Here is a 140,599-nt window from a genome sequence, read left to right as displayed (position 1 = left end):
TAGATGATATACTTTGGCAACTCTAATAGTTTTGTCTCCTTGAAGTTGCTGAGTTTTCAGTTTTACTAGGCAATTAATATCCTGGACTCAAGTTGCCAACTCTGTCTCTCCCACATCATGGGAACTGATAGAGCAGTGGATAGAACTGCTCATTTACTTTTTTTTTTTTTTTTTAAATTTTAGCTTGGTTCCCTAGGTTTCTCCCTTTGTCTGAGTAGTTAATTCTGCCCACTGACTGGACAGCAGTTATGTTCAGATACCTCAACTCAATAAGGATTTAGCCCTTTACCACCTGAGCTCTGGGTAGGTGGGGGAGCTCATTCAGAGGTTCTAGTTTCAGGCATGCTAAGAAGAGGGAGATATTTTGCAAGTATCCTTAGACTTTCAATTTTCTCTGGGCTCTCCTACATTCATATTTAGTTTAACGCTGAGCTGAAGATGTGCAAGAGCTGAAGAGTGCAAAGAATTTGTTGTCTTAGTCTTTCTATGGTGAATTAGTTAGGATTCCCCAAATAATCCTACACATAGATAGATAGATGGATAGATAGCTAGACAGAGATAAGAGATTTATTGTAGGTATTGGCTTGCCCAATTATGGAGGCTGAGCAGTCCCGCAGTCTGCCATCTGCAAGATGGAGAAACAGGAGAACCAGCTGTGTAATTCAGCCCCTGTCTTAAGGTCCAAGAACCACAGAGCAGATGGTACAAGTCTGAGTCAGGGGGAATCAGGGGCCTGGGAATCAGGGGGCTGATGGTGCAAATCCTGGTTTGACTTCAAAGCCCAGAGAACCACAAGTGTTGATGACTGAAGACAGGAGACCATAGCTGTCCCAGCTTAAGCAAAGAGCAAAGGCAACCTTCTGCCGTTCTGTTTGGCCCCCGATGGGTTGGGTGCTGTCCGCCTGCACTGATGAGGGTTCTTCACTCTGTTTACTGATTCTATTGTTAAACTCTTCAGGAAACACCTTCTTAGACACACCCAGAAATAATGCATTAATAGCTCTCTGGGCATCCCTGAGCTAAGTCAAATGAATACATAAATTCACCATCACATATGGCTCCTCATTCTCAATATCTTCCTGCTAATATGCCACTTTGAGCCATGCCCCCCTCCTCTGGCCAGTGAAGTGAATTTTCACTGTCCCACAAGTTCACTGTTCTCACCCTCTGTAACAGTTTTTCCTGAATAAAGACTTGTGAAGTTGCTGCCTGTTTTTGGCTTGTTCAGAATTTAGGTTATTTCCTATTTTTGATATAAAGTATACATGGTGACTATTTTTGTATGATTCTCATGTCACATACAATATTTTGTTTTGGGGGAAATAGAGAAGTCATCCCTGTATTTGAATTACAAAGAGAATATTGGTATGAGAAAAAAATTTTAAAGCTATTTGTTCTATCTCCTCCATTTTACAAACACCCTTTCAAACAGGAAAACAAAAGATCCCAAAGAACAGATGATTGGTGGGTGGTCATGCACGTGACTCCAAACTCTACCTAATGAGCTAAGATGAGTTTAGGCAACTACCTGAACCTCCCTTCATGGATAAAATGGAATAACAATGCTCAAAGAGCAGACCAGTGAGGCAGGTCTGAGCTTAGCATAAATATGTCCTTAATAAATACGCCCCCTTCTCCTTCTTAGCATGCCTGAAACTAAAACTCAGGTCTTCCTTAATCCAGTCTTTCTATTACTGCAATCAGACCTGAGACATTTTCTAATTCTAATTTCTTTGTTTTTTTGGAAAGAGTTATTTATGCATGCAAGAACCGGGGTACAGGCCAGATGCGCGGGAAGGTGAGAAGATTCACCAGACACATAGTGGGGAACAGAACAGGCAGACTGACAAAATACGCTGTTGAGGGGAGCAGCAGGCAAGACAGGAGAGGTCTGCTTTGCCATGTGGGATTCTTGCCCTCCGGCTGGGATGGAACCCGTGCAGCAGAGGCTGCTGACAGCGTCACAGTGCAGCGCTCAACCACCTGCGCCACCAGGGAGGCCCACTGATTCTAGTTTTCTAATTCACTTGAGAGGAAGAGAAAAAAAAATCCCTTTCTCTGTCTACCTATCTAACCACAACCTTTATTACTTTAATTACTACTTAGATTAATTATATAACATATTTTATATAAATACTTTATGCAATAAAAAATTATTGTTTATATTACTTGTAAGGCACTTGTTCTATGCTTTTTATGAGTGTTAATTAATTTAACACCATTTAGCTGAGGAAGTGAACATTACCTTGGACTGAGGAAGTATGAACCTGGTCAGCCATTTTTCAATCTGGAATGACAGATGTGGATGAGACCAGTTGCAAAGTACCCAGGAAACAAAATTCTCCTGTAGCAAAACAACTTGCAGCTGTAAAATGCCCTAACAACTCACCTGTTTAAGTGAGGACAGCTTTCTTACCCAATGAGAAACTTTGCTCTCTAAAATCATAGGCTCCCAGAAACTTTGCTCCTTGACATTTTTGGTAGGAATTTTGGAGAATGGAATGATGGAATGTAAAATGAAACATCCCTTGAGGATCTAAGTCACTTTGACCCAGAGAAGCAGCCTAATCTCTAACCCAAGAGCAGGCCTTCAGATAAGGGATCTCAGAACACAACATTCTACATCTAAGCTTTGTAGTTTTGAAGGAATCAGGATGCTGGTTCTACTTTCACCATGGACTTGGATGTCCACCCTTTCAACACAGCCCTACTTTGCTTTGAAGCTCTCAAAATCCTGCTTAATTTAAACCCCACTGATCCGCACCTTCTCCAAAGTTCTGTGGTAACTCTCTCTTTTCCTTTGTTTGGTTTCTTAGCTGTATATTCTCCCTCCTTGCAGGAGGTTGATAAATCTGACTTTGTTGGAGTATAAGGTTGTTCTTGGTCTTAGGTTGATTGGCTGGGACACAGCTTTTACACCTCAACTCCAAGACTGATCTGTAGAAACCTGGATTACATGTCACCCCTCACTCAGGGCTTCTCAAACTTGACCATGTACCACGTCATCTGCAGAGCTGTGGCACACAGATGCTGTCCCCCACCTCCCAGGGTTTCTGATTCAGTAGGTTTGGGTGGAAAGTTGCATTTCTAGAAAATTCCAAGGTGCTGCTGGTGCTGCTGGTTCTGAGCGACCACAGGTTGAGAACAAAGCCCAAACTAACCCCCAGTGTTTTATCATAACAGATGTAAGGGTTAAATGACAAGTGGATAAGGACTCAATTCAGGATTTGGCACATAGTAAGTGCCCAGTAAATGTAAGTTATTACTATTATTTTTAAATGAATGCCCAGGTTTTCACCACTCACTCACTTTTCTTCTAGTATATCTTTCTTCTACTAAAGTAACAAGTTCACTCTTGTGGTCCTCAGGGAGGTCACAGTTTAGGAGACAGATCACCAATAAATCACAACAAAGCAAAAAAAAAATCTCTTTGTACAGATGTTTGGAGTCATATTACAAATTTGGAGTCATATTTGGAGTCATATTACAAATAGGCAATTTTTTATTTTTACCCCTGCTGAATATTTTTATCAATAACCTTTCACCACATCCACTAGAAAGCCTCCCAAACCAGAAATATTATCTTATGTCAATGTTGATATAACCATTCTATTGTTGGACTTTTTTAAATTTCTTCTAATCATTAACGAATATAAATAACTCTGCTGTGAAGCTCCTTGAATCTAAACTGTCAGAAACACAGATGTCTTGTTCAGGAAAGAGGCCTAAAATGGGAAAATGATTGGGTCAAAGGGCATGAGCTTTTAGCAGTCTCCTAATAGCTATTGTCAAATTCCGTTCCACCTTGGAACAGAAAGATTGCCCGTATGAGCTTCCAAATGGCAACATCTGTGCTCCCTTCAGCAAATTTACGTGGCTGGAAGCACCAGGCAAAGATGGCAGGGGTCCCAGCAACAGGTTGGGTGTGTTTACCATCGGTCTTCGCCTTTCACTGCTGCTTGCTGCAACTAAATGAGCTTATTGGCCCAGATTCTCCTGGCTTCTGTCTACTCTTTTCTTCCTCAGTTAGTGAGCAGTTGGGTCAATGTTTGCAGTGCTGTGACGCCTCTTTCAGCCTCCTTCACCATCCCTAATGATGCGTGATTGTTAATGGGTTTTCAGTGGAGTGTGAAGTGATGGGAGGGTGGATGGGAAATCACTTCTTGGTGACCTTACTTAACCCAAGGCTTGGCTGAGTCGGAATAAATTGAGGCAGGTGCGAAGTAGAACACGCAGTGGATGGCCAGTCCTCATTTAAGATAAACCACCTCCCCTCCATTTCCAAGTGCCCACCAGCCTCTGTGTGGGTTCTCAGCGCCACCTGCTCAGTCCTGCCCCTGCTTCTAAGGGAAGGTGCCAACCCCATGGGAGAAATCTCCCCGACGCCCCCAGACCCCATTATCTCCCTGGCCCTGAGAGCCGCACAGGGGCTGAGTGCTTTGCACGCCTCCTCTCGTTCAGTATTCCCGTCGGTGGCCCATTTCACAGCCAAGGAGACCGAGGCTTGGAGGAGAGTTGAACTTGCCCAAATGAGAAAGAGAGCCGGGGGTGGAAGTCAAGTCGCTTGTGTCCAGAGGCCAGAGAGCAACATATGTGGGTCCTGGCCTTGCCCGTGGACCACATGTCCTTTCTCACTGCTGACTGTTCGCCTGGCACTGCAGCCTGCCCAGGTCTCACCTTGGTTATCATCCAATAGCCCAATGCACTCTGGCTGTTCTCTGGTAGCCCCAGGCTGAGCATGGGGCTGGGCACAGAGGAGGTGCCCAGCTCTGGGGGTTCCTTATGCTTTCCCTTCCTCCATTCCTCTGTTCCCAGAAGGAATGTTTTTGGGTGGCTGTACTTGTTTTAAGAAAAGATATCAAGGAAGGAGGAAACATCTTCATTTCTACCTTGTAGTTTCATTTTTTTTTAATAAAACTTTTTTTTTTAAACTGATTATTTATACAAGCACTGGGTACAGTCAGAAGTGCATGAGGGTGAGAGAATTCACCAGAGCCAGAGCGGGTTGCAGGACAGGCAGACTGATGAAATACACTGCTGAGGGGAGCAGCGGGCAGCAGGAGAGGTCTGTCGTGCCATGTGGGACCCTAGCTGGCGGCCGGGGATTGAACGGCGCTGCAGAGGCTGCAGGTAGCTTTGCAGCCCAGTGCTCAACCGTTGCGCCACCAGGGGAGGCCCCCTTGTAGTTTCATTTTTGCAAAGGGAGACCTGAGCTATCAAAATCACCCTATGATCTTAAAGAAAGCAGTGAAAATCCTAGGTAGTTCAATACTTAATATTCAAAAGTTGGTGGAGCTGTTTTGTGCTTAACAGGGTAGACCAGAACTCCCTTGTAACAAACACTGTTCCTTCTCCCTTTACTTTCCTTATACACTTACCATGTGCCTTTTCCATGCTGAACAGCAGGCTGGAGTCACGAAGGTGAAGCAACCGGGCATGGCTTTCTTGTTGACCCCCAAGGGATCAGGGTGGCAGGTGCTGATAGTCAAGGACTGCAGTGATTCAGCATCTCCAGCCCTGAACCCCTTATTGAGGTATAATTGATGAAATTATAAATTATATGTCGAGATGATATGATACTCATCTACACTGTGAAAGGGTCCCCCATCTAGTTAATTGCACATCCATCACCTCACATTGTTTATCATCCACCCATCCACCCATCCACCCACCCATCCATCCACCCACCCATCCACCCACCCACCCATCCACCCACCCATCCACCCACCCATCCATCCACCCATCCATCCATCCATCCATCCATCCATCCATCCATCCATCCATCCATCCACCCATCCATCCATCCATCCATCCATCTTTATCTGCATAGAAGAGAACATTTCAGTTTCTGCTCTCTTAGCAAATTTCAATGACATCACATGGTGTTATCAACTATAGTCTCCTTGGGTTACACAAGACCCTCAGAATGTATTGATCTTAGAGCTGAAAGTTTGTACCTTTTCGCCAACATCACCCTAACTCCCTCATCCCCAGTCCCTGCTAACCACTTCCCCCTCTCTGTTTCTATGAGTTTGACTTTCGTTTTAGATTCCCCATGAGTGATGCCAGGTGGTGTTTGTCTTCCTCTGCCTGACTTTTCTCATGTATCACAGTGCCCTCTGGGTCCACCATGTGCCAAATGGCCTGATTTCCCTCTTCTTTCTGGTTGAATATACTCCATTGTCTCTCTATACTGCAAATTCTTTAACCATTCATCTGTTGACAGACACTTAGGTTCTGTCCTTATCTCGGCTACTGTAGAGAGTGCATGAGCATGGGGTGCTTTTGTTTCCTTTGGATCTCTACCCAGATGGATCATCTGGTAGATCGATTTTTTTTTTGTTTTTTGTTTTTAAAGATTTATTTATTTATGCATATAAGAACTGGGGTTAGCCCAGCAGTGCGGGGGGTGAGAGGAGTCACCAAAGTGGGGAACAGAACAGGCAGACTGACTGAAATACACTGCTGAGGGGAGCAGCGGGCGAGACTGGAGAGGTCTGCTGCGCCATGTGCGTTGCTCCCTGGCTGGGGATCGAACTTGTGCTGCAGTGGCTGGCAATATCTTGATACTGCTGTCTTGAACCCTTGCGCCACCAGGGAGGCCCTAGATCTATTTTTTTTTATTTCATTTTAACTGCCACACTGTTTGCCATAGTGGCTGCAGCAGGCCACATTTCCAACATGGTGCTTTTTTCTACAGCCTCATGCTGTTCGGAAGCTTTTGGGATTGATGTAGCCCCACTTGTTTATTTTTGCTTTTGTTCACTTTGCTTTGAGTGTGAAATCCAAAACAATCATTGCCAAGGTCAGTGTCAAGGCGCTGACCCCCTGTGATTTCCTCAAGGCAACATATTGGCTACAAGACAGTGTCTCAAAATCCTGGACCTGAACTTCCTTCTGCTCCCAGAATGAAGTGACAGGAAGCTCTGCCAGCGTGTGACTCATTCTTTGGCAGCCACCCAGGGACCACCCACCCTGGCCTCAGCTGCCACCTGGCTGCCCTGGGGGATGCTGTGTCCTGGGGGGGATGGGCTGAGCTTAGCTGGGCTCTGATGGACCGCCATGGAAATGCTGTTCTGTGCATTGGGCTGAAGTTGTTTTTTTTTTTTTTTTAATCAAAATCAACCCATGATAGTGTATTTGTCAAATCACAGAAAAACAAAATTAAAGGAAAGAATATTTTCAGTCATACACTTTTCCATACCTACTGACTTTTGTCTAATGAAGTTTATGATGGTGTCTGATGAGCTCCAAATTAAGCTCAGTCCATTGATGTTCCATTACGTTCTCTGTAGAGTCACTAGACCACGCTGGGGAACAGCTGGCCTGGAAAATCTGAGCCAGATGCTGCCTGCAGGGGCCACAGGCTCCGGATTGTTTCCCAGCCCTTTTGGTCTGCTGCCCTGTTATGTCCAAGCCCCACTTTGTCCTCCTCGCGCTCCAGCCTTGCTGGCCCTCTGTGCCTGGACAAACCCTCATTCTGTCTCTGTGCGGGGTCTTCGTTTACAGCTTCTCTCCACCTGGGCGACCCGCGCCATTCTGCAGCTCCCACTCAGTGGTCACTCCTTCCCGAGGTCTTCCCGTCCTGCCCTGCCCACCGGACAGGTCAAACCCCCTTTTCCGGCTCTGACTGCACCATGCGGCTCCGCGTTCACCGTGACTGTGTTTTTAATATTCATTTTCTTCACGTCTGTCCTGCCCATCAGGACAGGAACCTCCTCGGGGTGGACACTGTGCCCGCGTGTGCGTGTGTCTGTGTGTGAGTGTCCTTTTGCCATCACCCCGCCGCGCCAGCACAGAGCCTGCTCACAGTCATCACGGCACACTTGTTGGTCGAATGCCTGTTAGTCTGGGGTATTTCTTCAGAGCCTTTGGGCGACTTCCTTCCATGGAGAGCAGAGGTCCAGAGCAGTGCCTTGCCGTTGCCCCAGCTCCCGCAGCTGGGAGGGGCAGTGCTGACCTTTGAACCCAGCTGGTGCCCTCTGGGCTGCTCTGGCTGCCAGCTTCCCTGACGTCTGGCAGGTTGAACAGAAGCACCGAGTTCAGAGGAAACATCTATCACAGGCAGAGTGTTTATCAGGGATGACTTCACCTCCGGGGCAGTGGAAGGCTTTGCAGAAAAGAGCTGAAAAGAAAATACCTTCGCGATGAATGACTGGGCCTGCCGGGCTTGCCTGACTCACCAAGTCATCTTCAGTTTATAAGAACTTTCTTGGGAGGGGAGGGGGCCTGGGTGCGCCTGCTGCCCCTGTGCAGGGCTGGGTGGGAGAGGGTGGGTCGGGTGAACTCGGGCCCCTGCTGGAAGTGGGGCTCTGCTTGCTGTGTCCCTCCTTCACCTGGAACCCCTTCTTCCAGCCAGAGTAGAACTAGGATGGCGATAATTGCCTCCTTGCAAATTTCAGTGGGTCTGTCAGCTGCACTGTGGGACATCTGGCCCCGCAAGCCCTTCCCTGGTGGGGGAGCTGGGGTGCACCTCCTGAGTCCCAAGCGCTCATAACCCCCAGCTTCATTTGCCACCAACCCCCGCCTTGCCCAGAGCTGATCCCCAAAGCCCTGCTCTTCTCCCTACCCCTGCAGAAAGAGGGAGAACCCTCTCCCCGCGCCATGCTCCGTGCACGCCTCACACCTGCCCGGCCGCCTCACAGGCTGGTGCCACTGCCCTGACCACTTTCCCTCCTCTTCTTACGACCCAGCCCCTGAGAGCCGCTCACACAGGTGGAGGCCGAGCGCCGCCTGCTCTCTGCTGACCCATCCGACAGCGGGCCCCCAAAGCACCCAACACCCAGTGGGTGGGATTATCCACCACCCATTTCAGAGATGGGGAAGCCGAGACCCAGAGAGGTGAGCGACTCCCCAGGTCTCATGGGGCTGGCGGGGGGCCAGGCCTCTCTGCTCCATGCCCCTGGGGTCCTCCCCCCAAGTCTGCCTCGGGGTCACATCCCGGAAGGGCACATCTCAGGCAGGCAGAAGGTAACTTCAGGAATTCCTGGCACCTGCAGTGAATGGAAATAGCTGGGGGGTGACATCACGCAGGTAACCCATGCATGTGCCTGTGCTTGTTCAGAGTTAATGATTAAGCCCAGGCTGGGGGTTGGGAAAGGGAAGGAAATGTGGTGGATTATGACTCCAGGCCACAGGCTGGCGGCGGGAGCAGGAGACAAGACCAGCAAGCCCCTGCAGCCGGCGTCCACCTCCCTGCTCCAGTGGAATGCAGTAGGCCTCGGCTGGGGTGTGGGCACCAGAGCGGGCCACCCCAGTCCTGCTGTTTGCTCACTGTGGACCTGGGGCAGTGCCCTCCCTGCCCGAGCCTTGCATTGTCTACAGAATGAGAAAGTAAACTCTCCCTACTTCATAAGCGGCAGGGAAGGTCACCCCAGATGAAGCAGGTTAAGGACTTTGCACCCAGGATGCTCAGTGCATGCCAGTGTCCCATGCCCTCTCCAAGTCCCTCTGGCCTGAGGTCTGTGAGCTTTGGAGACAGACGAACCCCAGAGTGCGCCTCTACCATCCATGGCCATTCCACCCGGGAGTCATTTCCCCTCCCAAACCCCAGCTTCCTCTGACAGCTCCACAAGGAATTTTTGTGGGGAGGCTAAAGAGGATCGTGTATAATTGTGTCTACAGTTTACTGAGCTCTTAGCCACGGCTGGGTTCCTGGAGCAGGACCGAGTTTCTGCAACAAGCTCTTGGCAATTCTGATGCCACTGAGCAGGGCCCACAGTGTGAGTGTTGGCGTCACAGAGAAGGACTCAGGGATCACAAGGTGGTGGGGGGTGTTGGGGGCCTCGGGCACCCGTGGGAAGTTCTAAGTGAGCCGATGTCACCGATGGAGAACAGAGCTAAAGATTATTTGGCAATTAATTAACCTACTTAGTTGTTCCGTCAACAAGCAGCAGTGCTGTGGGCTCTGCCCTCGTGAGGCCCAGCGCCGGGGAGACTGGCAGTGCCCGTTACGGCCAGAATGTGTGCATGTGGCACAGGCCGCAGCAGGTCAAGGCTGGCCTGGGGGGTCAGTGCAGGCTGAGTGCAGGGGGCCCTCAGGAGAGGTGTCCAAGGACAAGGAGCAGGGGGAGGTGCGGGGTGGGAGGGAACATGGTCTAGCTCTGCCATCCCTTTGCAGCTTCAGGTGGAAGAAAGCCCCAGACTTAGGAGGCAGGAGAACTGGGGTCACAGCTCTGCCACTGACCTATGCTGCCACCAAAATTCTGGGTGACCTCATCAGGGACCTCAGTTTCCTCTTCTGTGAGGTGGAGGCGATACTTCCTAACTTGTGTGCTTTGGGAGGGGAAGGTTAAAAAAAGGTGCATTGTGCCGTCTGGCTCCCAGCAGCAGGTGCACCCATGCGAGGTCCATGTGCAAGCATGGGGCCCTGCTCCCCCAGGGACCTCCGTGGGCAGGGGAGCCTCTACTCTTTAGTGCTCGACACGCCTCTCCTGCCCTACCAGCCAGGCTTTTGGGCAAGCACGGGAGTTTCCAGAATCCCAGGGAGACTGGCTTTGTCAACGCCTTAGACCTTAAGGCCGTCTTCACTGCCTGGCAGGAAACCGGGGGCCTGGCGGAGATAACAGGGCTGGTAAGTGGTAAACAGGCTCCTCCTGGGACAGGGAGAATAGAACAGCCTCTGTTTGTCCTCCAGGCATGACACCCCGTGGGCTTGGCTGCAGTGACCCGGGGCTGCCCCGACTGCATTGCTGCCCATCTGTGCCCACCCTCCTCCAGTCCACTGCCCACCCACACCCCAAACCGCTTGCTTATCTGTTTTATTCCTCCTTCTCACGGTTATCAATTTACCCAGAGGGACAGCAGCACAGTGCGGCGGAAAAGCGCATGGGAACCAACTGGTGTCAGATCTGGGTCAGGATCCCTGGGATCCAATCTTTTGGTTGGGTTGCTTATCTCTAGGGGTTCCCAAGACACAGGACTTCCAGCTGTAAAATAGGGACAGTTCCAGGAAAATTGGGGTGACTTGGTCACTCTATTTGTTTCTCTGAGCCTCAATTTGCTCATCTGTAAAATGGGGATAATTGTCATCTGTTGGGAGGAGTAAATGGGTTAACGCAAGCAAGTGTCCAGCACATGGTGAGTCATTCGTAATGGTCTCAGCTCTTTATTTCTCTGTGTGGAAGAAATAGCAGCACTTTGACCTCACATTTCTCACCAATCTTATTCCCACCACTTTTTGAAATCTACACAGAAGCAAAGTTGGGGGTTGCGTCTGTATTTGAGAAATCACTAAACCTGTGTATTATGCTTTCGCCCTAGATGCTTCTTAACTGACACGTCTAAAGCGATGAACAGAGGCAGATTGTAACGAGATGGATGAGAAATCTCAATTCTGCAACCTACTTGCTGTGTGACCTTGGGTAAGTTGCTTTACCTTTCTGGGCCTCAGTTTTCCCATCTACAAAATGGAGGGTTGGACTACACTGTATTTATAATACATTATGTGTGTGTGTGTATTGCCACACAAATATATTATGTACATGATAACACACACTGACAGAAAAATTTCAAGCATGAGACAAAGAATGTATAGAACTAGAAATTCTGGCACTTTTGCTCACTTGCATTGCTTGGGCATCTCCTGGAATGCACCACCCCAACACACACACACTTTGGAGCACCCTGATCTATACCATGGGGTACCTCAAAAGATAGAGCACAGAAGAGAGAAGATTTTTGCCTTTCAAAGACCTCTTTGACATTTATACAGCCCTGCAGTCATTAAAATGAAGGTATCTTTGTATATTCTTACCATCAAAAGATGCTGGTATATTATAGGACAAAATTACAGGGTGTCAATCATCCTGGTTTGCCCAGGTACAGGACTAAAAGCGGGACTATCGGGTGAACAGTTCACCCCAGTAGGAGATCTAGAACAATCTTATTTTGCACAGAATATACATGAATGTTTAGAAAAGAGTTGGAAGGTAATTCCCAGTGCCTCTCACAGGGTGCTGTTAGTAGGCTGATAGGAAGTTACAATTTTCTTTTGCTTGTTTTTATGAAGTTTGTATTTTGGGTTTGCTGGCCTCTTTATGTCAAAAATGTTTTATTATGTGATTTTTAAAAAATGAACAAGAAAGTTGAGATGCCCCTAGCAAGCAGGGGAGAACGTGGACAGAAGGCAGGATAAGACAGGAGGTCCAGGACAAGCTAGAGGCAGCTGGAGAATAAGGTGAGGAGTGACACAGGGCTTGGATGGGTGGGAGTCAGGGGGAGAAAAGATGGGTCTGAGACATCTGTGACAACGACTCAGTAGAACTTGGTGACCGATTAACCAGGAGCAAATAAAGGAGAGACAGGAGTTGGGACTGCCACACTTTCTGAGTGATGTCACTAATTAAGAAGGATAATTTGGGAGGCACAGCAGTTTTGAGAAGGAGGGATAAAGACAGGTGCTCTGGAGGCCTAGTCACACACTGTTGGCTTGGTTGGGGACACGCTGATGACACCTAGGAGGAAATGGAGGATAGCGATTTATCACCGCAGCTCTGGAAACAGGTTCCATCTAGGTCTGTTTCTTGACTCAAGCCTCTATTACCAGCTTTGACTAGCTATTACCATCACTATTACCAGTTGTCCAGACCTGCAACAACATGCTCTACTGGCCTGGAAGTCCCTTCTGACTCATGGCCAGTTTGAAAGGTGTTAGGTTTAAAGACATGCTACAGTAATCCACTGCTATCACTTGTAAGCTGTCAAAGATGACTAGTTTGCATTACGTAGAAAGTTCCCTTTCTCTTGTAGCCAAATAAAATAAAATAAAATAATCTTGAGTATCCACTTATCTTTTCTTCCCCTCCAAAATCAGTGGAGAGTAGAGAAGACCCCCCTTATTTGCAGAGGATATATTCTAAGATGCCTGAAACCATGAATAGTTCCAAACCCTATATATTGTTTTTTTTCCTGACATGTATTCCTATGATAAGGTTTAAATTATAAGTAAGGCTCAGTAAACGATTAACAGTAGTAATTAATAATAAAATAGAACAATTATACAAATATACTGTAATAAAAGTTAGCTGAATGTGGTCTCAGTCTCTCTTTCTCGAAGTATCTTATTAATATGTTTGCAGAGCAGTTGACCTTGGGTGACCCAAACCCTGAATGTGAAACCATGGATAAGGGGGGAACTAACGACCGAAGTGATTTCAATCAGTTTAAATGTTTCAACACTTGTTTTATGGCCCAGTATTTGGTATATTTGTGTACCCTCGAAAGTAAGGTGTATTCTGTTGTGGGGTGGAGTGGTCTATAAATAGCAGTTAGGCAATTTGGTTGCCAGTATTGGTCAAGTCTTCTATATCCTTGCTGACTTTCTATCCTGGCTACTTGTCACGTCAGTTATGGGAGTGTTGAAATTTCTAACTCTAGTTGTGGATTTTCTATTTCTCCTTTTAGGTGTGTCAGTTTTTGCTTCATGTATTTTGGAGCTCTGTTATTAGGAGCATATGTATTTATTAGTGTTATGTCCTCATGATTAATTGATCCCTTTCTCCTTAATAAATATCTTTTTTAATGTTTGGAAATATACCTTGTTCTGAAATCTACTTTGTCTGATACTAAATATAGGTATTCCTATTTTCTTATAATTAGTGTTTTTTAATATATATTTTCCTATAATTTTACTTTTAAGTTGTCTGTTTTTTATATATTTAAAGTGGGTCTTTGTTGACAGCATAAAATAGGGTCTTGCTTTTTAAATCCAGTCTGACAACCTCTGACTTTAAATTGGAGTGTTCAGACAATGCACATTTAATGTAATTATTGATATGATTGGGCTTAAATCTACTCTCTTGCTACTTGTTTCTATTCATCTCATGTCTTCTTTGTTCCTTAATTTTCCTTTGCTTGGCTTCTTTTGGATTATTTTTTATTATCTTTATTTTCTTTTTGGTGTTTGCTGTAGGGTTAGTTGTATGCATGTTTATAACTTATCACAAAATATTTACATAATATTAGGCCATTTTACATATTTATAAGCAGGGAGAAACAACCTCTGGGAGTGAGATATAATAAGGTATTTATTATAGAAATTTGTTCTTATGCAATTACCTAGAACTGGCTAAACAATCCATAAAAGGCTGTTTTCTTTGTCTTCGGTAGTGGTACACTACTGACAGTGAAGGGAAGGAACTTGATAAGGGTAGCTAATTTAAAGTGGGCGATGAGTAGGGAAAAACAGGAACAAACTAAGACCCACATATCATCTCTCGTTCTCCAAGATGCCAGCTTCTCTCTCTCTCTCTCCCCCTCCTTTCGTCCTCCCTCCCTCCCACTGTCCCCTCCCTTACCATCTTCACCTCTCCTCCTTGAACTTAAATTACACATTTGTTACACTATCTGATGTCATTTTACAGGTCACTAAGCTCTGTTCATTCTTTCCCCCAGAGTTTTCTTCTCCTGGTGCTTCAGTTTAGGAAGATTCTATTGTTCTACTTCCAGGGTCAACAATCTTTTCTTCTGCACTGTCTAATCTGCTGATAATCTGATCCAATCATTTTTTAATTTTAAATAATACATACTTTATTGCCAGAAGTTGCACTTGATGCTTTTTTATATTTTCCATTTCTCTCATTACACTTATCTTTTTTTTAAACATTCCAACACATTTATGATAACTATTTGAACATTATTTTTTGCATGTTCCATTATCTGTCATATTTGCGTCTGTCTTTGATTGATGTTTTTGGGGTCCATTTTCCTGCTTTTTGGCACATCTAGTAATTTCTGACTTGATGCTGGACATTATAGATATTACGTAGTGGAGCGTCTCAATTTCGTTATGTTCCTTTAAAGAATGTTGGGCTTTGTTCTAACATGCAGCTAGGTTTCTTGCAAATCAGCTTGATTCCTTTGAAGTTTGTTTTTAAGTTTTGCCATGGCTGGTCTGGACTAGTCCTCACCTTTGGATAGCTCAACTTACTGCTAAGGCATGACTTCCACAAAGTTTCCCCTAAATGTTCAAGGTTTACAATGAGTTCTCACTACTTTTCATGGTTCTAGTTCAAATGTCTCCTCCTGTGTTAGCTCAGGGAATTATTCAACTTGCCACTTGCCTGTTGCCCAGGTTCAGAATTTCACCCTATGACTCAGCAACAACTCCAGAAGGTTCTATGCAGATTTCTGGAGCTCTTTATTGGCACAACTTCCTCCTTTCTGGAGTTTGATCTTACAACTTCTAGTTGTACCCTAAACACCAATACCCAAATCCTCAATTCAGCAGGATTGCTATATTCTGCTGGGACTCCTCTCCCTGAGCGTTGGTCTGGATTTTGACTCCAGGTAGAAAACCAGAACAATTCAAGGCTCCCCTCATTTATTTCTCTGCTCTTGGGGATCACATTCTGCCAGACTTGCTTTTCATTGTTTGAAACCATTTATTCCATTATTTTGTTCAGTTTCCAAGTTCCTTGGAGTGGTAAGCCTAGTTCTTATTACTCCTTCACAAACAAAGCAGAAGTCAGGAATTGACATAAAGAAAATCATCAACGGCTCAGTTTAAATGCTACCCCTCCCTCATGAAGCCTTTTTAAATTTTAGTCTTTTCTGTCTTTACAGCCATAATACTCTGCCTTGACTTATAATCACATACAGTTGACTCTCTCAGTGAGCAGTGGAGGCCTGCAGATGGATACGAGGCTTTCTTAGTAACTTCTCAGGGCCTAGTATGAGGTAGGATCTTGGGAAGTGAGACTGTGTTTCTTTGTGTGGCTTGGCTGTGAACTGAGGTGACCTTGATGAGGCAATGGCCATCTCAGGCTGAAACCCAGGAGGACTGGCTCTCTCCCTGTGTGATCACCAGTAGGCACACTCCCAGGTAAAATCGCAAGGGCGCACAATTCTCCCTTATTAGGAGGAGAACTGAGAGGTTGGTTAGAAGAATTCAGACTTGTCCAGACTTGCCAAACACATCATCCTGACTTTAGAGCTCACAAAGCCTCAGATCGTGACACAATGGAAGGCTTGACCACAAGTGCTCCGGTAGCTCAGATGGTCCTCCAGAGCAGAGCCAAACCAGTCCCCAGAGGGTGGGTCCCAGAGGAAGTGTCTGCTGTTGTTCTTGCCACCTTCCCGGGAAGTGCAGAGAGGGTGGGGAGGGGTGAGGTCCGGGGCCTGGCCCTAACTTCGTGACCTTGGCAACCTGCCTCAGTTTCCCTGCCTGCAAAATGAAGCCTCAGGATGACCCTTCCTGCTCTAAAGAGTTGGGTTATGGGACCTCCCCGGTGGCGCAGCGGTTGAGCGATGGGTTGCGAAGCTGCCCGCGGCCCCTGCAGCGCTGGTTCGATCCCCGGCTGCTCCCCGGCCACTGGAGGAGGGTCCCACATGGCGCGCAGACCTCTCCTGCCACCCGCTGCTCCCCTCAGCAGTGTACTTCGGTCCTTCTGCCTGCTCTGCTCCCCGCTCTGGCTCTGGTGAATTCTCTCACCCTCCCGCACCTCTGACTGTACCCAGTGCTTGTATAAATAAATAAATAAATCTTAAAAAAAAAAATCCCCAAGACTAAAGAGTTGGGTTATCGCAACTGATGGGTGGATGGTCTGGAAATCTGTGGTTCCCTTGGCTGTTGACTCTAGGCTGCCAATAATTGACGGTTCTGGGACATTGACCTCCTGTAGCTCTGTGATTCGAACAACTTAGAGCTCTTGAGCAATCCATGATGCTGCGACCCTATCCTTCTGTGGTTCTGGTGGCTACAGTTGGTGACAATTCGGTGACCCTCTGTTGCTTGGCTCCGTGACTCTGGAGTATCCACCGCCTTCGTCTCCATCAGTGACAATGGTGTGGCCGAGGGCCAGGCTTTCTGTCCCCTCAAGAAGATCTCAAACCTGCTCATCATTCATTGTTCCCGGGGCCATTCATTTCTAGTGATTCACTCCCAGGAGCCAGAGAGAAACAGAGGGGCAGGAAGGCCGGCCCGGCCACCCTCGGCTTGAAAGGACTGAATTGTCTGCCTGTCTGAGAGAGCCTTTGTGTTGGCTGTCTGGCTGCCTGGCTGGCACCGGGGCCAGGCAACACTGCACCATGACCATACTCGAGAGAGGTTCTGCTCTCCCAGCCCATCACCCGGCAGCAGCTTCCCTGAGGATGACACTGTGCCCCACCAAGGGGTGGGGTGTGAACCGACGTACAAGGGAAACCATTGCTGATTCTGCCCCCCAGCTTCCTGGAGTTATTTCTGTGCTTGTGCCCTTTTCACCACTGGGGGTTCTGCCTGATTTCTGGGGGCATCCTAGGCAGCTCTCTGAAGTCCTCCAGGTCTCACCTTGCTGTCTGACTGGGACCTCTAAGCATATCTCCTGGAAGGGGCTTGTTTTCCTTGCATTTCCCACTGAGGACCAGGATGCTTCTTGCTGGCCTGGTGGCATGTGGATGGGAATGACCCCCTGGCAGTCCTGTAATCTTACCCCTGACCAGTGGCTGCTTGAGGTCAGCTCTGGATACACAGCAGTGTGCCAGAGAGAAGGGTAAAGGGATCTGAAGTGACTTTCTGCCAGCTGATTCTGACACCTCTCTGTGCTGCAGGCTCTTCAACCTGTAAAATGGCCACCTCCCTTGAGGTGGCTGTGGAGAGGACTCCTTGAGAGTGTGTAGAGATGAGCTCTGGGGACTGAGGCTGATTATTGTTGTGCAGACAGCAGGATTAGGTCTTCAGGAACACACGTTAGCCCATCTCCCAAACCTCACCACAGAAGGGTTCACCAGCCCTGGGGGAAAATCTCTGGTGGCCACCCATCTATCTGTCTTGGGGAAAGTGCCTCTTTCTGAGAGGAGAGAGTGTAGCCTGGAGAAACTCATTCATCCATTCATCGATACGTTTGTTAGTTTCATTGATTCATTAATTCATTCATTGATCAAGTTCATTGTCATTGCTTTAGATGCTTTGTATTTTGGAAATTCAACCCAGAGAATGGCTTCATGGGGAGGGCTGTGGGTAGGAGAGACCCACAAGCCCAGTCCTCTTAGGGAGAAAAGTTCCAGGCAGGGGCTAGGAGTGAGCATGTGGGAGTCAGACAAGTTGGGTCTTTGCCATGTCTTGCTCTGTGTGTGACCTTGGGCAGGTAACTTAGCCTTCTGAGTCTCTGTTTGCTCATCTATAAAATGGAGAAAGTGTGGTGATTCCCCTACCAGGGTTGCTGGGAGGCCTGAATGTGGGCAGGCGCGGCCCCAAGGGACCAGGTACGGGCTTCATTAATGGCAGCTCGAGTTGAAGTCATGGTTTTAAGACTCAGTGACTTGTTTGAATCTCAGTGTGGCCACTTGTTGGCCAGGGGGATTGGGCAAGCCCCTTGGCCTTTCCTGCCTCAGTTTCCTCTTTTTGTCAATGGGAATTGATGGAATAGATGGGGATTAAATTTTCTAAAATGTAGATGATGTAGCCCAAGGCCCATAGCCCTATATGGAAGAGCTCAGTCAATGACCGTCAACAATATCGTATTATCAAATATTCCTCATGATGGTCCTCTGCTTGGCCCTCACTCATAAATATTTCAGGGAAATGCCTGTCCCTGGGGTAGGCAAGAAGACCCTGGACATCACGGCCAACAGGGATTTATCTGGGACCTTGGATTTCTTTGTATGGAATGACACTGAGTGCCCCGCACCCCTCTCCTAGTTGGCCCCACCGGAATTTCTAGATTCCTAAGTCACCAGTGAAGGAGGCACCCCTCCTTGCCCCTTGAGTTTCCCAGGAAGGGTTTGGTCTGTTGTGATGCCTTGTTGTGGGGTTTCCATGGGGCTGCCTGAGCTTGGCAATTGCACTGATCTAGGCTGCAACACCCCTGGTACTAGAACTGGCTCATCTTCCGGGGTGAGGAAGAGGGAGGGGCGGGCGCAGCAGGCACTGGGCCGAGGATGCAAAACCTGTAACGGATCAGCATTGCTAAGGTCAGGGTGAGCAAGAAGAGAGCCCCCCCAACAGCCTGTCAGAGGACCTGGTCCACTTTTAACCCAATGGAAATAGCAGTGTTATAAACACTTTTGTGTGTGTTTGTGGCACAGACCCCTTAAGAATATAATGAAAATGGGGGTCTCCTTGGTGGCCTACGGGTGAAGTCTCAGCGTTATCACCGCTACAGAACAAGTTTGATCCACAGTCAGGGAGGTGACACACATGGGGCAGCAGACCTCTCCTGTCTCGCCCGCTGCTCCCCTCAGCAGTGTATTTCAATCAGTCCACCTGTTCTGCCCCCCACTTTGTCTCTGGTGAATCCTCTCACCCCCCACACCTCTGGCTTAACCCCAGTTCTTGTATGCATAAATAAATAAATCTTAACAAAAAAGAATATAATGAAAATGAAAACTTTCTCCCCAGAAAATGTAATGAGCATGTGTGTAAGAAGGTCTGTCTACAATTCTATGGTGTTTATGGATTTTCCCACCTACATCTGAGAACCGCAGAGCAAGAGTTCCTGGATCATGGTGGGAAAATCACTGAGTCCAGCCAGGAGTCTGCAGAGGCTCAAAGGTGCAGAGTGAAGGAAGAATTCTTAGTCTAGGAATCCAGGAACGCCTTGCTGGAGGAAGTTACATTTATTCATTCAACAAGCATGTGTTCAGTGCCCATAGAATGCCACCCATTGGTATAGAGCTCTGAACAAGAAAGGTGGGGTTACTAGTCCCATGATGCTTCCAGTCTAGTGGGGAGAGACAAAGAAATAAGCCAAAGGATCAACAAACAAGGAGGTGTAGGGGGACTTGCTGTAGGAGCCACCAGGCAGAGGGGATGGTTAACTTTCTGTTAACAGACGCCATAAGCGGGATGTGAAAGGGCAGTGCATGAGGAGCGCTTGATGGAAGCTTCTGAGGCTGGAGCTTAGTGACTGTATGAGATGGAGCTAGAGAAAAAAGCAAGAGCTAGTTCATTCTGGCCTTGTGGTCCCCTTCGGAAGTAAGATGGTCCTCCCAATGGGAAGCCATTTTCCTCTTTCAGATCAGCACTTTAAATTTGCCTCCATGAAAGTAGCCTACTTGAGTCTAGAGCTACCTGGTTCCATCGGCCAATGCCTGATAAATGAATTAACTTTGTTAATTGATTTTTCCACTGCCATAGACAATGACAAAAGTGTTCTGTTTTATGTACCCATCCTCACAGTGACAGACAATTCATTGTGTCCTGGTTTGTTTGTTTTTTTTTATTATTCTTACTGTTGGTTCTGGAATAGGGGACTACTGGGCTGAAGGGTGTGCACATCGTCAGCATTATGAAAAGTTGTCAGAGGGCTCTCCAAAGTTGGCATCCTCATTTATAATCCCACTAGCAGCGTCTGAAAGTTCCCATTTCTTTGTATCTTTGCCAAGAGTTGATATTGTCAGCCTTTTAAAATTTTGACAATGTTTTGGGTGGAAAATGGTAACTCATTTTTAATTTGCATTTTCACGATCACTAGTGAAGTTAAACATGTAATTTTGTATTTATTGGTTCTTGAGTTTCTCTTGTGAATTGTCTGTTCATGTCCCTTGCCTATTTTTCTACAAGACTGTCTTTTTTTTTTTCTCATTGATTTCTGGGGATTGTTTATATATTTCAGTTAGTAATCAAGTGTCTTCTTATAGAGCTTGCAAATATCTTCTCCCGTGCTGTTTACCAGAAGGCTTTAAGGAGAGAAGTGACATGATTGGACTTACATTACAAAGATCCTTCTGGCTGCATCAAGGATAGATGGGGGGTAGGAGCGAGGGGAAGCAGGGAAATCAATTAGGAGGTTGCACAGTCCCGGCATGGATGACGGTGACCTGCACTAGGGTGGAAAGAGAGGAGAGAAAAGTGGACAGTTCCAGGTGACACATTAGCGGTAAAATTAACAGAACTTGCTGATGAATTGGATGTGGGGGAGAAGAAAAAAATAGGACTCAAGATGGCTCCCAGGATGGTGTTGCCATGGACAGAAATGGAGAATGACAGGCGGAGAAACAGGTCTAGGCTGAGAGTTGGGAATAAATATTTTGGTTTTTAACACATTAAGCTTGAGTTGGCCTGCAGAAATCCAAGTGGGATCAAGCAGACAGTTGGATCTGAGTCTAAAGGTCAAGGGACATCACCAGGGCTAGGGAAGGACATGAGGGAGTCGTCAACATGTGATGGAATGTCAAGTTATGAGATGGGATAAGATGGAAAAGACAAGGGAGCTCAGACAAGCCTCAGCATGTGCCAACACCAAGAGATGGAGAATCCATAAAGAAGGCTCGCCCCAGATTGCAAGCTCCAGGAGTCCAGGCTTTGCTCTGTTAATTGCCTACGCCCAGCCTAGGGCTTGGCCAGAGTGGGCTCTTAGTAAATATTTGTGAAGGAACAAATGAAATAAATGGCTGAGTGAAGAGGCTGGTAAATGAGGTAGGAGGAGAATAAGGTGTTGTGGAAGGCAAGAGAAACATTTCATGAAGACAGTAAGGTCAGTTGTGTGGAATGTTCAAGAAGTTGCCTAAGAACTGGATTGTTGGACTTGCTGACACAGAGGTCATTTGTGACCTTGACAAGAAAAGCTGAGGCTTGAAAGACCAGGAGTTTGCCAGGTCCTATGAGGTTGGCGGCAGGGTGGGGGTGAGGAGCGAGAGAAGGGATTTTCCAAGCAGTGGGAATGGCAAGTGAGGCAAACTAAGCAGGACAGGTCATGCTAGTGCAAGTCGCCCAGCCGGTGGGGAGTTTAGAGAGTGGCCAGGAGAGGAGAGGCTGGGGAGTGTGCCAAGGGGGGCCAGCTTTCAAGGCAGCTGTGGGGGGATGAGGCGGGTGGGGCTCTTCTACAGAGGTTATGAGAAGGGTAACTCTGGGTTTTGAACCTGACCATTTGAGCTGGGGTGAAGGGGGTAACCAAGTGTCCACATGTTCTTCAAGATTCAGGGGACAGAATTGTGATTCAGACTGGCTTGTGCAAGCAGCAGTGTGTTTTTCCTCATGGAATTGAGAAGGCCAGGGATAGAGCCTGGCTTCAGGCACAGGACTTGGGCTTTCTCTTCACTCCTGCTTTCCTGTTTTCTATGTGGACTTTTTGGCAGGTGGCCTGTTGGGCCTGTTCTCCCAGCGGCCCTCAGGTCTTCCAGACTTCCATAGGCTCCCTTAGCAATTCTAGGGGGAAAGTCTGACTCATTTCCTGTCCTTCAGTCAGAGGGCATCTCACTGGCTCTGCCCCCGCTCATGTGTCAGTCCCAAACCAATCACTGTGGTCAAGGTAGGGTGGTCTTCTCTGATTGGCCAGGCCTGGGTCCACGGCCTGCCCTCTAGAGAGGCCTGGGGGAGTCCACTGGGGCTAATTTTCCTGTGGAAAGTCAAGGCATCCACACAGAAATGGGGTCTGATGCCAGACCAGCAAAGCCACAGTTTAGTGATGACCCAGCATTAGGAGAAGGTGGGTTTGTAAAATACCAGAATATTTTTAAAAGGAACTGTCTTTAGAAATTCCTTAATCCAGTGGAACAGAAGTACACTGTGAGTCACATGGGTAAATTGAAATTTTCTAGTACTCACGTTAAAAATGAGAAAGAGAAACAGTTGAAATTAATTCTAAGTATATTTTACTAAACCCATTAGGTTCAAAATATTTCAGTGTCATCAATACAAAAAAGAGACATTTTTACCTTCGTTTTCTTTTTCTACAAAGCCTTTGACATCCTTATTTTATCCTTTTTAGTGCAAAAACTACATTTTCCTGAGAAACATTTGATCCATGTATAGATGGTCTCAGATTCATAATGGAAAAAGGTGTGCACCGCCTAATTGACCCAAACATATTTAAAAATTCTCCAGTGACTGGTTGTGTATCAGTGTTAAAATTTGAATTAGTTAAAAGTAAATAAGATTCAGTCTCTCCAGCCACATTTTGTGTGAGTGCCTGCCTGGCTGGAGAGGCAGCCCGAATCAGTATTGACCAGGGGGATGTGAGGTCCAGAGGGCAGTGACCGCAGCGAGGACAGCGCTGAGCTGGACCCAGGTCTCCTGGCCAGTCAGGCTGTCCTGCTTCACCCTCTGTCCTGTTTTGAGCATCTTTTGTCCTTGAAGATCTACCCAGAAGCAGCAATTTGGGAAACAGACTCTAAATCTCGCTGGAGGTTCAAGTTCACGGTCAGACAGCTCTGAGGGTTCCTTTTTCATGGAACCGGCTGACAAATCTGTGTGGAACGGGGGCAGAGATGTCTCCAGCATGCGTTGGCTCTGCCCCGGTGGGGTTCCCAGCATTGCTCCCAGCCTTTGGCACAGGGTCGGGAGGGTGGCCCAGCTCCTGCCCCTGGAGCTCAGTGTCTGGCCCAAGGAGGGGAAAGCAACGGATCAACACTTCGCTTGGGCCCCATGGGGTGGCGCCGGGCAAGAGCCATGGGAGCGAGCACATCGCGTGTCTCGTGTCTGGAAACCACCAGCAGGCAGCCTCCCGGGCTGGTGGAGTCCTTGGGAAAATCTGAAGAGAGCCCACACCTGGCACTGCTGGTTGGGCCTGGGCCTGTGGGTGTGGGGGTGTTTGGGTAACAGCCCAAAGGCTAGGAGGGGTTGTTTATGTCGCTGATGTTTGGAACTGAGAGGGGCTATTGTTTAGGTGAAGTCTGAGCTTGTTGGCTTGTGGGGTTGGCTCCACACAGCGGGGTGGGTATTGGCTGGGGTGTCTTTGCCATCAGTCACCATGGCTCTGTGGATGAAGAAGCCTCTTCATCTCTTCACTGAGCCCCCTTCACACCCCCACCCCCAGTCCCATGCTGCGCTCTCTGTCTCTCGAGCACATGCGATGGGTTACATAATGAGGTGGTAGAATCCAGTGGAAAAATATGACTCCGGGGTCCCTTGCTCAAAAATTATGAATTTCAAGATGGCGGCATTAAAACAGCTCATGACCCACTTGGGGGGGCGTCTGCGAGATCACAGGCTGGGAAGTGCCCCTCTTGTTAACCCCAGATCCACACCTTCCCTCCTCCCCACTGCTGTGTGAATTAGGCGAGAAGTGTGGCAACATGCTGAGCCTTCAGAGATGGTTATCACGGGCAATCTGTCAGCATCCGCTGGGGAGCGTGGCCGTCTCGCCATTTACATAAAGAGGAAATGGAGGCGCAGGGGCGGATTTGGCACGCGAACCCCAACCTTGACTAAGTCCAGAGCTTGACTCGTTCCCCAGCAGCCCTGTGGTGTCCCTGTTGATTTTTTCTAATATTCTTTTCCTCTGAAGAACATGGTGAATGTGGTAGAAAAGTGGAATCGCCCAGTTCCTCTCATCTTGTGGGGTCAGTCACCCTTCCCTGCTCCTGTCCCACATCAGCCAGGATTCTCAGGGGTGTCTCTGAATCACCCTCTCAAGAGGTCTCTCCTCCCCCACGTGGGCCCAAGAGCAGCCCCATTTCCTTGGGCACCTTCTCAAGGCTACAGGTGTCACTGAGACTCGGGATCACGGGAGAGCTGACGCAGAGCAGCCAACAGTTGGGAGGTGCCATTAGGTGCTCAATTTCTTGGCAATCTTCGGGCTCCCATCTCCCCAGGGCTCCTTGCTGACCGAGGCGTTCCCTGAGCCCTCCTTCTGATTCATTCATCCATCATCCATGCATGCATGCACACACACATGCACACACACGCACACATACACACATGCATGCATTCCTCATAGAGCATCTCCTGTGCCTCAGCTTCTGTGTGTGGTGCTGGAGGAACAGGGAAGAGCAAGTGGACATGTCCCTGCCTCCTGAGCTCCCAGTCTGGTGGGAAGATGGAGCTGAATCATTTGCAGCCTCCCCAGAGATTAGCTTCCAAGTTTCCGCTGTTGTAGGTACTCTGGAGGCAAAACATGGAAAATCAGAGGGGGATGGGGAAACCCCAACCTCATTTTGGGTGATATGTAAGCTGAGACCTGAAAGATGCGGGGGGCCTGTGTGTGAAGAGGGAGGTCCTTAGAAGATCCCTGAGGCCTAGCGGGCTGGGGACCTAGGTGGATAGGAAGGAAAGCAGCCGCCTGAACTTAGTGAGCAGCTCAGAAAACTCAGAGGGCAGACGGGGGTGGGTTGGGGGTGGGGTGGGGGGAGAGGGTGCAGGGCCCACGCTGCGGATGTGATCCCAGCCTGGGGACAGGAGGCTTCAGAGCGCAGGGAGAGATTCGAACTGAACTGCATTTCAAGAAGTATTTCTCTGGCCGTTGCATGGAGAGTCCGTGGAGACTAGAAAGGACAAAAATGGAAGTGGGGGGACAGTTGCAGACAGTTTCAGGGTTCACATGACAGATGAGGACAGCAACGTCTGGGATCCTAGTGAGGGAGGTGGAAGAGGAAATTATTTTAGGGATGGAACCAATAGGGGATGACTAATGTTTGGTGATGGAAGATGAGTCCCGCATGTCTGGAACCTTCCCTGGTCCCCTTCACTCAACCCTCAGACTTGTCAAGAGGACGCCGGTTACCCTGGGCATGCAACAGTGTCCATGGGTGTTCAAGGTGGGCAAGAAAGCCTGGCGGAGTCCTTGGAGAGTGCTAACGACCCAGCCAGGCATCAGGTGGTGGGTGATGTTTGATAGCCCTCTTGTCCTCCTTATTGAAATGATACACAAACCCTGAGAAGGATGGATGATGTCATGTGTTGGCAGGGACTGGGAGACACAGGCGGTTTACACACCATCAATGGAAAAGCCAAGCGGCAAATCTTATCATTCACAGAGTACTTTGGAGTTATCTGTTTAAACCTAAAATAGGGCCTCCCTGGTGGTGCAGGTGGTTGAGCGCCGCGCTGTGAAGCTGTCCGCAGTCTCTGCAGCGCCGGTTCGATCCCAGCCAGCGAGGATCCCACATGGCGCAGCAGACCTCTCCTGCCGCGCCCGCTGCTCCCCTCAGCAGTGTATTTCATCAGTCTGCCTGTTCTGCTCCCCACTCTCTCTCTGGTGAATCCTCTCACCCTCCCACTCATTGGCCTGTACCCCGGTTCTTGCATAAATAAATAAATCTTTAAAAATAAATAAATAAGTAAATAAATATAAAATATACGTGGCCATGGACCTGACTTCTTAGAATCTCCCCGAGAGAAGTGAAAAGGCCTGCAAGCGTGGTTAGGACTTTCACTCCAGGGGTGTTTGTATTAGTCAGAAACTAAACAAACAAGCTAAGAGCCACTCACGGGGTCAGTGGACAAGCTGTCATCGCTGTACCAACGAGCAAGGTCTCCTAGGCCACGAGTAGGTGAAAAAGCAACAGGCCAATGCCTACATTGGATGTCAACTATGTAAAAAGAGAAAAAGCCCCAAAGAATGGTGCAAATTTCTAGTTGTACACACACCCCTGTGCAGAGGCAGAGGACTCAGAGGCCTGACCTTGGCCCTGACAGTGCTCGCCGTGGGGAGGGTGGGCTCTGGACTGACCATAGGCTGTTGATGCGGCCCTACCTGTTCTGTTTTACTCTTTCCCCTGAGTCTGTTTTTGTCACTGCCCCCAGCCGGAGAGAGCTCTCTTCGCTTGGTAGTGTCTGCTGGCTTTTATAAATATTTGACTTCGTTAAATTGCCCGCTATGTAAATGGCCAAAATGTGTCTTTGCCATTCAGCCTGGCTTCACTACAGCTCAGCATTCCCTGGCGCTCCTTCTGTCTTGCTGTCAGTGGCGGCGCCTCTCGTCCCTGTGGCTGAGCAGGATTCCACGGCGTGGCTAGACCACCTCTCTAGCCAGGCCCCTCTCAGTGGGCACGGAGGTTGTTTCATGATGAACATCTTGCAACATGTTTCCACACCTTTTCTGTGTTTTCTTATTCTTAAAAAATAGAAATACGATGTTGTTAAGCCAACCATTTTACAACCTGCTTAAGAAAAAACAACATATCGCTTTCTACTATATTGTGGATCTCTCCCTGTGGCATTCAGTAGTCTCCCAAGCCGAGTTCTTCTTTATTTTTTTGCAGTGAATGCCCTACAGTCTGCTGTTTGAGTTTACCATTATGCTTTTAAATGCCCTGTGGTCAGCATGTGGCTCAATTCTATTTTTTCTTTATGATACACCATCTTGGAAGTGCCTCTTTATACAGGTGTCCAGTTGTTGAATTAGGGAAGTTTTCTTTAGAGATGATGCTGGGCTAGAGCGAGTTTAAAACTTTGGATTCACTTTGCTCAGTTGCCTTGTGTGATGGGGAAGCCCGCCTGTGTGATGGGGGAGACTGAACAGGACGGTGGGTTCCCAGCAGCCCCGTTGGCCTCAGGGTTTTTCAGGGGGGCCTTCTTGCCCAGAGGGAGAAGGCTTTCAGGAGACTCAGTGGCTCCTCTCCCAGACCTTCAGAGGGGAAAGAGAACTAGGTCTGTGGTTGTTTTCCAGGCAGAGCTGCCCCAGGACCTTTCCAAGTCCCTTTCAGATTTGAGGTTCTGATGACACATCAAACCATTGGATTTGCATCAAGGTTCACCTTGACATCTGGTTGTGAGTGCTAAGGCTCCTAGATGGGTCTTCAAGGCTCTGCCCTTGGATCAGGGGTCAGGGGTCACATCCCCTGCAGCCCACAGAGACAGAGTTCCAGGATGGATAGCAACAGCCTCCGAGCGTGGCATCTTGAAAGGGAGGGTGCACCTCCCGAGATCAGATGCTGATATTTCTACCAGGCGGGTTGAAGTATGATGGAACCTTCCATGGTGAGCAGCAGCCTGGAGCTGCCTGGGAGCTGGAGCTGCCTTGACCCATGAGCTGTGGAGTCTGTGCCTGGTGCCAGGCAGATTTGGGGGCAGCCCCTCCAGCAAAACCCTTCATTCTCCATCCTCTATACAAACTCTCCATTTACCTTACTTCAGTCCAGTGCACATAACATTTTGATCAAAATAGTCCTTCACGTGACCCCCTGTACATCGGGAGTAGCCATCACCCCTGCAAGGCTCTGCCACCTCCCCCCTACTGTTCCCTGCTTGGGTTGCTGCAAATCCTGAGCGAATACAGTGAAATCCTAACAGCATGGTTCGCTCCCACCTCCACATCTAGGCAGTCTAAGCTGCAAAGATCCCCCAATACATTCCCTTTTTCTTCTGTCACCACCTTTGCTCCTGCCAAACCCTCTTCATTGCAATCAGATCACTGATGTTGGGCAAGGCATTGTTTTAAGCACTTTAACAGTCATGGTTTCCAGAGAGGGAACCATCTCTTGACACTCCCTGCTTTGCATTCTGCCTTGGAGTTTGGAGTTCCCACCAGTCTTAGTTTCAGGATATGGGTGCCCACGGGTGGTAATTGCATTTCCTTTTTTTGATGAAGAACATTTCACCCATGTACAACCTTTATGTGAGATCACAATAATAATAGTAGTAGTAGTAATACTAATAATAGTAAATCACACACCCACCATCCAACTTAGGAAAGCTGACATTATAAATTCCCAAACCTTCTCCCACATCCCTCCTCAAACTTTCCCTCTCCTTCCCATCTGGAGACAATAGCTACTCTGAATTTTGTTCTTAAACTTCCTTTGCCTATTTCTTTATGGTTTTAGCATAGACGGACATAGTTCTGAACAATATTGTCTGCTTTTGCATATGTTGGAACTTCAGAACTGGTCTATCTTCATTTTCCTGCAGTGAGTATGTTTTGGTTCCACATTTTGCTTGTGAGATCCACCCCTGTTTTGGGGATAGCCGCATGCACACATTTTTGCTGCTGCAACACACTCTATTGCATGAATAAACCACAAGATCATCAATGTACCCTCTTCTTGGTGGACATGGGGCTGCTGCCATCAATATTGATTGCGTCCGCTGATGCACATATGTGAGAGTTTCTAGGTGAGGCGCACAGGAATGGGAATGTTGGGTCGTAAGACATGTGCTTCTGGACTTGACCAGACAATGCCAAATTACTTTCCAAAACGGCTGAATGAACTTGCACTCCCACAAATCATGTATAAGGGCACACATTGTCTCATAGCCCAGACAATAATGGTGTTGTCAGACTTTAAGACTGTTGCCAAGTTCGTGGGTGTAAACTGGCATATGATGGAGGTTTTAGGTTTGCATTTCCCTGATACCTGGTGAGCTGGGGCTTCTTTTTGTGTTTATTGGCAATACTGGTTTCTGTGTCTGTGCAATGGTCTCTTGTGATTTTTAGTTCTTTTCTCTGTTGTGCTGTCATTCTCTTATTGATGCCTCAGGAACTCTTTATATATTCTGACCCTTATATTTAGTGATATGTATTCCAAGTTAATTTCACAACCTGTAATTTGTTTTTTCACTTTTGAAATGATGTGTTTTTGTGAACACATGTTCTTATTCTTAACATAATAAAATTTATTGATATTTTCATGATGGTGTGTGCTTTTTGTGTCCTTTTAAAGAAATCACTCTCTCTGTTCCAGTCATATTTTCTTCTAAGAGTTTCACCCTGGACATTTAGGTCTTTAGTCCACCTGGAATTTATTTTGTACAGTTTTTTCCAGGTGGATAAACAACTGGTCTAGCTCTATTCTTCAAATAGTTCCTCTTCTATATTATTTTGCAAAACCATTTCTTCTTTAGGTCATATTTCCATTTATCCTTGACTCTCTAGTCTGACTCTCTGGACTATGTATCTATCTATGAGCCCAAACCACACTACTCCAAATAATAATCTTTTTTTTTTAAAAGATTTATTTATTTATTTATTTATTTATTTATTTATTTATTTATTTATACAAGCACTGGGTACAGTCAGAAGCGCTGGAGGGTGAGAGAATTCACCAGAGCCAGAGCAGGGAGCAGAGCAGGCAGAAGGACCGAAGTACACTGCTGAGGGGAGCAGCGGGCGGCAGGAGAGGTCTGTGCGCCATGTGGGACCCTCCTCCGGTGGCCGGGGAGCAGCCGGGGATAGAACCGGTGCTTCAGAGGCTGCGGGCAGCTTCGCAACCCAGTGCTCAACCGCTGCACCACCGGGGAGGCCCTCTTTTTTTTTTTTTTTAAAGATTTATTTGTGCATACAAGCACTGGGGTACAGGCCAGAGATGTGGGGGTTGAGAGGATTCACCAGAGACAGAGTGGGGAACAGAACAGGCAGACTGACCGAAGTACACTGCTGAGGGGAGCAGTGGGCAAGTCAGGAGCCATGTGGGCTGCCCTCTGGCCAGACTGGGATCGAACTTGTGCTGCAGAGGCTGCAGACCGCTTCAAAATGTTGTGCTAAACCCCTTGCACCACCAGGGAGGCCCCCAAATACTAATCTTTATTATCTTTAAATAAAGGTAATAAAACACATCTTTATTATCACTTAACACCAAATGTGTTGATATCAAGTTGGTAAAGTCCACTTGTTATTTTTCATGTAATGATCTAGAAATGTCCTAGTTCTTTTTAGGAACTTTGCTTTTCCTTATAAAATATAGAAAGAGATTCTCACGTGTATGAACACCTTGTTGAGACTTTATTTGAAACTAAATTAAATCACAAATCTAATCATGTAGATATTATGTTTTATACAGTTAATATTTGTTTATGTTTACCTGCATGTGTGTCTTTTTCCACTGTCATTGTTCTATCCTGCATTTTAGACCTTTTTCCTGTGAACATTTTCCTTTTTTCCTGAAGTACAACTCTTTTCCTGAGGTACAACTTTAAAAGTACTTTGGTAAAGATTTGGTTAAAAAAATGGACTGTTTGTTTGAACTAATATTGGTTTGTTTGAAAATTTTGTTTTTGCTCTTTTTTAAAGGCCAAAGCTTTATTATCATTTAATGATTTCATGGAAAAATGAATATAAGAAACAGGTCAACATGTTAAATAAAAAGTCAGATTTGAACATGTTGCTTTATTTGCATCTGGGGGTTGATTTTTTTCCCAGTTTCAGACACAGCAGCTGCACTTATCTGATGCTCCTTGGCAGACATAGCCCTGGAAATACCTAGCACAACCCTCAGGGTGGCAGGAGGAGCAGCTGGGGTGGGTAGCATACTGGGTTCAACTTCAAGCCAAGATGATGGCAGAGGTCTGAGTAGTGGAAAAGATGCACCTGGGCTGGTAGAAGCTTGGTCAGTCCTTGTTCTTGAAAGATAATTTTGGAGGGTATACCATTCTAATTGACCAGTATTTCCCTTGCTCCCCCTTTTTTTTAATGATTTATTTATGCGTATAGGAACTGGGGTGTAGGCCAGAAGTGTGGGCGGGGGAGGACAGGGTGAGAGGATTCACCAGAGACAGAGTGGGGAGCAGAAAAGGCAGAACTACTGAAATACACTGCGGAGGGTAGTAGTGGGTGACACAGGAGATGTCTGCTGCGCCATGTGGGTTAGCTCCCTGGCTGGCCGGGCTTGGAACTTGTGCTGCAGTGACTGGCAACAGCTTGATAATGCTGTGTCTTTAACCACTGCACCACTAGGGAGGCCCTCCCTTGCTCTTTAGAAATATTGTTCCACTGTCTTCTGGCTGTTGAAATGTCAGCTGTCATTATTCCTTGTTTCTTTGTTGGCAATATGTTGTTTCTCTCTGTATGTGTTCTCTTTGACCATGCTCTCCTGCATATTTATTATGTTACAGAAATATATGGACTTAGATTTTTACATGACATTTACTGTGCTTCTTGAAGATGGCAATCCATTCTTTCATCAGTTCTGAAAAATTGTTAGTCAAAATCTTTTGGATTATTTCTTCTTTCCTATCACATTAGTTTCCTGTGGCCGCCATAACAAATGAGGTGGTTTATGACAATAGGAAGTCATTCTTTTATAGTTCTTGAACCAAAAGTCCTAAGCCAATGTGAGTGGGCTGCAATCAGGTGTCAGCAGAACAGAGAATCCCTTCCTTGTATCTTCCAGCTTCTGGTGCTGCCAACACTTCTTGGCTTACAGCAGCATCACTCCAGCCTTGAAGAGCAGCATCTTCAGATCTCTGCACTCTGGACTTACTGACTTCTCCTCTGTGTTGTCCAATATCTGTCTCTTACAAGTATACATACACCTGCTTACACTTAGGGACCCTGGAATACCCAGGCTTTTCCCCCAATTCTAACTTAATCCTTAACTTAATCACATCTTCAGAGTCCAACTCCCCTTTTTTTGCCATATATGGTAGCATTCACAGGTTCTAGGCATTAGAACATGAGTATATTTGGGGGGGGCATTTTCCTCACATTGAACGTCAAGGAGGTGTATATTCTATGGCCCCATCCTCCATTACTTAGTGTCTTTTTCATCGTTTATAACTTTCTGTCTTTGTGCTCTCTTCTAATTTCTTTAGCTATATCTTCCATTTCCCCAATTATCCATTCAACCCTGTGTACTCCGATGTCCATTGCAGCCACTGCTTTTCAAATTCCATGTAACAGGATTTTCACTCCGAAAATTTCTTTGGTTCTTTCTCAAATCTCCATGGCCATCTTCATAGCTTCTTGTCCTATATCCAGCTTGATTCTCTTTTTAATTGATTCTGTTCTTTAAATTGAAGGTACATAGAGAAAAATTCAGTTCTTTTGTGAAACTATGATTGAAAATGATGAGAGAAAATGGGTCAGTAGCTAGAGGAGGGGTTGTAAGGCTAAAAAAAGTGAAGATTGAGAAATCACCTTAAGGTAAGGTGGAGATCTACAAGGAGGTGAGAGTGACTCAGCAGACAGGGGTCAGTTGGTGGGCAATGTCCTTGAGGAGGAGGAGCAGACAGGGCCCAGTGCATGGGGAGGGGCAGAGGGAGGGGCATCCAGGTAGGAGCACAGCACTGGGAGGAGTGCAGGTCACATGGGTTGGAACGAGGTGACAGATGGGTGTGGGTCCTGTCTTCTGGCTGCTTCTGCTTTCTCAGTAAACAGGAAAGAAGTAGAGAAGGACCAGCACAGGGAGGACGTGTCTGAGAAAGAGAAGGTGTGACACGGCAGCTGGAGTGGGAGAGCGAGTGGCCTGGGTCTTGGAATGGGGCTGTCTGGGAGCTCAAAATAACCAGTGATGTGATTTTGCTAATGCATAGACTAGACCCATGTTCCCTCCCAGCTGAAAACCCTCATTTGCTCTCCTGCCCCAAAGTCCTTTGTGTGACCCTCAAAGTCATCCATGACCCCAGTTCTAGTGCATCCCAAATCTGGCCTTTATACCCCAACAACCGAGAGCTTCTCTCCATTTCTCTATGGCTCTTGCTTCTCCCACTTCTGAATGCCCTTCCCTGCCCCTCCCCTCCACAGTGAGTCTGCCATGAAGTTGGCTTCACTTTTGCCTCCCGCTCCCACCCTCACCTCATGGTTCCCCGTACAGGCTTTTCTCATGTGTCAACACCTCCCATAAAACTTCAGTGACTCTCAATTATTGTGTTTTTTTTTTTTAAAGATTTATTTATTATTTATACAAGCACTGGGGTATAGTCCAGAGGCACAGGAAGGTGAGAGAATCCACCAGAGACAGAGTGGGGAGCAGAACAGGCAGAAGGACTGAAACACACTGCTGAGGGGAGCAGCGGGGGACACAGGAGAGGTCTGCTGCGCCATGTGGGACCCTCACCGGCCGACTGGGATCTAACCGGCGCTGCAGAGGCTGTGGACAGCTTCACAGAACTGTGCTCAACCTGCTGCGCCACTGGGGAGGCCCTGACTCTCAATTGTTGATGGTCCCTTTTCCTCCATCTGTGCTCAAATTGGGCACAGACTTCGCTCTGCCCTTCCTGTGTCCTCAGTGTCCTGGGCTGAGCAGGTGCTAAGACCGTGTCTGCTGAGAGGACTGAGCGGTGGCTCTGAAGAGCAGGGCAGGCCAGCAGGGTGTTGCCCGAGGGCCATTAGTGGATTCACTAGGCTGCAGATACGAGAACAGTAGCAGGAAATAAGAGCCAAGACCTCGAGGTCAGGAGAAAGCAGGCCAGGCTCCCAGGTGGAGGGCTGACAGGGAGCTGGGGGTGGGGGGAAGCTGCAGGGCGAGCGAGTGGGTGGGTGTAGATGCTTGGTTCGAGGCACAAACCCCCTTAACTCTGAGCACCTGTTCTTCCTGCTGGGGCAGGCACAGGCTTCCCAGGGTGAGGGGCTGGGCTGCCACAGAGCACCTGACCTCTAAAATTAGGAGAGCTAGGAGGGGTCCCCCAGTTTCTTGCTTCTAAGGAACCAAATGTTCAACTCCCAGCAGCCTCCAAACCTACCCTTCAAGAATAAGGTCAAGCGGGGATCTGGAGGCAGGCTGGAGTAGCGCCAGGGAACCCATCCCTGCCCCAGGACACTGAGCGCTGTGCAGGAGTTCATGTGCACGGCCCCCACCTTGCAGGCTGGGCTTTCACACTGGCAGCCCCGGAACTTCCCCACAGGGGCTGAGTTCCAGCTGCCCACCATGGCCTCTGGCTACCTTCCCCTTTCCTACTGGCATTTCGTGGGACAACTCCCCCATAAACTGCGTGTTCTGGTCCCAAATCCTTGTATTAGTCCTGCTTTTCAGGGAACCCATTGTAGGGAAAATGGGGTAAGTCAGGCTTTTTTCTCCTTTCTGCCACGAGCCTGTGGTCTTGCTTTCCTGCCCAGTTTCATTGGCCACATGTGATATCGTGTTGGTGCAGGAGCATTTAGGAGCACAAACATGAGGACTGCACGGACACCTGGGCCGAGAGGCACGGGCACCCACACCCCGGTGACTGCGGACATACAGGCCCAGAAGCCAGAAAGCAGGGGCGCACATGCCTGCAAGCACCGACAGCGTCATCTTGAGGCCAGATAGTGAGAGGAGAGGACACTAAAGGGACAGAAGCCAGAGAGATGGGGGCGGGTGCTGGGGGGCTCAGTTGCTGCCCACCTCCTGGCTGCTGGTCTGCCTGTACCTGGTGCCCTGCTTCAGCATTCAAGGCCTGTCACATCTACTGAGGGCGCCAAGATCCTTTGTTTGCCTGAATCCACAATGCATCTGCCTGCCCAGGGATGGGTGTCCTACACCCGTCCAAGGTGTTTACCCCAAGCACGAGCTGTGATTAGGTGCTCATGGGGTTAATGGAGTCCCTAACCTCAGCTGGCGCACCTCCATCCTGCTCCCAGTGTGCTGTGCGACCCTGGCTGTCCTATATGCCGAGGAGGTGACCATGCGGAGGGAGACCTGGTCCTGGAAGGAACAGAGCCTCAGAGAAGGAACAAGAGGGGCCCAGGGATTCCCCAGATGAAGAGAAGACCGAGTGAATGACGCACTGTGTGTGTGCAGAGCACCCCACAAGTGGGATTCCACCCTCACAGCAGCTCATTTGACTAAATTGGAAACTGGGACTCAGACTGGTGGAGTGACTTGCCCAAGGTCACACAGCTATTAAGGTGTGATGTCTGGATTTAGACCCAGGGCCTGAGCTCTTTGCCACTGCCCTGCCCTGCCTTTCCCGGAGCCCTGCTAAACAGCTGACCCACATCCTTTCCATTCAGACTTGTGGGGACCCCAGTTTTACTGGGGAGGCTTTGGTTTCTGCTGCACACTGCTGCCTTGGCCCTGAGCCCACCTGTAAGGACACTAGGGGCATCTTGATTGCCTTTTTGCAGATTTATGCTGGAGGGAGCCCACTTGCAGCAAAGAACCTGGGGGCTGGATGGGGGACAAGGACGCTGGTGTGGCCTCCTTTGAGGTCCCACTGACTCATTACAGGGCAAGCCTCTTAATCTGTTTCCCGGCCCATAAATCACTTTTACGGGATGTTCTCCTGGGACTTGCAAGGGGCTGAAAGCTCTGCTGTGGGGGTGGCTTCCGGAGCAGGCCCAGAGCCTGGGGCTTGGGTTTCAGGTAGGGCCCCCAACACCCCATGTGAAAGCCTATACTTGATTGGCTGAGTCCCACCGCCCCCTCCCCTGCCCTATCCCTGGGCCAGTTTGCTTTGTGCAGCTGGGAGCAAGGGTGGGGGTGGAAGTGAGAGGAGAAAGAGGGGAGGGAACTTACTTTTACTGATCCAGACCTGCTGGAGCATTAGACACTGGGGAGTCACAGGCAGTTGAGAGCCAGGTTCCACTCCCATAGAACCCCACCACTGGAAAGGGGGGGATGGGGACAAAGAAACTAGCAATCTCATAGTGACAGCGAACACTGACATAGCACTTATTGTGTGTAGGGGAACCGCAGGTACAGTCGCATCCAGTGCTCACACTGGCTGGGGCTGCAACCTATGCCTGCCACCCGCATTTTCCTAAAAGTGAACTGCTGCGCAAGCGCAAGGCCAGTCACTTGTGTAATCCTACAGAGCTGGATCTAAAAGAACCAGCTCTGCTGCGTGGAGATTTCTGGACCTACTAAACATAGAGCTTCCATAGGATCCAGCAATTCCACTCCTAGGTATTTACCCAAAGGACACAGAAACATCAATTCCAAAGAGCACCTGCACCCCTATGTTTATAGCAGCACTATTTACAATAGCTAAGCTTTGGAAACAGCCCAAATGCCCAAAAATAGATGACTGGATCAAGAAGATGTGGTCCATATATACCATGGAATATTACTCAGCATTCAAAAAAGATTAACACATGCAATTTGCAGCAACATGGATGGCGCTGGAAGGGATCATGCTCAGCAAAACAAGCCAGAAAGAAAAAGAAAAATACCGGATGGTCTCACTCATAGCAGGAATCTAGAAAACTTAAATAAGGGACCAGGAGAATGAATAACTATAAGAAAGTGAAAATCAAAATCAACAAAAAACTATGAACCAGAGACACTCTATGGGGGGTAGGGGGCGGGAGGGAAGGGATTGGGGTCAAAATAAGGGGGTTGCAATTGTGTGGGGAATATAAAAATAAAATTTATTATTAAAAAAAAAATAAAAGAACCAGCTCTGAACCCAGGCTGTGTGCCTCCAGAGGCTGAAGGCTCAACCTCCCCCTCAACAGCCTCCCCTGTAGTGAGGGGCATGAAGCCATCTGCTCTGTCAGGGTTGGAATGGGATGCACAATGGTTTCATACTGATGCTTGATTGGGGCTTTGAGAGATGAATAGGAGTTAGGTACAAAAGGAGCAGGCAGGGCGTTTCCGTCAGAAGGAACAGCCTGTCACAGGTAGAAAGACTTGAGCTGGCATGATGAGTTTGGAGAATCACAAGTGGGTCAGTATTGCTGGAACATAAGTCATAAGTAGGGGAGAGGTGAGGTGAAGCTGTAGACCAGCCTCCAGACCTGGTGGGACCATCCTGTCCTGTTAAATCGTTTGAACTTTGCATAAGACACCCTTCCTTGGGGAGATGAGCCTTGTCATCAAGAAGTGTGAATGATCCACGGCCACAACCTGTGAGGCCAGGGGGAGGGGACGAGGCTTCCCATGGTCTAGGAGGGACAGGCTGATGGGGGAGACTTTCCAGAGGAGACACTGTGTTGCCTGGGGTTCAGAATGGAAAGGAGAGGAGGGGTAAGGTGCGGAGGTTAGAAAGTATCAGGTATGTTTGGGGGACATGAAGATGATGAAGGGGTGGAGTTATGGGAAGACCAGCACAGCATATGCTGTATTAGCTCTGCCCTTATAGTCATCCCATCACTATCTGGCCTGGGTTCAAATTCTGACTTGATTCTGGCTTGCTGTGTGACCCTGAGCAAGTCACTAAACCTCTCTGATCCTGTTTCCTTCTCATTTGTAAACCAGGTGGGAACACACGATGATTACCTCCCAGAGTTCTGGTGAGATATTCACTCACTCTTGTACCATCACCAACATCTTTGCCTTGTCATTCACCCACCTCCACCAGGGGTCAGCGAACTTTCTCACAAAAGGTCAGATAATAAATATTTTACACATTATGGGCTATTATGGCTTCTGTTGAGACTATTCCACTCTGCCATTATAGTATAAAGGCTGTGAGGGAGAAATACAAGTGAATGTGCACTGAGGTGTGCTGGTTCAACCTTATTTTATTATTATTATTAAGATTTATTTTATTAAGATTTATTTTATTTATTTATGCATATAAGAACTGGAGTGAAGGCCAGAGGTGCAGGGGCTGAGAATTCACCAGAGACAGAGTGGGGAACAGAACAGGAGAAGCTACTGAAATATACCGCTGAGGGGAGCAGCGGGTGAGACAGGAGAGGTCTGCTGAGCCATGTGGATCAGCTCCCTGGCTGGGGATTGAACTTGTGCCTCGGTGGCTGGTGACAGCTTCATAGTACTGAGACTTTAACCCTTGTGCTACCAGGGAGGTCCTCAACCTTATTTTTGGACACTGAAGTCTGAAGTTCATATATTTGGCACGTAGTTATGAAAGGTTATTCTTTATTTGATTTTTTCCCAGTAACCACCATTCTTACTTCATGATCTGTCCAAAAACAGTTGGCTGACCCTCGACCCAGACTATTATTTCTTTAATACTTTCTTTAGATTCACCTTTTTAAAACGTAAATAATTTCATTTGAAAAGGAAATTTACATCACACCATCACCCATGGTTAACACAAATAGAAGGTGACCATAAAAATAGCAACAATGAAGATAACAATAACAATAATAAATAATAAATAAGCAAAAAGCAAACCGGCCATTACTAAGTTGCCAACAGGTCCGGCTCCAGGGCCTGAGGCTGACCTGTCTCCCTTTGCTGAAGAGGGATCAATAGGTGTTAAAGATGAATGAGAATGATACTGAGTCTCCATGTCAGATTCAGAAAAACAATGGGAAAGGAATGGACAAGGACACTCTCTGTTAGCATTTGTTGCTGGGTCTTACATGGCTTAACATCATCCGTGGGGGTGGGGGGCCTGTCACCTCGCTAAGTGACACCTGCTATGTTATCGGAGGTTGGGTGGCCACACAGTGTCTTGAGTCCTAACAGAAGTTGCTGGCGATCTGGTGCGAAACCCACATGGCACAGCAGACCTCTCCTGTCTAGCCCGCTGCTCCCCTCAGCAGTATATTTCGGTCCTTCTGCCTGCTCTGCTCCCTGCTCTGACTCTGGTGAATCCTCTCACCCTCCCTCGCCTCTGGCCTGTACCCCAGCTCTTGTATAAAAATAAATAAATCTTCAAAAAAAAAAAAAAAAAAGGAAAAAAAAAAACGCTGCCTCCGACCAGGCTGTGGGGTGTGAGTCAAGCTCTGCTAAGTGTTTTGAAATCACCTAATGACAAGTTGATGGCCAGCGCAGGGAATTATTATTGTTCATAAAATACTAATCACAATAATGGTGCTGAATTCAGGATGATGAGATGTTAGTGCCTGAAGGCCCCAGAGCATCTTTTTGAAAGCATCGCTAAAATAATAATTAAAAATCGCCACAAGCGTGAGTCAAGGACATAAAAGCAACTTGGCCTGGCGGAAAAGCGAGCCGGGATAGCCTGGGGACGCCGCCTGCCCCTTCTACGCAGCGCCTGGCACGAGGCTTCTTGAGCTCTGAGGAGGAGACGGCAGTGACTGGGACTCTTAAGGCCCCGAGTGAGGCGGTACCTTCTGATGTGAGCCTCTTGTTAGGGGTTCCCAGACCTCGGCGGCGTCATCTGAGAATGGGAATAATAATATTTTACATGTAGGAGAAAGGAGCTGGACCAGATGAGCCCTTTGTTCCGGTCCTGCCAGTTCGGCTCTGATTCGAGTCCTAAATCCAGGTTCTCCACCTGGGAGAACATGACCTAACTCCAGGCTGCAGGCTTGCTCCCTGGAGGCTGAGACTGGTCCCTCCACATGTCATACCTCACTGGCATAGTTAAGTATAAGAAATGACCCTCGGTGTCTTCTCTTTCCCTGACGATGAGAAGTTGCCACTGAGCTCAGCTGTTCCCTCCTTTTCTCAGCCCCTGGATGGTGCACATGGGTCACAACCTGAGAAACAGCTGGCAGACGGGTGTGGGAATTGTCTATAAATCACAAACATTGGGACTGGGCTGCTATGTAAACAGACTCCATCCAGCATGTGAGAGGCCACAGACCCTAACCCAACCCTGCAGAATCTTCCTGAAGCTGGAACCAAATGCTCACCTGGGGGCTTCTCAAAACTGGGGTGCTCACCCTTTCTGGTGGGAAAGTGCTCCCACTTCCGCCATGACCCAGAGCATGCCAAAGCAATCTGGGAAGCAGTGGGACTTTGCCCCCTACCTCAGTTTCCCATCCCATTGTAGCTGGTGGGTGTCAATATTGGCTTTGCTCTTGCTTTTCTGAATTCCCCGCAACTCACTTCTTTTACACAAGGCAAAAATAATCAGCATTATCACTTTTTTTGGGAGGGCCAGGGATCCTTGGTAAGCTGGCACCCCCATGTCTGCACTAGAATGTCCCCCGTACACCCTCTCCCTTCCAGCCCATCTGTGTATCTATACCCTGGTTTTTCTAGATACTTATCCTCCAGGAGTTCTTAAATTTGAGACAACAAAAGTCAAATTCTTAGGTCCCAATCACAGACTTTGTGATGCAGTAAATCCCACTTGGGGGCTAAAATGAGAATGTCCCTGAACCCCAATGGGACTGAAATTGCGTAGACACCAACATTGGTCTGGATAACAGTTCTAGCACCAAGTCTGGTCAGGACCTTCTACAGGCAAGAGGAAAGGCTAGATTATATACGTTATAGATTATATACATATATTTATATAGAGATTTTTATATAGATCTCTATATATAATCTAATATTTTGAGAGGCTATTTAATTATATATTTAATTTTTTTGAGAGGAGATATATATATACATTTTTCTCAAAGTCTCTCAAATGCCTGTCACCTCGTAGAAGGAAGGCCTCAGGCAGGTTGCTGGGACTCTTAAGGCCCCAAGTGAGGTGGTACCTCACTTGGCAGAAGATCCCAAAAGATTGGTTTGCAAAGAACAAGCTTGAAATCTATGGAAACTGCTTATCCCCCAAAGTCCTGACAGAGCTTCACATGTGAAAATCGAGGCTATCAAAAGAGCATAGGGGTGCCAAGGCACTAATACAGAATTTTTAAATTGTAAACATTTTACATCTAGAAATGACTTATCAGCAAAGTAGGCTTGGCATGAGATTTCTCACGCTGACTCATGTCCATGCTGGGATGGCAGCGTGGCCCGGCCTTCAGCGTGGCTCCACGCCTGCTGCAGCCCCACAGATGGGAGGACAACTCGGAGGCAGGGGCAGGGTTGCGGGCTTGGACCAGCCTTTAAAATTTGGAAGCACATTTTAATAGTGTTTCCTTTAAATGTGTCATGGCCAAATTGTACACTCTGAAACATTCATAACACCCAGGAGGAAAGTGGGACGTGGGTGGAACGGGAATTGTCTATAAAGAGCGTGGCAGAGCAGGGAGCGCGTTGGTTTAAGCATCAGTTGGTGCCTGTTTTAGTGCAGCGCTTAGCAGGTCTCTGGCCCGTGTGCGTGGTTTTTAATTTTTAATTATAAGCAATCGCTTTGGTAGCACACTTCCATTATTCCTAAGCATTTTCATGCTGTCGTAAATGGAATTGTGTCTTAATTCACTTTCGAGATCGTGCCTTGCAAGTGTAGGGGAAAGCAATTTTGGCTGTAGTGATCAAAAAATTGCAGTGAACAACTTTGGGGACTTGTTGAATATTGTGATGTAATCACACACAGAAGCACAGACCTTGAGCATAATTAAATAGCCCAAGAACCACCAACCTAGCTGGGAGGGGGAGCATGGCATGGCAGCCCCCAGAACCCCTAGTGCCTCTTCCAATCACTTAGCCCAATATATTTTTTCAATTTTAGTTTGACTGTGAGATGTTTTTTCCGACAAAAGATTAGAGGTTTTTCCCACCAGTTCTGCAATCCTCTGACAGCAACAAAGGGCCTAACAATTCAGTTCTGACACTATCTGGTGTCAGCACAGGCCCCACAAATCAAGCGTTAGGTTCTACAACATTGCCCCCCACTTCAGTCACTAATCACAAGTCCTGGGGGCCTCCTGTACTTCTGACTGACGGGGTAAAAACCAGGGTTCCCAGGACCTCCTCCCAGGACAGTTCACTAGACAATTTGCAGAACTCAGAACACTTTACCTATATTTACTGATTTATTATAAAGGACACACTCAGGGAGCGCCAGGTGGGTGAGACACAGAAGGTGAGGCGTGGGCCTGGTGACAGGCCTGGGACTTCCACGCACGGCCCTCTCAGGTACGCCACCCTCCTGGCAACTCAAGGTGTTCACCAACTCGAAAGCTCTCTGGCCAGCTCATTCAGGGGCTTTTATAGAGGTTTCACTCTCCAGGCATGATTGATTCAGTTATTGGCCACTGGCGACTGACTCCCCTGCAGTCTGGGGAAAGGAAGATAGAAGTTTCAACCCTCTAATCAAGACTTAATCTCTCTGGTGACCAGCTCCCCTCCTAAAGCTATCTAGCATCTGCTGTCCCCAGAGTCATCTCACGAGGGTCCAAAGGACAAGAAATTCAGGGATTTTAGGAGCACTGTGCGAGGAACCAGGAGACAAACCAAATGTTTATTTTTTATTATACCACACACCATCTTGAAGCAGAGGCAGACTCACTCCACTTTGCCACAGACCTACCCGACCACTTCCTGTTGTCTTACACCGCTCAATTCACAGGTTTGTGTTGCCTGATGAGTTTTTTTTCACAGGTATTTGAAGTGATCCCTGCTTCATGGATGCTCTTTGTCTTAAGAGCAGCAGGAGCAGTCGTCATCATCACTACCATCAACAAGTTATCAAGTATTGGGGTTTATAATATGCCTGGGACTGTATTGAGCATGCCAGGTACAGTATGTGCTCACTCTTCACAGAAATCTTTCTCAAGGCCTCTTGCTCTCCATTTTCAGATAAGGACCAGAGAAACAGAGCACATTTCCCAAAGTAATATGGCAAATAAAGTGAAAAGATAGAGACTCAGGCCTAAAGTGGGATGGGGTCATCAGATAGTCTGGGTTTCAACCTTTATGCCACCACCCTGAATGAACCACTCAGTCATTTGGGTCTCTGGGTCCCTACCTATGACATGGACACAATGACCACCTCCTCTGGGGTCACTGTTGGGGACTGTGCTGGGGTGTGGCTCCATAAATGATTCTTTGCTATACCCTGTTGCTAGAAAGCTGGGATCCCCACAGCATGTCCCATCTCTGCTTCCTTCAGGACCTCATTCAAGGCCTACCTCCTCCAGGAAGCCTCCTCGGGTTCTCAGCAGCCCTGCAGTCCTTGTCTTTGCTTTCAGCTTCCCCAGGATTTTGATTTATGGGACAATATTCCATACACACTACCATCCCTCCCAGCCCTGCAGACTCACCTCTGAATTCCTACCTGACTCCCTCCACTGGGCAGTGGGGGCTTCTGGAGGACAGGGGTCCATTGGAGAGGGGACAGCCAAACATTGCCAGTACCCTCCCGCCCCCCACCTACTGCAGCACTTGGGAGGGCTCATGTGGGTGGGGACTTCAGTGGGTCTTTGTATAAGGACGTCTCTCTTGCCAGAGACTGAACTGGGGTTTACCTACCTTGTCTCATTCAACCTCCTCCTGAGTTGTTTCCAGGTGCTATGTTAAATTTTTTTAAATTGTGATTAAAGATATACATAACAAAATATCATTTTACCCTCTCTAGTTATAATTCAATGGTGGTATTTAAATACATTCACAATGTTATCCAACCATCACCACTGTCCATTTCCAAAATTTCTTCATCCCTTTAAACTGAAAACTTGTGCTCATTAAACACAAAGGGCTCCCTCTCCCCTCCCCGCTCCGTATGTCCTGAGTTTACTTTCTATGTCTGTGGATGTGCCCGTTCTTGGCCCCTTATGTAAGTGGTGTGGTACAATGTTTATCCTTTTGTGTCTAACTTACTTCCCTTAGATAATGTCTTCTAGGTTTGCTCATGCTGTAGCATGAATCAGAATGGCCTTCCTTTTCATGGCTGAATAATATTCCATTGTATGACTAGGCCGCGTTTTGTTTATCCAGTCATTTGCAGGTGGACACTTGAGTTGTTCCCACCTTTTTGTGACTGAATAGTGCTACAATGAACATTGGTATACATGTTTGTCATCTGGTTCCTGCTTTCAATTCCTGGGTGTGCACCCAGGAGTGGTGTGGCTGGTAAGTCTATGGTTAAGTTCTTGCCATGCTGCCAAACTGTTCCAGACCAGCCAAGCCATCCACAGCCCCACCAGCAGTGTACAAGGGCCAGTCTCCCCACGTCCTCACAGGCCCTTGTTTGTTCCCATCTTTTTGGCTATAGCCATCTTCATGGGCATGAAGTGGCATCTCCATGGTTACCCACTCGTGATAGTCCCACTTTACAGTGGGAAAACTGAGGCTCAAAGAAATAACTTGAGGTCATTTACTACCAGCTGGATTTGAACCCAGAACCCAGTGGCCACAGAGCTTGGGGTCTTTCCACTACCCTGGCCTCCTCGCTTGAATTCCTTGGGCATAAGGACTATGGAACCCAGAAGGAAGGGGACTCTGTCATGGAATTCCTGAATCTTGAAAATACTTGCGATTTCTGGAGGTTGCCTGGTCTCACCTTCATTTATAAACTGGAGAGACTGGGGGCCAGAGAGCAGCAGTTCACACCCGAGTGAGCAGGACTGGAACAGGCATCTTGAGCCCCGGGCCTCAGTTCTCAGTGCCACTGGCTCTCCAGGGACATCCTGCTTCCCCACGCTTGAACGTTGCTGCGTTTGCCACCCCCCTCTTGTCTGACCCCATGGCATGGATGGACACAGGCAGGTTTGGACTCTAGGTTGATGACCAACACCCGGGTCCAGGGGATGAGCTGGCACCCCTGTGGCTCTTCTAGAACATCTCCCAATCCTGCCCATTGGGTGGGGGATTTGACATCCTGACAGGTAGGGATGGTGGCTACCCTCAGTGGAGGCCCTGGGATGAGAGTTGAGACCCAGAGGCTCCTGGTCAGACCAGCTCTTTGCTCCAGGTGGCCCCTGCGCTTGCCCCCAAAGGAAGTCAGAAGGTGCAGTGGGCGGGTTGCAGTCCAATGACAGAGGCTTGGGAGGTAGGGACTGTCTGCTTTGGGGATCCAGGGGGTCACAGGAGGTTTGTATCTATTCAAGGCACCAGGGGGGTGCTGGACTTTGGGCTTGTATGGCCTGAATTGCAGTCCTGACCTGACCACAAATTAGCTGTGTGATGCTTGCCCGTCATTTGAGTTTCTTGAGCCTCAGTGTGCCCATCTGTGAAACGGGGATGTGAACACGTGCTCATGGCATTGCTATGAGGATGAAACTGTTACCTGTATTTATAAGGCAGAGTGCAGGGCCTGGCCCATAACTCTCAGCAATGCTAGCTGTCATTTATTGCTACTTTCTGCCTGATCCTGAGATTCTAGGATTTGTCTGGGTAAGAAGCTAAATGTTAGAGTTCTGATACCGGCTGAGGGGATCTTTCCTCCCAGTTCATGCTCTCCTAGGACAGCTTCTCCCCCTTCCCTCCAGGGCCCTCCTGACCCCGGAGTCTACATCTCTCATTGTTACCTGTGACACTAACTTGTCCTCACCCAGATTGAGGTGGCAGATGGACCCTGATGGCATTAGGTCTCCTTCCAGGGATGTTTTCGCTTAAAACTCCTAAGAGCAAGGAGTCAATTCAGACTCTTTGTGGTAAAAAAAATAATAGTAATAATAACAATAATAATAAGTGCATACTAGACATAGGCATTGTTCTGAACCCTTCCCATGCGTCCTTTTATTTGTCCTCACAAAAATGTGAGGTTGGAACTTTATCGCCGCCTCTATTTTACAGATGCAGAAAGTGAGACACAAGGGCCTCCCTGGTGGTGCAAGGGTTAAAGACAGCACGATCAAGCTATCACCAGCCACTGCAACATGTGTTCAATGGAGTTCAAGCCCCAGCTGGCCAGGGAGCTGACCCACATGGCACGGCAGACCTCTCCTGTTTTGCCTGCTGCTCCCCTCAGTATTTAAGTAGATCTGCCTGTTCTGCTCCCCACTCTGGTCTCTGGTGAATCCTATCATCCCCTTGTACCTCTGGCCTACACCCCAGCTCTTGTATGCATAAATAAATAAAAATAAATCTTTGAAAAAAAAAAAGAAAGAAAAGAGAGGCACAGAAAAGTTAAGTAACTTGTCTGGGGTCACACAGTAGGATGCAGAGGAGGGAGTCTGCCTCCAGAGCACAGGACGCGATCATTTAACCCAGCCCTCACCGTCCACCAGACGTAGTTTCCGGGTGTCTTACACACGGTGATTCCTTCTGCCTCTGTCCTGCGAGGATTTCTCCTTACTCCTCACACCAGCCCTATGAAGCAGGTATCATCCCCAACAATCCACTATGGCTAACTGCAGGCCCTGGGAAAATTCTGAAGCCTTGCTGAGCTTCATGAACACAGTGACAGAGGCCCTGCTCCCCTCGAGGGCTGTTGTGAGCCCCAAATGAGAGGTGGTGCTCAGGCAGAGGACATAGCGGGTGCTCAATAAACTGCCCCACTGCCCCTAAGCGACATCTCTTGCTGGTGTTCTCCTAACATGTTGGTGACTCTCTCGGTCCACTTAATAGTGCTGATGTGAATTAGGGTCCTCCTTACTCAGGTACCTGGGGCTGGAACCTCCCCGAAGTCAAGGCCACATCCAAGCATCTTCAGATCGCCCCCTTTCCCCCCAGTGCCTTTTATGCAGCTGTCTGCGCTAGGGAAGTGTTCATTTCAAGGTGAAAACAGCACTGAGAAGTGCTTACTGCTCACTGTCAAGTGGGGAGAGTTTCCTGGCCTTGGCAGCTCCTCGGGACGCGTGAGTGCCCACTGCTGTGGTTCCCACCGTTGTGCCTTGGCCAGGCGCTTGGTGACTGTTATTATTTATCAGAAAGCACATACACGTATTTTTTAAAAAGTAAAACTCATCTGCTGACCTTGGGGGCCTTGCCGGCAGTCCCGTCCATGCACACAGACCCCCCACAGGCTGGGTGAGCTCTTGGGAGTGGGTTTTCCGTGTCTGCCGGCGTCTTTTCACCTGGGTGATAAGCGGCATGCCCCCCGCCATGCCAGTGAAGACAGTGTGTGCCATCCTCTGCGTTGTCTGAGGATTACCTCTGACGGATGCCTGTCCCGTGACTTACTCGGTCCCCTGGAGTCAGACACCTAGGCGACGCCCGTCCTGCGCTCCACGTTGGCCTGGAAGGCGCAGGGGAGGCGTTGATGGGCAGAGCCTTGCCACTGACGAGGCCCGTGTGGTTATAGAACAGCCCTCAGGGAAGTCACCACAGCTGACACGGTGACGTCTGCGGCGAGCGATTTCAAGGTTGCATTGGAGACAATTGGGGAACCTTCCTTGTCATCAGGCCTGGGATGAGCTCAGGCGCATTCCTCCTTTTCAGGGCACGGAAAGAGGCCATCCTCTGGGAAGAAGGCTTTTGACTCACCCCTTTCTTGCTGTCACCTCCCAGGAGGAGTCCCCATTGCTGGGACATCTGTTTCAGCAGAAATAGGATCAGGAGGCCACAGAGGACCCGCCCTGCCTTCCTCTGAAGGCTTTCCCTGACACGTAAGAAAGTCATTTGCAAACCAGAAATGAGATGTGAAGTCACTGGAGACTTATCTGGTTTATCTCCTAATGGGGGGCCAAGTAAACCAAGGACAGGGGACCAGGAGGGGCCCCACAGGGTAAGGATTCCCTGCTCTGCCTTGTGCCATCTGCACTCCAGGGGCTCCCTGGCAACAATCCATCACCCTGATCCCTGTGCAGCCCTCCCTCATCTGAGGCTGGCACGGACACAGTGGTCTCCATGCAGTACCCAGCTTAAGGTATCAGACCTGTGATCCGCTGGCCAGGTGGGCGATCCAGCTTCTCCTTCCAAGTCTCAGTTTGTCCGTATGTCAAAGGGGATGATAGTCCTTCCCTGTGATTGATGATGTCACCTTAGGACAGAACAGGGGAAGCCTGGGGAGCTCTTGCACAGCGCCCGGCACATAAGGTGTTGTTAGAACCGATGGGCAGAGCAACGTGAGGGACCAACACGATTCCGCATGTGGAGCAGAGAGAAGGTTCTTAGCACATGTTGGTTCTTGAGTTCAGGGGCCCATTTCTTTGGGCAGACGTGCACGTGCCGGGTCATGCAGCTGGGCACTTTAGGAAGCTTTCTGATGACAAGAGGAACGAGGCAGGAGAGGTTGTCTCCTCTGAGACAGGGCTGCAGGCCTTAGAGGGACCTCAGAGTCACTCTCCTCTGCCGGGTACCCTTCCAAGGACTCATTACATAGCATTTCATTCAGCGCTTGCTACAACCCCAGGGGCAGAGGTATCATTCCTTTAGCTCACAGGTGGGGAAACCAAGGCCTGGATATGTCCAGACTCACTCACCTGGTAAGGACCAGTTCCTGAAGCTCTGGGCTTGAAATTAATCAAGGCACGTCAGAGACAGGCCCTGCCCCTCAGAGGTGGACTTCTGGCTGTGCAGGGGGCAGAGGGTAGTTTGGAAAAGGGGGGGCACCCTGGGACTGGGGTCATAGGGCCTGGCTTCTCTTTCCCCAGGGAGCTGAGGATCAGGTAGATGGTGTCCTTCCCTCCCCAGTTGGTCCTCCCTCCACAGATGAGGAGACAGTGAGCTGGTAAAAATGCGACAGAGAAATGAATTCTATGGTGGTTAGGAATGGGAGGCCCCTACCCTGGTTTGGGGGTGCAAAGTGTCTTCTGGGTCAGGGGAAGTACACCCCTTGACACTTACCAGAAAATTTAAAATATAAAGGACTGTCTCTATTAAATATCAGCTAGGCTGATATGCAGCCATCAGATCTTTCATGTGCTGCTGATAGGGTGTAGGTTGGTGTGACCGATTGTAAAACTGTTTGGCTGTGTCTACAAATTTAAACAGACACTTGCACTATGGCACAGCAATCATGCCCTTCATGTGATTCCCAAGCAGAATAAGTGCTTATGTTCACAAAAAGACATGCATGAGAAGGTTCATAGCAGTGACACCCATACTAGAGACTACCCAGATGCCTACCCATAGCAGAATGGATAAACTGTGATGTGACTATAGTGTGAAATACTATACAGCAAAGAAAAGGAACAAAATACTGCTATGTACAACTATCTGGATGGATCTCAGACATGTAAGATTGAGTGAAAGAAGTAAAAAACATACTGTGTTATTCCATTTATGTGGGGTTCTAGCTACAAAGGAATCCATGGTGAAAAAAACTAGAACCTGGTCACCTTTGGCAGAAAGAGTCTTCTGGTGTATGGAAATGATCTGAGTGTTGAGTTCAATCAACCCTTGAACAACAAGGTTTGAAACACATGCAAGCACTTATGAGAGGATTCTTTTCTATCTGCGTGTTCTGCATTTACCGATTTAACCAACTGCAGATGTGGAGGGTCCACTACAATTTATACCCAGATTTCTGATTGCATAGGGATTCGGTGCCATTAACCCCGGTTGCTGTCCATCTGGCTATGTAGAAATTATTTGAAATTACTTGAGCTGCCATTCACTATCTGTGCACTTTACTAAATGTAAGAAGCTCTACCTCAATACAAAGTCTAAACAAGACAACAAATGAGGAATAAGTGCTACCAAAGCTAAGATCTGAATAATAAGGAAGAGCGAGACAGAGAGAAGGGGGAACAGTGTTCCTCAAGAGGGAACCAGCCTGTGCAAAGGCTCAGAGGCAGGAGTTGCTTCTATCTTGGCTCTGTGCACATTTGATGGTGCCCTGCCCCTAACTTCTCTAGTTCCACTCATTTGAAGGTTTCCAGCTATACTATGGAATAAATAGGCTGGCAGACACCTCAACAGCTCACTCCTCCTTGGTTTGAATGTTCCACCTTTGAACTAGTGAGGAAGGATGTACAGCCAGAGTGGGATGGATAGGGCTTGCTGTTCAGTGCTGGGTCCAGGGCTCAGTGGTGCCATGAATTGAGAGTGGTTATACAGGCGTTTCACCCCCTGAGCCTCAGTTTCCCCCTCTGTAGGAGGGATCTCTAACCATGTGAGGTTTTAGTGACAGAGTCAAGGTAAAGGAGATGTTTAACTGATACCTGTTAGATGGGAATCAGGGGATAAGGCCTGAAGTCCCCAAATTCATGGTATCCCCCTAGAATGATTCGGGGAGCCGGTGAGTCCCTGCACCCTGGCCAGATTCCTGTCCTGTGTGCTCCAGTCACCACCTAGAATAGTGCCTGTGGGCTTCGGGGAATGTCAGCTCCAGGTGCCAGCGCTCCACGCATGGGCTCTGGGTGCCTCACACACATGGCCCTGTCTGATCCTCTGGCAGCTCTGTGAACTACCACCAGCCTGTTTTATAGTGCAGGAAGCTGGGGCGCAAAGCGGTTGAGTAAGGCGCCCACTGTCACTTGGTTAATAATTGATGGAGCCTGGCTCTGGATGCCCTGCTCATAACTGCACTGCCATGCAGCCAGATGGTCCTGGGTTGCCCGGGCTGGCCTTGGGGAGAAAGGCCCGTGGAGACCTGCAGAAGGTGCTGGAAACAACTGCTGACCATGATCGGAGCCGGCGGGCAGCCCGTGGGACACTCTGGCGCCCTGACGTCGGCCAAGGCCAGCCCACACCCACTTGGAGGAAGGCTGATCCACCCAGAATGATCCTTGAGCCAACAGGCAACTTAAGCCGCTTGTACGCCTGGAGGTGCCCAAGAAGGATGAGGCCCAGCAACATGCCACCACTGCCCAGACGGGCCAGAGTCACCCTTTCTGCCAAGCCTTTTTTTTTTTTTTTGACTGTTGTTGTCATTGTTTTGGGGAGGAGAGATAGGACATCTCAAGAATTCTCCTGTGCAGCTTAAAGGATTAATTTTCACCTGCAGCCACTCCCTTTCCTCTGTGCCGTCATGTTTTACTGCTCTTTCATTTCACCATGAAGAAATGGGATGGGAATGTTCTAGAAACAGCAGCCTGGGGGTGGGGATGGGGGACACAAGGGAGGGGGGCGGTTGATTGTCCGAGGCAGCAGGGTGAACTGAGAGGCCAGGGAGGATCACCTGGTGTCGGACTTGGGGGCTGCCTTCCTTTCCCTGCTTCTTTGTACGTCGATGGGCTTTCCACGTTGGCGTAAGCAAAAGGAGTAAAGAATTATGGCGAGAATAGCTAATTTTTATTGAGCGTTACTGCAAGCATGAAGTCATTTAACCCTTACAGTCACCCTATGAGGTAGATTAGTCCTATTTCCAGACGAAGAACTAAAATGCAGGAAAAAAAATAATAAAGTAATAAAAAGGGTCAAAATTTAAAGAGAGGTTGTCAATAAAAAGGGACAAATGCTGGTGGCATAACAGGGAGGAACCCGGAAGACATGGTGCTCAGTGAAAGAAGCCAGACACAAGAGATCACTGCGGACTGATCCACATACACACTGTGTCCAGAAAGGGCACACACGCGCGCCGTTAGCAGTGGCTGGGGCTTGAGACAGGGATAACAGCAAGTGGGCACAAGGATCTTACTGGCAAAGAGGAAGTATTTATAAAACTGATGGACAGGGCCTTCCTGGTGGCCTAGGGGTTAAGTCTTAGCGCTATCACCACTGCAGCCTGAATTCGATCCCCGGCCAGGGAGGTGACCCACATGGCGCAGCAGACCTCTCCTGTCTCGCTCGCTGCCCCCCTCAGCAGTGTGTTTTAGTAGATCTGCCTGTTCTGCTCCGCACTCTGCCTCCGGTGAATCCTCTCACCCATGCACCTCTGGTCTCCATCCCAGTATTCGATGCAAAAATAATGAAATCTTGGGGCCTCCCCAGTGGCGCAGCGGTTGAGCGCTGGGTTGCGAAGCTGCCCGCAGCCTCTGCAGTGCCGGTTCGATCCCCGGCTGCTCCCCGGCCACCGGAGGAGGGTCCCACATGGCGCGCAGACCTCTCCTGCCGCCCGCTGCTCCCCTCAGCAGTGTACTTCGGTCCTTCTGCCTGCTCTGCTCCCTGCTCTGGCTCTGGTGAATTCTCTCACCCTCCCGCGTTTCTGACTGTACCCAGTGCTTGTATAAATAAATAAATAAATAATAATAAAAAAAGTTTAAAAAAAATAATGAAATCTTTATAAAATTTAGGAAAAAAACTGATGTACAATGGTAGTTGTACAATTTGATAAATTTACTAAAAGCCAACAAAAATAGGTGAGTTTTGGCACCTACATGTAAAATATGTCTCAATCAAATTATAAAGCAAAGGCATGTAATTAAATTAGAACATCTAACATGTCCTAAGCCCTTTGTAGGCATTTTCTCTGCTGCGAGTGGCTCGTTCGTTTGCTTACCTGAACTCACCTTTGTTGAGCAGCTGTCACGTGCGAGGTACATGCTGGGAGATGGGGTTCTGGTGGTTAACTGGACCTGGGCCTGGTTCACGGTCCCTTCCCTGATGGAGATCATGGTCTAGCAAGGATGAGAAGGGGGAGGGGCAGGGGTGGGGATGTGGATGAAAAAGCCAGCAATGAGAAGTGAGTGTACCAGGGGCTGAGATGGGCCTGACATAGCCGGGAGGAAGTACCCCAGTTCAGACCTGGGAGCTGCTGGGAGGGCAGAGAGATCAGACTGGGGTTTGCATGTTAGGCTGGGACCTGAAGGATGAGGGGAAGTGGCCAGAAAAAGGGTGGGGGAGTGCTATGGCGAGAATAAAAGTTGTTGTTTTGTCAGTCATTCTTTCATTCATTCACCAGCTGTTTATCAAGAGGCTGCCCTGCCCTGTGCCCTTGGATGGGGCCCTTGGGTGAGAGAGCAGGTGGATGGTATGAGAGGGTCTTGGGTCCCTTGGGTCATGAGTGGGTCATCAGTCACCCTAGCAAGCACACCAGGTTAGCCTCCCCTCTCATCTTCCAAACATGAGCCACACAACACCTTGCTTTTGCTCCTGTTTTCCGGGGCTCCGTTTTCTAGTCATTTTGCTTGCACACGTTTTGAAGGGATTTTTGTTGAAAATCCCTTCAAATCTGGGTACTGTTTCCCCCAATTCTTCCAGCTCTCCTGGTCTTTGTTCCACCATCTCCTCCGGATTGGGTTTCAATTCTCTGCCTCTCCTTCCGCATCTCAGGGTGGTCTTCTTGGTTGTGGCTCCATTAACCTTCCCCACCAAGGCTCTTGCCCTGTTCACAGATATCTCCCCAACATTAGGGCAGGGGCTGTGCTGATGCGGGTGCTCAAAGAAAATCTTGGAAGGCCTGAGTCTTTCCAGTGCCCAGGACAGGGCTGGGCAGCTGCCCCTGGCCCCAGGGCCTCACACCCCGACTTCAGGGCAATGCTGTTGGTAGGACAGCTCTTTCCTGGAAAAGGCTGCGGGAGCCACTCCCCAGGTGTGTCTTCCTAACCCTTTCTGTTCCACAGGCCACTTGGGCCTCTGTTGAACCCTCCTCAGAGTAATTTTTAAAAATTGCATTTGAGTTACAATTTTACTCAAATATAATTGTCAAAATATTTAATTTTTTTCTGATCTAGTGACTTGTTTCTTCATTAATATGCTAAGTAAGACTTAATGGTGAGTCGGAGATGGCTTTAATTTCAGAGTTGTTGCTTAAATGGTATTTTGAGATGGCGACAGTAGCTGAAGTGATATGAAAATATCTGTTTCTATTAGTGACAAAAACCACAGGGACTTCTGCTTGCTCCCTGCATTCGTAATCAAAGGAAATGTTAAGTATCATCTAGGGATTAGTGAAAATAAAGATAGAACTTTTGCCCATTCCAACTCATGGAGCACCCCACAAAATTTATCCTTACCCTCTGGGGGTGTCCACAGTCTCCTGCTTTAAGGTAAAGGAACTTTGATTATTTAAGTTAGAAAAATAAGATGGGGCCTCCCCTGGTGGCGCAGGTGGTTGAGTGCAGCACTGTGAAGCTGTCCGCAGCCTCTGCAGCGCGGGTTTGATCCCGGCCGGCCTACGAGGGTCCCACATGGCACGACAGACCTCTCCTGCCTCGCCCTCTGCTCCCCTCAGTAGTGTATTTCAGACAATCCGTCTGTTCTGCTCCCTGCTCTGTCTCTGGTGAATCCTCTCACCCTCCCACGCATCTGGCCTGTACCCTGGTTCTTGTATAAATAAATAAATAAATAATAAATCTTAAAAAAAAAAAATGAAGTTAAGGAAACTTAAAAAAAAAAGAAAAGTAAGATGATCACCAAGAGATGCGAGAACAAAGAATAAAAGGGCTGTGACCCTGTTGGGTTAAGCAGAGAAAGGCTCCAGGACAGGCTGAGTTAGGGCGCTGCATGTTGTAAAGAGCCTGTGCTGGCAGGGAGCAAGGAGCTGGGGCTGTGGGAAGCAAAGCAGACGAGGGTAGGGTTTGGTCTCCTGCATCAAAAGCAGCAGACTAACATCACAGCCGCCACCTCACCCCAAAGCCAGCCCGCATCTCCTTTGTGTTTGTCACTGAGAACACCCTCAGTGTCCCTGCAAGACAGGGTACCTGCCCTAAAGCTCACAAGGAGACAAAACAAACACTGAATAACAACAAGACAAAAATTAAATTGCAATTCCAAAAATGCAGCCGCAAGAATCTGGACCATGCCACAGATCTGGTTGAGGGCACACAGGGGAAGTCACAGGCGGGGATCGCCAGCCCCTGAGGTCTGTGGCCAGGGCCCAGCGGGGAAGGGGCCGGACGGCCGGGTTGGACAGCCGCGTGGACATTGCGCTGGCTGCCCCTCGGTCTCGGCGCCCTCTGTAAAATGCGGGTGACTAGGGGTGGCACCTAACACACACCAAGCGCGCGATCGGCGCTCTTATTACCATTTATAAAATAACAATAGGTGTTCACAAACTGGTTTCAGGGACACTAGGAAACTGGAAAACGTGGTCTTCAGGGGGGCAGCTCCTGCTGACTTGCATGAGGGACTGTGTCCCCGGAGTGGCTCGCGGTCCCGGCGGGCCGAGCCCTCGCCCTGCCGCCCCCGCTGCGGGAGGCGATGGATCCCCGCTCCGGGGTCAGCTGCGCCTCGAACGCCCCCCGAGGGGCGTGGTCACCCCGGGCCCGGGGGCGGCGGCCGGCCGGGCAGGCGGGTGTCCCGCGCCCCGGGTCTTTGGGACCCCCCCTCACGCGCCTCCCGCCCCGGCGGCGTCCAGCCCGTCTCGGGACCACGGGGCCCCGGCGGAAGGCGGCGCATCCCAGGAAGGTCGAGCTGGGGCTCCCCGGCTCGGAGTTGGGGTGCGGGGCGGATGCACCTTAAGATGCTCTGGCCCTGGAGCCGCTCCGGGCCGAGCTCTCGCGCACCGGCGGGAATGTGGGCCGGGGAGTGGGGCGGGGGAGGGACAGAAGAGGCCCCTCGGCTGAGGACGCGGGGGGCCGTGGGTGGGGGGACGGGCGCCGCCGAGGCCGCCGGCTCCTTTAAGAGGCCCGGCCAGCTCTGCGGCTCCAGCCAGCCGAGCGCCGGCGCCGCTTTGCGGTCCCGGTCCGGGAGCAGAGGCCGGGAGCAGCCTGGCCCGCAGCACCGGCGCAGGGAGGGCGTGGCCGGCGGGAGCGGGGCGGGGCCAGGGCTGCGGACAGCCGGGCCGCGGAGCCGAGCCGGCAGCCGTCCGGGGTGGGCGGGGCCACTTGCCGTGGGCGTGGCCCGGCTGGGGCGGGGCGGGGCCAGGGCTGCGGACAGCCGGTCTGCGGAGCCGAGTCGGCACAGTCCCTGGGTGGGCGGGGCCACTTGCCGTGGGCGTGGCCCGGCTGGGGCGGGGCGGGGCGGGGCCAGGGCTGCGGACAGCCGGGCCGCGGAGCTGAGCCGGCAGCCGTCCCGGGGAGGGCGGAGCCACTTGCCGTGGGCGTGGCCCGGCTGGAGCGGGGGGGCCAGAGCTGCGGACCGCCGGTCTGCGGAGCCGAGCCGGCAGCCGTCCCGGGGAGGGCGGAGCCACTTGCCGTGGGCGTGGCCCGGCGCTGCGGGCTCGGGGGCGGGGCCTCGGGCTCCGGGCCGCCGCAGCGAGGAGCGGGGGGCGGGGCGGCGGGCGGGGCCCGGGCCTGCAGTGGGCGGGGCTCGCGGGGGGGCCCAGCCGGCCGAGAGTCCTCCGCGCGCGGCCGCCGCGGCGCCGCACAGCGTCCCTGACAGCCCCGGCGCCGGCCCGGGACGCGACCGCCCGCCCCGCGCAGCCGCCCGGCCTCCCCGCCGCCGAGTCCCGTCCCCTGCCGCGGCGCGCGGCCCCAGCGACCCGGCCCCCGCCGCCGCCGCGCACCCGGCCCGCCCGCCCGCCCGCCGCGCTGGAGCCCGCGCCCGCCCTCGCCCGGCCGCGCCGGGAGCCCGGCCCCGAGCCCGAGCCGCCCCTGGAGCCGCGCGCGCGGGGCCCGGAGCCGCGCGGCCGGCGCATGATGAGCTCGCTGCTGTTCGGGGAGATGGCCCTGGCCTTCGGGGGCCCGCCGGGCGGGGGCGGCCCCGCGGGGGCGGCGGCGGGGTCGGGCCGGGGCCGTCGCCCGTGACCGCGGCGCTGCGGGACGACCTGGGCTCCAACATCCACCTCCTGAAGGGGCTCAACGTGCGCTTCCGCTGCTTCCTCGCCAAGGTGCACGAGCTGGAGCGGCGCAACCGGCTGCTGGAGAAGCAGCTGGAGCAGCAGCAGAGCGAGCGCGAGCGGCGGCTGCGCTACAAGACCTTCTCCCGCGAGCAGGCCGTGCAGACCGGGCCCGAGCTGCTGCGGCCCCCGGCGCCCGGCGCCGGCCCCGCGGCGGCCGCCAACGCCAACGCCGGCGCCGCGGCCCCGGGCGGCTCCGCGCACCCGCCGCGCTACGGCCGCCTGCCCGGCACCATCTGGAGCTACACGCAGGTGCGGCGCACGGGCGGCGGCGGCGTGGAGACCGTGCAGGGCCCCGGCGTGTCGTGGGTGCACCCCGACGGCGTGGGCGTGCAGATCGACACCATCACGCCCGAGATCCGCGCGCTCTACAACGTGCTGGCCAAGGTGAAGCGCGAGCGCGACGAGTACAAGCGCAGGTGAGCGGCGCGCCCTCCCCGGGCCGGGCCGGGCCGGGCCGGGCCGGGCGCGCGGGGCTGCGGCGCCGGAATGCGCGCCCGGGAGGGGCCCCGCGGCCAGCTGGCCCCGGCAGGTGGGCTGAAGCGGGGTCGCGGGGCGCCTGCTGCAGCAGGCTCGCCCAAGGCGGTGTCTGCGTGGTTCCGGAGGGGAGCCCGCGCTGCCACCGCAGGGGACGCCTCGGGGCCGCCGCTGGGTCCCGGCCACTGTCTTGTCGGTGTCATCATGACCGTCGGTGTTTTATTTTCACAGCAACGCAGTGTGTGAGGCTTTCTTGTTCCCATTTTGTAGCTGAGGAAACAGGCTCAGAAATGCAAGTGGCTAGTAAGTGCAGAGGCCGGGGATCTGGCCTGAACTGCTCCTGCAGGGTTGTCTCCTAGCCTAGGGATTTGCCCAAGGACATAGGAGATGGTCTCCCCTCCCTCCATGGGTGAAAAGGAAAAAGTCTTAACCACTCCCCTGCCTTTTCCTCCCTCGAATCAAACGAAATCATGTGTTTGGCAATGGAGAGATCTGTCCTTACCCTCTGGGACCAGTCTGCCTTCTTGCTCAGCCCTGGAATGTCTAGCTGGCATCAGACTGGCCACAGCTTTAAAAATGCGTCCCCTTTGCCTCACCACACTCCCATTGTCATGGTTTAGTGGGGCACACACTCCACTATAAAGGCCCATAGGGGCAGGCAGATAACCTTGGGTTAAGACTGGCCGCTGAATGGACCCAGACCTCTGCCTGGGGCTGGAGTGAAGGAGCAGATTGCCTGCAGGGCTGGCCCACATGGTCCTGCCCAGCCTAGATCCCCAGCTGGGAAACTGACATTGCTTCCTGCCTGCATGCTGGCTGACAGCGCTGTCTGCTGGCTTTCTGAGGAGAGGGGAGGGGAAGGGGCTGTCTGTAGCATCAGCTCTGGGTGGGGGCAGGGCCCTCTGCCGTTCCAGGCTGCATTTCAAGCCTGGCTCTGAACTCCAGGGCTTGGAGGATGTGCCCAGAAGGATCTTGCCTTCCACACCTTGAGTTCTGGTGCTCACACGAACACAGAGGTCTGCCCAGGAAGTTGGTCTTGAGCCACCTTCCTTTTCCTCTACTGCATAGGCTGGCATGGGGCATTCAGATGCCACCTCTGTCACCTGCCAGTGAGATTGTTGAACCACTCAGAAGACTGCTTTTTGGGGGAATGGGGGTGATAAAGTCTACCCATGAGTTAGATTTGCTCGAGGGGAGGTGGTAGGGTACGATGGCGCTGCCTTTTAGGCAGTATAAAGTGATGGTATGCAGATGGAAAGTGATTAAAGATGATAGGCTGTCAGACTAACAGCTAGGCCGGGCCCCGGGTCTCTCTTGCGGAGCCTGGCTCTCTGGAGCCCTTCTCAGGGGTGGGTTGTCACTCCTGAGGTCTTTTGAATGCTGTGGTGTCTCAGTCTGGGGAGTCTCCCTCTCTGTCCCTTGTGGGCAACCTCTTTGGGGTGGGGTGGGGTGGGAAACAGGCACTTGCTCTTGATGGTGGAACTTGGAGGGATGGGCCCTTCTGTTGGCCATTGTTAATTGTCATCACGTGCCAGGCTTGTGTTGTGTTTGTTTTGTGTCTGCTTTCTGGACCTGGCTACTAAGGAGATGGAAAAACCATGCCCAATCTTAGAGGGAGATAGGTTGGCATTGGGCAATGCTGTTAAGTTGCACCCAGGGTGTGGGGTGTGATGTCAGTTTTGGCGCTGGCCTGGAATGAGCCGGGCGCTGCCGAGACAGGTGGAGCGCGGGGTGGCTCTCTTCCCGCCTTAGGGGACACGCCTGCACCTTCTCTTCCTCCATATTGTCTGTAAATTGGGCAGGCGCATCTTTTCTGAAATTGATTCAGGACTCCAGTGGGGATTAGTCCTAAGCAAGTGTGCGCCCTTCCTTGTGCCTCAGTTTACCTATCTGTCAAGTAAAAGATGCTCCTCAAGCCCTAGGCTTCCTCAAAGAGAGGCTTTAGGAAGTCCTTGACTATTAAATAAAAATTAGCATTTCAAAATATATGAAAATGTTTATATGGTCATGAAAATGTAGTCACTCAACTTTCAAGTTCTTACTGCTAACTCATCGAAATCCACAGACATTCTGAGGTTGCAAAGCAAGTCACTAAAACTGTTCCCCTTCGTAGCTACTTTTCTCCGTGAGTGAGGATTTCCTTGACACTCTGCAGGCAAAACTGGAGGTAGAATTAAACTGAGCGCAAAACTGTCATCCATAATCCCAGTTCCGAGGATTAATGGGGCCAAATAGTCTCAACCGCCTCACTGATTGAATTTAGAACAGGTGACTTGTGTATTGGCGCTGACAATATACATGTACACAATTAACATTGTTTTCACTTGTTTCTATATTTAGGTTTCTCATAGTAATTTCCTTTGGGAGGAAAGCAGGCCTATGATCAATTTCTTAAAAAAAAATTTGTTTAAAAACCACTGGGCTAGATAATCAGAAAGGGCCTTGGGTGCTGACACGTCTGAGTTTGAGTCCCCAGCCGTCTTCTGATGCCCTGTCTGTAAGAGAAGTCACAGTCTATGGGATGAGACTAAGCCAGAACTTTGGGCCCCCTAGTCTTCAGATTCCCCTCTAGTGTGGGGTCCCAAGCAGTGACCAATGACCAATGGAAAGAGTCTGTACTGAGAAAGGCAGGGCTCTGGGGCATCCTCTTCAGGGGCTTGAAGTCAGGAGACCCCACTTATTCCCCAAAAGGACAATGGGTTCAGTGTTGTTCTCCAAGCTGGAGGCCTTTGGGTCCACCTGCATGATTTATGGCCATATCCATGTACTTCCACCTATATAATTATTCACGTAAAATGTTTTTTTAACAGCTTTATTGAAGTATAATTTGCATATCACAAAATCCTCTCATGTTAAGCATACAGCCTAATGAGTTTTAGAAAATCCACATAGAGTTGTGCAACCATCATGACTATCTGGTTTTAGAATCCTTGCATCACCCCCAAAAGCTCCTTCATGCCCATTGTGGTTAGTGCCTGTGCCCACTCAGCCAGGCAGTGCTGATCTGCTTTCTGTTTCTGTAGATTTGCCGGGACTTTTGCTGTAAATGGAGTCATATGCTGTGTGGCCTCTGGTGCCTGGCTTCTTTCCCTTAGGACTGTTGAGGTTCATCCATGTTTTAACATCATTCAGAAGTAGTTTCCTTTATAATAAATACTGAATACATAGTCCTCTGTCTGCACAGACCTGGCTGTGTCTATCCTGCTCACCTCCATAGTCAATTACATTGAAATGTGAAAACTCTGAGTACCACCTCCCATCACCTCGTGTGCCCTTTGCGGCACAGGGCCCTTGCTTTAGAAGCCCCAACACAAACCAGAACCCCTGGGGTACCCTGGCCCTGTTCACCACCCCTATGACTTCCTTTTGGTCCAATCAGCTCAGAGATCTTTACCATGTAGGAAATGTGGCCACCGAAACTGTAACACTGGGTAGGTTGTCAAGCGTTGATTTGGAAACCAAAGCAAACATCTCTGGCTGGTCACCACCCAGTATCACCAAAATGTCCTCTTCTGAGTGTGCAAACGGGGGGCTCTTCCCTCGGAGATTCCTGCCGAATCCATCTGAACTTTCAAAAAGTGGAGAGTTCTCTGAGGCTCAGCTGTGTGACCTCAGTCCAATTGTTGCCCTTTCTGAGCCTTAGGTCTTCCACCTTCACACTGTGGGGGTTCCTTAGGGGGAACCCCTTAGGGGGATTCCTCCCAGCTTATTCTACACTTCAGGTCTGTGACTTCAAGGGGCCTGGCTCAGGGCTGTTCTTTCTGCCTCCTGGGAAGGCAGTCTGGGCTGCCCCCTCTCTCGCCCAGGGCCCAGTGTGGTTTGGAACCTGCTGGTTTTGTTCCTTCGCCCTGCAGCTTCTAGAGTGTCTATGGCCCTGACTGAAGTCAGCCTGAAAGATTGTTTTCCCTTGGCACCAGGGGTGATTTGGCGTTTCATTTGGGAGCCAAGAGGAACCACAGTGATCATTTAGCCTGGTGGTCCTTTGGAGCCCTGGGTTCTAGAACAGGGTGCCTTGGGACGATTCTGGAGACATTGGAGGGGCTGAGCACCTAGAATTCGGACCCCCCCCCCCCGCCCCCAGCATAGCAGCTGCATTTCCACAACTGTGGAATTAGTAGATTCTAATAGATCCAATTGGGAAACAGGAGTTGGCAGTTAAGGAAAAGGAAATTGCTGATTCAGCTAAGTACTTTGATTTTTAAGAGAGGGAAACTGAGGCCTGGGGAGGGGGGTGACCCACAAACCCGAGCTGGGCAGGCCTTCTGTGCTTTTCCTCACACTCCGAGGTGATGCCCACACCATCTGCCTGGGCTTGGCAAAGTTCTCGCCTCCTTTTTGTGTGTCTGCCTTTAAACAGTTTTTAAAAAGCCACTTGCAGGGATGGCAGAGACATCGGTTGCAGCTATTTCTGATGGTGAGCTGGAAGGGGCTGAGCCGTAGGCCCATATGGAGAACTCCAGAAAGGGTGGGGGGAGGGCAGCTGGATCACCCCTGCCTTCCCCTCACGCCCTGGAGGCCCTTGAGCAGGTGGGTGCCAGCCCCCGGGTGCCCCAAAGCTGGAAGACTGTCCCTGAAAGCTTGTGGCAGGGCTTCAGTCTCTGACGTGGCCACAGACATTTTCATTATTTTCTGAAGGTGCCACTGACAGGAATTCTTTATTTCTGATGTTCTCTCGAGGCAGCCTGGCGTGGTGGGAAAGGTTTCAAAGCCTGGCTTTGCCATGCTCCTGTGACTGTGCCCGGGGCCTGGCCTCTCTGAGCCTGACTGAGCCGGGAGGAGCACACCAGCACGTGTGAGAAGGCCCCTGGGGTTGGGTAGGCTCTGGGTTCGACCCCCAGCTCAGCCCACCTCCTTCCCCGCAGCCCACCATGTCCATTCCCTGAATTTATAAGGATTCCCAACACATCCATTGCAGGGCACGTTGCTGTGTTCTCTGGCCCAAGGAAGGCGCCAGAGATGGCGTTGGGGACGGAGGGAGTAAAGGCGACTTCTTTGTCCAGCATCTAAGGAGGGTGTTCTTCCGGAAATCTCTGGCCATCCCCACCCCCTCCCCACCTCCTTTAACAGAAACACACCCCCTCTGCCCACACCCCCCCTCCACTAACTCCTCATTATTCTAAAGTCTCTCACTGGGCTGGCATTCTCTGTGGGGACAAATTTGGGAGGGATTCTCAGAGCTTCAAGCTAGAGGGAGGGGAATGAGGTCCCAGAAAAGAAAAGGAAGCAGGGAGACAGCTGACACTGAAGATTCCTTCCCCAGGAATGCGAGGCGGGGCTTTTGCCTTGGCCACCGGATGCGATGCGAGGCCCCTGGCCCCCTCAGCGACACACACACACACACACACACACACACACACACGTGCACATGCACGCACATACACGCGCATGCACGCTCTCTCTCCAGGCATGGATTCTGCATCCTCACATGTGTCGGTATCTGAAGGACATAGAAGGGTAGACCTAGAATCTGAACATGTCCTTCTACAAGGAGAGGCACGGACTTCCAGGAGAATTGATTTAGCTGGTGCCGGGTGTCAGGGACGCCAGAGGCTGTGCACTTTGCATTTGGAGTCCCGCATCGGGGACCTGAGGCTGCGCTGGTGTCCCATTTACTCCCCAAGTCAGGGGTGACTGAAGACTGGGAAGGACGCAGCCCTGTTGGCCCCTGTGCTCAGGATTAGGACGTGCCGTGCTCCCCAGGTTTTATTCCGTCAGGGCTCCCAAGCACCCACCACCTCCCCTCGCAGCACCCCACACCCTGACTCTCATTGCTACCATGTACCTGCTCCCCCGGGGACTGCGAGCTCTGTGGAGGCTGCCTCCAGGCCTGTCTTCTTTGTGTCTGCCCTGAGCAAATATCTGTGCCTCGGGAAGGCTCTGTGAGGGGCTGGGGGTATAAGGCACAGATGACACCGAGGGCCGCCAGAGATGCCACGTCCAGGGCTTGAAGCTTGTGGAGGGGCAGGTCTGGACTTGGGGTCAGGAGACAGGAACTCCAGTCTGACACATCAGCTCCACGAGTATTCATGAATACCTGTTGCCTGGTGCCCAGCGCAGGACTTAAAACTCTGAGTCTCATTTTCCCCATCTGAAAAAGGAGGTGCTGAGATCTGTGTCCCAAGGACTAAGTGGGCTCGGGGACCTGCAGCTCTTGGTAAGCAGTGAAGTTCCAGAAGAGCCGCATGGTAGGATTTCGCAGGGCAGAGCCTGGGTGCCCTCAGGGTGAGAGCAGTGCCAGCTGCGAAGGGGGCAGAGTGGAGAGCAGGTGGAGGCTGAGGGAGGGTGGCTGTGCCTAGCTGGCAGCATTTGGGGCATGTGCAGCCTCTGGGCGTTGCTGACTTCAAGGGGCTCACGGGGTTCCAAGCCAGATGGAGGCTGGTGAGATTTCTGACTCTGCTGCCTGCTGCCAGGGCAGTGCCCTCCCACCTCAGTGGGCACCAATGCTTGACTTCCTGGGTAGGATGTGGTTTCTTACTCTGGTTCCTGGTACAAAAGAAGATAGTTGTCACCCAGCAGTAAACCTGGCAAATGCCTCTTCTTCCCTCGTGGGGTTGTGGCCTGGCCGAGGTCCTGGCTGGCCCATGGTGTGATCCGACCTTCCCTTGACACCTGGAAATGGGGGGGGGGGGGCACTGCCTGTGAACGTGTTCTCGCTGTGACTTTGGTGAGGGGTCTGGATTCTGCACGTGTCATTTCATCTCTTGCGTCTCAGTTTGTTGCTCTATAAAATGGGGGTGAGGTTTCTAGTGAGGTCTGCTTCCCAGGGTTGATGTTAAAAAAAAATGGAAACAATGGTGTGTAAAAATATTTTGAAAAAAAAATTTAAAAACCATAATGACTTAATGGCCACCATCGATTGGCTCCTGCGTGTGAGGCGCTGATGATTTTTTGAAACAAGGGAGATTTAATTATGAGAGGAACTCCAGGAGGTGGGAATTGATTATGCTTGTTTTACAGATGACAAGTTCTAAGACAACAAACCTGCCCTGGATCTCTAGACCCCAAGTTCAGTGCCCGTCCCAGAGGGAGGGGCAGACGGGCCTTGTCCCAGGCCACCTGAAGGCTGGGAGAGTGGCCCAGGGCAAGGAGGCGGGCAGGAGGCAGGCCCAGGCTTGGGGTCTCCCTGGCACCTGTCACAATATTGCCTATGTGGGTGGCAGAACAGGAGGCGGCTGCTACGCTGCACAGACTTCCTGCTGTCACTTTACAGTAATTATTTCTTGAGGAGCCAGTGAATCACTGGCAAAGGCAGGCAGATGAGCCTCTTGGGCCCCCGTAGTAGGTTGTACAACCCCCTTACTCCGGAGAAGACCCTAATGGTCTTAATAGGGGCATAATACATATCTAATGGTTAATTTATTAAACAAACATCTGTATAGTGTTCCTCTTTGCCAGGCTCTTCTCAAAGCAGTCTGGAAACATCTAATTCAGGGAACCTCCTGACCACCCTAGGTGATGGGCACTATCACTCGCCCATTTTAGAGATGTGGAAAATGAGCCACTGGCCGAGACATGGTGTGGGCAGCAAGCCAAGACTCGAACCCAGGAGGTTGGGCTTCAGATGCAGCCTTTTGTCTTGCACCGTATCCAGGAAGGGGCATGCCCATCGCGAACCCCATTCCCGTTCTGAGCCTCAGTCTTCATCTCTCTGAAATGGGAGTAATAAATCTGTTCTTGGGCCTCCCTGGTGGCGCAGTGGGTTGTCTGCAGCCTCTGCAGCGTGTGTTCAATTCCCGGCCTTGCCAGGGAGATACCTACATGGCGTGGCAGACCTCTCCTGCCTTGCCCGCTGTTCCCCTCAGCAGTGCTTTCGTCCGGCTGCCTGTTCTGCTCCCCGCTCTGTTGCTGGGAATTCTCTCACCCTCCCGTGCCTCTGGCCTGTACCCCCATTCTTGTATAAATAAATTAATCTTTAAAAATCAAAATCTGGTCTCGAGGCTGGAAGGTTAAGGGCCATGATGCCTGCGAAAATGCCTTCTGTGCTGCTGGTGCCGAGGCTAAGTGACTGGTCGGAAGCCCTGGGTCCTGCCTGCGCTGGCATCTTCTCCAGCTCCCCATGCAAACTGGGGCTTCTCCAACTCCATGCAACTAGTCCATTCTAGTCATGCCTCTCTTGGATCTCAAGCTGCGATGGGGTGTTGGACAGAAACCTGTGAAATTAGACGGCCTGGAGCATGGCGTTCATGTTGAACTTGGGAACTGGGACAAGCGGAAGCTGAGAGTGTCACTGCTGCTTATCTGTTCCGTGACCTTGAGAGTCATTTGTGTGTCTCATCTGCACAGTGGGGACAGTCCCAGTGTGTGGATGGCTGGAGAAAGCCATGAGATGGCCGTGCTCAGCACTGGCAGCTGCCGGGGGGATGGTGAAACCTGGCTGGGGGTTCTAGGAGCAGGGTCTGCGATCAAGTGGCATTTGGACCCCAGCCTGGCCGGGAGCCCCTCCAGGTGGCTGGCTGTGCCCAGCAAAGACTGCTTCAAAGCTGTCCCTGAGGTGCTGGCTCAGCACATGCCATGCTCAGACGTCAGGATGTGCGGGTTCACAGAGCCCCCCTGCTCGTCTGTTGCTTGATGGGGAGATGCCCCCGCAGTGGAAATGCTGCCTTCCACTCTCTTAATTGGCCATTTTTATTACTTGGGTTATTTAAAACGGTGCTTGGCTCACTGCCGCCTGCTTGCCGTCCTGGGGGAGGGAGGAACTGTGTAAGTGGACCTTGTGAAACTCTCTGGCAGATAGACTCCTCCCTGGGCAGGGTCGGTACATCTTCCCAGGGCACTTTAGCACCCCTTTTGCCCCTGACCCACTGTGGCAGTGGGCTGAAGGCCCTCTGATAGGAGATTGGGGTAGAGGAGGCAGGGACTGGAACAGCTCTGGGGTGAGCTGGCTTAGCAGCAGGCCACAGGACTAGAGCGAGCCCTGGAGCTCCTGGTGGGACCTTGCAGTGCTCGAGTCCCACGGATTCTGGAAGGCACCTGAGCCAGCTTAGGGCCAGTCGAGTCTTTCTGGTGGAGACAACAGCAGAGGTATGGTTCGAAGGTCCAGAAAGAGCAGGATGGAAGGGGGAAGGGTGCTCCGGGAGGAGCGAGCAGCTTGCGGCAAGGCCTGAGGTGAGCCGTGAGACAGCTGGTGCACCTCATGCCCAGGCTTGGGTGTGTACGGGCCAGAACCTGGCCTGCCTGCGCTTCCCTCTTCCCCTTCTTGCACCTTCCCCCCCCTACCCCACCCCCCCAAATTCCTTCCTGGCTCTCTCTGTGCTGTTTTGCTATCACTCATCTTCTCTCCTCTCCCTGGTCCTTTCTTGGTTTGGTCTCTGCTCCCTATGGCTGACTCTCCTCCCCGCCCCCAGCTCCCATCTGAGGCAGGGGCAGGGTTGTGAGAGGGGCCCCGGCCAGGCCTGGGGCTTTCTGAGCCTGTGTGTGCGCGCGTCTGCTTGTGAGCACCTGCCCAGGAGCCCCCATCTGTACCCTGTGGACTTGGAGCCCCCAGGTTGAGATCCCTCCTCTGGTTAGCGCCTGGGGTCTTGACATCTTGATGGGGGGCAGGGGAGGCGTCCTGGTGAGAGGGAGAGCTTGGAGGTCTTGGAGGTCTGTACTGGTCATGCAGGGCCTCACCCTCCCTCACCCCAGTTTAGGCTGAGGATTAGACACAGTTGGGGTGCACACTCACCTCTCCAGGTCTCACCACCCGCACTCCTGTGACTTCCTTTTACTCACCACAGCCGACCGCCCCAGCAGGGCTGAGGGCTTTCCATGGCACCTAGCCCAGGCCCCGGCTGCCAGGCAGTGTCGTTTCTGTCTCCTCAGAGGAGTGGACGCGCTTGCTTTCTTTTCAAAAAGGCCTGAGAGTTCATCCTTCAGTGCTGGGTATTTTGCTCTCCACTCCCACACCCATGGCCCCTGGCAGATGAGAAAAGGGAGGCTCAGACAGGAGAGCAGCCACCTTGAGGTCACACAACAGAGTGGGCCTGGAACTCAGGCCCTTGAACAAGGTTCTTTTGAAACCCTTGACCTTGAAGGATCCTTCCATGGGGCCTGTGAGTCTTTTAAGAATCCTTCCATGGGGCCCAGCAGCTGGAGCACTTGGGATGAAGAAGCCTCTGCAGAGTCCTAACTGGGGACCTAGCAGGTGGAGTCCCCAGAGGCCAGGCCATCCCTCAGCCAGACACTATAGGTGGGCTGCCCCTGAGGTCGCCCCCGCAGGCTTGTCTTCTTACTAAAGGTCTCAATCAGGTGTTGGGATTGATCAGATGTTGGGATCGGGGGATGTTGAATGACTGACTGACCTACTGTCCGTGCCTGCCAGCCACATGCTAGGTGGCATCATTTCTCTGTGCCACAGTTTGCTCGTATATAAAATGGGATGATGACATCCCAGTGTTGTTGACAAACATGGCTCAGTGAAGGCCACCCCCTCTCTTTTCTTTTGGGGGGAGCCCTGGAGTTGTAAGGTCTGAGAACTTTGCAAGCTTGAGTGGGAGAGTCAGGTAGACTGTACAGGCTGAGCCTGCAGCCCCCACCACGTCCCCACGCCCCCAGTCTGGAGGTGAGGCCTGAGGAGCGGTGCTTTTGGATGTGGCCAGTTTCATATGGACTGTCTTCTGTGGCACTGCCCTTGGTTTTACACTTGGTTTTAAACTGAGGCCTGAGCTCAGCAGACTGCTGGAGAGCCAGGATCAACGTGATTCCAAGTTCAGGGGACCCCCAACTTGCAGGAGGTTGTGGATTGGTCCTCTGTGTGCCTTCATGTATAACAAATCCACAGGGAATTAAAGGAAATTGCTTGCTTGGCTCTTCCTTGGTGTGCCCTGTTGGCTGTGGCCTGGGCCTGCCTGGGTGCGGGCGCTGACTCGCTGTGAGATCAGCCAGGTTCCCGTTAGGGCCCTGAACCTTGGTTCTCTTCTCTGTAAAATGGGGCTGACAGGCTTTAGCTATGAGGTTGTCATGAGGATTTAGTGACATGACCCACGCCAGTGCCCATGTGGTTCTGGCCCCTTAGCTGTAGGGCTCTGTCCTTCTTCCCAAGCCTGGTCTCCCAACCCCCAGCCCCCAGGCAGTGGGAGCTGCCTGCTCCCTCCCCCTTCCGCTAGAGACTGGCCTTTTGTGTTCAGGGCACTTCCTCTCCCCAACAAGGAGGAGGTCCTGTCCCCTCTCATCCCCAGTGGACTGTCCGAGCGGTGTCGTGTCTCCTGGAGCCGTGGCTTCCAGTGGCCTCGTTGGAATGATCTTGAATGGGAGGGTCTCTTCCTGACCCTGCCTGCCCGGGGGCCCCTCTAAGCCCCGCCTCTGTGTGTGGATCTGGAAGTAGCCTCCAGAAGTCCCGTCCTGGCCACAGCCTGGGCCTGTGGACTCTTCTGGAGTACCTCCTGCCAAGCTTTCGGGGTCAGTCTCCTGGGCTGAGAAATGGGCCTCCTCTTCCTGGCCCTGGCCCTGGAGCTGAATTTCAGTAGCAAAAGACAGGGTTTAAGCTCTGCTCGGCCCCTCAGCAGCCAGCAGGCAGTTGTTCTTCCTGCTGGGTTTCCGCAAGGTGACGGGAAGATGGCTCCTGGCCGCGGCCCACAGGCCCAGCCATCGAGGCTGCAAGGCTTGTGACTTAAGCGCTCACTCCCAGACCTTGGCAGAGGTGACGTCGGAGGCTGTCTTGGCATTGTTTTTCCAGGGTTGATGTAAGGGCAGCTGGTTTAGGGTTTCATCTGAGACAAAGGCTGCTTTGTAGCTTCTGCCCAGTATAAGTCCAGGCACATCACCCCCCAAGGTAGGAAATGAGGTGGAAGGGATTATAGGGCCCAGGCAGAGGGGCCCGGGAGGCTTGGCTCACCCTCAGCTCCTCCAAGGAGGAAGCCGGGATCTCCTGCTGCCCACATTCTCCCATTGCTCTTTTCCCGAGAGCGTCCTGCCTGCCAGCGCTGTTCAGACTTCATGAACTTGTGGTCGTGAGCATCACAGCACTCCCGAGGAGTCGCGTGGCTGCGCCATTGCGCATGCACATGAAGAAACTGAGCCTTGGCAGGTGGAGGGACTTGTTACTTGCCATGGCGAGCAAGCGGCCGAGCTGGCACATGAACTTGGGTCTCTCTACTTAAAAGATCACTGCTGGGTTCCTTCCACCCTGTTGAGTCTCATTTCAAACCCAGCTTAGGGAGGGGACTTCAGAGGGTGGAGAACCCTCTGGGGAGGCTGCGGCAGAGAAACCTCTTCCCTTTGGGGAGCTGTAGCTTTAATTTCTATTCTTGGGATCCAGAGGTGGGTCACTGTGCTTGGGGGCACAGTGTGATGTGTGTAAAATGCGCGTGTGGGTGTGTGGCATGTGTGTGTACAAGTTGGAGGGTCTGTCGTCGTGGGAAAGTGATTCCAAAAAGACTTGTAGGCAGGTGTAAGGAATCATCCTAGGACCTTCTGTTCTTTTTTAGGTAATTATCCCTCTTGATCATTCATTTGTCCATCCGTCCATCCATCCTTTTCACTGCCTCTGTTCATGGTCCTGGGGATGATGCTGTGGGAACCAGAAAGGCAAACTCTTGTCCCTAGGGATCTTGCTGAATGACAGAGCTGGGAGAGTCCTTAAAGAGATCTGGTTTCTCCCCAACACACAGATTTTCAGAGAGGGACAATGACTTACCCAAAGTTGCACGGCGGACCTAGGGCTCACAGCCAGGCCCATGGTCCCCAGCTCCGCGGCTGCACACCAGGCCGGTAGCCTTTTCCCTTGGCCTTTCCCCGTTGGCTGTTGTGGCATTCTCGGCTTTCTGGAATGCTCTGCCGCCTCTGTCCTGAGAGACATGCAGAGATGCTGGTTGGCCCTGGGCTGGAGCCGAGCTTGATCTCTGCCCCTTGGCCACTCTGGTCTGTTTGGATGTCAGGCTGGTCAGTCACTCGACTGAGGCCCAGCTTTGCCTGTCCTTGTGGACTCCGGCCTGCTGTCCCCAGGGGCGGGGTCTCCAGAGGTGACCTCCCTTGCCGTGGCTGGACCACTGTGAAGCCCACTGCCGGGGAGGGGCATGCCAGGGCAGCATCCTGGTGACGGTTGCTCCCCGGGCTCTGGCCACCACCCACGTGCTGCATCTCCTGTGTCTAGCTGTCTACAGATTGGGGCAGGGTGGACCTCATGACCCTCCCAAGTTGTCAAGTGGCACCACACCCCCACCTGCCCCCGGAAGCTTACCTTTTCCCACCCAAGATCCCTCTTGACTCACACACCTTGTTGGGGCATGTTCTTTGTGGAGAAAGGATCCGGGTCCCTTGAGGATTCCTGTGCGGAAGGCACATTCCTTCTCCTGCAGTCACTGGGCTCTGAGCCAGAAGTACCCAGGAGCCCAGGGGTCACCCAAACCCACCTTTCCAAATGGGGAGACTGAGGCCCAGGATGGTTGAGCGACATGTCTGGGGCCACTCAGCCTGCCTGGTAGAGATGAGTCTCCTCCACTGGGCTGAGCCATTCCTGGGGTCTAGGAAGGGGTGTGGGTTTTCCAGACCCATAAAGGTGGCCAGTGGCCTTCTGCCCTGGCACTCTCTACCCCAGATGGTTGTCCCAGAAGCGAAGCAGCCAATTCCATCTGCTCCACGGGATTCTGCAGGGCTCCCGGCTGCAGTCTGGCTCCCTTGCTCGCCCTCTGAGCCTTGGTGCCTCTTCCACCCTGACCTGTCTCAAGGCTCCCTTTTACCCCATAGCCCCCTGACTGACTTTAGGCCCTGGGGAGGTTCCTCCCCAACACGGTAGAGGCCAGAAGGCCAGGCCTCTGTGCCCAATGATGAGTCAGTTGCTGAGGAGACACTAACTCCTGCGGCTGGGGCAGGAAGGGGTTAAACAGTCTGTCTATGGGGCTGGACTCCCAGCCGGTGTCCTGGCCCCTCAGGCCAACCAGGCCATCTGGCCTGACAGAGACAAGTGTTCCATCTGTCCCCAGGCAAAGTCACCACTAGGAGGCCGGCCTACCTTCTTTGTGGGCTTGCTGGGGTGGGCGTTGGACAAGCTGGCTGCCCTCAGGAGGCCAGGCCAATAGGGAAAAGGCCCCCCACTGGGCAGGCTGCCCTGGGGGTGCCTGGCTTACCCCTCTGCCAAAGAGGAGGAGGAAGAGCCTGCGCTTTTTGTGCAGATGGCTTCACAGTGGTGTAGGGGAGTCACTGCAGATCCAGCCCGACTCACACCCAGGCCCCGCAGGCTGCTCAGCACCCCTCTCCCCGCAGCGCTCCAGCTCATGAGCAGTTTCACCCAGTAAAGAGAGGTTTGAGGGCCTACTGTGTGCCAGGTACTTGTACACTCTGGATACCAGCATGGGGGAGTGGGAACCCAGAGAATGAAGCCTCCAAGGGGGAGAATGGTACATCTCAAACCTAGGACCCCGTGTTAGTGGGCAGATTAAGGGGCACCCCCAAACTTGCACACTGTAAGTGGATTCTGCCATCTGTCACATAAAGATAAAACATTATGTGTGTAAGACCGTCAATAGAAAAGAATTTTAATAGGATTTGTGCGCAGGAGAGAAGGAAGGATAATAGGGTTCCCATGAGACACCCAAATCACCCATCCCCTCGTAGGGAGATGCCAGACAAACAGGGTTGGCCCAAAGTGGGGCCACTGAGGCCTGAAAGCGTCCCACACGTCTAAGGCACCTTCTGGTGGGAAGCCATAGGAAGGGGACAGAAGAGGCCAGGCGAGTCTGGAAGGAAAGGAGCCAAATCAAAGTACAAGTCAAGATAGAGGCGGCCACTGTCAGCCTCTCCACGGGCCTCTACCCACGTCTCTTCCAAGTGTCTCCTTCCAGGTCTACCCTTCCTTAGGTGGGGCAGGGAACACAGACCCCCCCCCCTTTTTATGGAGATTACACTATTACACCTGGGCCCTGGACCAACACCTGCCCCCCACCCCCCATAGCTGAAGGTGGGGTCTGCTCACTAAGATGAGCAAAATGACATCCGATGCCTGGGGTGTGCAATCTTGTACAGTCCTCACAGCCCAGCGAGATAGGTAAGATTGTCACCTCCGTTTTATAAATAGCGAAACTGAGGCTCAGGTCATAAAGTACCAGGCCCGTCACCAGCAGAGGAGTGGCTGCATCTGTCTGACAGCCCAATGTTTTGGGATAAGGGGCAGGAGACAGGTGCGGGAAGGCCTCCCCTTCCCTCCAGCTGCTCCCTCTAGAACCATCTCCTTTTTTGGCATCTTGCTGAGTCCAGCTGGGGATCGTGTGTCTGCAGACCAAGTCTCAGGAGGACGGAGGCCCCAGTCAGGTTTGGGCTAAGACGAGAGACTGTGCTAGTCCTCTGCCTCCCCTGGGCCAGGCACCTGGTAGGATCTGGAAGCACCTGGGGCTCCTTCTGGACACTCTGGTGTCTGAAGGCCTCCCTGCCCATCTGAGAGCCCTGAGGACTGGGTCAGGCCTTGGGGACCGTACCTCAGTCAGGGCCAAGCAGGGCTCAGGCTGGCAGCTCCTGGCGGGAGCCTCGGTGCTTCCTTCTCGCAGTTTGGAGGAGATGCAGCTTAGGGTCCATTCTGACTCCTGGAGACGGACCTGGAGCCAGGTGCGTGCTCCCTGACCTTCTGTCCATTACAAAGGGCAGGTGGTTCAGAGAAAGGAGCAGAGGCTCTGGGATCAAAGAGACCTGGACCGCACCCCAGCATTGTTCTTCTCTGGGTCTCAGTTTCCCCATCTGTAAAATGGGCACAATAACAGCACGGGTCTCATTGGGTGACTGTGAGGGTTAAAATGAGCTAAACATGCCTGTCACCTAACACTTCCTAATGCTAACTATGATGAATGTGACCCTGGACATGTCACCTTACCTCTGTGAGCCTGTCTCCCCCTCAGCAGAATGGGGGTAAGGAAATGAGAGGCTCCAACAGGGTCTCTCCAGGGGCTTCACCGGCACAGTAGGTGCCCTGGGGGTCCGCCCCATCTCATTCTCCTCCCATATGAAGGGACCTGACCCCTCTTTCCGGTGAGAGGGGGACTCCACTCCCTTGAGTGGTGGAGAGGGATGGTGTGTGTGTGTCTGTGTTGGGGGCACCCCACATCCCAACCCCTGTTCACATGAAGTTGAATGTCAAGGGCTGCCTGATGACAGGAAGCTGATGTTGAGAGTATGAGTCTGTCCCCTTGAGCTGTGTTTAGTCACTAATCCCTTTCTTGGCGGGCATGGCGTCTAATTACCTGTCCCTGCCATGCTTGCAGCCTTCCTGGCCAGTTAGGACAATTAGGGAGCCAAGCACACGGGTAGTGCCTGCCACAACCGGTCTTCAGTTGCACAAGCCCCACGAGTGATGGGTCTCCAGGTCCTTGTCACTCTTCCTGCCAGCTCCCTGGTGTCCTCCCTGCACTGTGGCCTGACAGGTTCTGGATTCTAGTGCCTGCTCTGCCCTGTGTGACCTTGGGGTGGTCACAGCACTCCTGAGCGCTGGCTTCTCCTTTACAAATGGCTGGGCTCCTGAGCACCGCTTCCTGACATCCTGGGCTCCACGTCCTGGGGTGGTTTGATCCACATTGAATCCAGGGGGGGATCACGCTCCCTCATTTCATGGGTGAGCAGACAGACATGGAGAGGTGACTGGCTCAAGGCTGCAGAGCCTCTGTTTAGACCCTGATGGGGTGGGTGGCGACTCCCGCCCAATGGCCTTTCCCTGGCTGCTGACGCTCACTGGTCCAGGCAGCAGATGATAAGGAGCACTTGGAATCAGAGGCCCAGGTTGCTGGGGGTGAATGAGTGCTCTCTGAGTGAGGGGCGTGGCTGATGGGGAGATTGGGCTAGCATGGAGCCTCACATTTACCTGCGGGCAGGCAGCAGTTACTGGGAATAAACAACACAGACCCAAAGTGCACATTAGGGATCCAAAATAGCCTCAGGACTTGCTGTTTTTCCTCAAGCCTGTAAACATATTCCTGGGTGGGGCCCCCCAGTGTCTTGGGCATGGACCCCCTGGGCCTCCTGCTTCTTGGCCCCGGTGCCCACATCCCCTGCTGGCTTCCAGCTTTGAGCAAGAGCTGGAGACCCCAGACGCTGAGAACTGGCTGATGGGGGTGGGCGGGGTTTTCTGGAACTTTGGCCAGGCCTGGGCAGAAAGGCAAAGTCCTGGGCATGGAGAGCTGTGAGTCTCCCACCACCTGCCCCTTGTGCGGTAGCCCAGGCATCCAGGTGAGAGAGGATGATCCTTGGAGGAGAGTTGCAGAGCTGGCAGCTTCTGTGGTGGTCATCTGGGGAATCTGAGGATGACTGGAGGGCAGGCAGGGAGGTGATGTCTAAGGCTACACATTGCTGCACTGATGCAGACTGGGTCTCCTAAGGGGAGGCTGGAGGTGATACTCAGTGGACCCTTTATTAAGCAAACATTTTGTACCTACTGTGTGCCAAGTTCCGTGCTGATCTCTGGGGTTGCAGCTGGGTGCCAGACATGGACCTTATCTTGAAGAGCCGAGTTAAGAAGGGGAGGCCGACAGGTGAACAGTTAACATCAGTAGCAAGTGACCAGGGTCTTTGGAGTATAGCGGAGGGGTGCTTCACCCTGAGCAAAGAGTCAGGGAAGGCTTCCTGGAGGAGGAGTTATATAAGCTGTGTCCTGAAGTTGGCATAAGTTGAGGAGCAGAGAGAAATGACAAAGGGGGTTTGTAGAAAGGAATCTTCCAGGCAGAGTATGTATGCAGACCTTGAGCTTTGAGGTGGTGTGGCACATCAGGGCTAGTATATGGACACCATGTAGGAACCTCTGCCCTTTCAGAGGGGCCTGATCTCACAGCCTTTCCTGTTTGGGAGGGCAAAATTCACCCCAGTGAAGGTGCAGAAGGGCTGCATTTGTGGTGGGGGCGTCTTCCACCTGGAGGAGGGGCAACCTTTAGACTAATAGGGAAACCGAGGTACAAAAAGTGTTACTGCTGGGGTTGGGATAAAGACCCTGCTTTTCCTTGTCTCCCTGGACACTGTGCAGGCTCCAGCAGCTGCCCTTGTGAGAGTGCAGCCTTGTCCTATGGCACTTAGGCAGAGGCACAGTCTGTAACCTTGACCCAGCGACCTGCTTCATGGAGATGCCTGGACAGACGTGCAGACGTGTGTGCACAGGATGTTCTTTGCAGGGTTGTTTAAATGGCTAGGGCTTGGGAAGGTCCCATGGGGCCCTTTCACTCATGGGCAGAGCAGAGATGCCTGAGAATCCAGGAGTACCCCAGAGCATGGGGCAGCGGGTGCCCAGATCTTCCCGCCCTGGTGAGTGAGGGGGACTGAGGACCCGAGGCTGGGAGGCTATGGTGGGAGCAGCAGTCCTGCCAGGAGAGGCTCTGCAACCTGCCGCTCCTCTCTCTGTGGGAGGAAAATCCCTTTTATCTGCATCTATGCCCTTAACACTTGGCTCCCGAGTGGGCACTTGGGAATGTTTGTTTAATCTGTTGTGGAAAAAAGAAGGTGACTAAGCCAACAGCCACATGGAGCTGCGCTGCGGCACTTTCAGGCTGCTGGACTCTGTGCCCCAGAAACTCCCAGCACCCACTCACTGGGGGCCCCTCAGAGCCAAGTCCGTGGCAGCACTGGGATTGGGCTCTGGAAGTCCTGAGTGTCTTTGTTTGACAGCGATCACCTGGCATTGGTAGGCGGGGCCTGATGTGCACGCAAGTGTCTACCTGGTGCCCGGGGCTCTGACCAGTCCACCCAGAGAAGCTGCCACCCAAGCTAAAAGGCCACTGATGACTACGACCCTGGCCGGGCAAAGTGTCCGTCTAGTGAGCCTTTGCTGGGATGGGCCTGCGCTGAGTTTTAGCAAGTACTGATTATTTAATACAGCAGCCCGAGTACAGGATCCCACTTAAATGTGGGGAGCCAGAGCTCTAGGGGTGATGGATGGGCTTTGTTCTGCGGCACCAATGTAAGGAACATGGGGTACTCAGGCTCTCTTTCGCCTCCCACCGCCAGCCTCTACAGCTGCCACCTGCGGCCTTGTTTCCCTCCCAGGTTGCATTCCCCGCACGTGATATTGTGTTCATTCAAAAGCACTTAGGAGCGCACGCCCAGGGCACGCGCACCTATGATTACAGACACCCCAGCCGAGAGACAAGGGCTAAAAGGGGGGTTTCGTGGGGGCTCAGTTGCTGCCTCCCTGCCTGCTGGTCTGCCTGGCAGTCCAGTCTCCTGATTCAGCATTAAAGGCACGTTAGAGATACTGAAGGCTCCAAAATTCTCTTTTCTTCTGCTCAAATCGAATCAACAGTGAACTTAGCCGACCTGGGATGGTTGCACAGCACCCATTTGTGCCCCCAGCATGCAAGCGGGGGAAGTGTCAGACCTCTGCAGTTGGAGCCTGGAGCCCCGATGACATCCTACCCTCCATCATTTCCGTGGCTCAGCAGAGCCAGAAGAGACCAAGACCACTTTACAGACAAAAGACTGAGACCCAGAGAGGCCAGGAGCTGTCTCAGACCTCAGCGCTAGTGACGGGGGCCAGGGCAAGCCATTTATCCAGAGCCTGCATATGTCATCTCTTTCACAAACTGGGGCCCAAGGGGGACCTTCGCAATCCCATTTCAAGGATGACCAAGTGGGGGGGGGGGGCTCATGGGATGGGAACTTGTTTGCCCAGAAGCGTGTGGCTGTCATGGTGGGGTGTGAAGCCAGTGTGGTCTGACTTCAAAGCTGGGGCCCTCTTTGCTCATCTGACGCCCCCCGCCAAACTCTCCAGTTATGAGGGTGGGGCGGGTGATGGAGTTGTGGAGGCCAATCTCGGCCAGTAGAGAAGGGGTGTGGTGGAGGCCTCTCTCCACCTGGCTCTAAGGCCCTGAGAGGCAGTAAAAGCACAAAGTGCTGAGAGCTTTCCCCAGTGACTCTGGGTACACAGACGTGCATGATGGTTGGGGGTGTTTTCCGAGCACTGTGCTGGGTGCATGGTAGGAAGCAGAGTTTCTAGAGTGGCAGACACACTCTACACATCTTTGAGAGGCTGCTCAGACATGGGGGGTCTCATAGACCTGTGCGTCATTCCCCTACACCTGTTTTCTCATCTGTGCGATGGGAATGATCACTCCTGGCTCCAGAGCCCGGTGGAGGGACAGTGGCTGGATCGGCACACAGTAAACCTTTTACAATAAGCCCAGGCCCTCCCCTCTCCTAGGAGATCAGGGGCAGAGAAGGGAGAATTTACAGCACCGAGATGCCGTTAGGAAGGCATGTGCCGGGACTGGAAACACCGGGATGGGCATAGTGACTCACCTAAGGAAGTCATGAAGGGCTCCCTGGAGGAGGTGGTGAAGGCGTCGCAAGTCTGAAGAGGTTGGAATTGGTAACCCAGAAACCTCACAATGGCCTACAATTTGGGACGCAGATTCATCCTTGCTGTGAGAGGCTCCTTAAGTCACTTTCCTTCTTTGGGTGGCCTGGTTTGTTGGGGGCAGTGCCCAGTTGGGTGTGGTTTCAGACAGAGCCACTGGGAAGAGGTTGCTTCCCAGCGTAAACCTCTGGATTACGAGCGTCTGCAGAGATCTCCAAAGGTGTTTTCAATAAATGACACCAGCGTAGGCGTCATGCTGGGAACGTGGGCAACATGGACGCCGGGTAATTGGAACAGGTGGCTCATATAACAGCTGAAGCCTCAGATTGGTTGCTTATCTGAGGCAGGTGGCCATGGGCTTCTCTGGGCCTGGCGGTGGGAGGGATACCTCATGCCTTCCGGGGTGGTGCCATGAGACCAGCTGGGCTCTGGCTGCTGGACCTCACCTGCCTCCGGTGACCTCTGCCATGTGGCCTTTGTCAGGGCAGGCCTCAAAGGACCAAACACATGCCACCCATTTGTCGGACCAGTCTGGGGCCATGGAGGGCAGAGGCAGGACTTTTGCTGGGTTCTGCTGGCAGGAGAACCACAGATCTGGTAGCATCTGACTTTACTCCTTCAGCCATTCCCCTCACCATGTGCCCTTGATCACCCACTCAGCCCATTATCATTAGCACGATTCTAACAGCAGCACAGAGACTGATGGGTTTGGGTGTGGCCCTGTCATTCACAGCCTGGGCCAGGACCAGTCTCTCCGGACCTCCCTGAACATTTGTCCTTGGAGGTCACAGAGCTGCAAGATGCATACCTGGGGTTTGACCCCAGGGCCTCTGGCTCCAGAGCACCTGCTCTTCTCTCCGCTACACACATTGGTTTGAATGCAGAGACTGACGTCCCAGCTGGCTTTGAGACTTTGCGGTTTCTCAAATAGCTCTGTGGTCTGTGTGGGGTTTTAGTCCAGGGACCAAGGAAATTGTTTTCCAGCTGGCTGAGTGGCCCTTGGGATGTATCCCTTTGGGCACTGTTACATTAAGAATGGGAAAGTGATTCGAGGGATGGGGAAGGGACTTACCCAAGTTCACACAGCAAGTCAGGGCTGAGTCAGGACTAGATGTAGGGCTTCCTGCACAGGCTGGCCGTCTTGCTGTGTGCTGCTTGCTTCTCTCCCTCCGCCTCTCTTAGAATGTATTCTGTTGAACACTATTGCTTTAATGGGAAAGTGTCGTGAGGGATGGGGAAGGGATTTATCCTCCCAAGGGGAAGCCTCAGAGGCCAGCCACCTACCCCAAAAGGGCACCCTTGGCCACAGGGAGACAGTGACCAAAAACTGTCCATCGGCAGCTCTTGTCTTCATCTCCTTGTCATTGTCCATCAAGGGGGCCTGGGCACCCTCACTGGCGCCTGTTCATTGAATCTGCCCACAAACTACAAATTAGGGTTCATTTACTAGAGGGGGAAACTTGAGGTTCCCAGCTAGTGCTATGTGGGCTCTCTGGGGGTCACACAGTGGCAACTTCTCAGTTCGCCTGCCCTTCCTAGTACGGTCAGTAGAGTCTCCCATCCCCTTTGGTGCTGGACATTGCACAGTTCGGGGCACAGCCTCAGAGGTGGTGATGGGATGAATGAGCCAGGGGAGAATGAAATGATGCATGCTGCCCGCTCCCCAGCGTAGCTGGGCATGAGGGAAACAGCCAGAGGCCCAGCCCCATTACGCAAAACTGCATGGATGTGCGGTCGTCACCTCTTCCAGCCTCCGCCAGGGTCCTCAAACAGCTGCTGAGGTCATATCCAGAGAGACGCTTAGAGATCCTCTTACAGATGGGGAGACTGAGGCCCAGGGTGGAAAAGGGACTTACTGGGTTATGCCATGGCCCCTGGCCCAGGACTGTGGACATTACACCCCTTCCCCCTCTGGACTGGCTTGCACAACCTCGTTCACTGGGATCCCTGGAGGGGGTGGCTGAGGTCGACAGCAGGCCCATGTGCGTGTCTGTGTGGTGACAGCAGCTGGGTGGAGCTCACGCTTCGTATGGTGGCTCTTCAGCCCGGCCCATCACCAGCCTGTGCTCCGGCCTGCCCGGGCCATTACCGCCCGCCTGTAATGGAATCGGCTGCCCTGGTTAAGTGTTCACATTAAATTAATACCTCCTCCATGGAGACAATCAGTTGGCATTTAATTTGTGTTTCCTCCCGCAAACAGCAGAGTACAGCTGGGCAGCTGGGCCACGGATGGGCACGTCTGCGAGGAGTTCCTTCCCGCCAGGCTCAGGGCTCGATGCAGGTGGAGCACCAGAGTCCGCAGTGGGGAGGAGTGTGAGCGCGGGAGAGATGGTGCCCGGAGGTACCCAGGAGAGCGGGATGATGGGAGATCCAGGGTGGGTCTCCCTGCTCACAGGCTGGTGGGCCCAGCCCTCTAGGAGAGAACGGTGCTCTCCGCGCATGGCAAGGGAGGCAGAAGTCAGGACGGAGACTCTGCCGGGGAGGAGGGCCCGCCTCGTGGGGGTGGGCTCTTCTGTCTTCCCACCCAGCCGCCATTTTTGCTCATCTGTATTTTTCTCTGCCACCAACATGAATTGTGTGTGGCAAGCGCAGTGATGAGCACGGTGGTGGTGTGGAGAGGACGGTGACGCCGTGGGCATTTTTATGCTCTAGCAGGGCCGCGAAGCCCAGGAGGCCTTCCTGGGCAGCCCACACTCCCTGGGGAGCCTGCTCTCATCGGCTGCCGGCCTACTCTGACCAACTGTGCATGAGGACGGGTGCCCTCTGTGCCCCTGTGCCAGCAGCCTCGCCCCCAGCTCCATGTTAGTCTTGAGGAGAATGGCCAGTTAGGGCAATGGCTCAGCCCCAGCGCCCAGCTGGGGGACATGCCAGCTGGGGGCAGGGCATGTCCACTGGGCAGGGGTGGGTGCCTCTGTGCACCCCTAGATGCTGGGGGCAGTGGGGGAGGGGATGGTCCAGCATGTCCTTCGCCAGCCTCGGCAGCCTGCTCCCAGCACAGCAGGGTGCTCTCCCTGCGTGGCCTGGTGGAAGCTGCGCTCTGCCCTCACCTGCCCTCCGCCCCAGGCTAGGCTCACGCTTGGCCCAGAATGAAGTTTTCCACCAGCTCAGGCCTGGCAGCCTCACCTAGCTTACTTCCCATCACCTGAGTGAGTCGCCTGGGTGTGCCTGCCCGGGAAAGGTGTGGGCCATTCCTGTGGGCCCTCCCAGCTCTCGGGGGTGGGGGTCAGGCTGCTGGACCAGCCACGCCACACTCCACAGCTCAGGCTGAGCCGTCCGAGCACTAATTGTCTGCTGTGTGCCAGAACTGGACTGGGTGTTCTCCCCTTACCACCGCCTCATGCAGTTCGCTCAGCCACTCTCAGAAGGGCTGGTGAGCTTTCCATCTCACCGATGAGGAAACTGGGGTTCAGAGAGGTAATTGACTTGCCCAAGGTCACATAGCTGGGAAGTGGTGGGGGCAGGATTCTTGCTGACCCAGAGTCACCCCCAGCCCCATCCTCGGAGCCTTGATTGTTCTGCTGGGCTCCACCCACTCTCTGCAGCAGAGCCCGTCTTTTTCTCTCTTTCTCTTTCTCTGCCTGCCCACGGCACAGGAAGTGAAAAGTCTGTGAGTCAGTCCCTCTGCCAGTGACTTCAGCTTGGCTTTCCGCCCTCAGAGGCCCGCTTCGTCCACCCCTTTCCTGCGGGTGTGTGTCTTCACGAGCTGCTGGGGGAGGGGAGGCTCCGGCCCTGAGTGTGGCTGGGGGTGGGGGCTGCTCTCCACGCTGCCCACCCCTCCCCCAGCGGCCAGGCAGGACTTCTCATCCACCATGTGGTCCCAGCGGTGGCCGCTCAGGAATGAGGGCTGACCACATCTGGCTGGGGGGTGCTGCCACCCCTCTCCAGCCTGCCTCACACATGTGCTGCTCCTGGGAAGACTCAGCTGCAGTGTGCTTCTCTGGAGTCATTTCCTCTCCCTGGCTCATTGTCCTGACTCCCTCCCGCTCCGGCCTGCAGGCTGTGGGAAGTGGGAGAGGGAAGGCTTGTTCGTCCCCCTGCCACATCCTGCCCTGGCCAGCCAGCGCCTGGCCAGGCCTCTCCCTGGAGAGGCTCTGGAGCCAAGTGGACTGGACAGAGTGGGGCAGAATCAGTGCTGGGAACTGGGCTCCTGGGAAGCCCCCAGGCAGTGCCTTCACTTTGGGGGAATTCTCTGATTCACTTTGGGGGATCTCCTTTGTAAAATAAAAACTCCACCTTCCCAGCTGTGTGATCTTAATAGGTAAGGTGCTTGATGGTTTGGGACGGCAGCTTCTTCATCAGGTAGATAATGAGTCGGCTTCCAGGTCACGTGACATTAAATGGGGCCGTGCATGGGAAGCACCTCGGAGGTGCCTGGCATCACACACATGGAATTCAAGTAGCTGTCCCTGCCCTCCCCTGCCCTGCTCTGCCCCCTCTCCCTCCTCGCCATCATCATCCAACCTGCTTCAGAAGCCGCTGTGCACAGCTATGGGTTGAGGGGCTGGGATGCATATGAGGTGGCCTACAGACTGAGGAAGAAAAAGGACTTTTGGGGACATGGTGGGGGCAAGAGAGGGCGTGGCGTGGTCAGCACACAAGCCAGATGTGGGATCTGATCGGAGGTGGGTAAGATAGAGGAGGCCCAGCACTGCCCCGGCATGCCGGGCTGGCTCTCTGGCTGAGAGCCACACTTGGTAAGGTGCCACCACGGCCAAGCCGCCTGGCAAGACGGGGCTCAGCAGCCTCAAGCTGGAGCGCCAGGAAGAAAAAGGATTGAAGTGTGTGCTGAGGCTTGGGGAAGAGAAGACATTTAAGACACTCCTGGGAGAATGAAGAGATTTTTAGGAGGAAGGAGAGGAGGAAAAGGAGAATGAATAACTTCTGAGCCTGTTTTTCCTTTTTCTTTTTTTTTATTTATTTATACAAGATTTATTTATTTATACAAGAACTGGAGTAAAGGCCAGAGGCACAGGAGGGTGAGAGGATTCACCAGAGACAGAGCAGGGAGCAAAACAGGCAGACTGACCAAAGACACTGCTGAGGGGAGCAGCAGGCGCAGCAGGAGAGGTCTGCCGCGCCATGTGGGTTTCTCCCTGGCTGGCCAGGAATCGAGTCCGTGCTGCAGAAACTGTGGGCAGCCTCACAGCGTGGTGCTCAACCCGCTGCGCCACCAGGGAGGCTCTGAGCCTGTTTTTTCGTCTGCAATATGTAGGCAGTCCTTAGGGGAGGTGTGATGGTGTTTTATACCATATATTTAAATCTCTCTCTGCCTAACATGGTGAAGGTGGCCACACACTGAGAGAGTGACCAGTCAATGTTCTCTCCCCGCTCTTAGCCAACACCACAAGAGAGGAGAATTTGGGTGCGGGTGGGTGGGGAGGCATGGGGTGCTCCAGGCCACGTTGGCCCTGGTTCCAGTTGTCTGCCCTTGGCCCTTCATTTCCCCACCTGTGCAGTGGGGAGGGACTTTCTCTGTGGCTTCACAGCCAGCGTGAGATGGTAGATGGAGCAGATGTACTTGGGCCCCCCGCCCCCCGCCACGCCACCCCACGGGAGAGTTGGGCGCTGCATGTCTAATAAGCCTCCTGCAGACCGCACTGAGGGCCCCACACCTCGCCCGTGTTCCTAAGCCGCACCCTAGCAGACGATCTTGCACAGTGATTTCATGGGCTTTTTATTTCCAAAGCCAGACAGCAGGCAGCTCCCAGTGTCCTCCAGTGACAGGCCCTTATTAGCCTGGGGTCCTTTGTCCAGAAGGGACCTCTCCTTCCCTGGCAGAACAGCCCCGACCACTGAGAGGGACTTGAGGTGACTCACTCTCATGCCCCGAATGCCGTCTTAAGTGTGCCCGCCTTCTGTGATTTCCAATCACAGTTTCTCCAGCAGCCCCCAAATTGGACTGAGCCCAGACTTGGGTTCAGGCAGACCTGGTTTGCATCCAGACATCCACATTTCCTAGCCATGCCATCTTGCTCAAGTGTCAGCCTCTGAGCTCAGCAGGGCCGGGCCTGAGAGTCAGGACCCAAAGGGTTACGAGGCCTGACATCAGCGACCCCTGGCCTTCCGGCGGGGCACGCACCTTTCCCTGTGGCAACTGCCTGCTCCCCATCTCTCTGGCCCTCGGCCGAAACCCAACTCTCGTGGGCAGATCCAGGTCACGGGAGGAGACCATGCCTGGGAAACAGGTGTTGAAATTTCAGAGCCCACAACTCGGTTGACAAGTTTCCAGCTAAGCTGCCTGCTCCCTGCCCCTGGACCAGGTTGTAGTGAATGTGGGGCATCTGGGGCGCCTAAGAAACACACCACCTGCCCGTCCTCTCTTCTGTCAGCCACAGCAGCTGAAGGGCAGAGCTTTTCTGCACTGTCAACATCAGAGCCGACAGAGCCAGGTCTCTCCGCAGTGCTGGGAAGGACATCAGTGTGGCCAGCAGATTCAGTCTGCCGGGCCAGCTGCTGTGGACAGCCAGGGGTCCGTCCTCGGTCTCCTGGGAGCAGGCGTGCCGGCTGCCTGCCGTCTGGCTCTGGAAATAAAAGGCCCATGAAATCACTGTGCAAGATCGTCTGCTGGGGTGCGGCTTAGGAACACTGGCGAGGTGTGGGGCCCTCAGTGCGGTCTGCAGGGGGGCTTATCAGACATGCAGCGCCCACCCCACCCAGCCTGCTGAATCGAGCTGCGTGTGAACAAGGTCCCCGGGAGATCTCACACATCCCTGTTCGAGACTTGAGTCCCACCCCTGCTTCTAGCTAGGCAAGCTGCTTCCCCTCTCCGAGCCTCAGCTCCCTCTTCTCCCAGATGGGTTTGGGGGGAAATTCTTTACCCAAGAGCATTAGGAAGTGACATTGACACGGATGATCACGGTGTAGGCAGCACTGAGCCCAACCCCTGGGATCCAGGCTGCTTGGAGGCTGGAGCTGCAAAGACAGGGTTCCCTGCGGGCTGGTTCCAGCAAGTTGCACTCCCTCTCTGAACCCCACTTCCCCCATCTGTGTAATGGGTCTGTGGACCTCCTTCCTACTCTCCTCGTGAGAACGTTGCTCAAAGGAAAGGTGAGGGGGCGGGCTGAGCCCCATTCCCGGGAGCCTGTCTGGGAGATGTGTGGGGGGTGACATGCTCCCCATCCTGCATCTTCACTGCCCACTTCCTCTTCTCCGCTGCTTCTGCTGTTTGCTGCAAGACCCAGCGGTGAGTCTCGCTGCAGGAGCCAGCCCATGCCTGGCCCTCCTCGTCCCTGCTCCACTCGGTGGCTTGGGAATCGAGTCCCCTGGCCTTGCCGAGCAGCATGGCCGGGAGAGCTGATTCAGCCCAGCACTCGTGTTCCGGGGCTCGGCCTTTCTCCATGGTTCATGCTGCCGGCTGGGAGGTGAGGGTGTCCTGTCCCCTCCAGGGCTAGACTCCCGGCATGCCCTGGGCCAGCTCCTGTGTCTCCCTAGATGTAGCATGAAGTGAGATGTCACCTGGCTCAGACTGCAGCTCTCTTGCTGTCCTCCATAGCTTCTCCTGTGTCTGTCACCCCTGGCAGAAGCCCCAGCCCCTGCCCGCTGAGTCCCTGTGCCCACAGCAGCTCTAGCTCTGGCCGCGGGCATCAGGGACTGGTGAAGACATGGGAACTGGGCGAGGGAGAGCTTGCTCCGGCAGCCTTGGCCAGGGCCGACTGTCTCGTGTGGGAGGGAGGAGGAATTTTCCTCTGTGTGCAAACAGTATCCGTTTTCTCTTGTTTCCAAAAGCCGGTGATGTAATGGACTCTTCATCCATTTCTCCCCTCTGGCCTATTTTTAGCTGGGCGGGACAGCATCCTAAAAGGCTTCCAGACCTCCAAGCTCCGAGGCCATGTAGGGAGGTGGCAGTGGGGTGAGGAAGGAGAGAAGCTGTGTGTCCCAGGATGGAGAAAGGGGAGCAAGCTGGCCCCCCCACCTCCTCCAGCTGGGGAACTCGGTTGGGAGCCTGGCAGGGTGATGAATGCCAGAGTCCTGCCTGCCTGACCTTGGGAACCTGCCTCTGTGCCTCCTTTCCTCACTTGTAATCTGGGGTAACGTGGGCTGTCGAAGGCTCAGTTGCGGTGAGCGGGTATTGTTGTGGTGACTGAAGAGTTAGCATCCACCCTTCCCCCAGCCCGTGCTGGGATACCCCTGGGGCCCTGGCATGGCTTTCCCCTGTCCTTTCCTGTCCAACCTGTGCCCAAATGAGACAGTGACCTGTAAAGATCCTGGAACAGGACCTGGCATGTAATAAATGAAAAATAAGAAGAGCTGTATTCATTGTTTTTGTAATGTAATAAAACAGACCTGGGTTGGAAACTCTACCCTACCCACTAGCTGTGTGTCTTTGTGTGAAACGTTTAGCCTCTCTGAGCCTCAGTTTCCTGCTCCGTAAGACAAGGATGATGACGGCCATGTAGGAGACATCTGTGATGGTGGGGGTAGCTGCAGGACAAGATCACAGTGATCAGCCCAGGAAAAGCATGTTTCTTGCCATACAGAGTCTTAGCATGGAGCTGGCTGCAGCCTGGCCCCGGGGACCAGCCCCTCCATGGTGTTCTGCAGCCACAGCTGAGCAGCCACACTCTATGGTTTGCATGAAGTTTTGCTGTGTCAATGCCAACCGGTGTGGTGGTTTTGTATCAGCTCCCTAGACTGGAAACTCCTAGAGGCCAGGCAGCAGTGGGTTCCCAGCCTGGGACGGGCCAGGGTGGGTGCTGGCCTTGTGTCTGAGGGCTGGAGTGACATGGATAAGCTCCCATCTGACCACCTGTCCCTCTTGGCTTTTGCAGGTGGGAGGAGGAGCTCGCCAAGCGCCTGAACCTGCAGACCATGGTGGACACACTCCAGGAGGTAAGAGCCCCAGCGGTGCCACCAGGAGGGACTTGCAGCAGATGCAGGTGTCTGAGGGCACAGTGTTCACAGGGCAAAGCTGGGGCAGTCGCCAGCACAGCCCCCACTCAGTGTCCCTCCCTGTGCTTCAGAGCAGGAAGGGTTCCAAGCCCCATGCTTACTGGGGGTCCCGGGCTAGTGCCCCCCACAGCCTCTTGCTCCCCACCTGAGACTTGCACTGCAGAGTGTCTAAGGTCCTCTGGCCCCAGCTTGAGGAAACTGACTTGTAACAGACTTGGGGGCCTGGAGAGGTGGGCATGTGACCAGGTGGGCTCCCAGCCCAGTGGGCGCTCCATGGCTGGTGTGGGGACATTCCCTTGCTACTCTGGCTCTGGACTCTCTGTTCTGGACCCTTCTGTCACCTGCATGCCATGGACTCTGGGCAGCAAACTTCACCTTTTGGGCCTCTGTTTTCTTCTCAGTTAAGTGGGCGCAAGAACAACAGCTTCCTGAGAAGGTGTGGGAAATTCTTTTTCAAACCTTAAAAAAATTGCTTTCTGATATTTAAAGTATTTCTCTTTTTAAGAAAGTCAGAGGCAGAATACGTAATGTCAGAATGTAGGAGGAAAAGGATGACGTTCCCCCTTTCTTTGATAACAACAGTACTTTTTAGTTCACAAAAATATTTGGAAACTTCAGAGAAGCACAGAGAAGAAAGTAAAAGTTCCCTCCAGTCCTGCCCTCCCTTGTTGGTAGTCTTTGACGTGCAGACACACACATACCTGTAGGTGTGTGTGTTCAGTTAAGTCGCCACACGTGAGATGAGATGGTCCATGATCGGCAGTTTCAAAAGAATAGACCTGGTGCTCTAACCTGTTGCGATCACTTGTTACATTAACCTGCTCTTTCTCTCTTAATATCTGCCATGGATTTTTCCATGCAATAAATCATCCCTTGACAAGTGTTTTAAGCTGAGCGAGGTCCTTAGCACCCCTTCACCTGGCTGGACATTCACACAGGGTGCGATGCTACCCCACAGGATGCCCGGCCCCCCTCAACCTTGCCCCCATCTCTGTGCCGCAGGCAGCACAGGAGGCTGAAGCCATCCAGGAGGAGATGAATGAGAAGATCGAGAGGCTCAAGGCGGAGCTGGTGGTGTTTAAGGGGCTCATGAGTGATGTAAGTGCCATAGACCTCCGCGCCATGCGTCACGATGCTCCCCCACACCCATCATGCAAAGCGCTTCATTCACTCCGAGGCTCCGGAGCTGGCTTCTAGTTAGAGTCCTGGCTGGCTGCATTTGACCATGAGGATGACCGATGCATCGGAGACCAGGCGCCGTCTCGCCCCCGCCCCACTTCCGCTTCCCTTGGTCTGAGCAGAGATGCATTAATCTGCCGCTTAACCCATCCTGCCCTGGCCAGGCTCTCCCGATGGTCTGTGTGTGTTTGCTCCGACTCCTTCCTGGCTCGCTAAGATGAGGGCTGGTGGTGGCCGTGGGCCTCCAGGGTCGGGGCACCTCGGGGGCTGGAAGGCAGGTTGAGGGAGACCCTGCGAGGCTCCCAGGCCAGCGGCCTCCAGTGGGGTTGCTTTGTAAACAGGGGAAGGCCAGTGTGTGCGTCCTTTCGATGATCAGAGCCACTCTGGGTAGCTGGGGTGGGGGAGAGCTGTCAGCAACAGAGACCTCGCTCCTGCTGGGAACACCGGTTTCCTGCCACCTCCTAGCAGCAGGCAGTGTGTGCAGGAGCCTGCCAGAAAGAGGAGGAGCCTGGTGTGGCTTCTGGTTCTGAGAGGTGTGAGGCTGGGATCCAGGGGGGCCCCCATGACCTGGGCAAGCCCCCACTGTCAGCGTGGGTAGAATCCCACACTGAGCACCGCCTTGGCAAGCAGGCATCTATGTGGGGTCGTGAGGTGGGAAAGAAGGGGGTATCTTTCAACAGTGGGAATTGTTTTTCTTTTTTCTTTGCTCTAACAAAATAAACACCAACACTGTGTCTGCTGAGAGGATGCCTTCCAGCCTTAGGGAGAGCCACAGACACGGCCTCACGTCATCCACTCGGCCCCAAAGTTGTCAGCTACCACGACCCCACCCCCTGCCCCCCACCTGAGCAGCACTGGCCCAACTCTTCAACCCTAGGAGAAGCTCAAGGCCCCCGTGAACTCTGGGGTTCTCCCATCCAACACTAGGGGTCTCCCGCCTCTGCCCAGTAGGAGCCTGGGACGGCTCCACCCCTCACCCCACCCATGCTTGCTCCGTCCCTTGCTCACGTAACCCCCTGCTGTCCTCCCTGCAGCCCATGACAGACCTGGACACAAAGATCCAAGAAAAGGCCATGAAGGTGGACATGGACATCTGCCGCCGAATCGATATCACGGCTAAGCTGTGCGATGTCGCACAGCAGCGGAACTCGGAAGACGTGTCCAAGATCTTCCAGGTGACTAGGGCCACCCTGCTCACCGGCCACCGCCAGCCTCCCGGGGCGGCCCAGCCCTGCCCTGCCTGACCCCTGCCTGGCCAGCCCCTACTTCCCTCACACGCCTTTCCCCAGAAGCAGTGCTCCCCCAACCCTCTGATCTCCCCAAGAAAACACAGAGCCAGGGACTCTAGACTCAGGTGCGTCTGACTCCACCGTCAGACTCTGATCCTCCTGTGGCTGATCAGACCTCTCATTGCGGGTGGCGGTGGAATCCGGGACCATCAGGCTGCAGGAGCCCTGGGTGAGCGGCCTGAATCTGGGCAGATGAGCCTCAGAATTGCAAAGAGGAGCTGTTGGCCTCTGACTGATTTTCATTCCTACCGAAGTCTCCAATACGCCTCCCAACCCCGGGCCACTGCCCCTGACAAGCAAGCGTGTGTCCGAGAGAAGGGCCGTGGCGGCCAGGGGCAGCCGGGGGTTCATCCAGCCCAGTGCAGGGCGTGTGTCATTGTCTGAGTCTGGGGTCTGGTGTGGCTTTTGCTGGAACCGGGTGACTATGGTGTGTCGTTGCTTTCCGTGTGTGACTTTGGACGCAGAAGGGAGAGCTGGGCTCCTTCCCGGCCTTCGGTCCACCCCTGTGCCTTTTCACGGCCTCTGCTGGGAGGCAGGGCCACCATCTCCACCTGCTGGCGCTTTGGTTTGCTCGTGTCCTGTCTGCTTGGAGTGGCGGGAGCGTGGTGAACCGTGAGCCACCCGCCTGCTGCCTTGGCCCGTGAGCAGGGGGGCAGCTGGGTTTGTCCGTTTCTCTGGCTGGTTCTGAGGCACCCAGGTGACTGCACCCATCTGGCCCTCTTCTCTCCCCCCGTATTGGGGCTGCTTCTCTGGTGAAGGAGGGAGCTGAGTCAGCCCCATCAGGGGAGGGTCTGTGCTGTCTGTGTCCTCCGTCCTGCATGTCTCCACCTCACGCTTCCTGCTAACGTGCCAGCTTCTTAGAGGGCCCGTGCACCCTGGCCGGCAGTGGCTAGCTAGCCACCCTCCACCCATCCGGGGGATGCAGTTTCCCTTCCCCCCCACCCTGCCCCCCACCCCAGCAGAGCCTCCCAGTGACCTTGATCTCTTCCTTCCGGGTCAGGTGGTCCCCAAAAAGAAAGAGAAGAAGGTGGCCTCCGACGATGACAACTCTGAGCAGGACGGAGAGGTGACCCGGTTCCCAGATGACGAGGTCGGCTCCATGAACATCACGGATGAGATGAAGCGCATGTTTAACCAGCTGTAAGTCTTCCACCACCCCAGCCTGGGGGCGCCATGTGGTTTCCCCAGATTGCTAGGGAAGGGCGGGCCAACCGCGGCCTGGCTGGCAGTGGCTCGCAGGGGATTTTGGCTGACATTTGTAGTTTGGGAAGTTTTGCATTTTCAGAAATGGCAATGGTGGGCATATTCGGGAGCCAGGGGAGTCCTTGATCAAGCTGTGGATCCAGTCGCACTGGTTTTCCTTTCTCTGGGACAGCTGAGCGGATCCACAGACCCGGCAGCCACGCTGGCCTCAGGCCATTGGCTCCGCACCCTCCGTCTGCAGGGCGCTTACAGTCGGGCCTTCACTGACTCCAGACGGTCAGCCAGGAGGTCATGTTATCACTCCCTTTGTAGATGAGGAATCTGAGACTCAGAGGGGAAGTGACTTGGCCCGCTTCCAGGGCTAATACGTGCTGGATCTGGGATTCAGGCCGGCCCAGGCTGTCCGGATCGGATATGCTCTGTGATAAGCCGGAGCTGGCTTGTGCCAGCTCACGAGTCCAGCTGTGTGCACACTGCCGGTGCCAGGTCTGGGGATGGCATGCTAGAAGCTTAACATCCCCCCAGGGCTACTTTGCCTGGCCTGAGAGATGGCCCCACTCTGCCCTCTCCGCGCCTGCTCCCTGGCCTCGTGGTCCCTTTCAGCTGAGCCAGGCGACTTGTAAGGAAGAGAGGAATCTGAGCCGGAAGGGGTTGGGTTTGCCAAGCATTCCCCTCCATTCCATCCCTTGGAACAGGACTGAGATGGGGCTGTTATTTGGGGAGTTTTCTATTTGAGGGTCACAAGGAGACTCCTGGATTCTTGATTCATCCTTTGATCTCCCCCTTCCCCACCACCCCCAGTCTCCTGTGAGCATGTCTTTGCTGCTGAGTGGGGCTTTGGAAGAGAAGGCCTGTTTTGGCTCCAGGTGTCCCGAGCACTGCTTTGGGCATCCTCAGTCTCAGGCAGGTTGTAGACCCAGAGACCTAGAGTGGGTTTGGTGGGATTGAAGGGTTTCTCTGAAGAAATCGCTGTCCCCATTTCCAAAAAGTCACCAGGGAGCCAGAACTGCCCAGGAATGGGGTGAGCTGAGCGTCAGTGTGGGGGGCTCCGCTGGCAGTGATCCGTGCTCAAAAGCTTCCAGGTGCTATAGGGAAGGGCGATGAGCGCTGAGAGGCCTGAGCTGGGCTCAGTAGCCAGTTGGGTTCATCAGGTTGTAAAGCTGCCTGAGTTTAAAAAAAAAAAAAACAAAACGGTCTGATCACCCCCTCCCTGCAGCTCTAGCCCAGCTCCTGCTGACCCCACCGCCAGTCCTGCCCACCCCGCCCCTGACATCTCCACTCGCTGTGGGCTGGGACCCAAAGCCCAGGCCGCCCAGGCCAGTTCCACTGAAGTCTTTGAATAATGCCCCGTGTCAAGGCTGTTTTGTTTTGATCAAAATCAGTTGCTTGGGCTTCAGACCAAGGAGAAGGGGAGGAATTTGCTACTTTCTCTGCCAGGCTGCCAGCCCTCCTCCTCGGCCCCGCCTTCCAGATCAGTGGGGTGTGGGGGAGCCTCTTCTCAGCCCTCCTTTTGTCCATCTTCCTGCCCTTTTTGGCTCCCCATTCCTCCGTGGGGGAACTCAGATTCCGGATGCTGGAGAGGAAGTGAAGTCAGCTGTGGAGTATGTGACAAGGGCCCGGTGGAGGCAGGGCCCCCCTCTGCTGCCCCCAGCTCTGGCCCCTGGACTTCCCAAACCATCTAGGGGCCTCCACAGGAATTGCTTTTTTGCTGGGGACCCTGGCTCCAGGGGGTGCACCTTTCGACTAGGAATTCTTTCTCCTTGGGCACTGCCTGGTGACCACAGCCTATTGGACTGTCCCAGGTCTGGAAGCTTTGCCCCAGGATCCAGGAAGGAGTTGAGGAAGGGGATGTGGGCTCTGGGGGGAGCCCCCAGGGTGGCACCTGGAGACTCTCGTCCTACCTCGAGTCCTCTGTGGCTACTTCACCTTCAAGTGAGTTAACCCTGTGGGTATCAGCCTTCTCAACCAAATGATGAGTCGGTTGGGCTGAAGGTTTTTAAGTTCCTTTTCAGTTGGGGTACCCAGTGCTTCTCTGGAGACCCCTCAGGCCCAGGCAGAGTGGTATGATTAGTGACCTACTTCCGCTTCTGGTGAGCAGGGGAGCCCAGGAATCCAGATTCAGGCTTTGAAATCAAGTCTGACTTCAGCCTGCATCGGCAGAGCAGCCACCGAATCTGAGCCTCGGTTTCCTCACCTGCAAAATGGAAATCATCACACGCTCACCTCGTGGGGTGGTTGTGAGGACTGGGTGAATTGCATTTCAATATACGCTTAGCCGCCTTAGCCGCCAGTCCCCCGCCCAGCACATAATGGGTGCTGGGTGGTGTTTTGACGGGGAGGCGAAAACTGCAGGGAGCAGGGAGAACTGACTTTTGGCCCCAGTCTCTGTTCCGGGCTAGCAGTGTGGCTTTGGACAAGTGAGTTATTCTTTCTGAGCTGCAATTTCCTCTGTAAAATGGGAATAACAATATACTCGGACAAAACTGGGGCTCAAGAAATGAGCTGGTGAATGGCAAACAGTTGCAAGCAGGCTCTTGAGAGGAAAATCTCTAGTCTCCATTCATGAAAACCTGGCATCTTGGAAAAAAGTAAAGATGTTTTCAGTGGCACAAAGAGGACGTAGAGACATTTTGCATTTTAAGAGGTAACCGCACGGGCAAGGTGAATGTCCCCTCTCCCTGCGCCTGGCTCCCGTCCAATCATGGGCTCTGCTGTCACCCCTGCAGGCGGGAGACCTTTGATTTCGACGACGACTGCGACAGCCTGACATGGGAAGAGAATGAAGACACGCTGCTGCTCTGGGAGGATTTCACCAACTGCAACCCGTCCATCGACCTGCAGGGCGAGGTGAGCGGGGCTGCCCCCCAAGGCCGGGGAAGTGGGGCTGTTCTGGGCTAGCAGCGTGTGGGGCACCTCCTTGCAGTGACACCTCATCTGTGTTCCTTCCTGCCACCCCCACCACCCAGCTAAACGGTCTCTTTTGTTCTGTTTCCAGCAAGAGGAGAACTTGGGCAACTTGATTCACGAGACCGAATCCTTCTTTAAGACAAGGGACAAGGAATACCAGGAAACCATAGGCCAGATCGAGGTGAGGGAGCCCACGCACAGCTCCGCTGAGGCACCGTGGTTGAGACCCCTGGGGTGACATGCCCTTGTGGGCGGGGGCTGCTGGAGTGGGCCCCATACAGGACAGGGAGCCTGGAGCATGGCCAGCCAGACCCCATTTATAACCTCAGTTTCTCCTAACTTATAAAATGGAGTGATAATCTGTCTGCCCTAGAGAGTTTGAAGGCATCCCCCTAAGGTGATGATCCTAGAATAATGAGAGTGGCATCCAGGTGATGCTTGGCACTGAGTAGGCCCTTTATAGGTAAGCTCATGTGCGTGCATTCTCAGCCCTGTGTGTGTCCCTGCGGGCCCCAGGAGCCTCCCCTGTGCAGGTGATGTGTGCCCGTTTACAAAGGAGGAGATGAGGCAAAAAGAGATCAAGTGACTTGTCCAAGGCCTCACCGCCAGGGGCAGCCTTCAAGCCCAGTTCTCTGAGTTCCAGAGCCTATGCACGTAACTGTGTCCCCCAGTGAGAGCTATTGTTGTCCAGCTAAGGAAAGAAAAGCCCTGCTTCTTCTCTGGAGGGCGAATCATTTGGTAGAGGAGCATCAGAAGCGAGAGACTGAGGGTTTCTAACTAAGTGCATATAAAGGAGTGCAGGGGTGCCAGGCAGGGTGGAGTTGGCAGGATTGGAAGGGGCTTATCAGGGTTTATCAAGCTGCCTCTGTGGTTGCTAAACAACATTCCCTTGTGCACAGACGCATGTGCCAGAGGCTATGGACCAGGATGCAGAGAGCAGAGGGAGGTTGATATGTGCGAGGCAGGGCCTGAGGGCGTGGGGTGACTGTGATGTTGCCCCCGCTGAGGATTTGGGGTGTGAGGTTGCTGAGGGTTCTGCTGTCAGGGTGACTTGGCCTCCCCCTTGACCTTGTTGGTTTCTCTCAGCTGGAGCTGGCCACAGCCAAGAGCGACATGAACCGACACTTGCATGAGTACATGGAGATGTGCAGCATGAAGCGTGGCCTGGACGTGCAGATGGAGACCTGCCGCCGGCTCATCAAAGGCTCCGCAGACAGGTGCCTGGCCCTGCTCTCCCTAGGGATTCAGCGGATGGGTTCTTGGGGGTAATATGTGGGGCTAGAGCTTACAACCTGATCCATCCATCCGTCCCTCCCTCCATCCATCCAGCGAATATTAACCACTTACTATGGACCAGATGATCTACCTGTCTAATCTTACTGCCCCCACTGACCTCCCAAAGACCTGCTGTGTGCACGGCCATGGGAACACAGTGCTGACCAGAATAGTCATAGCCCCCTCGTGGAGCTTCTGACCCACTTTCTGAGGAATTGGGGGATACAGGAGGTGGCGGGACACTCCTCTCCACCACTGTGGGGTTGATGGCAATTTCCCTCTGAACTCAGGGCCGTTTGGCTCTGCCCCCGGGAGACTGACACGCACCAGGCCCCTCGTGTTTGCTAAGGGGCACCAAAACAAAGACAAGAAATGCAGGCTGTTCGGGAGACTGGCATACTACTAATAAAATGAGATATCACACGTACAACGGTGGCACAAAGCACAAATGTACTTGATTACATTCCTGCAGGCTGTGATTCAGAGTGTCAAAGAGAGACCCTTGGGGGAGCTCTGTGGGAGGGGCCTTAGCGTGTCAGGTCTTCAGGCCCCCCCCCCGCCCCCCCGCCAAAACCCAGTGTTGTCTCCATTGTTCAGGTGGAGGAGTGGAGGCTTAGGCAGAGCAAATGGTTCGCCCAAGGCCCTCAGCTCATCTGTCGTGGAGCCAGAATTCAAACCCATTGTTGTTAACCACTGGGCAGTATAGCCTCCCTCTGAGTGCTGAGCTGACTGGAGTTTACTGAGCACCTACCATGTGCCCTGTGATAGGTGACTAAGGGCAAGAACCAACCTTGATCCATGGTCCCTGCTCCCAGGAGGCTTTCAGCTTTCGAGAGCCACATTCAACTCCTGAGCTAGACGATTCTAAAGAGAACGGGACAAGGACAAGGTCTCAGGGCAGAATCCTTCTCTGAGGTTTGATTTTACAGGAGTGGCTGCCCAGCCTTTCCTGCGTTTTGATTCCCTTCAGGGGTTCCCAGGCTGTCCTCTGACCATCCCCTATTTCCTCTGCCTTCCAGGAATTCACCGTCCCCCAGCTCCGTGGCCAGCAGCGACTCAGGAAGTACAGATGAGATCCAGGACGAGTTTGAGCGGGAGGCGGATGTGGAGCCCATGGTCAGCTGATGACTGAGGCCTCTGTGCCCAGCGGGCTTGGTGATGGGGCCTCTGCCCTCTCTCCCCCTGGGGCCAGGAAGGCTCCTTGGAGTGGGGCTCAGGCCTCACCACACAGACTTCCTATGTCCTCCCTTCTCTGGAGGCCCCAAGGGACTGCTGCTTCCTTCCTTCCTTCCTTCCTTCCGTCCTACCACCCACCAGTGCCCCTTCTCCATCCACCCACCCACCAAGGAATGGTGCTGTCAATTTCTATTGTTCTCCACATTACAAATGCAGACTTCTGTCCGGATGATGCAGTGTAAACTGTGCCTTTTCCCTTAAGCTGAGCCACTTTGAGCTCCGAAGAATTCTTCCTAGCAGGTGTTTTTATATAAAACTCTAAGGTGAGGGCGGGGCCCTGGGTGTGGTATACTGTGGTTTTCTACCCTCCCACCTGCTCCTCCAATTGGCCATGAGCTGTGCCCTCCCTCCTCTGCAGGCCCTCTGACTGCTGGAGTTGGCCGTGAGGGGGTCCATGCCCCCCAGGAAGGAGCCCTTGGACTCTGTGACTTTTCCAGGCCAGGGTGGAGACTTCTTAAGGTTTTCCACTTACGGAAAGAAAGGAAAGATGAAAGGAGGGAGGGAAGACAAATTTTTATTTCTTTTTGGATCTAGTGGCAAAGCAGAGGGACAAGGCACTGTGGGGGAAGGTGGAGCCTCACTGTGTTTAAACTACTATGCAAAAAACAAAACCAACAAAAAAAGCAGCTTGCCTTATATCATTGTAGAAGGTAGGCCTGGTCCCAGACTCCTGCTTTGGAGCTGGGAGGGAGGCCGGAGCTGGAACGATCTGTCTCGTAGCAGCTCCGAGGGCGGGTACTGACTCAGGAGGGGCTTCCGTCAGGCCTGGATCCTGCAAGGCCCTTGGCCCACCTGACTGCTGACTTTCTTGGGACCTCTGGGGTGGGAGAGGGGAGTCTTTTATTGCCTGTTGACTTGATGTTTCCCCTCCCTTCCCCACCAATAATTCGGGGTTTATCTGTAATTTCTCTATGAGAAAGTCTGAAGGGCACCAGGCCTGGCATCCACCCCCTTCCACAGTGGAGCTGGGTTAGTCCCAGCCCACTGCCGTCTGGGATCTCCACTGTCCCCCCAACACCCCTGTTTGGCAGGCATTAGAAAGGAAAGGTTCGAGATGGTGAAGCTGGCGTTGAAGCAAGGCCCATCCATGGACATGTCAGCCTCTTTCCATGTTTCACTTGATCGACTGACCATTTGGGGAGTTAATCTGAGCCAGTATCTCCCCAAGACTTGGGGGACCTGAGTGCAAGGGCCCTGGTGGGGTCTTCACGGAGCAGGCCTCGCAGGCTTCCTTTTCTTTTTGTACCACTACTTGGGGGAGTGCAGGTTTCTGTTTTGGGTGGCCCAGGAGCTCCCCCTGGAGGTCAAGGCCAAGAACTCCCCGCACCATGCTCGCTGCGGTGGAGCAGATGGGGAGCTCTGGCTTCGGGTCTGTCCTCCTCAGGGTCATAGCGACCTGTGTGGGCCTTCTCTCTCGTCCATTTCTCCTGTCTGTTTTGTAGTCTTAAAACCATTGTACATAATATTCTATAATATGTATGTGTAGAGAGTGTGCTAGTGACTGTCATTTTTATTTATCAGAATTTGGTGGCCTTTATTGTGTTTTTCCCTTTTTTTTTTGTTGTTCTTGTTTTTGTTTTTCTGTTTTGTTGGAGGAGCCTCCTGAGAGGCCTCCCTCCCTGCCCAGCATCTCTTACCAACCAAGCAGGCCCTGGGGAGGTACGCAGAGGGACGGTGGCTCGGGAGGGGAGACAGCCCTTTCCCTCCTCCACACGGACCCTTGTTCTAGAGGTTACAGGGTTCAGATGTACCTGATTATTATTGTTGTTGTTTTAGTGTCTTTCTTATTTTAACCAAAGGTTATCAGAGCCAGTTGGGCTTGGACCTCAGCTGCTGAAAAGATTTTCCGTTTCCGGGCGGGCTGGAAAATGGCCGCCACATGGGCCTCCCGTGTCCAGGGCTGAGGAGGCGTCGCAGGCAGGCGGGCAGAGTGAGAGCCAGTCCGGGTTGTTCAAGGTGGTGGGTGCAGGTCTATCTTTAGAGTTAGGACAGAAAGGCGTCTGAGGGCAGCTACGGTGACCACGGCGATGGGTGTTCTGTGGTATAACTTGCTTTCCCTCTTGTACACATCGGATGTTCGTCTTGAGGGGCTAGGGTTCTCCGAATTGTCATGGGAGTCTGGGAATGACAGGAGGCAGAGACAGACATTCCCTTCCTGCTTGTTTCCAATCTCTGCTCTCCCTCGGGGAGAAAGGGTTTGGGCCTGGTGGGTGGGAGACACCAAGGGCCTGACCTGCCCACCTCCTCGGTGGGCTCCTGGGTCTTGGCCTGGCTGCCTCCCTCCTCACCAAGTTCTTTTTTGAGTTCGTTGCCAGTGGGCCCTGCTTGTCACTTCACCACGAGCCCACAGCTTGCCAAGAAAAACCCCAATGCTTGCTGGGGCAGCACCGGGTCCAGCTGGGACCGACGGGTCCATTCTTTGTAAAGCTGTAAATACTTCGTTTTGGTTTTCTACTTCTAAGCTCGGTGTCATATTGACACTGGTATTTTAGAATCCTCAGATGGACTCCCTGTGCTGCACTCTCTTACTCTCCTATTTTGGGGGTTTGATAAAAAGAGAGGTTGGGGGAGGGGCAGGAAGAGCAGCTTCCTTTTGGCTCCCTGGTTGTGGACTACACACACATACACACATTTGCTCTCATGCACACACACTTTTGTGACTGAACAGGGAACATAATTTTTGGCAAGTAGACACATTTTGTTTTCTTGTGGCAATATGTCACATCTTCAGGTCTCTGTGGGTGGCGATCAGATGATGTGGACGATCAAACCCTTTAGCTTGGGATGGGGGACGGGGTGTGGGGAAGGGATAATATAAAGTGTAACTTAAGCTCAGTGTAATCTATTTATAAAGCAAGAAACTCCTCTATTTTTGTGAAAGGAAAGGCTTTTTTAAATCTACGGTAGGCAGTTGTGGTAGCCCAGCATTTTTCTGTGGACAAATGCATGTTGCTGCTGGATTGAATACAATCAGCACCCCTCACCTCATCTCCCCTCCCACCTCATCTGCAGAGCACAGTCTCTTTCACCCCGTTTCCCTGGCCCCCCAGCTCCATGGTCCTTGAAAGTCTTAGAGGGAGGGCACTTGTGGGAGTGGGTGAGCGGTGGGGAATGCAGAATTGAGGGGGGCGGAAGAGGGCAAAGGGCATGGTAAGGGGCTACTCTGCTTCAGGGGGTGGGTGCTGATCAGTTACTCAGGCTCTGGTCTGCCGGGGTCCATTGCCAAATCCCCTGTGCTGTGGGAGAGTTGGGAAGCAACTCTCTTCCCAAGAGTAGGTGGCTGTGGGCTGGAGGTCGGGGACCACAATGCTTCTCTGGGGCCTGGACCCTAGTGGCTCAGGTTGTCTGGCAGCTGAGTGGGGCAAAGCCCACGAGATGCCCAGAGCTGGCTCTGGGCAGCATCCCGGCTGTGCTCCTCCAGGGCCCTGGGTGAGGAACTAGGGTACTGGGGGCTTCCTCAGACCTGGATCCTCTACCTGGATACCCCAAGCTCTGGTTCTAGAAGGGCACTCTCCTAGCCTAGGCAGCCAGGTGGGTGCGGGCAAAGGCAACGTCTCTCTGGAAGAGAATTTTCCATGGGTGGGAGATTCCCAGGCTCAATGTGGGCTGTGTTTCTTTTGGGGAAATCCCTCACCATTCCCTCTGCCAAGTCTTGAAAAAAAGAGGCAAAGGCACCCCAACCCCAAGACCCCTTTGTGGACATTTTAGCATCTACCTGATTTTTAGCCCCATTCAGGGTGACTGTCCCGGCGTCCCACGCCACCACTCTTGCTCTTTGTCTGCCACCTGGGTCTAGCTCCAAGGGGAAGGGGGGGTTTATACTCTTTGAAAGACTACTGATCCTTCCAGAAACCAACCTGTTTACTGTACTGTTGTAAATATCATGCCCTTTATATCCTGTATATTGGCTTCTTTTAAATAAAGTGAAATGTCTTAGAATTGATGGTGTTGGGTTTATTTATTTATTTATTTGGTAATTAAAGATGAAACGGTGATTAGGGGAAAGGCAGGAGGACTGGGGACCAAAACACAGTAATCAGTCGATTAATGATAAAAGGGTAATTTCACACCACCTGTGGGTTGCCTTTGCATCTCACACTAACAATCGTTGGAGCAGAGTTTATTAAACACATTTCACAGATGGGGAGGTGAGACCCAACGCCATCACAGGCTGGGAAACCGACAGTCTTGTTTGGAATTGAGGATCTGTTCCTCACAAGGCCTCTACTTAGACCTCCTTACCTGCCCTGGGGAGGCCAGGGGCTTGGATTTGATACTACCCAATGGTCTCGTTTCTTCTTGTTAATGACCCCACATTCAGGAGACATTGCACGACGTGGACTGGGCCTGCCTACCAGCCTCTTCTGTTCAAGGTTGAAGAGAAGCAGCCATCACCAATTACACTTTACTTTTTACCATCTGGAAGCCTAGTGTTTAAAGCCCAACCCTCCTTCCCCATGTGTCCCATTGCTGCTCTTCTTGGCTTTTTCAACCTAAGAAGCCACCACAGGACCTCCCTCTGGCCCAGGCAGGAGTTCCAAGCGCCATTGATGGTGGATAGGGTGGTGTCGGCGTGGAATTCTGACTCCTAAGCAGACTCGCGGTTCGTGCTGCTGGGAGAAATAAAAACATAAATTAGAAGTGTTAGAAAAGCCATGAAGGTACTTTAGGGACAGAAGGGGTCCCTAAGACCTCGTCATAACGTAACAGGGTGGTCCCCAGGAAAGGGGGGGGTTCCAGGTTCCTGCCCCACCCAAGGGACGGTGGAGCTGAGCAGAGAGAGAAGAAGCTGCAGAGGGGACTGAAGAAGGAAGGAAGCAGGATGGAGCCAGAAGGAGACCTGGAGGAGGCACATGGAGCCGAGAGGCACGTGAAGAAACTGCGCTTGTCTTTTGGTCGTGGACTGGGTGAGACCCGTGGGGAGGTGACAATGGTGGCTTTTATCTTGATGTTGATTTTGCTCTTTTCCCTCCCGGCTTGTCTGGTGGTTTCTGACCCTTTTCTGTGGGTCCCCACTGGAAGATTCTTTAGACCTGAGGCAGGCTTTGGGGCCTTCCTCTGGGCCAGTCCTGCTTGGATGGACTTTTACCCAGGAGGGGACGGGTCACTCTGGGTGCTTGGTTTAGAAACTAGATTCTTTGCCTTTCCCGTATTGTTTCCTAATTATATTAAAGTTCCTTCCCATGAAAGTCTCATATGTTTTGGGTGGCAGAGCCTATTTAGAGCAGGCAGGTTTGGGGGGTCAGGGGTGCCCCCTCCCTGCCCTCTAACACTCGGGAAGCCTCCAGGATCTGAGTTTTACTTCCTTTTTTTTTTTTTTTTAAGATTTATTTATTTATTAATTTATTTATACAAGCACTGGGTACACTCAGAGGCACAGGAGGGTGAGAGAATTCACCAGAGTCAGAGCAGGGAGCAGAGCAGGCAGAAGGACCAAAGTACACTGCTGAGGGGAGCAGCGGGCGGCAGGAGGGGTCTGCGCGCCATGTGGGACCCTCCTCTGGTGGCCGGGGAGCAGCCGGGGATCGAACCAGCGCTGCAGAGGCTGCGGGCAGCTTCGCAACCCAGCGCTCAAGCGCTGCACCACCGGGGAGGCCCAGTTTTACTTCTTTAGGCAAAACTCCAAGAGAAAACACATGTTGATGGGGGGTGGGGGGAACGAGGTGGTGCAAAGCCTGGAAGCAGCGGGCTCGGCAGGAGGGGCCTGTGCAGGGAACCCCAAGCGCAGACCAGCTCGGGGGTGTCTCACTGGCCGGGAAGCAGCCCCGGCGCAGCCACCCTGGACGCGCCCGAGCCCCGCCCCGCGGGCCAGGCCGCCCCGCCCCCCACGTGCCCCAATCCCGCCCTCTCATTGGCTCTTTCAGCCCCTCTCCCCCGGGTTAAGGAGGCCGCAACAGGACCGTGCCTCTGATTGGCCCGGGGGCGCCCATGGCTTACTCTGATTGGTTGCTGGGCCCCACGCCCCCTCCCTTTCGGCTCCGCCTCACAGTTGGGCCATACCATAAAAAATTGGAGGGGGAAACGTGTCTCTCTCAAGGTTTCTCTGTTGAGCTACATTGTCCTGTGTCACCTGACAACCTATTTATGCCATTAAAAGTAGATATGCTTTATTATCATGGTGTAAGTATAGGTGCATTTTTGTTTACTCCGACTCAGGGGCCCGACGGGGTGGCCCGCTCTCCCCAGCTCGCCCTCGTGGTACGCTCCGGGCGGGGCCCGCCGTCCGCAGCTCCCGGGGGGGACCCGCCTGCCCCGCACGGCTCGCGAGTCCGAGATGCTGCAGCGGCTGCCGCCTGCGCTCCGCCGCGCCCTGCTGGCCCGCTGCTGGAGGGGGACCGGGTGAGTGAGCGCCAGGCTTGGGGGGGCCCCCGGTGGGCGCTTGCTGGCCGGGGCCCCGGGGATCCCTGGCGCCCCGCGCCCAGGGCTCTCCACCTGCCGGGTCCCGACCGGGTCCGCCAGGGGCTCGCTCCGCGGGGGTCGCGCCTCCGGTGTCCTCCGCCTCCCTCCCGGCCTTCCGCAGCTCCCCCCACTGGTAGCCTTCCTTTCAAGAGGGGGACCCCGTTTCTCAACCCTGTGGCTGGGGGGGGGGGTGCCCCCGGGGCCCTTGCAGCTCCCAGGCTCGGAAAGTAGCTCCTTCCCTTGTGGGCCTGAGACCCCTTGGGCCTCGGGGTTGCCCAGCCCCGGACAGCGCTGCTTCCTCTACGGTTAGCGAACCCCGCTTCTCGTCTCCCCATCCTGAGTCTCACTTTCAGGACCCCCCAGAATCCCGAGCCTTCCTGGGTTTCTACCTCTCAGATCCTTTCCTCTTCTCTCCTTTTCAAATTAAGTGTTGGGCAGAAAAGGGGCGCCTTGGTTCTGCCAGGTGGGATGATATTCGTGGAGTGCTTGTAATATGTCAAACGCCTTGCTAGGTTGTTGGCACGTGCCTTCCTGTGAACATTAAATGAGTTACTACCTGTGACGTGCATCACCGTGCTCAGGACACGCACAGTGGCCAGTTAGTACCAGGATCTTCGTTATCGCAGTTATTTAAACTTGAGTGCATTAGATATTTTTCTGCCAAATTGAGGCACAACTGTCCTGCAATCCCAAATTTGCAACCCTCCACACCCCCCCACCCCTCCACCTGTGGAGTTGAGAGTTCCTGCTCCCTTGAGCACACAATGGCAGATGTTATCAAAACCCCTCCCTCCCTGGGGTGGAGTGGGCAGGCAGGCAGAGCACCCGCGGGGTGCACAGTCTAGCGCGGCTGCCCTTGATGAGCCTGCCAGTGTTTCTGTCCATCTCCCTCACTGTAGGGCAGCCCCCACCCCCAATTTTAGTTGTGTTTGCCTGACCCCTGGGACTGTGACCTGCTGTTTCCCCTGCTGAGCTGGGCCCTTTCAGAGTTAATCAGTGTCTTGGGGGCATGGCATAGGGCGCTCTGGACAGTGAGTTTCGACATTGCTGTGTGTCCTGTGTGCGTAGGCACTGGAAGGGTGAGACATGGGAGGGAAGGAGTCCTCTTCCACATCAGTTGGGGCCACACCTGCCACACCCTCAGCCTGGGCCCACCTGCCATGTGCAGGTACTGGACACTGGAGGAGGGGCGTCCAGGGGCTTTACAAGCAGATGGGGTCTTAGAAGAGTTTCCCATTTAATGGGGGAGAAGACTTAGACTTTAAAACAACCAGGGAAAAACCCTCTACTTGAATATGGAAAGCAGTCCCTGTTCTTTACAAAAGGCAAGAAGAACCTATGGTAACAATGATGTTTATCCGATAATCAAGTGCCACAGGTGTGCCCTGTGCCCACAAGCATGGTATTACCGCCGTTTTCCTTGGACAACTTGCCTGCCAGTTCCGGCTGATGTGTAGATGTCGGGCTGAAATCAGTCTGTCTGACTCGAGATTCATACTTAGAGTTTCAAAGCCTCCTGGGTAAGGAAGAAGCAATTGCAAGGGGGAAAGTGTTTTGCAACCAGAAGCACAGGCTCAGGTTACCTCTTTGATACAACAGCTGGCCCTGTGCCCTAGATGGGTTTCTCAACCTCAGCACTATTAACATTTTGAGACCCGTAATCCTGTAATCCTTTGATGTGGGGTTGTCCTGTGCATTGTAGAATGTTTAACAGCACTTCTGGCCTCTGTCCACAAGACGCACTCTCCAGTGAAGACCAAAAAAAAAAGTGTCACCAGATATTGCTAAATGTCACCTGGGGGACAGGATGGCTTCTAGGTGGGAGCCACAGCTGTCAGAGAACAGCTTCAGCATTGGGGTACTCGCTCCCTTAGTCAACAGGTGTTTCAGACACACCTGTGCCTTGTCACAGACATGGAAATGGCAAGACAATTTTAGGACAGTTTTAATGATATCTTCCATGTCTTGGACTCTAGTGTGAGAACAAATACTTCCTCTGAGGAACTGGTACGGGTGATGTCATGTGGCATTTCCCTTTTTGCTTGGGGTGCCAGGAGTCTCAATTTTGAAAAATATACATGATTGTGTATTTTTTACTTAGTATATGTCCATTGTGAAAAATACAGGTAAAGCAAAGCAGGAAAGAACACAAAAATCATCTGGAATCTCACCACACAGAGGTGACCATCGTCGTTTTGATTAATAGACCTTTTAACTTCTGGGGGAAAGTATATGTTTTTAAACAATAACAGATGAGGCGCATCTGCAAGTACTTTTGGGTGGCTTGCTTTTTCACTTCAAAGACCTGTCTGCCTTACTCTTTGTCCTGGCACCTGGCAGGCCCTTCACCAAAGGGCTGATCTCAAGTCTTGATGCAGTCGCCCCAAAAGCTTGACCACCATGCATGGCCTAGGGATGGTCCCAGATGGCGGTGTCTGCACTGACCTTTGATGAGGGTACTTTAATTAGCTCTTCAGCAACCTAGGATGTTTCTACCCCCATTTCAGAGTCAACAACTGAGCCCTTGGTTGTTAAGGAAAACTGGTCCTATTAGGTCTTAAGCTCATAACCACCCCCCCTCCAGTTGCCTCCTGTCGGCTATGAACCTGACCTGCCCTTTTCTGCATTTCATCAGCTTTATCATGGGTGTCCTTGGTTTGCTCTGCAAATTCTTTTTGGAAAGTCAGAATACATATTTATATTTATATATAAATTTAATAAAAGAACTTGCCCAGGTACATAGATTTATAATGAATGTGCATTTTTGTCTTTCACTTGTTCTTACACCAGGCCCTGCTGGGTGCTGGGGGTCTGACTGGCCCCCCAGCATCAGGCATTTGTGGGGTGGAGAAATCCAGGTTACTTGACCAGTCTGTGCTGCTTCAGGTTCCCCTATGGAAAATAACGATAAATGTCACCACCTTCTAGGATTGTTTTGGACATAAATGAATTCACATATGAAAGCCACTTTGAAGATGGTCCAGCACCTAGAACACTCAAATTTGTCTTCCATCATTATTATAACCCTGACCCCTCCTGGTGGGCAACATCATGGAGTGGGCAACCCCGGGCTGAGCTGGCCATGCAGTGACATCCCTATGACCTTGGGCAAGCCACTGCCCATCCATGGCCTGGTGAGGAAGAGGACGCTGTCCCATCAGTCCCACTGACCCTGGATCTGTGAGGTTCATGGGCGCGGGTGCCAGTGTTTCCTGCGTAGGGGATGCCCAGGTTCAGATCCACTGTCACTTAACAGGCTGTGAGCATGAGCCTGTGACAGTCTTTGAGGCTCATTTCCTTCCCCTTCGGATGGAGGGGATGTTTAAGCCTCCCTCCATTTCTAGAGTCAATGGGAGAATCATCTCCCACAGCACAGGCTTGAGCTGCCCAGGTCATTTTCTCACCTCCCCTGCCTGCCCCTTATCTCAGCGATAAGGATTGGCCTTATCGGGTCCCAGATAGCAGCTGGAAGAGCCTGGAAGCTGAATGAAGCAAGGGTGATTACTTTCTACTCCTCCTGACCCTGACCCCAGTCATAGGGTACTTGCGTCCAGCCCCTCTGTTACTTAAACACTGGCCTCAAGCTCTAGTCCTGGAGGCCTGGTTTTGCTGCTGATGCCACTGGTGTGCTGTTTTACTAGGGTTTTCTCTCAGGTGCTCCTGCAGCGCTGGCTGGGCAGTGAGTGGAAGGGGCTGGGAGCACCAGTGGCTGGGAGGCCTAGAGCAGGGTCTGAGCTCCCCGCTGAGGGACCGGTTGAGGAGGGCTGCCTCGGGTCTAGCAAATAGAAAGGGTGGGACAGGTTATTAGCAAAAGAAAAACGAATTGTTTCAGGCTCAGCACCTCCCTTTGGCAATGTTGTAGTGCTGCTTTCTCGCCAGGGGGTTGATTTCCACTTGATTACTTTAAAATTCCTCTTTGGGGAGAGGCTGACCCAGCAGTGAGATGAGGGCTTAAGAGTTGGGGGTTGGCAGGAATGATGCCATTTGGGGCCTGTTCTTTCTTTTGAAAAGTAGGTGAAGAGCATCCCACGCAGAGGGGCCCTCAAAAAAGGCCAGGACTCCAGGATTGCTGCTAACAAGGTTGGGGGCATGGGGTGCATGGTGGGAGAGAGGACTCTGGAAAGCTCAGAAAGGATTCTGAGTCTTTATTGTAGAGGAAACAGGCCATCAATGTGCTTGCTAAGTGAGAGGGGCTTGGAGACCGTGGATGCGGGTGACTGTCTCTGGCCCAGGAAGGAACTGATGGTGCCTTGTCCGGCTGTGGCCCAGGGTGACCTCAGAGCCCCTTTGTCCCCCTCTGTAAATGTCCAAGGATGCACTGACTAGCGCTCCTTCCAGCCCTGATATTGTCTGTTGGTAGATGTTTTGATGTTGGGGCTTTTTAGTTCCTGGTTGGGGAGGGAAGCTTGAGCTCCGGCCCAGCCCCCCCAGGGTGCCTGGGTGATCAGAAGGGGCACTCCAGGCTGATAGGGAAGCTGAGTCAACTGTAGTCTCTGCCTGTGCCTTCCCAAGGGAGGAGACTGGGAGCTCCCGCAGGCAGGCGCCCGGCAGGTGTGTGGGGAATGCTGGGGAGTGATGGGTGAGCTCCTTGGAGCTGGTCTGCGTTATCTCTACCTGCCTGCAGTGTGGAATGAATGTGTGCTGACTGCAGGAATGAATGAACGAATGAAGGAGGAATGCGGGTCCTCTGAGAAGGGCCTCACAGAGCCTCATAGATGCCCCAAGCCCTGGGAGTGATTCATCTCCACCTTCCCGAGCCATGGACAGGTGCTCTTGCTAATCCCTATGGCCCGTGACCCTGCTGCCATCCCGGCTGAAAAATAATTTGACCTGAGTCCTTGGATTATATTTGGTTTGAGTTGACTCAGGCTAATTTATGAAGTGCTCTGTTTCCTGCCACACTCAGACTGACAGTGAGCCTGAGCCAGAGCCAGGCTTGGAGAGAGCCGTGGGGCTTGCAATCCCGGGGTCATGGTGGACCCTGCCCTGGGAAGGTGTGGAAAGCCTGTGGCATTTCTGTTTATAACAACCTGGGAGGGAGCTGGGAGAGCTGGAGGGAGCAGGAGGGAGCAGGGAGGGAGCTGGTAGCCACTACATTTTAAGCTTCTGCCCCAGGATTAAAAGATGTTTTGTTAAAGAACAAAATGCTGCCATGTGCATTTCAGGACAGCACCCCCATATAACTAACAGGGGTGAGCCCAGGCCTCCTACAAAGTGTGTGTGTGTGTGTGTGTGTTTGGGGGGCGGTTGTTGTGGTTCCAGGGTAGAACCAACAGGTTGTTTAGCAAAAGGTTGTTTGAGGAAGAGTCAGTCTACGGGAGGCCGAGGGGTCTGGCCGAGGGGTCTTACCGTGTGGATGGGCTGAGATGGGGCCTCCAGAGTGCTTGGTTTAAAATTCCACTAGGGGAGAGGCTGAAACTACCTTAGGTGAGGTGGTAAGTCTTGGGGTTTGGCACAGACAACTCCACTTGAGGTCATTTCTTTCTTTCTTTTTTTTTTTTTAGGACTTTATCCCAGCAGTAACTTTATCCCAGGGGTACTTGCACCTCAAGGGGGCGGGGGTGAGGGGTGGGGGCAGCGCTTGATCTTGTGGGGGTCTGGGAATCAACTTGCTTTAAAAACCCCACCTGGTGGAGTAACCTTCTGGAAGACATTTACAGTTTTCTTAGAAAAACCAAGAGCAGGAGGGGCGAGGAACGGTGAGCACTTTTATCCTTACCACAGGCCTGCCAGGGTTCTCACTGTCCGGGTGAGGACGCAGAGGCCTGCAGTGTTTATAATCAGGTGCTGAGGCCTCAGGGCTGGTGCTTTGGGTCTCCACATGTCTGCTTTGGGAGCCCAACATGTCTGTTTTGTCTACTTTTCACATCCCTGAAACAGGGGTCCCATAGGGGTCTGGTGGCCCACCTGCTGGCCCCAGCCCGATACCCCTAAACAGGGGTTCACGCTCCTGGCTTAGAGGACGAGGCCATGTCTGGTCTGCTGACGTGTGGTGGAGGGCTGCTGTGAAGGTCCAGAGAGAAGCTGCCGGAACCTTCCAGATGACCCAGGGATAGACACTGACCTCCCCTCCCCTAGTAGATGCTCAAGGCGCCTCTCATTGTGGGTAGAAAGGGAGGAGGATTTTTATGTATTAAGCACATACGAGTTAACATTGATCTCTTCAGCGCCCCACACTAAGCCCTGGAGATAGATGTCACCTGTCACCCAGGAGGAAAGTGCCCCTGGACCAGAGACTGGCCAGGGTCACCCCGCTAGTGGGGAGGGGGGAGGCACAGGATTGTGGCTTCCCTGGGCCCAAGGGTGAGGGGGTGGCTGTGGCCTGGGGATGGAGGTGGGGAGAGGAGGGACAGGTCACTTGGTCCTTGGGGATCTTGGGCCACTGGCCCTGCCTTCCTCCCTCTCAGCCCCCATTCTGCTCTGGGCCTTTGCTCTCTCTCTTCCCTCTGCTTGGAATGCCCTTCCCAGCTCTTCTCAAGCCTCCTTCAGGTCTCCTTAGAGTCCACTCCTCAGAGAGGCCCCCCTGACCACCTCCCCATACGCGATTTTGTGTGGCCTGTCTCTATCGTGTTTATTTCTTGCCTGCACCCCCGTTGGATGTTGGCTGCGGGCAGTGTCAGAGCTGTCGGGGTGCTCTCTAACCTTGCGGGATGAAGGAGGCCCCTGCCCTCCGGGCCCCAGTTCTGTGTCCTTCCTCCTGACCTCCCAGGCCAGGTCTTAGAGCTTCTGGAACTCTTCCCAGGGAAAAACAAAGTATCTGTAACACTGAGCCATGTTGTCCTCTTGTTGGCTTGAACAACCTCCAGGACACCGGCCTCATGGGGTCACTGAGGCCTTGAAATGAGGTGAAGCCCATGTCATCGTTTTGTTGAAGTGCAGACAAAATCATAGCCGGACCTGAGCAGGCTGAGAGCTGCTCCCCTCCGGCCACTGGGCCGCCCTGTAGACAGCCCCTCCCGCCCCCTTTGAGGCTAATTCTCTCTCCTGGCTGGTTCCTTCATGCCTGAGCCTTGTCTGGCTTAATTCCTCCCGTGCTCGCTGCTAAACCCTTTGCCTGAGAGTAAAGCACCCACTGCCGTGGGTTGGAGCCTGTAACGCCCTCTGAGAAGGCCCCATTGTTTGGGCTTCCCCAGCCGCTGCCTGGAGGCCAATACGTGCACACAGCAGGTTCCCCGGCCAGCGGGAGAGGATAGCTTGTTTGTTTCTGGACTCAACTCCAGCGTTCTCCTGACTGTGATCTTGAATGACTCATTTTCCTTTTCGGACCCAAATTGCCTTATTTCATAGGGGCCTGCTGGTGAGGCCCATCCTGACGGGGGGGGGGGGGGGGGGGGGGGGGGGCACCAGCTCTAGCATGGCCCTAAAGTCCCGGCTCTCCCCCCAGGCTCCCTCCTTGAGACCCCAGGCCTGTGGGGGGGTGGCGATCAGCTGGGGCCCCTAGTCGATGAGCTCATAAGGCTCACGATTGAATGGGAGTTCTTGAGAGTCAGTGCCTGGAATCAGACCTGGAGCCCCCAAACCAGCCCTCCCTGAGCACGGCCTCCCCGGTCATGGGCTGCACCCGGGTGTCCTTGCCCTTTGTGCCCTTCATGCCAAGGGCATTTCAGCCAGTCCACGTGCTGCGGAGAAGACCCTGGAACGTGCTGCCCGCAGCCTAGAAGACGGCCCTGGGCTGTTCGGGCGAAGGCGCGTGTGGGAGCCTCCTCGGTAAAGGCACGAACCCTGTCGCTGTGCAGGACACTGGGGCATGGTTTGCAGCTGTGTGTTTAAACTCAGACAGCCGTGTGAGTTTGGTGCGGTTATTCTCACCAAAGAAACAGAGGAGGCAGGCGCGCCCCAAGGACACACAGCGCAGGGCTGGTGCATGAGCTCGGGTTTTCGACTCCGAGACCAGTTCTTGCAGGGCCCTTCCCCAGGGCTTTGGTTGCTCTGGATTTCAGGATTTGGGTTGAGCCAGGACCCCTGCTGGAGAGGGAGTGCTTGGGTGGTGACCGCTGCTGACCTGCCTCTGTCCCCCTCTGTGCCCCAGGCTGCAGGGGCAGCGCGCCTTCTCCCTGAAGGTCGTCAACGAGCCCGTCTTGGCATTCACGCAAGGCAGCCCCGAGCGAGATGCGCTGCAGAAGGTAACGGGGGCACCCAGAGGGGCGAAGGGCATGGGGTAGAGACAACCCTCAGCAGCCCCCAGGATCCCTCCCCTGCTGACAGCCCTCCCCTCCCCCTCCCCGGCCTCCCCCAGCCTTGGAAGAAACCTGGAGCGTGGGGAGGGGCTGGGAGCAGCAGGGTGCCCACCTGGTCACTTTGGGGTCTGGGGTCAGGAGTTGTAAGCCTGCAGATGTTTTATGTTGAAAAACACTTTCCCATTAGTTGCTAGTGTTTCAGGAATTGTGAGGTTTTGCATACGTTGGAGGCATTTTTAAAAAATCTTTTTGTGGGACTCCCTGGTGGCACAAGACGCAACCTATGAAGCTGTCCGCAGCCTCTGCAGCACGAGTTCGATCCCTGGCTGGCCAGGGAGCTACCCACATGGCGCAGCAGACCTCTCCTGACTCATCTGCTGCTCCCCTTAGCAGTGTATTTCAGTCAGTCTGCCTGTTTTGTTTCCTGCTCTGTCTCTGGTGGATCCTCTCATCCCCCACGTCTCTGGCCTGTACCCCAGCTCTTGTATGCATAAATAAATAAGTCTTTAAAAAAAATATTTTTGTAATGGGAAGACCTAGTGATATGGGAAGCCACAAGGCTGGGGGTCGGAGGGGACCAGCCACTCAGCCACCGCCCTGCCCGGCGTGGGCCCCTGCACGCTCTGCTGCGTCTGGGTGCAGGGGGGAGAAAGGGCTCGGGAGGCGCCCATCTGCTCTGCTGTCCTTCCTCAGGCCTTGAAGAACCTGAAGGGCCAGACGGAAGCCATCCCCTGCGTGGTGGGGGATGAGGAGGTGTGGACCTCGGATGTGCGGTACCAGGTGTCGGTGAGTCAGGCCCTCGCCCTGCATCTGGGCTCTCCCCGGCAGGTGGCACGTGAGCCTACCATGCAGGGTCTGTGCGCCAAAGGGCTTCGTAGGCCACTCCCAGGTCTTGAATCCCGTGCACTGGCGTAAAAGTTCCACAAGCCACTGCAAGTTATTATGATGGGGACACTGTCTGTGAAGCTGCCCTGCTTCTCACACAGTGAGTGATGTCACCAAGTAACCAAGTGATGTCACCCTGTTTCTCACACGGTGAGTGATGTCACCAAATCATCACAATGTGATGTCAGAGTGTGGGCTTGTGTGATGTCACCAAGTAACCAGAAAGCCACACTGCCCAGCTGGGACTGTGTCCTGTCCACAGCAAGAAAGACCCTGAGACTCAGCATTTCCTGCTGTTCCTGCTGGATTTCCCCAAGGTGGGCTAGCATGGGGAAGCCAGGCTCAGTCCCCATGAGGTCACCAACCCTTGCCCCCTGCCTGCTGGGAGTTCATCAAGCCAGGAGACCGTGGGGGTCCAGGAAACCCACAGGCCTCTAGGTTGGGGGTGTAAAGCAATTGGGATCATCATGTCTGGCTCTGCCCAGAGGGGATCCCGAGTAGGTGTGTGCTGGGGTGAGGGTGATGACCAGGGCCCCCACTCTGAGGGTTGCAAGGACCACCTGGGACTGCAGCAGCCCACAGGGGCATCCCAGAGCCTCTGCTGGGGGTCCAGCCCCAGAGGATCTGACACTTAGAGCCTCAGGCAAGGCCTGGGATCTGCAGGCTTCAGGCCCATCACTAGGCATGGCGGACTACAATTAGTCTGTGGGGCCAAGGAGCTTCCCATTAGATGAGTAACCGGGGCCTCGATCAAGCAGGGTACTCAGTAATGACGGCTGCTACTCACAGGGCACTTGGGGGCCAGGCAGGAGTCCCGGAGGCAGTGCCCATCCTGAGCTGCAGCCTCACGCCAGACCCTGTTGGGGGAGCTTTCACTGACCTGCCTGGTTGTCTTGTCTGTTCCGTGAGACAGAAGTTCCTCTTCGGGGGGGGGGGGGGGGGAGACATGGAGGAGGGAGGTCAGATTACATAAGCCCCCCCCACCCCCCCACTAGCAGGGGCAGACCGGGTCAAGCCTGTTTGGCCACAAAGTCCACGTTTTCCCTTCAAGGCTGTGGTCCGCGCCTTTCTTCTGGGCTACAATGCTTCCTGGCAGGTGCTGCGCCACCTCCTGATCTGGGTGTGGGGTGAGGGGAGGCTGGAGAAAGCTTTATGGGTTTGCATGAGGAACAAGTGTGCTGACCTGGCACTTCCTGGCCAGTGACCTTCTCTCTCCCCTTTTAGCCCTTTAACCATGGACACAAGGTGGCTAAGTTCTGCTATGCAGACAAGGTGAGTCCCTGGCAGCTCTAGGTGGGGGCTGCTGCCTTGGCCTGCCCTGGAGCTGCTGGCATGGAGGTTGGACGTCAGTCACCTGAGGTGGGGTGGCCGGCACTGAGGGGCCCTGGCAGGTGTCTTTGACGGGACTGGATGTGCAAGGGTTGAGCCACAGGAAAGTTGCCTGGAGCACAGCAGGACGTCCCTGGGCTGCCCGCTGGAGTAGGAATGGGGGTTGATTTAGAAGCTGGGTGGGGGGATTGGTAATATGCTGGGTGCAGAGCCCAGCGGGGAACTGGCGTCATGGGACGCCAGCGAGAGGAGCAGGGGGGACTGTGGCAGGGGCTCTGGAGCCGCTCCCTGTGGTGATGAGGAAGTTGGCATCTTGGACGCCGGTGGCAAGTCTACCTCTCAGGTTGCAGTTCTGGCCTGGCAAGGCCTGGGTCCTGGACCTCAGGGCTGGAGGATCTGAATGATGGCTCAGAGCACCAGACCCCAGGGATTAGGTGAGGCCTGATGAGACTAAGAGACAGCAGAGCAAGTCTAGCAGCTGCGGCTCTCAGCGCCAAGTCCCTGGCAGGCTGCCCACCTGCGGGTCTCTTAGACTTCTCTGGACTGGCAGCAGGACAGACTCTGAGCCTGGGGTGGCTGGGCTGGTGGTGGACAGGGTGGTGTCTGCAGCTGTGGGGAGGGCATCTTGAGGGCCAAGGGAGTCAGGGGTCTCATCCTCTAGGTAGAGAGGGGCGCCTGGATGTTCTCTCCCTTGCTCATTCCTCTGGGACCCTTCCTGCTGCAGAAGGGAGCCCCCAACCTCTCCCTTTTCACTAGGCCCTGCTCAACAAAGCCATTGGGGCCGCCCTGGCTGCCAGGAAAGAGTGGGACCTGAAGCCTGTCGCAGACCGGGCCCAGATCTTCCTGAAGGCGGCAGATATGCTGAGTGGGCCGCGCCGGGCAGAGGTCCTCGCCAAGACCATGGTGGGACAGGTGCGCTGCCTGCAGGGGGTCGCATGGGGCGGGAGGCCTTGTTCCTCATCTAGTTCAGACATTGCCGACCAGCCTCTGGGTGCGAGGCTCTGCTCTGTGTGCCTGAGCCTGAGGTGTCTGGAGAGCCAGGGCCCAGGAGAGGGGCAGAGAACATAAATCTCAGGCAAGAGCTACCGAGGACACCTCCCTCCCCTCCAGCACCTTCCCCTCCCAGCCAGGCCTCTGCTGTGCTTTGCCCAAACCAACAGCTGCCCTTCAGGGTCCCCAGGCTCGGTCAGAGCCTGCAGCCCTGAGTGGTGTCTGACACCTCCAGCAGGTCACCCCAGGCTGGGAACCACTAAGTCTCTGTCACTGAGAGTCCCATCCCAAGTCCTGAGCCCCGACCCCAGGGCCCTTTGTGGCCAGCCTCTGCCCTTCCCGCCAGGCCACCCTGCCCACCGTGGTGTCATTACTCTGGACCTAGCCAGACTTCTGGGCGCCCTCAGCCCCCGTCCCTCTGCCTGGAATGCTCGCTCTCTCTTCCCTGCCCCAGGAGCTCCTGCCCGTCAAGGGCCAGCCCAGATACTACCTCCTCTGTGAGGCTTCCAGCACCTTCTTTCTTGTCCACAAGGTCCAGTCCCACCCCCGTGCCCATTGCATTGGGGTGTCATGAGTTCCTAGGTATTATGGCGCCCTTTTACACACTTTCGGGAGATTGTGACCATGTATTAATGTTTTCTGACTTTCTTCCTGGAGTCTTAGAAGGTCCTGTTAAATGATTTTGGGTGAGTGCAGGTTGAGTGAGGTGTGGTGCTGGGGAAAGGAGCAGAGGCAGAAAGAGTTTGTTTTGCCCTTTTCTTTTTTTAAAAAAAGATTTATTTATTTATACATATAAGAGCCGGGGAGGAAGCAGCCTTCCCCATCAGCCCAGTGCTCTTCCTGGTCGCAGGCCGGCTGTGAGAACGCCTCTGCTGCATGGAGTTGGGGGGCCACTCCACACCCTACCTGCTATCTCCTGCTTCTCAGCAGCCCCTGGGATGGGTGTCAGGCTCTGGAGTGTCCCAGGTGTGTCACACCTGGGCAGGAGGAGTCACACGCTGTGAGACCAGATTCAGGGGCCTTTTTATTTAATTAAAGACTTGTAAGGTTGTAGGAGGCATGGTGGCCACTTAGAGCTGAGGACAGCATGTCTGAGCCTGGTAGGGTGAGCGGCGGCCAGTGACCCTGGGTGCCAAAGAGGAGCTGCCTCATCCTTGCCACCCAGAGACCTTTCCTTGAGGCTCACGTTCACCATCAGGAAGAACAAGGCAGTTTGAAGAAATGTTTACAGTTGTTGGGCCTTTTTGTCCTTTCCTGGGGAAGGAGCTGCCAGCAGCCTGCACACAGTCCGGGGCGCAGGATGAGGGCTCGTAGGGGGCACGTCTGCTGCCGCTGACCCTGGCCTCCTGCCTTACAGGGTAAGACGGTGATCCAGGCCGAGATTGATGCTGCCGCTGAGCTCATCGACTTCTTCCGATTCAACGCCAAGTTCGCCATGGAGCTGGAGGGGGAGCAGCCCATCAGTGTGCCTCCCAGCACCAACAGCGTGGTGTACCGTGGGCTGGAGGTACCCATGGGGCAGGCGCGGGTGGGGGCCGCGGGCTGGGGGTACCCACGGGCCAGGCGCAGGAAGCCTTGACCTTGGTCTCACCATCTCTCCCCCACAGGGCTTCGTGGCTGCCATCTCCCCCTTTAACTTCACTGCGATCGGCGGCAACCTGGCAGGGGCACCAGCCTTGATGGTGAGACTGGGCAGCGGGCGGAGATGGCTGAGCTCATCAACACTCCCATCTCTGTAGGCAAGAGACCACTGGACCCCTGGGAACCCAGCCCTCGTGGTGGGGGATGCCCACAGAGCAGAGGCAGGTGGGACCTGGAAAGCCTTGGGGGTCTGACTGACTCGGACCCCACACTCTGGTCAACCCAGGGAAGCCCACTTCTCTGGGGCAGTTGCCTCATCTGAAAGTGGGACTAGCAGGGCAGAGCACATTCGGGGCTGTGGGGAACGAGTGGTTGTGTGTGACGCTGCCACCCGCAGGTGGGACTCAGCCTGGGCTTTGTGTCTGGCACCCGCTGAGCGTGGGGATGATCGGCGGTCATGTTGGGGAGCTTGCTGGGGACTCACTTGTCAAGCTGGTGTGGCTAGGAAATGAGGGTTGATAGGGATTTGGGCTTAGTCTGTCTCCAGGCCTGTGGTCCGAGAGTTGCTGGGTGAAGGTGAGCACCCAGTCGGGTGGGGGGGGTGGGAGGAGGCCAACGAGTGTTGGGAGCCCCTGGCCCTACCCAGGGTGGCCGGTAACTTAGAAGGATGCCCGTGCACTGGTCTGTCCTGCGTCTGCGCACAGATAGATGCGCTCATGCCCAGGTGCCTACGTGCCCCGTCCAGGACACGTGCAGAGTTCTGTGAGCACTCGCCCTGCCGCACCCAGGGACATGGAAGCACCCAGAACATACCTGCCCTCAGGCTGCCAGCAGGGCGAGTGGGCACAGGCTTCCGGGCTCTGGGAGCCTTGGCCAGAGCCTGGGGCCGCTGGGCAGGGTGTGGTCTCACTGGCAAGGGCTTTGAGATCATGGCGCCTGGCGCGTGCAGATGAGGGGGTCAAGTAGGAGACATCCTGCTCTGAACGAGCCCAGAGGCTCCAGGGCAGGGGTGGCTGTGCCTTGGGGTGGGGTGAGAGTCCAGGCTGCTGATTCCCTCCTGTGAGCCCTCTCCCTACCTCCCGGGCAGGGCAACGTGGTCCTGTGGAAGCCCAGTGACACCGCCATGCTGGCCAGCTATGCTGTCTACCGCATCCTCCGCGAGGCTGGCCTGCCCCCCAACATCATCCAGTTTGTGCCAGCTGATGGGCCCACATTCGGGGACGCTATCACCAACTCAGAGCACCTCTGTGGCATCAACTTCACTGGCAGTGTGCCGTGAGTCCTGGGGGGGGCCAAGGGGGGATGACAGGGACATTCACCAGGCACCCGCCTCCTCACCTCGGGCTGTGAACTCAGAGGTCAGAAACCAGCTGTACCCATTTACTCGCTGTGTGACAGTGGGCAAGTCACTTCCCCCTTCTGAACCTGTCTTTCCATCTGTGCAACTGTCGTGGTGATCCCCACCTGGCAGAGCAATCGTGAATGAGTTAATGAACAGGAAACAATTCACAGGCTGGAAACAGCTGACAGATGTGTGATATTATTTCTGATGCCACCTCTGTCGCTGGATAAAAGCTTGGATGAATTGGGGGAAGAGAGTCAGGAAAGCCTTTTGGAGGAGGTGACATCTAAGCTGAAGCGTTGGCCAGACAAGGGGAGTGGGGAGCGTATTCTGGGAACAGGAACAGCATATACAGAGGCCTGGAGGCTAATGCTTGTGCTGGGAGGTGGAGGTGGTCCCCCAAGGCTGGAGTCTGCTCCAGTACAGGGTGGGAGGGTGGGGGCAGAACTTGGTTCCGTCACGACTCAGGCTCAGCAGTGAACTTGTGGAATGGACGAGGTCTCACCTCTTGGGAGATGTAGTCCGGTGACTCTCAGACCCTGTAAGCCTGCAAAGGTGTCTGGACGTGCTCCCAAAGCAGACGGGAGCCACAGAAGGTGTCATACAGGAGCAGTGGCTTAGCCAGAGTTCTACTTCCAGCAGACATTGTGAACGGTAGGTCTCCTGCCGGACCTGCCAAGAATGGTAGGTCTTCTTTGCCTCCCCGAGATGGACCAACCAGTACATTGGGGACAGTGTCACATAAATATCCAGATGTTGGTTTTTCTTGAGAACCTGGATGCTTAGGTCACGGGGCCTGCGTGTCCACACGGCACCATGGGCGAGAGGTATGTGGGTGCTCTCCAGCTCCCTACCCTCCCAGGCCCTGGGTTAGACCAGGTCTATGCATTCCCTGGGGTCCCCCAGACCCCAGCATTTGCAGCCTTGGTCTCGGTTGTTGGCTCTGGCTGGTCTATGCAGAAGAGCCAGTGACAGGAGCAGGAGACAGCCTAGGCCTAGGAGGCCGTCCACGTCCAGGGAGGGATGTTGGTGGAGAAGGGGCCGTTTTGAGTGAGGAAAGACCCCGGAGACCTGATCATCCATCTGCAAGGTCAGGCCAGCAGGTGGGGAGGTCAGAGGCATGTCCAGGCTCACGGAGGTGGGCACCCAGAAACCCAGCACCAGAAGACCTGGGTGAGGAATACGGAACCCTGGCAGGTCACTTTGAGTTTGAGATGCCCAAGGGGAATCTGGGTGGGGATGTGGGGTCTGCACTCAGGTTTTCCAGGTGCCCCAGAGGACCCTGGCGGCGGCTTCGTAGGCCCTCCGCTGGGCCGCAGGCGCCCCTGCACCAGCACTGGCTGGGTGGCGAGGGCGGCGTTAGAACTGCTGAGGAGGGCTGTTTCCCAAAAGGCCCACTGTGCCCGCTGTGGGCCTCGCGGGTCCTGCCTGCTGGCGGGGAGCAGTCCCTGTTTGCCATGCTCTGACAAGCAGCGAGCTTATAGGTAGGAAAGTCATAAATTAGCATTAGCTACTGTGTCACCTGCTCCCCGGCGATTAGCATTTTTATTGTTTTGTGCTGCCGCAGTTGGTCACACTCAGCGCAGGGAGGAGGCAGGGGGAGCTCTCTCTCCCCGGACCCCTCTTGGTTTGGACCCGGGAGCCCCAGGCACTGGGTGCCCCTCAGACCACAGCACCATCTGTTCCCCATCAGGCACGGCTGGGACCCCAGCATGGTCCTGCCTTAACTCAGCACTGGAGCTAATCACCACCCAGCCTGCCGGGGTGCAGTGGGGTATCCTGCCAGGTCCCAGATGAGAGCAGAATTGGAGGCTCAGAGAGGTTAAGGCATTGATGCAGGTCACACAGCCGTGAGTGTCGGAGTCAGGACTTGAACCCAGCACCACAGTCTCAAAGCCGGTGCCTTTCGCTGTGTGTGCCACCTTGCTGCCTCCCCTTGCTACCTCCGCACGGGCACAGAACTCTGCACGGGCACAGTCTGTTTTTGCTGCCAGCTCCTTGCCCCCCTCCCCTCACCCCCCTTACCTCTGCTGTGCTGAGCTGTGGAACTCGGCTTTGCTCAAAGCTGGGTCACTCTCCCTGGCCCTCCTCCCTGGGCTGTTCGGCCCCTTCCTCTGCAGAGCTTGCTCCTGACCCACAGGCCCCTCACCCCTCAGGCCCTGAGCCTGACTCCCCGACCCCCACCCTGTCCTCTGCTTTCAGCACCTTCAAACATCTGTGGAAGCAGGTGGCCCAGAACCTGGACCGGTTCCGTACCTTCCCTCGCCTGGCTGGAGGTAAGTGCCCTCTCCCTCTCCCACCCCCTCCCCTGTGGGCCCAGGAACCCCTACCCCCCAGTCATCAAGATAGATGGAGGGGGTGATGCAGCCTCTGCAGGAGCTGAGAAGGGGGGGCTTGTATGGACTGTGCCTCAGAAGGTACATTTTCTCATTCATTCATTCCCTTGTCCCTCATTCAGCAAGTGTGTGGCTGGGTAGGCACGTCCTGGACCCTGGGGCTGGACGCACAGACCCAGCCTGAGGAACGTTCTGGGAGCAGAAGGCAGACAGTAAACAGGGGTGGTGTCTGCTATGACTAGGGGTGGGAAGAGCAAGAGCTGGAGGAAAGGGGCCGGCGAAGACCCCAAGGGCTGGGCGTGGCGGGTCGCCTGGGGTGGGAGCGCCTGGTAGCCTCTCCAAGGAGGAGCTTTGGAGCTGGGAGCCGATCAGCCGAAAGGAGCCGGCCTCACCGGTGTGTGTGCGGGGGAGCGTTCGGGCACCAGCCCCTCCGTGGGACTCCCTCGAGGGTGGACGCACTGCCAGGTCCGGCAGCCATCAGCCAGGGGGGCTGTGGCCGCTGAGGTGTGGCTGGTGTGCCTGAGGAAGGGAATCTTTCACCGGTTGAATTTGCATCCGTGTGAGTTTAAGTGGCCGGGTGTGGACAGCACTGGTCCAGGCAGGGGAGGCTGCAGGGCAGAGAGGCAGGGGTGGAATTTGAAGAAGTGAGACCCTGGCTGCTCGGGAGAGAGGGAGGGGGTGGCAGGAGAGGGCACAGAGGTCGGCAGGGCTGGGTCTTGTGGAAATACTCATTTTCTCAGTTTCATGGGCAAGGAAATTGGGTGTACATGGTATTCAAGCACCTCACCTGTGGGACTTTTCAGAGCCTTCAGTGCTCTCCCAGGCATTGCTCTCTTCCAGAGATCTGTGTTTCTCAAACTTTTTGGGTCACAGACCCCTTTTTGCAGAGGCCCATGGACATCGTGTCCGTGGAACACACTTTGAGAAAGTGCTGAGACTCCGAGAGTGGGCGGACTGTGGGTCCAGGTCCGGCGGAGCTGGGCTGCCCCCAGTGATCTTCTCCTGGGGTGAAGTGGCTCTCAGGGAAGGCCAGTGGGAGCTTGGATGGGGTGTTGGGAAGGTGAGCCCCCAGGGTCAGCTGTAGTGTCTCCAGCTTTTGGCCCCCCAGGCACCTCGTCCAACCTTTGTGTGACGGGGAACTCGGAGCCCCTTGGGCGAGTGGTCTGGTTTTCTGCCCTCCGTCCCCTTCTCACTGTCGCCGAGGGAGAGAGCACGTCCTGACCCAACCGCAGTTCATCTCCGTTTTCTCATCCTTCAGATGGGAATGATAATGGGTGGTGGTTGTGAGGCTTCAGCAAGACAGCACAGTGGGCTCTGAACAGTCTGGCAGGTAGCTGGTGCTCCCTAACCAGTCAGTGCTCCCTAACCAGCCAGCACCCTCTACCCAGGAGCTGCCCACCCTCGCTCTGTTTAACCAAGGCGGGAAACGTAGGCCTGGGGGGTGATGGGATCTTTGAGGCGCCCTCTCACTAGGGAACAGGGAGTGGCTTCCCTGTGGAGAGGGAGTGGGCCTATTCATGGAAGGAAGAAGGAGGGAGACATGATCATCCGTCTGTGAGGTAGGGTCAGCAGGTGGGGGGCCAGTGGCAAGCCAGGCCCCGGGCAGGAGAGTAGCATGGTTCACGGAGGTGGGTACCCAGAAACCCAGCACCCAGAAGACCTGGGTGAGGAAGACGGAACCCAGGCAGGTCACTGAGTTTGAGGCTCCTGCAGTGCATTTGGGTGGAGACACCAGCCCTGGCAGTGGACGTGGGTGGACCTCTCCTCTCCCCGGGTGGGCCCTCGGGAGCCTTGGGTTCTGGCTCCTCTGCCTTTGATGGCGCCCCCTGCCTCGACATTCTCATCCTTATAATGGGGACGCAGGTCCTGATGGCCTCGGACACCTTCACCCGTGGCTGGACCGTTCCTGGAGCGCCATCCGGCTGAGCTCCGTGCCTCTGCCCTTTCTCGCCTGCCCTGGGGGCTGAGCCCAGGGCCCCGTGGGCAGGCGTTGGCAGTGGTTGGGCCCTCGGGCCTCCCTGCGGAGCCTGCTGCCCAGTCATCTCCCCACCCTGCCCCTGCAGAGTGCGGTGGGAAGAACTTCCACTTCGTGCACAGCTCGGCCGACGTGGACAGCGTGGTGAGTGGGACACTGCGCTCGGCCTTCGAGTACGGCGGCCAGAAGTGCTCGGCCTGCTCGCGCCTCTACGTACCCAGCTCGCTGTGGCCGCAGCTCAAAGGCCGGCTGCTGGAGGAGCACAGCAAGATCAAAGTGGGCGACGTGAGTGGCGTCTCCAGCCCCGTGTGGCCCGGGGGGAGTGGTGGGGCTGATGGGATTGGAGACCCTGTGTGCAGAGGTGCAGGGAGGGCCTCCCTTTATCTCAGGCCTATGGCGACTCAGCTCTTCTGGTGTCTCCCTTGCTTCCAGCCTGCAGAGGATTTTGGGACCTTCTTCTCTGCCGTGATTGATGCCAAGGTAGGGCAGGAAGCAGGGGCACTCCTGGGGGCCGAGGCCTGGTCTGGGTAGAAGAAGGAGGGGCCCTGACCAGGGAGCAACCCAACCCAACCGCCCCCCCCCACCTTCTAGCAAAGGCAGCTCAGTAGCCACACCCCTAAACCCCCTGCTTTGAGGATTGAATCATCCAAAGCCAGAGATGAAGTCTCCTCCCACACGCTGCAGCAGGCTCAACAACGGCTGCAGATGCAGGTGTCCACACCCTCATGCATGGACACATGTGTGCACACATGCACATCCCCAAACATGCTCACAGATCTTTGTAGGCACACATGTAGCTCACCCATATATGCTCATACACGCCCATATGTGCACACACCTGTCCACACATAATTGAGCCCACCCACATGTGCTCACATTCTGTACACGTTTCTGTGTCTATATGGGCACATGTGTAAACGTGTACATGCAACACGGCAAACATGCACCCACATACTGTAGCCTGAGGACGTGTGGTCACACGTGTGACTGCCTGTATGTTATTTGCGCGTGTGAGGGTTGTATTCAGGATGCTGACAGTCACACGCGTGCACACCACAGTGCACACCTTGTCTGTGCCTCGGCTCAGCCAGCCCCTGGCTCTGGCCCTCCCTGAGGGCCCTGCCCCCTTTTCAGAATTCCAGCCCTTCAGAGACGGGTGTTCCGGGTGAGCACGGTGGGTGATGCTGCTGGGCACAGCCTCCCGGCCTGCTTGACACCCTCTCCCTGCCCTCCCAGTCCTTCGGCCGCATCAAGAAGTGGCTGGAGCATGCGCGCTCCTCGCCCAGCCTCACCGTCCTGGCCGGCGGCAAGTGTGACGACTCCGTGGGCTACTTCGTGGACCCCTGCATCATCGAGAGCAAGGACCCCCAGGAACCCATCATGAAAGAGGTGATGGGCAGCGGCCGAGGCAGAGAGGACCATGTCGCTGAGCCCGGCACACACACGGCCCCTTAGGTGGCCTCATCCCGTTTCACAGATTAGGAAAGTGAGGCCCTCAAGGGGAATGTCTCACACCCAGTGGGAGCAGAGCCAGGCCCTGAGCTCCTGACCCCTCGGCCGGCGCTCTGTCCTTGGCCCTGCTGGCCCTGGCAGTGACGTGGAGCTTCCGCTGCCCGCATCCACCGAGCCATCTCAGCAGCCAATGCTGAGCGTGACTGGGAGGGTGGGCACCGTCATCCCCGTTTCACAGGTGAGAAACAGGCTCCAAGAGGTCAAGGCACCTATCTTGGGTGCAGTCAGGGGTGAAGGCCTCCCCCCTGGTCCTGGGCAGCAGGGGGCAGTGTTACTGCTGGACAGTTCCCGGGCCAGCTCCTGCCAGAAGCCTTCCTTTTCCGAGGGCCTGGACCCTTGGTTCTCAGGGTATGGTTAGCTGGCAGGGAGGACCAGAGAATTTCTTCAGGTCATTTGCTGGGGTGGCATGGGGTGAGGAGCCGGGCATGAGCTCTCCCTGGGGGGAGCCCAACAGGAGCAGAGCTTGGCCCTTTGGCAGGGGCTGGGTGTGCACTGAGGCCAGGGCAGGGTACCAGGGGGCTTGGGGCACCAGGCTGGGTGTGGCTGACCTGGTGCTGGGGCTTCTCTCCCAGGAGATCTTCGGGCCGGTGCTGACCGTGTACGTCTACCCAGACAACAAGTACCAGGAGACACTGCGGCTGGTGGACAGCACCACCAGCTACGGCCTCACGGGGGCAGTGTTCGCCCAGGATAAGTGAGTGGTCACAGCCCCTGGCTCTAGTCCTGTCCCCACAGAACCCAGCTGTCCCGGAGACTGTCTCCTGGACATGGGTCCTAGTGACACTGCTGCCCCAGGCCTTCTCTGCCCCTGCACTTTGGTCCTTAGTGGCCGCCAGGTGTCCCAGGCACAGGTACGCAGAGCCAGCTGCTCTTACAATGCAGATGCTGGGTGTCCCCTATGGAATCTGGCTTTCTCAGGGCTGGGCCTAGGCCAGTGCCTTGGAGCAGCTCCCCAGATCTCAATACCCCAAGTGCAGTCATAGGCTCAGGTCTCCCCTCTCACCTTGCAAGGGCAGGATTCAAACCTGGGTCCCATGGTGCCAAGCCTGAGGCTTTGCTTTTTCTTACTGCATGACACTGAGACAGAGTGGGGTGGGATTGGAACCTGAGGGGAGAAGTAGGAGTCTGGGGTTCCCCCAGCACCTGAGGTAGGGAATGGGACCAGGATGGGCCACTCCCTCAGGTGCTGACACCTGGCCCTGCACCCTCCCATCCAGAGCTGGTGTGCTCAGCCCCCTCCAGAGGGCCCACCACCAGCGGCTGCCCGCGAGGTGCCAGCCTGGGCGTGAGGCTTCACCTGGACAGGCGGAGAGCTCTGGCTGAGATGGGTGTTGGGTGAGCTGGCTGCCCTCTGACCTGCTTGTAGGAACGTTGTCCAGGAGGCCACCAAGATGCTGAGGCACGCTGCCGGCAACTTCTACATCAACGACAAGTCCACTGGCTCGGTAGTGGGCCAGCAACCCTTCGGGGGTGCCCGAGCTTCTGGTGAGTGGGTTCCCCTTTCCAGAGGGAAACCCAAGGTCCCTCATCTCAAGGCTGGCAGCGGAACAGCACCATTTACTGAGCGCGTGGGCCAGGCTGTCACGGCTCCAGCATGCTGACTCGGAGCCCTAACAGCCTCGGGCCAGGGAGCTATTGATCCTCCTCCCACTTCACAGGGGAGGAAACTGAGGCACAGAAAGCTCAAGTGACACAGCTGTAAAAGGGTGGAGCTGGGACTTGGGGTCCAGCACCCACACCTTTCTCACTGTGCTCTGGCTCAGTGCAGCCACAGCCCCTTTTGCAGATGGGGAAGCGGGCCCAGGAAGGGGTGGTGGTGACAAAAGTCCAGCTGCTTTCAAAGCCCCAGGGCTCCCGACCCCAGTCCAGTGCGCCCTCCACGGCGCCCCCGGCTGGCACTGTGTCCTGCCTGCGCTGGCCCTGCCTTACCCACCTCCACTGGCAGGGAACCTTGGCCGTTGTGAACAGTTACTTTTAGCTTCTGCACTGTCTCTTCCATCCCCCCACCCTGTTCCCTTCTGCCTAGAGTGTTTTCCAAGGACAAACAGACCTGTCTTTTCACAGGAACCAATGACAAGCCAGGCGGGCCCCACTACGTCCTGCGGTGGACATCGCCCCAGGTCATCAAGGAGACCCACCAGCCCCTGGGGGATTGGCGCTACTCCTACATGCAGTGAGCCTGGCTCAGCGCCTCGGCTGTCTTCCCGTCAGCCAGAGTACTGACCTCAGCACGCTGGCCCCACACCAGCCATTCAACCCTACTCCCCACGGGGGCCCCCCACCCTCACTTGCTTGCCTGTATCTCAGCCTGTCCCACCCTTGGGGTCAGGTGCCGGAGTCTGCTTTGGGATCAGCTGGGCAGCAGAGCCGTGAGGCCCACCCTACTGACCATCCTGAAACTGCCGCGCTGCGGCCCCTGGCCTGGCCCTGCTCCGCCAGGACTCAGGCTCAGGTGTGCCTCAGTAGCCTGCCGGGCTGGTGAGCAGCTGCAGGGTGCAGGGGCACCAACAGGCCTTGCCTTCTTCGGTCTGGGCTGCTCACCTCCCTCGCTTGCCCAGACCCACGTGAGCCAGCAGGTCCCTGAGCCCACCGTGCGCCTTAGCTACCCGCGTGCCTTTCTCCGGGTGCCTGTGTGCCCCAGGCCGTGTGGCTTCTGATGTCCCCGTGGGGCTGAGGGCCTGCTAGAGGCCACCTGCACGGGGTGGGGTGTGGCCGCCTTCCTGTTTGGGCTGGGAGTTTGGGAAGCCTGGGGTGGCCCTTCACCAGCCTTAGCTTTCCCATCATGCTCTCCCCCCCGGGCCCCCCAGCTTTTGGGGTGGCCACGTTGCTCTGTAACCACAGAGCTCAGGTCCTTTGGGAGCTCAGGTCCTACTGACTGGCAGGACAGGTGACACTCCCAGCTTCTCCCAGTCCCCGAGAGCTTGCGGGGGCCCTGGCAGCCTGGGCCGGGGGTGCCCACACAGGCTTCCCTCCGCGGTGTGTGTATTGTCCCCTCTGCGGCCTGCTCTCAGAAGCAGCGGAGTGGTAGCAGTGACGGCTCCCTCCAGCTTGGGTTCAGGTGTCCAGGGGTCTATCAGGGTGACTTTGAAAGATAGGACCCCAAAGTACTGGGTCCTCCTAAGAATGGCTGGTATGGGATCCCCATGGGCTGTGTGTCCACGCCTCCATGCTGCAACCTCACACCGTGCTCCTCGGTCACGAGTGGGTGCCAGTGCTGCCAGGCAGTGCCTGGGTTCTGCTCCCCTCCAGGTTCCTGCTGTCCCCAGAATGGGTGGGGTAGGAGGTGGGGGTGGGGTGCAAGAGCTCTGGTCCTACACTGTGAGGTGGCGATGGGGTTTACCTGACACCACCCAATAAATGCCTATTATATAATCAAACTCGTGGCCTGATGGTGTTCCCAGCACTGCATTAGCTGTCAGGAGTACAGGCCCGTGTGACGGGGGAGGGTGGGCACTGATGTTTGGGGTACCTGCAGTGGCAGGAAGTCGAGCCAGACAAGCTGGGTTCAAGTCCTGGTTTCCTGGCTCCCACCTGGCAAGCTCCAAAATGTTCCGCCACCTCTCGGGTCTTCCATCTGTAAAATGGGGGTGACAACACATGCAGGTTGTCAGGGGAATTGCTTACAACAATGTCAGGCGCAAGTTAGAGTCAGAGGTATTACCCATCACCCGCTGCAGCAGGCCCTGCACCGCCATGGTTGATTTTATTATCACCTTGGCTAGACCGTGTGCCTGGATATCTGGATCTTTCTGTGAAGGTGATTGTGAGGGAAATGGAGTAAATAAAACTCTTTCCTGCCTCCCGTGGCCAGCCTCTACGGCAGTCACCTGTGGCCTTGTTTTCCTTCTAGGTCCCGTGGCCCACATGTGATAGCATGTTGCCAAAAGCACTTGGGAGCGTGAGCACGGGGCACGCGCACCTGTGTGGACACCCGGCCAGAGAGCGCGGGTGTGCACGTATATAGATAGGGACACCTGGGTGGGTTGGGGAGCCCTTAAGAGGAGAGAGAAGAAAAGCAAGAGAGCTAGAGAGACAGCTCGGAGATGGGGGGCGGGGGTGGTGCTGGGGGGCTCGGCTGCTACCTGCTGGCCTCCCTGCCTGCTGGTGTGCCGTATCTGGGCCCCTGCCTCAGCACTACAGGCCTGTCAGGTCTATCAAGGGCTCCAAGATTTTCTTTCCTTTTGTTCGAATCAACCATGAGCCTGCTGGGCCTGGGATGGTCGCATCACTGATCTTTGGATGAGGGTAACGTTTAAAGCGGTGGGCTTTGAGTCCAGCTGATGAGTCTCTGTGATGTGCGTGGGTGTGCCTCATAAAGTCCACTGAAGGCCTCACCAGGACAAAGACTGACCTGAGCAAAATGGCCAGCTGCCCCTTTGCACACAGCTGCCCCTATTCACAGGTCCTGCCTGCCAACCTCTCAGCAGATTCTGGGCTGACCAAACCTCACCATCGGGTGGGACGATTCCTCCCAGAAAACCTGCCTCTATAAGTCCTGTTGCTTCTGTTTCCCAAGAACCCTGTCTGGTACATGTGCTAAGGTCACCACAGTTTCTGCCACTCCTAGCAGTCTTATAAAGTAGGTGCTGTGGGGCCACCATTCTGCAGATGAAGAAATGGGTGCAGAGAGGTGAGGGGACTTGCCAAGGGCATGGTATGAATCCACGCCTTGCCAGGGCGTGAATCCAGGTCTGTCTAACTCCTGAGACCTGTTCTCCCCCCACCCCCAGAACCACCACAGTGCTGAACTTGCAGAAGCCTGCCCAGCACCGAGGGGCAGGGGAGCAGCTGTAGCCAATTAGCCCGAGTCCGGAATGTGGGTCGGCCCACACGGGCTGAGCGGGAAGTGTTCCTTGCGGGCGGCTCCACCAGAGGTGATGCTCCTCGGCCCATTGCCACTGTCCTGGCCCAGGGGCCCTCCATGGGGCTGGGGGCTGGGATAGGGAAGGGCTTGGAGACGCCACCCCCTGGCCTAACCCCCACCCTGGCTCACCCAGGGGCTACCACTCACGGGTGCAAGAGGGGGCTTGACTCAGGGACAGAGGACAGACCAGAGGGGTGGCGTCTGCACTTTATAGTCAGGTTGGGGACTGTCAGCAAATGGAGTGACACCCCAGGTCACCGAGTTAGAGCTGGCAGGTGACTGGTGAAAACTTTGACCCGCCGGCTTCATCGCCTTGCTAGTGACCTCACCAGCTGACGATGCTCTGCCTCCTGTGGAAGGACTAATAGAGGTCAGCAGGTGGCTGGTAGGCCAAAGTTTGAGCACCCGGGCTGTGCCCCTCAATACCTGCTCCAGCAGGTCACTGGCATCCTGGGGCTTTTCCTTCTGCTTCCCCTCCCACTGTAACAGCATGTGGTGGCGGTGGTGGGGGGGTGGTTCAAGCCACTGCCCACTCTGTTCCCTCTGCCCTCCTTGTGCCCAGGCTGAGGACTGTGGGTCCTCAGGGTCCAGGGCCCACTTGGGACCTAAGGCCTCTTTGCATGGCCACCTTTTGGGGTAACCCTGGCACAGGGTGGGCCAGGCTCATGGTTGATTCCAGCAAACAGATAAAGGATCTTGGAGCCCTTGGTGCATTTGACAGGCTTTTAGCTCAAGCAGGGGACCGGGTACAGGCAGACCAGCGGACAGGGAGGCTGGCAGCGACCGAGCCTCCCAGCCCTCCATGATCTCTTCGCTCTCCTCGCGCTCAGTCTCTGTAGTGGTCTCCTGCCCGGTCGTCCTTACTTACAGGTACGCATGCCCCGGGCCCGTTGGCTTCTTGGCCTGGGCGTCTGTAATCACAGGCTCACATGCCCCGTGCTCACACCTCAGCCCTGGGTGTCCGTGTGTGCCCCATGCTCGCCCTCCCAAGTGCTTTTCGCATGTGTGGGCAATGAAGCCAGGGAGGAAAGCAAGGCCTCAGGTGACAGCCGTAGAGGCTAGTGGTGGGTGAAAAAGCCCGATTAACTCCATTCTCCCTGTCCCACCACGGTGAGTCCTGTGTCCACGGCCCCCCAGGGAGCCTCTTCCTTTCCCTGCTGTGGCCGGGCCCAGCGCAGGTCCAGCTCAGAGGACGGGCCATCTGAGGCTGATGTCCCTGCCCCCCACTGCGGGTCGGGTGTGTGTGCGAGGGAAAGGAGGGGTCATCTGTGCCACTCCTGGCCTCCTGGCCAGCCCCAGAGGAAGTAGCAGGGTGCAGATCCCTCACCCCCCAACTTCAGAGCCGCGTCTCCTGTTCATGAACTCCCCATGCACCCCCATTCATCACAGCTCCTGCCTGCTGTCTGGAGGCCAGTAGGGGTGTGCCAGGCGCGTGCTCAATGCCTCATGGCTGGGCAACCCGTTGCACAGATGAGGAGGCTGGGGCACGAGGGGAAGCAGCCAGCACACTGGTAGGAGGTCACCGCCCGGGTGTCCAGGCCCCAGTTCTGCCCACCAGGCTTTGCTTGTGACCTCCTGGCGCCTCCGGGCCCTGGCATTGGGCAGGGACAAGCCCCTCCTCCCCCTCCCTGTGCTTGGCCTCCACACCATAGGCAGGTCGTTTCTCAGGAGGCTGGGCCCAACGGCCAGCAAAGTGCCAGGTCCCATATCTGCTCAGAGACGCCCAGAGAACCGGGACTGGCTCTTCTCAGTCCTGCCCTCCACACCTTGTCGGGAGTCCGTGCCCAGGAAGGAGGCCAAGCCGGCTTCACCCAGCACCGGCTAACGGCCAGGTGGCGCTGCTAACTTCCTCGGACCAGCCGGCCTGCACGGGAGCTGGTGTCTTGGCTCCATTTTGCAGATGAGAAAGCAGACTCAGAGAGGTGAAGAGACCGGCTCAGTGAACACCTGCCGGCCTCACCAGACCCCGGCCTCTCCACGTACCCAGGGGGTACTAGGTGGGTGGCAGGGCATGGTGGCGCTATGGCTGCAGACAACGGCCAGCCTTGACTCAGCCACACCCGGGTTGCCAGTCTCTGCCCTGTGTGGTGGAGCAGGTACCACGCAACCCTCAGGTGCCACAGTGCCCTCCCTCCGCTGAAGAGCCCCATTTCTTCATCTCCCTGTGGGTTCTTTGTTCACTTTGTGGCCACTGCTGCTGGTGCCAAGGAGAGCAGACTGAGTCATCCTGAGCTGGGACACTAGGCCAAGTCACAGCACCTTGGAGTCTCAGTCTGCTCTCCTGGCAATTGGGTATATAATAATAACAGAACTCATTCTTCATAATTACTAGGAGGACTGCATGGGCTACTACATGAAAACTGAGTCCCAGGCCTGCTGACCCGGAAGGGGCCCATCGATGGGAGTCATTACTGTTAGAATTCTCCACCCAGGCGAGATCTGACCGTCACATCACATGGCAGCCCTCGCACCTCCCTTGTTCTGGACAGGCTACTCTTTTGATATAACCTTAAATTTAAGGTTCATATTAACTCAGTGCAAAGAGTCTGAACTCGAGGAAAACAAAACTGGGTTCAAATCCCAGTAACTCTGGGCAAGTCTTTCAGTCTCTGAGTCTTGGTTTCCTTATCCACACTCTAGGGATAAAAAAAAATGCTTCACAGAACTGTGAGGAGGGTGTGAGGCAAGGGTGTGGGAGGGCACTGGGGCGGCCCCATAAAGGCTGCTCTTCTCCCTTCTGCCGTTGTGATTATCCCCTTTTTAGTTCTCACTGAGCCGTGGTCATTTAGAAACTCCAGATCTTTTTGTAGATGAGACACAACCAACCAAGTTTGGGGAGCAGGCTCGAATGGATCTCTGGGCTTAAGAAGATGTCCCCAGCAGAGTGCCTCCTCTAGGCCTTAGCCAACCCATCCCCACCTTCCAGGGGCCATGCGGCACCCCATTTTTAACTCATCCCTCAGCAGGGTGACTGATGAGTCTGGGTCCTCTGAGCACCTGCCCCAAGGCGACCCTTTCCAGGTGTCTGGCCCTGCAGCAAGGCCCACCTCACATGCCTTCCTGGGGGATGCCCTGCCTGCCCCTCCTGCCCACCTGAAGTCAGAAGGAACGAGGTTTCTAGCCACCCAACTCCTCCTTTAGGAAGCAGGGCAGGGAGGAGACGGGGGTGGGGGGAGGGAAACCGATGACACTCCCAGTTGCTGAGCTTCCTCTGAGGGGCTCCCTTGTGCTCCAGTGTCCCCCCAACCACCATGGCAGGGGTGGAAAGTCCAGGGCAGGCCCCGGCCTGAAGCAAGCGTGGGAGGCTCTTTGCTGTGAGCACCCAGGGGACACGGACAGAGACAAATGGGCAGCTCCTCCTGGGCCTCCATTTCCATGGCTCTTGCTTCCTGCACCCACACTTTGCATATGCCTGTCACGGATCTCTGTCACCTTGGCAACCTCTGGTCACACAGATGTGAACACGAGGACCTGGATGGAGCACTAGGGTGGCAGTTGCGTTGGATGAGCCGCCGGGGACAGGTGCCCCGTGTGCAGCCCTGAAGGGGTGTCCTGGCACCCTGGGGTGCCGGAGCTTTGTCCTCAGGGTGGCCGGCGCCCTGGCTGCATCCACTTGTCCCCCTTACATGATATCAAGGCCAGGGTCATTAGCCCAGGACCCCTCGGCCCAAGGTCTCAGGAGGAGCCTCGCAGACTGGGTTTGGGCGCACGGCTGCTTTTGTTGGGTGTGTGCTTGAAAGCATCGCACCCCTGAAATGTTCAGAAGCACAGGATCCATTTTACAGGCCGGGGGGCGAGACCCAGAGGAGAGGAGTGGCCTTGGCCGAGGGCAGCGGCTGGGGCTGAGCTGGCCAGATGCCGCCTTCCCACTCCGGGGCAGGAGGACAGTGGCGTCTCCGTCCACACCCGTGTCCAGCACCGTTCGGAGTTAGGGCTCAGGTGTTTTTCCATGATGACACCGGCAAGTGAATGAAGCGGGTGTCCCTCTACCAAGCAGATTACTTACTACGTGCCCAGCGGAGCCCAGAGCCCAGAGCGGGTGCTCACCAAATGCTTGGGGGATGATTTCACCGGGTTTCCTCTCCCAGCGGGTCAGTAGCCTGAAGGCAGGGACTGGGTTCGGTCCGTCTCTCGGCGTCCCAACTCAGGGCTAATCATTGTGGAAGGAGCTCAAAATAAACCTTGGCGAGGACTTCGAGTCCGTAGTGGAATTCTCTGGCCAGGGCAGGCGCGCTCTTGGAAGGGAGGAATTGTACCCATTAGGTTCTGAGTCAGGGGGCCTTGGCTCCAATCCTGTCTCTCATTGATTGTGTGGCTTTACCCAGCGGAGCCTCCGTTTCCTCGTCCGTGAAGTGGGGTGGAAGGACTCAGGGGTGTGGGCTGCGACTCAGGGGTGGCCCTTAGCACCCCTTCCACTCTGGGGACTGGCCCAGGGCAGCCTGGAGGATGTGGGTGCAGGGAAGGCACCTTTGGCAGACAGAAGTAGCTGTGCGCTCTTGCAGATGAATTCAGCTGCCAGTCCTGCCCAAGCTACGAGTGGTCCCGCCTGGAATGAGCCCTCCTGCTTCACGCGGCAGCTGGTCTCCCTCCAATGGCACGAGACGCCCACCATCATCGTGGGGGCGCTGGCCGCCCTGGGCTTCCTCAGCACCCTGGCCATCCTGGCCATCTTCTGGAGGCACTTCCATGGTTCACTCGGCTGGCGGCCCCACATGCTTCCTGATGCAGGTGCTGCTGGTGGTGGCGACACAATGGTCTCCTTGTACGTGGGGCCGCCCACCACTTGCCTCTGCCGCCAGGCACTGTCCTCCCTCTGCTTCACCCTCTGCATCTCCTGCGCTCCTTCCAGATCATCTGCATCTTCAAGGTGGCCGGTCGCCTCCCCCGTGCCTACAGTGACCGGGTCCGCTTGCATGGGCCCTATGTCTTTGTGGGGTCCATCATGAAACTCAAGATGGTCATTTTGGTAGGCAACATGCTGACTAGGACCCCCAGAATTAGCACGTGCACTGACCCTAAGGACCCCAAGATCATGATCCTCTCCTGCAACCTCAACTACCGCAAGCAGCTGCTGGTCAACACCAGCCTGGACCTGCTTCTCTCTATCACGGGCTTCAGCTTTGCCTACATGGACAAGGAGCTACAACGAGGCCAAGTTCACCTTCTGCATGACCTACTTCAGCTGTCACCCTGGGCACCTTCATGTCTGTCTACAAGGGGGTGCTGGTCACCTTCCTAGACCTCTTGGTCATGTGCTCAACCTCTTGGCCATCAGCCTGGGCTATTTCGGCCCCAAGTACCACATGATCCTCTTCTGCCCAGAGTGCAACGCACCAGCCTACTGCAACAGCATGATCCAGGCTACACCATGGGGAGGGGCTAGCGTTGCCCCTGGGGGCAGAGGGCCTGGGGGCTGGGAGGTGGCGGCTAAGGTGGCGGCTCGTTCATCTTCACAGGGACGTGGGGAAGCCCTTCCTGGCTCCCACCCCCTCGCCCTGGTCTCTGATTTGATGTTCCTCTGTGGGTCTCGGCATCCTGGCCGTTGTTTCCCACTCACTGTCAGAGCCTAAAAATACTCACGCATGTATCTTTCCCTTGCTCTGTTTAGCTTGCCGGGCACTGCCATCCCATTCTAGAAAAATGACCCAAGGTCACCTCTTGTGTCTAAGGCGTTTGCTCTCGCAGCCCACTGCCGCCATCTGGTGGTCACGGTGGGTACCTCAGTGGGTGTGGGTGGGGCTCATTCCCTTCCCTCACGGTCCTGGTGGGCTGGCTGGCCTGGGCTGGTGTGGCAGGATTTGAGCTCAAGTAATGCAGCCCCACATATTCACTGCATCCCCCTCCCAGATCCCTCAGAGCTTGGTCCCAGGCTTCTTTGTGACCTCTGAGTAACAGGTGCAGAGGGCGCTACACAAACGCTGTCGAGTACACCGCACTTGGGTGAACCCAGGAGTTCCTGTCCTAAGTTCTGACAAAAACCCTGTGGAATCTGATACCACCTCAGTTTGGATCCTGGCACTGCCATCTCCAAACCACATACCTTGGGCAGCAACTCACTGTCCCTGAGCCTACCTGTCCCCATCTCTAAATGGGGAAAAATCGCTGCCTCACACGGGCGTTGCAAGATCAGAGATAACGCGTGGAAAGTGTGGCTAGTAGGTGCGCAGAGTAAATACCAACCACTGCAAACCCACACGCCCCCGGAACTGCCGGGACCAAGAGAGGGGGTGTTTCCTTTTTACACCCAATGTCTGTGGTATGTCCTGTGGTATGTCCACAGGACCAGCTTCTGTTGGAAGTTAGTCACATTCCAGCAAAGTCTGGGTGTTGTCTTGAGGGTACCCAGGGCTCATGTCTGCTCTGGTCTGTGCCAGCTCAGCGCTGCTGCCCGTGCCAGCTGCCCCAGTGGCAGGCTCCAGCGGCAGGACAGTGCCGACTGCCCTGTCTGGGGGTCACGCTGCCTCTCATTGCTCACCAGGGGGCCAGACCTTCTGTGGAGGCTTCTGGGAGGCACTCAGTCACCTGCTGAGTGACAGGCTCAGGTGCGGTCAGGTGCACCCAGCTGGCAGGTGGTAGATCGGCTCAGAGCCTCAGGGCACCCTGCAAGCCCGCCCTGCTGTGGCCACATGACCCACTCGGAACTTCCGGGAGTGACTCAGCATTGGCTCAGCACCTGGCAGGCGCCCTCCCCACGCGTATTCGCGTGTTTGCAGCTGAGGGCAGGACTGTCTCCTTTTTGCTGCAAGGTGCTGGGTGGCAGGATGTTGGCTGGAATCATCTGGGATTTGGGGGAACTGCTTCATATTTGGGGACCATGTTTCCGTACTGGCAGGCATGGTCCCTTTCTCTCCCCGAGTCTCTTCCCGGAGTATTGATGGGATCGCTTCCTTCACCTTCTCCTCCACCCGAGTCCTCAGGCCACAGCACTCCCGGCTCAGCTCGGGTCCTCTCTCCCAAGTGTGACCCTGAGCGGTTCACAAACACAAAACACAGAGTTGTGCTCACAGTGGAGGACAGCAGCGAGCAGCCATCTCCAGGGCCCCCTACCCACGTGTCCTCACTCCTAGTCAGGATCCTAATTTTATAGGTGGAGAATAAAAGGGGCCCCCCAAAGCCATGAACTTCCCCAGCCCCGTGTGGACTCACCTGGAGCTCTGGCCCACTGCCCGCCCTGCCTGGAACACCGGGCTGGGGGTGGTGTATTCACGGAGGGGAGGACTCAGTCTCCCACACTGGGCACGTGGTGTTCTGGGGGGGCTACGGATTTTAGGGGGCTGGCTGGTGGATAGGTGGCCAGGGGAGACTCAGGGGGAATTGGGCAATTGGAAAGAGCCTTGAAGACACACATGGAGTGTTTGGAGGCAGCTGGGTTGAGTGGGGGGGGGGAGCAGCAGATGGGGCAACAGGAGCAAGGAGGGGGTTGCAAGACCGCCCAAGGGGGGTTCAGGCAGGAGCATGAGGCTGGGACACCCTGGCTGTGAGAACTGAGCATGGAAGGACAGTGGGGCTGGATGTGGGGCCCCTAGATTGGGACTTCCTGGGTGGCCACAGCCAGCGTCTGTGCACAGGCTGGTCCGCCCTCTCGGGGCTCTCCCGGGGCCGTCTGTCCCTGGGGGGCCCCTTGCCTCTGTGCCCAGCCTCCAGGTGGGCTTAGATCTCCTCCCACCGGGCTGGGGGCTGCTGGGGGGAGACTCCGAGCCCAGATGTCAGGTGTGAGGGTCTCCTCTCTGTCCCTCCACCGGGGGAGCCCAGAGCCTTGGCAGAGACCCCGCCCGGCCTGGCCCGGGCTTCCTCAGGCTCACGGGGGACGGCTCTAGTGGTTAGAAAATCCTTTTAGATCGAATCAAAACCCAACTCTGGCATTTTTATTTATGAGTGTTAGTTTAGATCCTTTGGGACCACAAAATAAATCCCATTTCTTTCCCGAATAATTGCCTTTGAAGGAGCACCCGCGGCGCCAGGAGCCTCACCGTGTTACCTCTGATTCCCGATGACCCTGCCCCGTGGGTACCAGTGCCCGGTGGCCACGAGCTGATGCCTCCTGCACCCTCTCCTCCCATTCCCCAAGAGAGATCCAGGTGGTTCTAGGAGAGTTCACTCTGGTCCTGCTCCGGGGCCGGCAGGGGCCCCGGCCAAGTCAGTCCACAGACACCCCTTCTTGGGCCACAGCGATTGGCTCAGGGTTGGCCCAAGGGATATGGCTCCAAGATGGCGATGCTGGATCCAGACGGAGGCAGCTGACTTGGTCATCAGCTGCTGAGCGTCCACTCGGTGCCAGGAGCAGACAGGAAATCAAGTCTCCTTGCCATTACCCTTGTTAAACAGAGCGGGGGACTGAGGCTCCGTGAGGGAATGACACGCAGGCGTGGGGTGCAGGGAGATGGTGGCTTGGAATCCGGGTTGTCCACACTTACGGTGCACCACGGGGAGGACAGGACACGAGTGAGGGGCCCGCCGAGGGGCGTGGCCAGGGCTGGGCCGGCCTGTGCAGGGCAGGAGTGGCCTGGGAGCCGCTCCCTGGGGAGGCTGGCTTTGGAGTGTGGGTGCTGGGGGGCCTCCAAGGGGTCTGGTTTGTATTTAAAGAGCCCTCTCCCAGCTTGGCTCCTCGGAGGCCGACCCGACTGGGGCCTTCTGGTAAGCTGGGCATGTTCCAAAGGCCAAGTTCTGCTTTTCAACCCCGGCGTCCCCGTGCTGGGCTCCGGCACCCACGGCTCACCGCAGGGGAGAAACTGCCAAGACCTTCCTTGAGCTGCGCCTGGAGCGGGTGGGTTTGGCCACCCCAGAGTCAGAAGGGACCCGGCAGTCACTCACCCCGCCCCCTCTTGCCTCTGTGCAGGCCTGGGCCCAGCCTGCTTGGTGAAGCCCTCCCAGGAGCATGAGAGGGAGGAGGTGGCAGAAGTCTGTAGATCTTCCAGAAATTGGGGGCCACTTGGGTCGATTCCCACCTGCGTGGACTCCGTAACCAGAAGCAGCAAAGTTGCCTCCGACTCTCTGGGATGAAGATGAGACCGACTCTCCCCGAACCTCAAATCTCCTACCTGAGGGCCCCGAAGAGGCCCCCAGACCTGCGGCTACCTGGGGGGTATCCCGGGCGGGCCTGGAAGGCCAGGGTCTGCCTCCCGTCTGCAGGGAGGGGGACACGCGGGGCTTTCCCTGCAGTAGGCGCAGGCCCATCTGCTTCCAGTTAGCAGCTCCGGGTGAGCCTAATTGGCAGATCAAACCATTCGATGTTCCATGTTAGATAAGTGGTCGGGGAGCCCCAGCGGAGTCCGACACTTCTGGATGGAGCCCAGGCCCTTGGTCCGACCCCCGCGGGGCCCGGGGTGCTAATGGGAAGCAGAACCCCTGCACAGAAGCGGGAGGATTTTAACAAGTGTCAGAAAGCTTTGAAGCGCCCAGGCAGATGCAGCTCAGCCTCTGCCTCTGCCCCCCGCGTTGAGGAGGGGTTCAGGGGCTCCTGAAATGGAAGCTTGAAGGTTGAGGCCCAGGACAAGCTCCCAGAGGGTAGTTTCCTGGTGCTGCCCGTGGCTGGGGCCATCCAAGAGCCACAGGCCCTGCCACGGCACAGAGACCCAGTGGGTGGCTGTTGGGTTCAAAGTGGGGGACCTGAGCTCTCCCTTCCTGCATGACCTTCTGTGGGTCACGTGACATGGACTGACTCTAGCTGTGTGACGTCAGGCAGGTGGCTTCCCCGCTCTGGCTGGGTTTCTAAATTCAGTGCCAGCTGCAGGGAGTCCCCTTTGCTCCCTGGTGGAAGCCAGTCTGGCCCCGCTCAGTGATGGTGGTGGAAAGGGTGTTGACGTGTGAGTGGCAGGGATGGTGAGGATGAGATGAGGGTGGTGTTTACGCTTGGGGGAGGGTGGTGGAAGTGGTAGTGGCAACGGTGGCAGTGTATGTTGGTGGCAGTACTGTGGGTGGCGATGGTGGTGGTGAGGATGCTAACACTGATCCCTTTCTCCCTGACTAATGCCTTCATTAAGTCCCTGATTTATCTGTCAAAGGATGTAGGGTAAGTGAAAAAGTGTCAGGCTTTTCTGCCCTCCCGCCATTAGGATGGATGATGGATCCCTGCGGTCCTGAATGCATGCCTGATGGCGGGCACCTGGAGTGGGGTGTGGGCATGCGTAAGTGGGTACACCTGGGCTGAGAGACTGAGCTTATAAGGGCGGAGTCATGGGGACGCCAGCAGAACCACGAGAGAAGCAGAGAGAACGAGAGCAAAAAGAGAGACTGAAAGAGAAGCAGAGACCACCAGAGAAGGCCGGAGAGCCCAGAGTGAAGACTTGCTGGGGGCTGGGAGGCCTGCCAGCCTCCTGGTCCCCCAGCACCCCTGCCTGCCAGGTACCTGGTAAATCCCAATAAAAGCCTGAAAAGCCCTGAGGGCTCCAGGACTCCTCCTTTACCCCGACTGCTCGGGTCACAGAGAACCTGCTCTGCGCGCTTCCTGCTACTTCAAAGGACAAGGTCACTTCTTAGTCCTTTCTTACGCCAGCGTCATAGAGACCTCACAGTCAGAGCCGGGTCACCTCACCCAGGGACTCATCCAGACCCAGACTGGGGTGGCGCAGACCACAGGATGGAGTGGAGTAGGGTGAAGTCTGGGGGGCAAAGCTGTGCTCTTCTCCCTGATCCTTGGACCCCGCCGGCCTGGACTGGGGTATAAGACGGAGCACGAGGCCACCCTGCTTCTGACTTGGAGTGACCAGGAGCAGCCCCTTCCCTGCTCTGTGCCTCAGCTTACCCTGTGCACGAGGGGGCTGGACAAGAACTGAGGGTTCAAGCTATTTCCCACAGTGGCAAGAGGACTGCTGCAGGCAACAGGGAGGCAGACAGTGGGCAGGGGTTCCTTGGGGAAAGTTGCCCAGACTTGCCCTGCTGGTCTGGCTCCCTGCAGCCTCCCTGCCTCATCCCCTCCTGATCTTTCCTCTGCTTGCTCTGCTCCAGCCACGCCGGCTTCCTTGCTGCTTCTCAAACATTCAGGGTCCCACCTCAGGGCCTTTGCACGAGCTGTCTGGGCAGCCTGGAAGGCACATCCACATAGCTGGCCCCGCCTGTCCTCCAGGTGTCGCCTCAAACACCCCCTCATCAATCGACCTGTTTGTTTTCAGCGCACGCCCTGCCCCCTGTGCTCCACTCTCCCTCCACCCTGGATTTTCTGTATCCGGATCCAGTGGTACACACTTAGCTCACTCCTCTTGTTCACCTGTCTCCCGCTGGAAGGGAATGTTTTGTTTTCTGCTACAAGCTCAGCACTTGGGACAGTGCTAGACACAGCAGGTGCTCAACAAATCCTTGTCGAAAGAATTTGTGTGTGTTTCTGGATGTGCCAGGGGTGTCAACACTGAAAAACACCCACCCGGCCTGGACCTGGAGTGAGGGTGACAGCGGCTGGCACTGGGACCCAGCTCCCCAGGGTGAGTGCGGGGCGGCCGCTGGGGGTGGTGTGGAGTGGGGCCGGTGCCTGCGTCTTCCCCAGCCTGGCGCTCCTCATCTGTAACTAGGAGGAGAAGGACCCATCCGGTAGGGAGGTGGCCCCCCTTTAACGAACAGCCACTGCTACAGTGGGGCGACTGCTATTATAAGCCCCTCTAAGGAAAATGGAGTCACTCAGAATCTTTTTCGCCTCCTGCCAAGAGCCTCAACAGCCGCCACCTGCGGCCTTGTTTTCCTCCCCGTTGCACACCCGCACGTGACATCGTGCTAATGCAAAGGCTCCTGGGAGCGCGAGCACAGCTCGGGCTCCTGAGATTACAGGCACCCGGCCGAGGAGCCGGAGAGCAGGGGCGCGCGCCGTGTGTAAATGCCGACACCTGGGCCGAGGAGCCAGGTCTAAAAGGGGAAATCCGCAGGGGCTCGATGGCTGCCTCCCTGCCTGCCGGGTGTCTGGCGTCCTGATTCAGCATTAACGTCATGTTAGAGATACCAAAAACTCCAAGATTTTCTTTCCATTTTCCCGAATCAACAATGAGCCTAGCCAGCCTGGGCGCGTTGTGCAACAGTCCCCCCAGAAGGGGGCTTTAAGAGTCTGGCATGTACAACTAAAAGGGGGGGGCAGGGGTACAAGCTTGGGACTGGGCTAAGGAACCTGGTAGAAGCCACTTTGGCCACAGGCCCCCTGCTCGCGGGCCCCCGGGGCCTCTGGCCTGGGAGGGAAGCCTGCCAGTCGCTTTCCCGGCCTAACTCAGTCATGGCCGCCAGGGTGTGAGAAGCCACTGCCTTTGTGAGGGTCATTCTGAGCTCAGGGAATGCAGCAGCCGCTGTGTGGAAGGCCAGCTCCAGGCTGGAGCTCGGAAGGGCTGGGCCTGGTTGGCCGTTGACTCGGGCAGGCATCCATTTCCCCATCCACTAAAGGAGAGTGAATTCCCCCTTGGGCACAGAACGTCCCGCATGTCTGTGATGGTGGGCCTCATTCTAGACCATGGTACTGGGGTGCCCCTGTGACCCCAGCGTGTCCTCGGGATCAAGTCCATGGCGGGGGTCCCTCCAGGTGTGGGCAATTTGAAGGGCAGTTCCAGAAGCTGACGGCAGATGGTGCTGTTGCCCCCGTTCCTGGGCTGGGGCGGTCAGGAGCAGCCTCTCCAGAGCCTGGCAGCGCTCCGAGGGGCCTGGGAACCCCCCTCCACAGAGATGGGGTGCTCCATGACCCATTTCTCACCCTGAGGAAAGCCCCACTGAGGTGCTCACCCTGAGGGGCCCCACTGAGGTGCACCCAGGTGGATCACCTCTACCTGCCAAGTGCCTGGCCCCTTTCACGGATCTCACGCGCACTTGCGTGTTCCCGCGTGGGGGGTTGGGAAGCCGGGGGCAGGGGTGGTGGAAGGGCCCCTTCAGGTAAGCGCAGGCACAGCGTTTGCCTGTGGTCTGTCTGCAGGTGCATGGGGACAGGGGCGGGGCGGTTGGTGCACGGAGCTGGGGCTCACAGGCCAGGGTGAGCACTTGGGGTTTTATTCTCAGGGCGAGGGGAAGCCACTGGAATGTTTAAACAGGTGAAAGGCCTTGTCTGGTTTGCTTTAATATTGGCCAGGATGCATTGCAGAGAATAATATGTGGGGACTAATGATCTGGCAGGACCAGACTGGAGAGGCGCAGGGAGCAGGGACCCCACAAAAACCCACCAAACAGCAGTTTAGACCTCAGGAGCCTGAAACCTGGGATTTGAACTTGGGCTTCTGGGAAAATCCTCCTGGTTTCTTCCTTCCCTGTGTGTCCTGTAACTTTTGGCTCTTGGTGGAAATTTTCTTAAGCCTAGAGCGTTTTCTTTGCCACTGTGGATCTTGGGAATGGGTTTTGCAGACCCTCTGTTTGGCACAAAGTTCAAATCCCAGCTCGTCTCTTATTGGCAGGCTGAATTTGGCTAAGTTACGGCTCAGTTCCCCTGTGTGGAAGATGGGGCAGCAAGCGACAGTGAGGGTTTGTTGGGCTGCTGTCCTGGCGACCGGCTCCGTCCGTGCCAGGCCTGTGGTGGCCAGCGCTCCGTAGGTACTCACTGTTGCTATGGAGCTGATTACCCAGTTACTGAACGGCCAAAGCGGGCTGCTGAGTCTCTGAGTTGCAGTTTCCCCCCCTGCAGAATCACACCCACTTTGAAAGCAGAGTCAGAAATTCAAATGCCATGTGGGAAGGTTCATGGTGTGGAGTAGGTGCTTGGCCAATGAGGTTTGGGGGTGCTTACCAGTTGGCCCAGTCTTTTTCAGGTGGCAGAATCCATGCCAGCTCTGCAGAGAGGTGGCTTCTGGGGGCAGGGGCACCGCCAGGAGGGCGTGAGGGTGGCACAAGGCCCTGCAGGCTCTCCTCTGCCTCCCTTGGGCTCTCCCTCCACCTGCCCTCCCTCTAACCCCTCCATCGCCCTGCACTGCGTCCCATGGAATCTCCCAGAGTCCTCTCTGCTCCTGAGTTGCATGTTTGAATGTATCTGCAGATACCTCCTCATCTTGCATCCATAGCCCAGTCTCCCGCCTTGCCCTTGTCTTTAGGAGCTGAGCTATCTGGGTGCACAGGAAGCCCAGAAAATTACATCTCCCCAGGCCCTCCATGCCAGAGCCTCCCAGATGCTCTGTTCCTATTTGGGGGTTTCTTTTTATTTTCCTGGGTCTTTGCCTCCACCCGTAGGGTTGTGCTCGCTCACCGGCTGCTGGGTGATGCTTCCAGATCACAGGCCTGACATTTCAGTGCTTGTATCTCTGTGCCAGGCAGGCACTAGCCGAGCAATCAATTCTCCCTGCATAATCGCTAAGCACCGGCCATAACATTTCATCAGCCCCACCGGCCCTTCTGGCTGCTTCTTTGGGTCTCATGCTGGGTTGCCTGTGCCCTCTTTTCTGGGACTGGGCACTTTCTGCATCCCAAAAAGAATTGCCCCTGCTCCCTACCACCATCCT

The 140,599-nt window shown here is 54.2% G+C and overlaps 3 protein-coding genes across 3 annotated transcripts; all 3 read left to right on the top strand.

The window, feature by feature from the left end:
• The first annotated feature begins 55,943 nt into the window (after positions 1-55,943).
• IFFO2 (intermediate filament family orphan 2) lies at positions 55,944-98,771 on the top strand. The gene is given in 10 exon segments (XM_037498390.2): positions 55,944-56,007; positions 56,010-56,565; positions 85,622-85,682; positions 86,745-86,840; positions 87,956-88,096; positions 89,211-89,350; positions 92,140-92,260; positions 92,409-92,501; positions 93,407-93,537; positions 94,615-98,771. Coding segments are annotated over 10 exon segments (1,509 nt in total). The 3' UTR covers positions 94,721-98,771.
• Positions 98,772-101,097: 2,326 nt separating this feature from the next.
• On the top strand, positions 101,098-123,646 carry ALDH4A1 (aldehyde dehydrogenase 4 family member A1). The gene is made up of 15 exons (XM_037498405.1): positions 101,098-101,170; positions 109,260-109,353; positions 110,101-110,193; positions 111,517-111,564; positions 112,378-112,533; positions 113,969-114,118; positions 114,219-114,293; positions 115,280-115,467; positions 117,737-117,810; positions 119,934-120,130; positions 120,278-120,325; positions 121,082-121,234; positions 121,930-122,051; positions 122,724-122,842; positions 123,422-123,646. The coding sequence occupies exons 1-15, from the start codon at positions 101,106-101,108 to the stop codon at positions 123,532-123,534; spliced, it is 1,695 nt and encodes a 564-aa protein (XP_037354302.1). The 5' UTR covers positions 101,098-101,105; the 3' UTR covers positions 123,535-123,646.
• A 7,077-nt stretch (positions 123,647-130,723) lies between these two features.
• Positions 130,724-131,528, top strand: TAS1R2 (taste 1 receptor member 2). Its single transcript, XM_037499689.1, is given in 6 exon segments — positions 130,724-130,905; positions 130,907-130,965; positions 130,968-131,057; positions 131,060-131,360; positions 131,362-131,397; positions 131,399-131,528. Coding segments are annotated over 6 exon segments (798 nt in total).
• Positions 131,529-140,599: the final 9,071 nt, after the last annotated feature.

This window comes from Talpa occidentalis, unplaced genomic scaffold (genome assembly GCF_014898055.3).
Source record: "Talpa occidentalis isolate TD23 unplaced genomic scaffold, MPIMG_talOcc4v2.1 talOcc4.9, whole genome shotgun sequence".
Taxonomy (NCBI): domain Eukaryota; kingdom Metazoa; phylum Chordata; class Mammalia; order Eulipotyphla; family Talpidae; genus Talpa; species Talpa occidentalis.
The sequence above is the reverse complement of the archived record's forward strand: the minus strand, read 5'-3'. Positions and strand labels throughout refer to the sequence as shown.

Bases quoted from the DNA above. Each gene is read 5' to 3' on its own strand.
- ALDH4A1 (XM_037498405.1), top strand. From the start codon at position 101,106: ATGCTGCAGCGGCTGCCGCCTGCGCTCCGCCGCGCCCTGCTGGCCCGC. The intron at 110,194-111,516 runs GTGAGTCAGGCC...CTCCCCTTTTAG, and splicing joins ATGTGCGGTACCAGGTGTCG to CCCTTTAACCATGGACACAA. The intron at 117,811-119,933 runs GTAAGTGCCCTC...CTGCCCCTGCAG, and splicing joins CTTCCCTCGCCTGGCTGGAG to AGTGCGGTGGGAAGAACTTC.